We start from the raw sequence: 136,503 nt of genomic DNA, 5'->3' as shown, positions 1-136,503 counted from the left end.
TCTTGGGAGGGAGTGGGACCCAGGGTGGGGAGTCTCCTCTTGCTCAGGCCTGCCCGGATCCTGGGTGCCTGAGCCTGGAACCAGAGCCCCTGCCTGGCCCGGGGCCAGAGACAGAGGAAGGTTTGAATGCTGGGCCTCTACTTACACCAACTCTGTGACTCTCCCCAGCTCCTCTCCACAGGGGTCACTGCAAAATGATTTAGAATTGGTTCCCCAGATAGATGAGCAGAAGGGTCAGTGTGGAGGCACCACATCCCCAGCCCTGGAGTTCAGGCCAGGGCCTCAGACAAGCCTAGGGCGATATTTACTATGGGTTTTCTGTCCCCTGGGGAAGAGCAGGCTTGAGTCCAGTGACGTTCCCAGCCTGTCTCAGACTCACTCCCTCTGGGACGTGCTGAGATGTGTCAGAGAAGGGGTGGGGTCAGACTCAGGGCTAGCTACATAATTTGTGGGGCTCAGTACAAAATGAAAATATGTGGACCTGGTTCAAAAGACAGGAAAGAGTGTTATTAAATAAATATAGTATTGTGCACTTAAAAATCTGTTAACAACAACAACAATTTGTTGACAGGATTGATCTCATATTAAATATTCTTACTGTTGAAAACACACACATAAATGGACACCTAGGAAATGTTGGAGATGGATGCATTTATTACCTTGATTGTGGTGATAGTGTTATAGGTATATACATATGTCTAAATCCATCAAATTGTATACATTAAATATATGCAGTTTTCTTATATAAATTATACTTCAACAAAGCTATAAAAAATAAAAATTTTAAAAGTAAATGCACAAAAAAAAGGCACTAAAGTAGAAACTCTCTTTTCCTTTCTTCCCCCACCTCTCTCAATCCTTACGGTGTCTAATGTCATGTGCCCTTGGGCACAAGGATACTCGTGGGGCGAGCACAGCACAGACCCTCACAGGTATCTAGAGACCCTGCCCCCCAACTAAAACAACCTGGGTTCCCCTTCCACTAGCTGCCCGCTGCCAAGTCCCACTTGAGATGCCATCAGGCATGAGATGCCTGACCTTCCCGGGGGCACCCAGGCCCCTACCAGAGCTGGAGGATAGCAGAGGTCACTGGGCAGGGGCAGGCAGACAGAACATGTCCCGAGGAGATGGGAGATGGCAGGTGTGGGACCCTGTTTGAGCCGAGGCCCCAGTCTCCCTAGTTCATGCTCCATGAAACTTCAGACTCCACTTACAAAACACAAATTCAAATACAAAATTAAGAATTTTCAGCCAAGGAGCTTTTCTGAACTCAGAGACCTGTCAACTATACTAGTCACACGCTTATGATGCTGGTTCCAGAAAGAGAACCCAGTTTGTAGACGGGCTGGGGGAATGAAATGATCCAAAAATGATCTCTGACATCTGGAGGTAGAGGCCAAGGAACACCTGGGGTCCCCAAGGGCCTGGGGATGGGAGTGTTTGCATTCCCAGGCCTCAGGGGGCACATCTGGATCCTCAAGGAATCCTGAGACAGGACACCCAGGTCCTGAGATGTGAATCAGAGACCGAATGCTGTTCCAGAGAGGTTTAAGGGAGGAAAAGACCTGTTCCACACAGTGACAGCCCAGAGTCGTCAGGGCAGTAGGGGAGCCCAGGTGACTGTGGAAGCCTACCAGAGATCAGGGAGAGCTTCCTGAAGGAGGGGACAGACACCTCGGGTGAGACTTAAAAGATGAAAAGTTCTATGTCTGTCTTGTTCACCACCGCCCCATCCTCAGCATCTTTGTCATCAATTTATTCAACCATAAGACAGTCCCTCAACACCTAGTTTGCAGATAGGCCCTCTGCTGTGTGCGAAGGACTCAGTAATGATGGAAACAGCCCAACTCCCACCTCCTGGGGCTCCCACCCAGCACCGGAAACACAGTCATCAGGAAAGATGACCCAGAGTAGTCAAGACTGTGATGCGGAGAGCACAAGCAGAGTGATCAGGGCTAGGGTGGGAAGGCCTGACTCAGTCAGGAGAATCAGGGATGGCTTCCTGGAGAAGGAAACATCTGATCTATGACCTAAACGCTGAGGAGTAGGGCGGAGTGGGGAAAGGTGATTTAGCAAAGCGAACATTATGTACAAAGACCAGACTGAGAGGTGAAAAGATAGCATTTTTTTCACTTTCATAGAATATAATGTGCCCTATGGTCCTGGGGACACAGTCGTGACCAGGACAGCCCTGGCTATGCCCTCATAGATCTCCCTGTCCATCAGGACATGGGTCCATCACCAGTGATGATGCAGGATGTTCAGGGATGGGACAGCTTAGCTCAAAGCCAGGGCTTGACCCAGCTAGGGGAGTCAGGAAGGGCTTCTTGAAGGAGGCGACATCCCAGTTAAGGCCTGAAGAATAAGGAGCTGGCTGGTTAAGGGAAGGGCAGAGGGAATGACATGTGCTAAGGCCTGGAGGGCAGAAGCCTCTGAGTTCCCAGAAATTGCCAGTAGCCCAGTCAGGTCCAAAAGGGTGGAAACAGGCGGGCCCACAAACTGAAAAAACAAAATTGCCACAAGACTAAGGATGCATGCCTCCCCACTCTCCCTCTCCCAGCCATGACCTTGGGGTGGAAGGCCTCCATTCCTAAAGGGGAGAGCTCTCACAGATACCCATACCTCAAGGGTCCTGCCTAGGAGCCAAGGGGCCCTGGACCCCTGTGCTGGGAACCTCAGCAGTAACCACTGTTTTCCTTCCATGTTTAATTCGGTATCACAGGAGCACCAATAAATAGTTTCTTCCGGTCCCCGAAATCTTCCTCCTGCCCGGGACAGAGCCCCAGGGGCTGGCTTCCCGTCTGGGGAAGGCACCTGCAGCCCAGAACATCAAGGCTTAGACCAGCCCAGCCTCGAAAATTCCCAAGAGAGTTCCAAAGGGGAGGGGCAGGGCTTCCAGGTGGTGGGCGTGGCCTGGGAGGAGGGCGGGCAGGGCGGGGCCTCGCTAGGACGTCCCCCTGATAGGGTGTGGCCAATCAGGGGGCGTGGTTCTCGTCAGCGGCTGTCACGATGACGTCCATCCAAATACGCATGGCCTCAGGGCTCGGGGCCACCATGTAGAACAGGCGTTCATAAGTTTTGACACAGAACGTTAGGCGAGGGTTGGGGCTCTGGAATAAGTAGTGGAGTAGAGGTAGTTAAGAGAATGGATACGGGTTCACCTGCTTCGAATCCCACCCTTGCTAACTGACATGCTGTGTGGCACTGGGCAAGTTATTTAGACCCCCTGAATGTTTCCCCATCTGTCTTCCTAAATGATGCTACCTACTTCACTGGGTTATGACGATTAAATGAATCAACACAGGAAGGCGCTTAGAATTTTGGGAGCGAGAGGAATTTAAAAGAAGGACTCATGTCCTCTCCCTCTAGCTTACCTTCTCCTATATTAGAAATATGGATATTCTAATTTCCCCCCTCCCCCCGAATCTAGGTCCCCTTGGTTTGTAACTGGGGAAAGCTAGTGTCTACAATCCCTGTATTGAGTATTCACTTGCCAACCTTGAATAAAGTAAATCCCTTACATCTGTTATCTATTTTGAACCTCAACTCTAAGGAAATGGACTGACGGCTCATTTCGCAGGTGAGAAACTACGACTGGAGAAGGGAAGTCATTTTCCTGATGTCCCACAGCGGGGATTCCAACATAAACTCTAAAAAGCCACAGTCGGTCACTCTCCAGAGCTTTCTAAACATTGTATCAGTTGCCAACATGTAGATTTCTGGCACTGCATTTTTATAAAAGTTCCAATTCCTGAGTTCTCAAGGAAAAAAATAAATATGGATATGACACCATGGGGCCCATTCCCTTTTGGCAGTTCATGGGCAGATGCTGAGAAATGATCATGTCTTTTCGATGTTCCCTGGCTGCCTCAGTTCTCACCCTGCCCTTTTTCAGTCTTTTAGTCTCAGCTTGGCATCTGAGTTTGCCAAATTTTTGCTCTAAAACTTTTGTTCCAAGAAGAGTTACAGTGGCTGAGAGCCAGAGAATGAGCTCTTAATTTTTGGTCCCTGCAGTGAAATGACCATTGGTCTCCTCGGCTGGATGGAGGACCCTGACAGTAAGGGCTGTGGGTGGCCTTTCCTGGGAATAAACTCAGGCCTGAATGCTGAGGCTCCAACCAGGAGGACAGGGCAGAACCCAGCAGGGGCTTCACCTTGAAGGCACAGCGTAAATGGTCATAGTAGACTTCCTCGATGGCCTGGAAGTAGATGACGCCTTTTAGCTTGGCCTCTTCTTTGTCTGATGGAGGGAGGTGAGGGAGAAACAGAGCCAGTGAGAGGTGTGTGTGTGTGTGTGTGTGTGTATGTGTAGACGTCAGGGCAGGAGGGAAGTTATTGGACCCAAGTCCTGAGACTGGGGTTGGCATAAGGAACATGGTGACAGATTCTGAAGGTCCCTAAAGTAATGTGGCTGGGAGGTGAAGCGAGATGGAAGACTGAGTGTGGAGACTGGACAAGATTGGAGAATGGGATCCTGGGAGCTGGAATCCTAGGTCCCCGAGAGCCTTGGTCCAAGAAGGGAAGGGACTCAGGGAGAGGTTCAGGTCCTTCCTAGAGAGGAAGGAGGAGGGGCCTGGACCCCTGGGTTTAGGGTGCTGGTAATGTCCAGACTCCTCCTGTGTATCTTATCTTGGGGTTTGGGAAGCCTGAATTGTACAAAACTGTTACCCATGTTACTCAGGAGGGCTGGGTCACTAAATGGGGAAGGGGCTAGGGATCCAGACTCATGGGCCTAAGAGAGAAGAGGGCCAGGGGTGAGACTTCTAGGTCTCTGGAGTAAAAGTCTGGCATCACCTCTTCCAGGGTCCTGGGGGCCTGAGGCCCAAGGCGGCCAGGCTGCGCTTACCCGCATAGTAGGCCAGGCGGCGGGCCTGGCGGTCAAAGCAGAACCACCTCTTCCTCCAAGTTTTGATGCGGCCTCCCATCTTCACCAGGGATCCGCGGCAGCATGCCCCGGACACCTGTATATGTGGGCAGTTATCCGGGTTGTGGCCCCAGCGTTCTAGGTGCTGCCGCAGATCCAAGACTCGAGGGCCTGGAGGGCCAGATGGGGGAGTGGGAGGGGCCTGGGGAGGGAAGAGAAGGGGGCAGCTGACGTTGTAGGGTCAGGAGGGGGTCCTGTAGCTCCAGTGTAAGGCTAGGCATGGCCTTTAAACAGGAACATCAATAATGACGATCAAGGTGATATTTCCAACAGCTGCGCTAATTGACTGACATTGCCTGGGGCTTTACCAGCATCAATTCCTTGACTCCCCACGGCCACCCTTGGGACAGGGCTACTATGAGCCCCATTCTTCAGATGAACACACTGAGGTACAGAGAAGGAAAATAATCCAGCCAAGGTCACACAGTGGCAGAGCTGGGATGCAAACCCAGGTCTTCCTGACCCTAGCACTGACCCTGAAACACTAGAGGCATGTCACAGAAGTAAGGGACCCTGATGGGACCTACTGCCTCTGTAAAACAGGAGCCAAATAGTGAGTGATTAATAAATTAGAGCACTGTTTCCATTATTATTATTGCTGATGACATTATTTTTGTGATGAAATTAGTGATTATTACCTGTGCTAAGCACTTTATAGGTATAATCCCTTTGCCCCTTCAAACTCTCCTGGAGGGTAAGTACATCATTTTACAGATGTGGAAGCCAAGACTCAGAGAGGTTAAGTAACTAGGCCCAAGGCACACAGCCAGAGCTGACCGAGCCAGGACTCCCCAGGCAGAGTGGTCATCTCAGGTGGCCATAAGGGGAGAAGAATTAAGGCCATGAAAGTGTCTACTGCCCCGAGGCCCAGCCTGATTATACCTATTCTTCCCAAATCATCCCTGCAAAGAATGGTAAGATCCCCATGGCCACGCTGAGGCTCAGAGCAGTACATCTCAGGCTTCAGCATGCAAGTGGACCCTGCAGGGATCTTGCAAAAATGCAGACTCAGATTTAGTCTGCACAGGGACCCTGATGCTGCTTGTCCACGGACCACACTTTGAGTACTGGGGGCTGAAAAGACTGAAGCAAGGCCAAAGCAAGAAGGGATGAGAAACAGAGGTGAGACTCATTGGATGGAGACAGAGGAGAGTGAGGAGGGGAAGTGGGGAGGAGCCCGGAATGCACAGGAGGGGAAGGGGTGCTTAAAGGGCATCCCCGGGGTCATCTCACCAAATCTGCACAGTAACCCTAAGGTTCTCCATGTATGGAAGGTCCCACTAGGTGTCTGGCACCATGCCAAGTGATCACCTCGTTGCCTCTCCCAAACAACTGTCCTCATTTCACAGAGGAGGAAACTCCCATCAGGCTTTCTGACCTGGCCATTCTGATTCCAGCCATGAATCCCAAAGACACACTTGCTTACGCATACAAGAAGGCAGCCCGAGGTGTAAGGGGGCGGTGGTGGGGTGACAATGCAGACAACACAGGGCAGGCTGTTTAATAAGTGATGATGTTACACAGCAAGTGCTTCATTTTTAATGAGGTAGAGCTTAGGCCTGACAACCCAGAAGGCTCCACCGGCCTTCCTGCTTTATTTCTCTCCCTGGCTCTTAACGGCACCTGACCTGCTACTTGTTTTACTTATTGATGTTGCTTTTTGTCTATTTTCCCCGCTACACACAGCTTCCCCGAGGGCAGGGATTGTCACTTTGGTCACTGCTTTCACTCAGGGTCTACCACATGGTAGGCACTCCTTAAATATTGGGTTGAAATAAATAGGGAAAGGCCAAATGGCTGAGAAAACAAAAACCAGGTTGGGAATGATGTGCTCATTTACAAGGAAAATAAATTCACAAAATATGGTCTGACTGATGTCTGGAAAAGTAGAAAAAAAAGATCTGAAGGCTTCTCAACAATAGAAAACACCTGCACTTCAAGCAGGGCAAAGGGAGACCTTCACGTTCCCAAATTCTATAGTGTTTGTTATAACAAAAAAGTATCCGTGCTATTAGTGGAGGTAAAAATAACATTTTAATAAGAAGCTGTCAGCTAAATCCAGAATATGAGAAACTCTACAGGATAAGTGACTTTGTCCATGAACAAATGGCATTTTTTTAAGTGGGGGAGGGAGCAGATTTCAGAAATTTTTAAAAAAAAATTTCGAGGAGGGTAGGTAATTAGATTTATTTATTTACTTATCTATTTATTTTAATGACGGTACTAGGGATTGAACCCAGGACCTCCTCCATGGTAAGCAGGAGCTTTATCACTGAGCTGTACCTTCCCCCCATCTCAGAGATTTAAGAGACGTTTTAACTACATGCATCGGGTGTGCTTTGTTTGGATCCAGATTCAAATAACCAACTTTAGAAAGACATTTTGGAGATCATTAGGGAAATGTGAATATGGACTATATATTAGAATGTTCCAGTATTTTAATAATCTCATAAAGTATGACAGTGGAATTTTTCTTACGTTAAAAAAAAGCTTATCTGTTGGAGATACATAGTGAGGTATGGATGAAATGATACAATATCTGGAATTTGCTGTAAAATATTCCACTGCAGAGTAAAGTATGGGTGAAATGATACAATATCTGGAATTTGCTCTAAAATACAGGAGGAATCAGTACAACAAAGTTGGCAAGGAAAACAAGATTCAATATTGATAATCCCTTGAGCTGTGTGGTAGGTATATTGGGGCATTTATTAATCTATTCTATCTTTGAACATGCTTGGCTATTTCTGTAATAAAAGTTTTTTTAAAGCAATCAAACAAGTAAAACAGAATTTAAAGTAGTATTTAAAAGCCCCAGCATGTGGTTACCCTCATTCTACAGTAAGTGCTGACACTGTCACCCACTTACAGGAGAGGAAACTGAGGCACAGAAAACCGAGCATGTTACCCAAGGACGTGCCATGGAGACAGAAGACCCTGAGGGAAACAGAAACTAGGTCTTTTGAGCCCCCCTTTCCTTGCCAAGCTGGGGACACTTTTCTGTGCCACTGGAGGAGAGGATGGGGGAGATGAGAAAGGCCACAGGCCAGGGGACCAGACAGAGCAGGGGAGAGGAGGGGGAGGGGGAGGGGGGGGACTGACCATGATGGCAGGTACAGCGGGGCCCGAGGAACCTTCCGTGCTCCTCCTGGTCCCTTCCTGTGGATGTGAAAGAAAGCATCAAGGAGAATGCTCACATAAGAACTGGGGACAATGTCCTGGGTTCCTGGGTCCTGAAGGAGGAGGGGCGGGGGGTCTGGGCTCCTGGATCTGAGGGAGGAGGGGCTGAATCTCCTGACCCCAGGGAGGAGGGTCTGGGGTCTCACCCTGGCCTGGAGCAGCCGCTCCCTCTCCGCCACCGCCTGCTGCAGGAGCCGCTCCATGCGGGCGATGTCTGGGTGGAGGGCCCCACAGCTGGGAGGAGGGGACAGAGACCAGGACAGGTTACAGGGGCCCAGCCTCTTCCTCCCATCTCCCCACCTTCTCCCTGACATCTCACCTATTCCCGGGGCCACAGTTCAGCAGCTGATAGAGGGGGTGTCTCCCAGAGTCTCCTGCTGCTGGTGGGAGGGCCGAGGCCTCCAGGGCTCCTGGGGGGAGAAGAGCTGGGGCTAGGGGGCTGAGATTCTCCCATGTCTAAGCCCCTCCATCTCTCACCCAGTGGAGGCACCCAGGTTCCTGTGCTGCAGAGGGCTGGTGACGGGGGAAGAAGGAACAGGGGACGGCGGCTATACTCACCAGTACAATGGAGAGACAGAGGCCGCGGGGATCCCCTCTGGCTCCCTCTCTCTCCCCTCTTCCGTGTTAGGCTTCCCGTCCTCTGCAGGCCAATGGAGCCCTGAAAACACACAGGGCCCACGCACACCGGAAAAGATGCTCAATCTCAACCATTAAGTCAGAGAACCGCCAAGTAAAACCACTATCTCATTGGCACAGATCAAAAAGCGACTGTAAACATGATGCTGAGTGAAAGCAGCCAGTCACAAAGGACCACACAGTGTAATGTCCAGAAAGGGCAGATCTAGAGACAGGAAGTGGTTTAGTGGCTGCCAGGGGCTGGGAGGAGAGGGGAATTGAGGGGTGACGGCTAAAGGGGACAGGGTTTCTCTGAGGGCAATGAGTATACTCCAAAATTGATTGCGGTGATGGTCGCGCAACTCTGTGATTATACTAAAAACCACTGAATTGTACACTTCAAATGGGTGAATGGTGGGGGCAGGGAATAGCGCAGTGGTAGAGCTCATGCTTAGCATGCACGAGGTCCCTGGGTTCAATTCCCAGTATCTCCACTAAAAAAACTAAATAAATATACCTAATTACTTACCCCCCAAATAAATGGGTGAGCGGTAGACTAGGTGAATTATTATCTGGATAAAACTGTTGGAAAAAAAAAGCCCACTGTGCTGGTGAGGATGTGGGAAACCCAGACACTTTCCCATTATGCTGGGGCATGTTTTATTGGAACTACCTTTATGGAAGCCAATTTAGCTCTTCTTCAAAAATCAAAATGACAAATGCATAAACCTTTGAGCCCCAATTCTACTTCCAGGACTATATAGCCTGTGGATACACTCAGACATGTGCAAAATGACCTGAGTTCAAGGTTACTCCCTGCAGAAGCCTGGGGACCACCTAAGTGCCCATCACAGGGGCTGGGGTCTATAAATCAGGGATCATTTGTCCAGAGGAAAACTCAGAAGCATATGAAAGGAAGAGGATGCTCCTCATATCAAGTAGAAAATCATGTCCAAGACAAAAGCAAGTACAGAGCAGTGGAAAGAGGATACTACCCATGCATAAAAAGAGGGGGAAAGGATATACATGACTGACTGTATCAACACAGAGTATCTCTGGGAAGATGCAAGAACCTGGTAGACCTGGCCGCCGCGGGGAGGGGAACTGCGTGGCTGGAAATAATGGCGGGAGGCTTTTCTCTGAATATCCTCCTGTACCCTTTGAACTTAGAACGAGGGGACTGTTAGGTTTTTAAAAAATAAAAAATAAACATGACAACCAAATGGAGCCTGTGTTCCTGGACCAGAAAAAAATTTTTTTTGTTTGTTTTTTTGTTAGAAAAAAAACATTTGTGGACAACTGACAAAATATGAGTAACATCTGTGGACTTGAACAGTATTATTTCAATGTTAGCTTCCTGAATGTGGTCACTGCACTGTGGTTATGTACAAGAATGACCTTGACCTTAGGTAATAAATATAGAAGTATTTAGGGGTAAAGGGGAACTATGCTTCAGAAGAGAATACATTGTGTGTGCGTGTGCGTGTGTGCGTAGAGAGAAGAAAGCAAATGTCAAATGTGGGAACATGTTAATTACAGAATCTGGGTGACAGGTATACAGGAATTCTTTCTACTATTTCTGCAATTTTCCTGTAAGTCTTAAATTATTTCAAAATTTAAAAAATACCAAAAAATAAAAATAAACTTATTTGAAAGTAAGTAAGTAAAGAAATAAACCTGAAATAATTTCTTAAAGAAAAAAACAGCAACAGCTCTGCATGAAAATAAAAAACAATAAAAATAAATAAGTTGCATAATTTGAGCACCGATAGGGATATTCATTGCCATAGATGGTAACTCATCCAATATATGTAATCCATGAGTTAATAATAATACTAAAAGAAAAATCGAATTGATCACCTTGGAGGATGCAAGAGAACCAGTCCTTTATTCTAAAGACAGGTGAACAAAGTGAAACCATCAAGCATTTTTCCTCCATTTCCTACAAAAAACCATATCCCTGGGTAGCCAAATAATCAACGAAGGCAAGTCCTTCTTTATAGAAATACTTCAATCAATAACTAAAGGACTGACAGATGGAATTTTACCACTCATGACCTCTAGTGAGCCAATCAACAAAGGCACGGAGGCCACAAAAAGAGAATCAGATGTACAGCCCCAAGAATACTTGCCAAAGTGCTGACCCTGCATCTGCTCAGCGCCCCCATCAACTTTATAGGAAACAAAGAGGCAGAGCGAGGTGACATGGACCCCCGTGGATGCAATCAGCAAACCCTGCCTGGGACACTCTACAGAGCAACAACCTGCTTTCTCCACCAGATAAATTGCAAGGGGGACAATAAAAGAAATGGTTGGGTTTGGGGTGGGGTCTATGGGTTAAAGGAGACTTAAAAGAAAGACAGAGCCATGGAGGGGGAGAGGATAGGTCTACCATAGCTCAGTGGTAGAGCGCGTGCTTAGCGTGCACAAGGTCCTGGGTTCAATCTCCAGTACCTCCATTAAATAAACAAATAAACCTGATTACCTCCCCACTTCCAAAAAAAGACACCCACACAGAAAAGACAGCCACACACAAAAAAGTAAGACTCAACTATAGTTTTTAGGGGATAGACACATAACTGGTGGAACTTTAAAGAAATTTAAGAAAGATACTACGATAAACATCAGTCCAGGGCTACCGTCCAGGAGACTGATGCAGGGGCACGTGGGGGCTTCTGGACCAGCTGCCAGGTCTATCTCCTGACCCAGGTGGCTGGTACCAGACTGTTTCCATATAATAAATGTAATCATTAAGCTGTGTATGTGTTGGATGTGATTTTCTATATTTGTATTATTATTTTTAATAATGAAAAGTTTAAAAAAAAACATAGCCAATATTTATCAAGAGCTCAGTCTGTGCCTAACAAGGTACTGGGCACTCAGCAGGCCCATTTCAGCTTCTGACAGCCCTGGGAGTTGGGAAAGTTTGGCTCCACTTCATAAAGAGGAAACGAGTCCTGAGTTTCTGTACCCCTTCACACTTTCCTTCCTTCAACTGATCTTCCCCACACTTCCTGGCTGAGAGAACATAGCACTGAGGAAAAAGGCGAGTAGAGAGACCCAAGCCCTGTCTGTAAGGGACTTCCGTTGTAGGAACTGAATGACCCGTCATATAAGTGTATTGTCAGAAACTGCTGTGAGTGAAGAGTGTTATAAAAAAGGATCACCCTTACATCTATCAAAATTCATCAAATTGTACATTTGAAATATGTGTATTTACTGTACAGAAATTATTCCACAATAAATTAATTTTTTTAAAAAAAGGATCATCTTCCAACTGGAAGACCAGAAACAGCCTTCTAGACACTGACTCTAAGGCTCAAAAAATAAGAGTTGGCCAGGGGAGACTGAGGGAAAGGGTGTTCTAGGGGCAGATCAGCAAGTGCAAAGGCCCTGAGGCAGGAACAAATATGGCATTTTGGTGGGTCAGCACTCCTGCAGCTGAGCAGAGTGAATATAGGGAGGAATGGTGAGAGATGGGCAGGGGCCAGATCATGTGGAGACTGTGAGCCATGGTGAGGAGCCTGGAGGAATTACTGAAGGCTTTTGGTGGGAAAGTGAAGTAGGAGGGATGAAAGTCACTCTGGCTGTGGTTTGGAGAATAGATTACTGGGAGACAAAAAGTAAGATGGAGACACCATTGAAGAGGCTGGTATAGGGTCACAAAAACCAGAGATCAGGATGGGAGTGGATAGAATAAGGATGATAAAAGTTATAATAATATTAATCATTATAACTGTAATCAGAGCAATAGCAGCCCACATTTACTGAGCACCTACTGTATGCCTGGCAAACACTAAGCACTTAAATGCGTTAACCAATGAATGCTGTTATTAGTCCCATTTTGCAGCTAAGTAAACTGAGGCACACCCGTGTATCTAAGTTCAGCCGGCTAGGAAGTGGCAGAACAGGTATTGGAACTCAAGCAGAGTCGGTATACTTAGGCATCATGTGATCCTGGGAAGAAGGGGTGGAACTTGAGAAGGATTTAATAGGACTTGGAGGGAGAGAGAGAAAGGGGCAAGGAGGAGCAATTTGTTAATTCCTGCATCCATTTAGCCACTGTTTACTGTTTATCTGGCTGAGTAAATAAATATTCTCTGGGCTCTTTGTGTGCCCTGAGGACTCCCATTGCTCCCTCTGACCTAGTGCTAATCAGGTGCCCACTTGGATTCTGAAGGATGCCTAAGAAACCCTCGTCTCCCAAAAGGCACAGGCTGTGGAAACAGGCAGACCTGGTTCAAACCTAGCTCTGCCGCGAAACTGGGTGTGTGCCTTTGGCAAGTCACGTCTCTTCTCAGGCAGATTCCCCCTCTGTAATGTCCCGCCGCCATGCCGTGGCTGATGCATGGGTTCACCGGGTGACCTCATGTGAAGCACAGAGAAGAGTGCCCAGCACAGCCACCAGTGCCCAGGGGCCAGTGTCTGGCCCCCAGGCGACCCCAGGTGCAAGGTGGGTACCAGATCCATGCCGGTGGGTATAGGGTCCACCTGGCTTAGAAGCTCCATGTCCAGCAAGGGCCAATAAGTCAGGGAAGGGCTCCGTAGGAATGGACACGGCTTCCCACCAAGTATTTATACATACACAATTCACTTATAAGGGTCATGTTTACCCTAAGTCATGTTGCCTGGCAACAGAGCTGACAATCCACCTTTATCACCCTTCTAGGGGAACCAGCTAGAAAGATCTGCTAACCATTTACCCAGATAATAATAGAACCTACTTCTGCAGGCTCTTCTGAGCAAAAAATAAAATTTTATACATATATAATTTCATGAATATATAGTATATACTGTTGAATTATATGTCCATGAATTCTATAATATAACTTTTATATTAATATATATATAATTTTATACTATACATATATGTAAAATTAGGTTGAAGCATGTCAATTGTCAATATTTGACTGTTTCTAACCTCCAAATAATAGCAATTCCATATGGTTTAAAGAGATAAGATGGCTTTGAGTAGACCCTGGCCTAAATTAAGCTCTCAAAAATTATTATTAATAATATTAGTGTTGTTAATATTAATTAACAAATAAAGAATATGTAGCATATTATATCAGACAACATAATTAACAATTATATTTTACCCTAGACAATGTGATTAATCGATAATAATTAATAGTGTTATTATTATTGTGTGTACAAAGCCACACACAGAGATCTTTATGACAGCATTGCTTAAACTGCAGAAAACCTCAAATCACCATCCGCAGAGGGAGGGGTAGCTCAGCGCCCCCATGTAGGATTGTGTGCGACACAGAAGCTCAGAATAATTAGAGCATAGGCTCTGGAAATAGTGCCTGGGTTCAAATCGCTAGCTGGTTAAGCAGCACCTCTCTGCCTCAGTGTCTTCATCTAAAAATGGAAATAAGAACCTAGCTTGCAGAGTTGTTGCAAAGTCTTAATGAGTGAACCCATGGGGAACATTTAAAACAGTACCTGGCACCCCATAAAGTCTCAACGAATATTTGCTGTCATTATTACTGTTCCTGTAGACATTGTTATCATTAGAGTCATTAAAAAGGATGAGGCACATCTGAGTGTATCAACAGGAAACAATCCCTGTGACAGTCTTAAGTTAGAAAATAAAAGCCAACAAGTAGCTAAGACACCCTTTTCTTGGAAAAAAAAATTTTACATGATATAACAAAAGCTACCAATTTCTAAGCACTTACCCCATGTCCATGCAACTGAAACAAAACTTTTTCATTGCGTATTTACCCCTGCGTCACACACATTTACTCTATTTCATTAAAAATTTTTTTTTAACTTTTATTTTTAATGGAAGTACTGGGGATTGAACCCAGGACCTTGTGCACGCTAAGCATGCCCTCTACCAGTGAGCTATACTCTCCTCCTACTCTATTTCATTTAAAAAATTGATAGCAACCCACTCAACAAGTGTTTTAACCCATTAATACGTTGGGTCCCCCCAGTTTTAAGCAGCTCTGGAAGGAAGGATATCCAAGAGACAAGGAGCTGCACTGCTTCTGGGGAAGGGCTGTGGGCTTTCTTATCAATATGTCCTCTTTGGTCGCTTTTAAAATTTACACCTGGGTGGGCACGTTCCCATTTCTCCAAGGGAAGGGTGGGGTGTTAGGCAGAAGAAAGAAAAAGAATAATAAAGCTGGAGGCTGATAAAAATAAAAATACCCCCTGATCAACCTTCCCTCTCCCCCACGCCCCACGGCAGAGAAAGCCCCTGTGACCAGGGAGACCCGGGGTAACCGAGGCATTGAGGGGGCACCTGGAGGGAGCTGTGAACGGAGAAGAGGCAGGAAGAGGTGGCGGCGGCAGCATGGGCAGTGGGGTCCTGGAGAACCAGCAACTGGCGGTCTGTTTTCTGGGTGAACAGGAGCTGCAGGAGAGGGGGTGAAGGTGGGTGACTGCTGGAAGGATGCTCTGGCCCCTGCCTCCAGTGCCAGCCCATTTCTTGGATGGAAAAACAAAGGCTAAGGTCTCAAGAGAGCTGAAATGTGGTCTCAGTGAGGGAGGACTGTGGACAGAGGCTGCTGGTTCCCTGAGGAGGAGGGCCTGGAGGCCTGAACTCCTGGGTCCCAAGAGTGAAAGGGGTCAGGAGTTGAAAATCCTGGATTTCAAGGGGGTCGAGGGCCTGGCTTATTGGGTCTGAGGGAGGAGGAGGCAGACAGGTACATGAAATGCCCATACCTTAGTGAGGGCCTGTTTGGACTCAGGGAAGTCCCCGCCAGGGGATCCCTGAAGGTGATTGAGCTCCAGCAGGCGGCTCCGTTCCTAGGGGAGGAGCAAAGGCAAGACCTCAGCGACCACCACACCTTGGCGCCACACGGGACCATCTCAGCAGCTGTCCTGGCGCCAGGAGACATCTGCGGTGCAGGGGTGGGGTGCCCCCGGGGGAAGTGAGGACAGCGGACAGGTGTCTGGGGCACCCTTACCTGCGTCAGGGCCTGAAGGGCCTCCTCCTTCTTCCGGCTCAGCCCCCGGGTCTCAGCCGCCATCTGCTCCCCCAGCGACCTGAGCTGCTCCTCCAAGACCTGGATCCGGCGCTGTGGGCAGCCCAGGGCCCTGGTTACTCAGCTGCCCCAGGGGCCCCGGCCGGCTCCCACAGAACCACGTCCTCCTTGAGAGCCTGGGGTTTGCTCCACCCCATGACAGAGACCCTGGGACCTGGGTGCCTGGGAAGGGGTGGGGGACTCAGGGTTAACCTCCCTGGTGCCCTCTTCCCTTCTGGGGGTCCAAAGAGGCCTGAGTGGGTTGGCGGGACGGAGGATCCGATATACAGAGACTGAGGGAGACAGAGACCCAGAGAGAGTCACTGAGAAAGAAAGAGAGAGAAAGGGACAGATAGAAAGACAAAGCAGACTAGATACAGAAAAGAAGACCCACAATAGACCCCAAGAGACAGACATGCAGAGAAAAGAGACAGAACAGAAACAGGCAGAAGCTGTGTGAGACTGGAAGGGAAAAGAGAGAGTGGCGGGAGAAAGATCCAGAAATAGAGGTGGAGAGAGGAGAGGCAAGTCAGAACTTCCTAATCCAAAACTTCAGGAAATTTTGTATTAAATATAGTCAAATATGTCGCTTTTTCCAGCAGGACCTGTCAGATCCTTGACATAAAGCTCCGAGAAAAGACTGGTGGGAGCATCTTTTGGGATGAGGGCTTGAGAAGCATGGAGTATAGTGGTGTAGCTCCAGTGGGTTCACATCCCAGCTCTATCCTTTAAGTGACCTTGGAAAAGATTACTGGGGCACCTTAACCTTCAGGTTTTTCATTTACAAAATGGGAAAAAATAATGAATTTTCTCCAGGGATTGTTAAAAGGATTCAATGACTAAATGCTCAGGAACCATTTAGGACCATGCCTGCTACACAGTAAATGCTCAATAAACATCAGCGATTGTCGTTACTAATCTGAAGAACAGGATGCAGGGAGGACATGAGGACCGAGAAGGGACCAGACATGGCGTGGAGGAGGCAGAGGGCAATGGCGAGGGAGGCAGGGCCAGCCCAGCCTGACCCACCCTGTGCTGCGCCACGCTGGCCTGTAGTTCCTGGACCTTGGGGTCCCGCGCCCGGGCCCCGGGTTTGTCACGATCCTCGTCCTCCCGCCGGCTCTCCTGCTCCAGCTGCTGGAACTCCAGGTCCTCGTAAGCATGCTGGGCCACGTCCAGCTGTTCTCTCATCTGTTGGTGGGAACACAAAAGGGCTGGAGGCCTGGACCCCTGGGAACTGGGAGGGTCATGGGCTGGGGCCAGGATTCCTGGGCAGTGAGGGAGGGGAGCCTGAGGACTAGACTTCTGAGTCCTGGGGGTTAGGGGGCTGGGGCCTGAATTCCAAGATGGGTGGGAAAGGAGGGGGCTGTGGGCCTGGATGACTGGGTCCTGAGTGGCCTGGACACTGGGTCCCTGAGAGGGTCTCACCTCCTGCACTCTCTGTAGAAGCCGCTCGCGCTGGTCTTCCGGCTGCAAGTCAAGCTGTCCCTGGGCCTCCTGGAGTCTTTGGCGAAGACCCTCTACACGAGCCCGCTCTTGGCTCAGCCGCTTTTGATCCTGAATGAACAACCAGGCTCTTAGCCTCAGCCTGAGCACGGGGAGGGAAACAGAGGCCAACCAGGGCCAGGCCTGCCAGATTCAAGGCCCTCCCTGCCTGGGGTGTCCCCCTCCCTGCCTAGGGTTTCGGCTCCATGAGGGCAGGGACCCTGTCTGTCTGGTTCACCCTGCCTGTCTGGAAGGAGGGCACAACATGAAGCAAATGAATGGAAGCTGAAAAGTACAGGAAGTGTAGGGGGCAAACTCTGGTCAAGGAGGAAGGTGGGGTGGAGGGAAGTGGGAGGGAGCCAGTGGGAAATGGCAATGGAAAGGCAGGCAGGGAGCAGCTCATATCGGGTTTGGCCCACCAGGCTGTGGAGCCCAGATCCTGGGAGCCATGGAAGGACTGAAAGGATGGAGCAGGTCTAGGTGTGGAATCGTCCCTCAGGGAGATAGTTGAGGGGTTGAGACCAGCTCCTTCATGAGTCCTCCAGGCAATGAAAAGGAGACCACATCTGAGGTCTGGGCAGTGCAGAGGTAAAGGAGACAGTCTAGACAGAGAGGTTTAGGGAGCACAAAGAATAGGGCATGTGGACTGACAGGCTTGTCAGTTACCTGTCAGGACTGACAGGTGAGAGATAAGGAGGCGTGCAGAGCGAGGCACAGGACTCTGGCCTGGTGACCAAAGGGACAGTGAGACAGGGACAGTGTGGAAAAGGGAGTTGCTGAGGTCAGCTTTGGATATGGTTAATGAGAAGAGGCCAGACTCCTGGGTCTGAGGGAGGAGGTGCTGGGGGCCTGTGCTCCTGAGTCTGAGGGAAGAAGGGCTGGACTCCCAGGTTCTGGGGCAGGAGGGAGCATGCAAGAATCAGTATCCTAGGAAGCAGGACACATAGGTCTAGATTTTGGGAGAGAACTCAGGGCTGGGAGAAATACAGGCTCTTTGAGGGTAAATGAAGACCCCAGGGCCTAGCCCCAGGAAATTCCAGTATATAAGGATAAGGGTAAAGAGAGAGATTGATAGAATTACAAAGTTACCCTTTTCCAACCTATAGTGCTAACCAGTCTAAGCCATGACCACCAGTGGATGTTAAAGCCTTTAGGTAAATGATTATTATGCAGTGATCAGAGTGACCTCACAGAAGAGACGATGCTCCCCTGACACAGTGCACAGGAAGCACTACAGCACATCTGAATCTGATCCAGCCCCTGCATCTAACCAACCACCTGCCTGCAGGAAGAGACACGAGATAAAGGACACCCCAGGCACACAACCAGCCACGTGCATGGGACCTCCTCCAACAACTAGGATGAGGGGGAAACAGTCAGGAACCATTAGAGGTGAAACAAGACACACAAGGCATTTCAGCCGATTACAATATATTGGCCTTTCAGGGACCCGATTCAAACAGCCTGACTGTTAACTGTCGTTTTTGAGACAATCCGGGACCCACAAAAACTGGACTGGAAATGAGACAATATTAAGAACTTATTCATTCTTAAGGTGTAATAATGATATAGTGATAATGTTTTTTAAAAGGCAATATTTTCAGGCAGTATGATCTCTGAGATTGGTTTTCAAAACTAGGGACGGGGAAGCAAATCGGGGGATATGAAACCAGACTGAGAATTAATCACTCAGCTGGGCAGTACATCACCTGGCAGTCCTCTAACTTATATTTTTTTGGTTTGAGTTTTTTTCACAATGTGACATTTAAAGAGCAAAGAGGGATGAGGCAAAGGAAGATGCCCCATTCAGCCAGGTCCCAAAATCATGGACAGGGAGGACGGAGGAAAACAAGGAGAGGCATACGCCCACCTCCCCACCCCCAGCCCAAGTATCCCCATTTGGGGAATGGGGGTAACCCGGGGGCCCAGGTCCTAGGAGCACCACCAGGCATAGCCGTCCAACAAGGAAGAAAACTGACGATGAAGACCCAGCAGGACGAACAGACCTGTTCCTGTTGCTCTTGGCCGCCCTGCTCTGCGTCCACCTGCTGCCCCAGCAGCTCCCGGAGCTGCTCCTCCTCCCGCCGAGCGGCCACTCGCTCCCCAGCCAGCTCACCCCGCAGCAGGGCCACCTCCACCTCCATCTGAGGAGAGAATGCAAGGGCTGGGACCCAGAGGCCTGGGTCTGAGTAAGGAGAGGGCTGGAGGCTCGGACCCCTGGGTCTGAGTGAGAAACCTGGGAATCTGAACCCCTGGATTCGGAGGGCGGATGGAGCTGGAAACCTAGGAATCTGAACTCCTAGATTCGGAGGGCGGATGGAGCTGGAGGCCGAGTAGGCTCCCGCAGCAGTTGGAAAGGACTGGTAGCCTGGCCTTGAGGGTCCCCTAAGAGTAGGGGCCAGATTTTGAAAGAGCTCTGCAGCCTCACCTCGATCCTCAGCTCCTTCCGCTGACGCTGTAGCTCCTTCACTCGCTGCTCCATCAAGGCCACGCGAGTCAGTGCCTCCAGCTGCTGTGCTCGAAGCCGCCGCGCAGCCCCTCGCACCCCTTCCCCAGACTGAGTGGGTGCGGGGGGCGTGGCCGGAGTCTGAACGGGAGGCGGAGCCTCGGCCTGAGGTTGGAGAGTATGTGGTCAATTGAAGAGGACTCGCCCCCTGCAGTCACTAAGTAGGTCTGTTCCCCACCCCATACCCCACTCGGAGGGTCTGAGTTGGCCTAATTCCACCACGCTCTTTCATTCGAGGAGGGAAGGGTGCAGGTCCGCTAACTGCTCGGCCCCAGGAGGTGGCCCAGGGGCTAGTAATCTGAACAGGGGATAAAGAGCCAACTCAAGGATGGTGCTTCTTTTTCTCTCTCCAGGTCCCATTCTCTTGGGGTCACGTCCTTGTAGGCCCTGCATCTCTCTTTCTCTTTCCCCGGGTCTCTCTGAGTGTTTCCTCCTGTTTCTCTGGATTTGTCTTCCCGACTTACTGTCTGTCTTCTGTCTCTGAATAGCTATTTCTCTTTCTCCCTCGGAGTATCTCCCTCTCAAGGTTTCTCTGTCTCTATTTCTGTTTCTCTGAGCATCTTTGTTTCTGGGTTTCCTCTGTGTCTCTATCCCCGTCTCTTTGAGGCTCTGTCTCTGGTCTTTCAGTGTCTCTGTCTCTTGTGGATCTTTGTCTCTCTGTCTCCTTTGTCTCTGGGTCTCTGTCTATCTGCTCTCTCACTTGGTCTGGGTCTCTCTGGCTCTGGGTCTGGGTCTCTGACTATGGGTCTGGGTTTCTGGCTCTCAGGAGTCTCCATATCTCTGGGTCTCTATCAGGTCTCTCGATACCTATCTCACTGTCATCCACTTGGGTCTGTCCCTCTGGGTCCCCAGTGGCTCTCGCCCTCCCGGTCCCTCACCGCATCGCGGCTGCTCTCAGTGCTGCTGCCTTCTCCCACTTCTTCCTCTTCCTCCGCCTGCTGCTCCGCTCTTTGGGCGCTCAGAAGATCTGCAGGGGCCTCGGGCACCTCCTGCTCGCGGGGGTCCTCGGGGTGCTCCTGAGGCTGAGTGGTCTCTTGAGACAGGATGTCTGCGTCGCACTCTGGCGGCGGGGTCCCCTCGTCTGGGTTGCTGCGCGTCCCCATGGCCGCTGCGGGGTCCTGTTGGGTGGGCGGGGCCTGGAGTTCCGGGGGGCGTGGCCCGGTAGCGTGGGGGCGTGGCCCAGGGCCCTGAGCGGCGCCCCCCCCCCCCCCGTAAGCTCTGGCTCTGGGAGAGTGCTCCAGAGGTGGGGCCTAAGAGTTCAAAGGATGGGGCTGAGCATTCTGGAGGTGTGGCCTGGAGTTTCTAGGGGCGAGGTTCGACGGCTCCTAGGGCGTCACGCCCCTGGAGGCGGGACCGGAATTTGAGTCCGGGGTCCCAGGGCGCCCCCTGCTGGCCTCTCCCTGCTATCCAGGTGTCGAGCCTGCACTCTCACAGCAGCTCCCCACAATCCCTTGGACCACTTTAAGCGACCCTATCACCTTCTCCTTCGCGGACTCTGGAGTCCGGGCTCCCGCCCAGTAATCTTAGCTCCGACCCCACTGTGTAAGGGAGCGGCGCCCCTGCCGCCTCACCCAGGGATCCAGGAGTCGGGACTCCTGCTCTCCCTCTCTCTGGACAAACCAGGAGCTTGAGTCTTCCGCTCTTCCCGGAGCGAGATTCCCGCACTGCAGCCCCCTCCACGCCCGCAGACCCGGGCCCCTCACCCGTTCAGGCTCCGGCGCGCTCCGCTCTGCGCTCCAGCGCTGCCGTTTCTGCCCACTAGACAGGTGGCTGGGAAAGAGGGAGGAGAGAAAGGCTGCTCTGTTCCCCCTCCCCAGCAGCCCGGAAGTGGAGGGGGGGCCAACAGGTCTAACAGCTCTGGAGGGAGGAGAGAACGACCAGCTTGCCCCGCCCGCAGTCGCCACATCTGGCCTTCCCGGCCCCACCGGCCCCACCCTCAGAAAACCCAGCATGACGACCCCCTCACTCCGCCTCCAGCGCCCCCATTCCTGCCCCCTGGAGGGCCAGGCGCCTTGGTCACCTATGTATAAGCACCTCCCTAATGCCCAGACCCTGGGAATCCAGAAGGGAAGAAGGGAATGGAGACAGGGGCCTCTCCCCTCTAATGAGCCCTTTTGAAGGGCCCCGACCGGTTTGGGGAGCTGGACAAGGGGAGGGGGTGCCCTGGGCTGAGTAGGAGACCTGCCCAGAGACAGGGGAAGTGTGACCTCCCCCACTTTACTATGGGTGGAGGGCAGAGGTTAAAGGTGTCAGCCAGACCCTTTCCTCTCTGGGCAAAAACAGGAAAATAACTGGAATGTGAGAAAGGATTATTGGATGTCAGGTGCTATGTATATAAAGACTTCACACACATAAATTTATTTCATCCTCACAGCAGCCTATAGAGAAAGGGACTATTATCTCCATTTTAGGATTAGGAAATTTAGGCTGAGCAGGACAAGTGCACACAAAGTCTACACATGATATTAACACCATATTTGTCCTCTGGAAAGTCCATGTTCTTAACCATTAGGTGTACTGTCACTCAAGCTAGGAAGTGCCTGGGAGATCATTTCAGATGAGAGTAATGCTAATAGTTAACACTGATAGGTCTGCCATGCAGGCAGTGTGCCAGCCACTTCATACATATGGACTCAGGATCATCACAACACCCTGTTATTAGTACTATTATTTCCATTTTACCGATGAGGAAACTGAGGCTCAGAGAAGTGAAATGCCTTCTCCTGGGTCCCACACGGGGAAGTGGTTTAAACTTAAGACAGTGTTCTAATTCAAGGAGCTGAGAAACCCTGCCCCAAATATCTGTTTGCTTCTGATCTTGTGAGTTAGAAAACCTTCTCCTTCCAGGCTCCCAGTGTTTCTACCCTGCCCTGCTCCCTGGTCTCTCCAAGGACCAGAACTAACCACAGGCACCTCAGACTAGAAACCCAGTTGGTTCCCCCAGAAAACAGAAGTCAGACTCAGAGGAAAAAAAAAAGATTTTTATTTAAGAAGTTAGAGAGGCTGGTGAGGGAGGGGAAGAAGAGAGAGGCTCCAGTGATGGTACCTCTCCCTTCACCCCACCTAGTACATTCTTAACGGATATAAGAACCTGAGAGTCGAGGTCAGGAAGGGGGTGTCTGGACCCCACAGCGCATGTTAGCTGGAACTGCAAAGTCTGAAAGGAAGAAGCTAAGGGTGAAATCAAGGGGCCCAGGCAGACCCTCCCACTTCCCCCATGCCCCACTGGGGGCCTAGAAATCTTAATAGCCCTTCTTATTGGGGAAACTAGAGTTCTGGCCCTGGTGCTCCTCCTCCCTTCAGACCCAGGGCTCCAGACCCCCAGCACCTCCTCCCTCAAACCCAGGAGTCCAGAGCCCCAAATACTCACCTATCTGCTGAGGTTTGGGCAATTTCAGTTCATCCATGACCTTGACAAACTCCTCACAGCTGAGAGTGAGCCGAGGGTTCAGAGTCCGCTCCTCCTCCACTGTAGACACAGTGAGTCCTAATGGCCAAGGGAGGGGGAGGAATTTAGACCAGTCCAGTGCCTTGAATCACCAGGAACTACATTTCCTAGAAGGCCTTGGGGTAGTTCTCTGGCCAAGGACTAACAGATTGCTTTCCCTCCTCAATGGGCACAATGGGAAATGCAGCTTCCCACAGTTCCCTAAGTTCTATGAGGAAGTCTCAGGAGAGCCTAAGCCTTCTGGAATTCTAGGTGTCATAGTTTCTATGTCCACACTCCATACACCTAAGCACTTGATCTTTCTGCCAGAGGGATTTCTGGAAGTTGTAGTCTCCATGCTCTGTGAGGCTTACAGCAGTTTGGTATAGCTCCCTCTCAAATACTAAGTTATGTAAATCCCACACCTCCTCCAGGAAGCCCTCACCATGGTAATCATGAGCAGGGTAGATCAGACAGTCTCCTGGAAGTGTGAAGATCTTTTCATGAACTGAGTGGTACAAGGTCTTAGCACAGCCTGTGGAGGGAAAACTCAGAGGTCAGAGGAGCAACAGGAGGAGAGAAGCTCCCTAACCCCTTTCCTTCAGGAAAAGGGTGGGAGAGTAAAAATCACTGTAGCTAAACCCTCGCCCTCATTTTCTGCCAGCAGCCCTTAGTCTGGGTAGAGAAGGGGAGGGAAGGGCATTCTAGGCAGGTGGAAGAGCATATGCAAAGAATTGAGGAACGGTGAGAAAATCAGCATGGCTGTAAATAAGGTTGGGATGAGACCCTGAAGCACCAAGACTGTGTTGGGAATGGATAAATGGGAGGGTAGAAGCCTCAGAGAGAAAAAGACAGAGACTAAGATGGAGAGATAAGGAAAGAGGAAGCAAGAAGCAACCTGGGGATCTGATTACCCCCTGCCAGGTCACTGTGGCTCTGTCTCTCCTCTCTCACCCCTCCTCGCCCACCTGCTGCAAGGCAGCTACTCCCCACAATCCACTGTCCACCTTACATTCACACTCACACGCAATGGGGAGCTGAGGTTCGGAAACTAAACACCCTCCCCACAGAGAAAACCCTTAATCTAATCCCCACCCCCAGCTAAACGCCAAATGTACCACCACCTCCTAGCAGTTAAACTACTGAATCTAACAACCTCCTAGAAGCTAAACTGCTAAATCTAAACTCCTGAAACAAACTCCACACCCTTCCCCCAACCAGCTAAACCCCTCCTGGTGCGGGGGGTGGTGTGTGTGTTAAAAATACGTCCACAAACGCTTTGAAACTCTTCTCTTCAAAATATGACATTTAATTCCCCTTACCTTGACATACTAGTCTAGACTAAGTGACTTGCATCTAGGATACTGCAGAAATAAAAGAGTTTATCTTCTGAGACTAGGTCATTAAAAACAAAAATTAGGGCTTCTGTCTGTCTGTCTGTCTCTGATTGTTCCCACTGGGAGACTCCAGGTGCCATGTCATGAAGACATTCGAGCATGCCCTATGGAGAGGTCTACGTGGTGAGGAACTGAGGCCTCCTGCCAACAACCAGCACATGTCAAGCCTTCAGATGACTGCAGCCCAGGCCAGCAGCTTGGATGCAACCTCATGGGAGACCCTGAGCAAGAACCATCCAACTCAGCTACTCCCAGAGTCCTAACTCTCAGAACCTGTATAAGATAATGTTAATCACTTGTTTTAAGCCATGAGGTTCTGAGGTGATTTGTTTTATAGCAATAGATAACTAACATATACTCTGGAACCTGTCTCCCAACGGCTAAGCCCTGAACCCAGCTCTCCAGCTGCTAAACTCTAAATCTAATCCTGACCCCCCAAAAGTCTAACATTCATTATTCATTCTTGCAACTGATGCTTAGAACCCTGGCACCCACATAGCCATTCTAAGATCTTGGGCTGGGGAAAGAAGCCTGTGACCTTGCTGGAAGTCAGTCCGCCCACACCCTCGGATAAGCAGGGCGTCTCCCGTGAAGGCCATGCTGTGGTCATTCAAGACGAAGGTGACACAGCCTGGGGTGTGGCCAGGGCTGGCCCGGGTCTCCAAGGCCTGGCAGAGAGGGAGAGTACACAGAGTCACCAATAAGCCTGTGGATTTATCCTCATGGTGAAACCGGCCTCAGAAGTCCACATCCCATCCCAGGGTCACATCGAGATAACCTCTTTTTGATAAAAATGTTAAGTTAGATCTCAGGCTCAAACCTCACACCAGAGTAAACTCCCAATGAATTAAAAACTTAAAGTGAAAAAATAAAACCATAAAATTATGACAATAGAAATACAAATGAATATATGATCTCTGGTTAGGGAAGAACATTCAAATGTGATCCCCAAAGTCATAAATCATTAAGGGAAAGATCAGTGGTTTGAATTTAAATGAATCTGAAGTTTCTGAATGGCAACATCATAAACAAAATGTAAATAGAACCAACAAGCTGAAAAAATACATTTGTAACACATATATACTACACAGTGGGCAGGATACTTTACTTCCAAACAGACCCTGCAAATCAATAAGAAAAAGATAAGCATACTACAAAAAACATGGAATACTAAGCAGTTATTTAAAATTATGTCACTGATGTAAAATTTAACAATGCTATACACAAATATTTAATGGCATGGAAAGATGTTTACTATCTAGTAAGTGCAAAAAAAAGTTACAAAGCAACTTGCACAGTGTCATCTTTTTAAAAAACATATTCATTAACTCAAAATATTTTTTAGGCTTTTCCTATATTATCTTTTTTTCACAATAAATATGTCACTTTATAATTAAAAATAAAACACAAAATTCAGAATAAACTAAAGGTCTAAACATTAAAAAAACCATAAAAATTCTAGAAGGAGACATATTTATACATATAAATTATTGAGGTAGGAAAGGTTTTTCTAAGCACAATAGGAAATTCAGAGGCCATAAGGTAAAACAGGGACAGATGTGACCATATAGTTTAACTTCATTACAGAAAAAGACAAAATCAGAGTTACCAGACAAAAAAAAAAATCAGAGACAGTATTAGCAGCATGTATAAAAAAGTATTATAAAGTGTGAATAGCCATAATATATAAACAATTCCTTAAGCATCAATAAGAACCCCCAAAAGGGAAATGAGCAAAATAAAAAAATAGGCAATTCATGGAAAAGGGAACAAATAGTCAAAAAAAAAAAAAAAAAACTTTAAAGGTGTTTGATTTCCCTTAAAAGGAAGGAAGGGGAGGCGAGATCTCAATTTTAAAACTCTTATTTTTCACCTATCAGATTGGTAATTATCAGATTTGCTTAGGGTGTTTGAAGCAAGCCCTTTCATTCCCTAGGTTGTGGGTACAACTCAGTAAAACCATTTTAGAGGGCAGCTTAGTCACTTCTAGCGACATCTCAGATGCATACACTTTCTGATCCCGCAAAGCCACTTCCAAGGCTCTGCTGTTAAGAACCCCTGACACACAAGCACAGAAACACCACCCAGGGAGAGCTGACTATCTAAATCCCCATACTCAGTTCAGGGAAGCAACTGTCAGAAAAAATTATTACCCCAATGATCTAACAATCACTTATAAGATTAGTTCCCACTCACATATCATTCCTCGTCTCTTAACAGAGCCCGATTAGTTCCCACTCACACATCATTCCTCCTCTCTTAACAGAGCCCCCTCCCACCAATTAGCATCCTTGTCCAAGTCAGTCATCTGCTGACTATTGAAGGACACCATGTGCAGACCCTGTTTCTATACCCAATACCTATTCTAACCTTCCCTGCTCAGATCTCCAATTTGATTTGGAACATCAGAGTGCCCAGCCAAGCACATTCCCAGCCTCCCTATAAGGGTGAGTAGCCTCTGACAGTTCTCTGGCCAATGAGATCTCAATAGGTCTCCTGAGGATTTCTGGGAAAGCTTTTCCCTTCCTGATAAAAAACTGCCACCTCCCCTTTCCACTTCATCCAGCTCTGAACACAAGGTGTGATGGCCAGAGCTGCAGCAGCCACTTTGCAACCATAAAGAAAAGCCCAAGAGAATCCCACAAATGATAGGAATGCCAAATCAAAGAAAGTAACTATCTTCTTGCAATTCCTGCTATAGGAGAAAATTGAACTCCTATTTATTTAAGCCACTATATGGGTTTTTCAGTTCCTTTCTGCCAAACACCTTCTTAACTCATCTACAATAGGATATATGTGCAATGCAAAACAAGTGCAAAGCAAAATCACTAATCTTGCAAAATCTTGTGGGAAAAATCACATCCCCCAGCCAAAAATTAACATTATCTTTTCGTGGTAGAGGGATGATCTTTCCCTTTTTATTTCATATGTTTCCATACTCTCTGGATTTTTTTTTTTTAAAACAAAAAGCACAGGAGTCTTTTGAACTAAAAATGTGGATGGATATTCAGGAGTAATATTCAAAATATTTAACTACAGTTATAGCATGGGTACTGGCCAATCAGAAGGATGCCAGCTATAAACAACCAGTAGTTAGAAAGTGTATATACAGTTGACCCTTGAACAACTTGGATTTGAACTATGTGGGTCCACATATAGGCGGATTTTTTCAGTAGTAAATAGTACTACATGATCCGGTTTGTTGAATCCATGGATGCAGAAGAACCGCAGATAGTGGACTGTCTGTAAGAAAAGCCCTGATTTTTTAATGTAGGGAAGGTCAGTGCCCATAATTCCCTGGGTTGTTTAAGGATCAACTATATATGGTGTATGCAATTGTGTTATGTGTATAAATGGAACACAATTTTAATATCAATTGAATGAAATCCTGCTTGCCTCATGAGCCAAGATTCCCTAAGCCCCTAATGACTGAATCTATATCGCAAGTGGCTTTGCTGTTGACCAGCCTCCCTGTTTATCTTTCCCTTTTCTCAAATATCTGTCCCCACAATCCTGCTCATCTCAGGCCTCTTCTCCTTGGGCCAACCAGCAGCCTCCTCTCTGGCCTCCCAGCCTCCAACCCATCTCCTTCCTGACCCTGAGGAGGTTTTCTATCACCCAGATCCAATCTGGCCCCTCTCTGCTCCAAACCTTTCCCTGGCTCCCACGGCCCCCAGGGCAGAATTCTGGTTCCTCAGCCCCTGCTCTGGTGCCTGCCCACTTTCCCAGCCCAGTGTCTCATAGCATTCTCCTTTTCCCAACGCACCCAGCTACTCTGAAGCCCAGGGTAATTTCCAGGAGACATTAGAGTTTTCCCACACCTCTTTGCCCAGGCAATTCTCTCTGCCAGGTACACGCATCCCTCTTCTCCCATCAGTCAGAGAGAAGTCCCACCTACTTTTCAAGAGCCCTGGCACTGATCGACCCCTTCTCCTGTGCCTGGCTCCCTTCTAAGCACTCGGCATGACTAACTCATTCAGTCTACATACATCTTTATGGAGGAAGTACCCTTCCTGGCCCCATTCTACAGAAGAGGAAACTGAGGCACAGAATGAAAACAGATTATAACTACATGCAATGATATGGGTGAATTTCACAGATGCTATAAGCAAAAAAAAAAAAAAAAAAAAAAAAAAAGAGTGCACTAGGCATCAAGGATGGAGCTGGGAGGAATGGAATGAAGTGTGAAATCTCAGCCTGCCCAGGACACAGTAAGGGTAAGTGGTATTACATGAAGCTGAGATTTCAGTTCTGAATCCAGGTGAAAATATTAATCTCTTGGCGAGGACACACGAACTAGTGGTTAAGAGCAACCTCTGGAGCCAGATGACATGGGTTCTAAATTTGGCTCTGCTGTTACTAGCTGTGTGACCTTAGACAAGTTACTTCACCTTCTCTGCTCATTCGTAAAATGGGGCTAATAATTGTCCCTACTTCATAGGGTTATGAGGAACATTCAATTATTTCACATATGTAAAGCACTTTAAAAATGCCCAGCACATAATAAAGGCTATATAATAAAAAATAATAATCATATTTTAAAATTCCAAAAACACTGATCTCGTGGAACCACAAGGCCTGAAATCCTGGCTCAGCCACTTTCTCAGCATAACTTTTGAGCAAGTCACTTTCCCCTCTCTGTAAACTGGGGAAACTATTTCTGATCTCACAATGTAGTTATGAAGGTTTAATGAGACCTATTTGTCAGAAAAGGCAGAATGGAGGCTCAAAGGCCAAGTTCAGCCATAGCAGTGTTTTGTTCAGACCCCTCAGTAGTTATTAAAAGTCTGACTTTGTTTTTGACCTTTAAAAGTTTGGAAGATTTCTCAAAAATGTATATTTGCAGTTTCTAATAAAAAAACAAAAGGCTTGGTAGTAGACAGACTACATTCTGAAGCATGAATAATCAACTTTAATTATGTAGTGGGTGTCCTCCCAAAACGGGAAGCACACCCCAACATTTGTGCCCCACCACTTCCTGCTGCCAGGAAATGGTACTTGATTCTGAAAATCCTGTGAGATAAATGCCGAGAAAATGCACTTACAGAGCTCAGCACAATGCCTAGTGAGAAGTGAACACTCAATATTTGTGAACTATTATTAAGTTATTTTATTATTGTATTATTATAGTATTATTATTATTAACCAATACAAAAATATCTGTCCTCTACTTCAGCTGATAGCAGAGAGAAGTGTTAGAAAAGGAATTAAATGACCCCATGAGGAAATAACCAGACACACCCAGAAAGTGGAACATTCTACAAGGCAACAGGCAGGAAGCTTCAAAAGTCAAAGTCACGGGACAGAGAGGGTATGAAACTGCTCTAGATTAAAACAGACAAAAACACCTAATAGCCAGATGCCATATTTGAACCTCGATTGAGTCCTGGTTCCTATAAACTTAAAAATTATTCCTGGGCAACTGGATAAATTTGAACATGGGCTGGATTTCAGAAATACTTAAAAATTATTCTCTATCAATTAAAAAAATTATTGTGTATCATTAAATGTGACAAAGATTTTGTAAAAGGTTCTCAAAGTATAGTAGAGGGAACTCTGAAGGTCTGCATAATCAAAATTATTTTCACAATAGTGGGAAGAGGTCTTTTGCCCTTTTTCATTCTCATTCTGCCTTGAAGAATTCAGTGGAGTTTTCCAGAAGCTCCATGACTTGCGATGATGTCATCGCTCTGACAGTTGTTAAAATATGTGCTTCTGTATTCTTGGTTTTTTTTTTTAAGTCTCAGTTTTAACTTCTAACCTAGTAAAAAAAATTTTTTTGCATATCTGAATAGTTATATTTCTTTTTTAAAAACTTGATATATAACTGACATGTAACTAATACAGTGACTATTGATAGATAGAACCCAGGTAAACAAAAGCTTTTTCGGGCCCTCCATACTTTTTAAGAGGGTTAAAGAATCCTGAGATGAATGCATTTGAGTTGGTGAACCAGTGATGTCGGAGAAAGTGGTTATTCTTAGAAGTCTTTAGAAATGTCTGCAGTTTAGCTTTTGAATGCTAAGGGGGGCAGGGAAGTATACACACAGGAGGGAGAAATAAAGCAAAGGTGGTAAAAATGTCGGTAACTGGTGAACATCAGATGAATGGTATGAGGGTGTTAACTGTACCATTATTTCGACTTACTATAGTTTTGAAAATACTAAAAATAAAACCTTGTGGGTGGGGACACCTAACTTCTTGCCCTAAGCAGTCTCACCATTCCCAAAACTTGTTGAGTAATCCTCTTAGCTGTAGAATATTCTGCAGGGATCTTGTGGGGCCTGCCTAACCCCATATTCTTTCCAAAGATTTATTCTTCCCTTTCACGATGCAACAAGTGCGTGACACAGCTCCACAGCTGCTCTTTTGCCTACTTCCTGCCACAGAGCTATCTTCCCAAAGCTACCTCCCATTAATTAAACCCGACGCAAAAAAGGAGCAGGGCCGCTCCCTTGCCTGGCAGTTCCCGTGGGCCGCACTGCCCCCTGGTGGCAAGTCAGCTCTCGCCGCCTTTTCCATTTGGTCTCCAAGTTCATACCTCTGCTCCGTGTTATTCAAAAGCGCTTTATCTTGGGATAACCAACTACTGTTTTTAGGCTCTCTAAATTCGAAAACCCAAAATGTCATTTTCTTTTTCTTCTTTTAAAAAAAATTTAAAAGTTGAAGTACAGTCAGTTACAATGTGTCAATTTCTGGTGTACAGCAGTGTCCCAGTCGTGCGTATATATTTATATTCTCAAAATGTCATTTTCTGTTGTAGCTAAATTCTCTGAACCTTCATCAGCTAAACATTCCTTTCTTATGTGAAAGAAAACAAAATTAGAATTTGTTGTTCTGTTTAGGGGACCATGTACTGATAACTACAACGTAAAGATGCATCAAAAAATAGGATGGAGTGATGGATGGATAGAGGTGTATGTTGTAAATGTTTTCCCAACTTTTCTGTATGCCTCCATCTTTTCACAAAATGTTGGGGTTGGAAGGGGCGGGGAGGTGGCGGGTAGATTGGTTCCATAATTCAACTATTTAATTCCAAATAGGAGGAACCACTGAAAACCACAGGTGGGCCACATGATGATCATCTGTGAGCTTTTAAAATACACTGATTTCTTGCCTCAAACAATTAAATCAGAATCTCTAAAGTGGAACCTGACAAGGGAGAGTAATAGCTCAGTGGTAGAGCACATGCTTAACATGGATGAGGTTTTGGGTTCAATCCCTGGTACCTCCACCAAAAAAAAAAAAAAAAAAAAGATTAAAGTGGAATCTGAGGGATTAGTATCTTGAGAAGCACCCTCCCAAAATCAATATATTTAAGGCAAGACGACTCTTCTGAATCCGTCACCCATGGGAGCTAAAACTGTCAAGTCTCAATCGTTGCTTATTAAACCAGAAAAATCCATTCTACAATGAAACCATCCAAATTTGGCTCACCGTGAATGTAAAATGTACAACCAGTTCAAAAACTGGCAGTTTCTACTAAAGTTAAATATACCTCAGTTCTGAGACACAGCAAGTCCACTCCCTGGAATTGAGTGTAACGGCCACTAAGAGATTTGTATAAGAATCTTCACAGCAGTGCTATTCAGAATAGCCCAAAACTGAAATCAACCATCAAAAGGAGAATGGATATAAACTGTCATCAATTCATGTCACAATGACATGCTCTACAACAGTAGTTGGCAAACTATGGCCAGTGCACCGAATTTGGCCTGCCACCTGCTTTTGCAAGCCTGAGAACTAAGAATGGGCTTTATACTTTTTCATGATTGAAAAAAAAAAAAGTCAAAATAAGAATGACATTTCACAACACATGAACATTAGTGAAATTCAAGTTACTGTGGCCATCAGTAAAGTTTTGTTGGAGTAGAGCCAGGCTTATTCATTTATGCATTGCCTCTGAATGCTTCCACACTAACAGGAGAATTCAGTCATTACAACAGAGACCCATACAGCCTGCAAAACCAAAAATATTTACTGTCTGCTCCTTTACAGAAAAAGTTTGCCAACCTCTGCTATATCCCAAGAGAAAGAAAGAACTACAATCATATACAACAGTATGAAGAGTAAAAGAAGCAGACACAGGAGTACACACTATATGATTCCTGTTTATAAGGTCCAAGATGCAGAGAACTAGCCTATGAGTAAATAAGTTAGAAGAATGGTCCCTTGGCAGGCTGTGATGCCCAGGGAGTGGGACAAGGAAGCCTTCTGGGATGATGGTCATATTCTGGATCTGTATCTGAGCAGTGGATACACAAGGACAGATGTGTGTAAAAATTTACCAAGCCACACACGTACAATATGTGCACTTTTTACTATATAATATGCATGTTACAATTTGAATTTTTTTAAATGGGGGGGGGGAGAGGAAGAGAAAAAAGTGCCCAACTTTAAAGGTTTATAAGGAACTCGGTTGAAGACCAAACAAAACGCTGAATAATCATAGAGACAGAAAATAAAAAGGACCGTTGACAAGGATGTGGAGGAATTGGAACCCTCACACAACTGGTGGGGACATAAAATAATGCAGCCACTTTGGATAATAGTTTCTGATAACAGTTTGGCAGCTCCTCAAACTGGTAAACAGAATTACCACATGATCTAGCAATTCCATCCTAGGTATATACCCAAAAGGAATGAAAACATACGTCCAAAGACTTGTACATGAATATTCATAGCAGCACTATTCATAACAGCCAAAAAGTGGAAACAATTCAAATGCCCATCAATTGATGAATGAATAAATAAAGTGAAAAATATCTGTACAATGGAGTATTATTCAGCAATGAAAAGAAGTGAAACACTGACACATGCTACAACATGGATGAACCTTGAAAACGTATGATCAGTGACAGAAGCCAGTCACAGAGACCACACATTGTATTTTATCATTTCTATGAAATGTCCAGAAGAGGCAAATCTACAGAGACAGAAAGTGGATTAGTGGTTGCCTAAGTCTGTAGGAGTGAAAAGGGGGCACAGTGGGGTGACAGCTAAGGGGTGTGGGGTTTCTTTCTGGCTTGATGAAAATATTCTAAAATTAATCGTGGTAATGGATACACAACTCTGTGAATATACTATGTCATTGAATAGTACAATTTAAATGGGTGAACTGGATGGTTTGTGAATTATATCAATAAAGCTGTTTAGAAAAACACATGCTAAAGCTACACCTTCACAGCTAAACCCTTCCACACTGAATCACTGAAATCACTCATCCAATTGAACAAAGGGCTCATCTTGACACAAAACTCCAATCATTTCTAACACTTCTAAGGCTTCCCACCCCCAAGAAATGCTCGTTAGCACCTGCTTATCATATACAGTGTACATAAATGTACAATGCATTTTTTTAACCTGCTTCCAGAAAAAGGCTTGAAATAAAGAGGCTGTGACCAGTGGAGCTAAACCCTCTGATCCCACGCATAGTCCTCATTTCTGCAGAATACTGACTCAGATATACTGTTCCTGTTTAGCAAAACCCTCTAACCTGGAGGCTGAGACCTCACCCTGTCACCTAACATTCTGTCCCCAAAGTCAGGCAAACTTTCTAAATCTTTAGCAACTCTGATCAGAAAAAAAGTCCTGCCAGCTCTTTCCCCTCCCTCTGAGGGTCACTCCCCTTTGAACCCTCCTCACCCATCATATTTCCCTCGACTGAAATTCTTGCCAGAAACCTGCTGATTATGCTTGTGGCAGAGAGAGGAGGTAGGAACCTTCAGACTTTCTCCTGTGTGGTAATAGCAGGGCTGGGGTTAGGGTGAGGCAAGCAGCCGCCTAGGGCACAACATTTAAGGAGGCGCCAGCCTAGGGCACTACATTTAAGGAGGCGCCCACTTGAAGGTGCCAACCCTGCCTTTGCACGACCTGGAAAATGAGCGCCTCCTTAAATATGTTTGTCTTCACCCTAGTCCAAGCCCAGGGCAAAAGGACCCTCTTCCTCCAACAGTGGCTCTAGGATGTCAGGGCTGGGCCTCTCAGCCTTGACCTTGGAATTCCAGCTCCGAATCAAATTGTATGAGACACCAGGCCAAAGGAGCTGCCCCAAAGCTACAGGAACTTCCAAAAATGTTGACTTAAAGGGCTTGGCTAGAGATACACCTGCCCAGGGCCTCTTGCCCCAGTTTTCCACCTGGGTTTATGGTGCCCTCCACCCAGAGAGAGAAACTGGAGCCCAGGATCAGGAACCCAGGTCTGAGGCCCCTCCTACTCCAGGACTCAGGAGTCCAGCCCTCCAGCCCCCTCTTTCCTTTACTCCACGAAGTCCAGGCCACCACCCTCTCGGGGACCCAGCATCCAACTCACAAAGCGCCCGAAGGGGATGGAGTCTCCATCCTCAATGTGCAAGTCAGCCTGGGCCCCACTAAGGCGGGAGATCATAGACTGGCAGCCGGGGAGTAGGGTCCGGAGCAGCCCCGTGCCCGTAACGTGGTCGGCATGGCAGTGGGTATTCACTAGGAGAGAGAGGAGGGCCAGGTCTAGGAGCGCACAGAGAGGACGCAGGATTCCCAGCCCCAAGCCCCGTTCTCCCTCAGACCCAGGAATCTGGGCCCATAACTCCCCAGTCCACTCTACGGCCCCGCCCCTAAGACCCAGGAGTCCGACCCCCCAAACTGACCAGCATACAGCAGCCGCAGCCCCAGCTCCTTGATCAACTGGGCATCCCGATGCGCTGTCTCCAGGACTGGGTCGATCAGAACAGCTTCTCGGGACTCTCTGTCACCCAGGAGGTAAGTGTAGGTGCAGCTCTTGGGCTCAAACATCTGGGAAGGGGGTGGAGGACAGGTGAGAGTGCAGAACCAGACTCCTACTCATAGAGGACCCAGGAGTCCAGGCTTCAACTCAGTTCTCTTCCTAAGATCCAGAAGCAGAAACCCCAGCCCCCTTTTATCCCCGGAGTCAGGAGTCTGGGACCCCAGCACCTTACTCCGTTTGAACCAGCGAGTCCCAACTTTAATTTACCCCCAATTCTAGGTCTCCATCACCCTCTTCTGTAAAGGACGCAGGAGTCTGGCCCCAAGCCCAGGGGATCCCAGATCTCTCCCATTTAAAGGACGCCAAAGTCTAGCCCCTCGCCCTTTTCCTCAAAGATCCAGGCGTCGGGGCCCGGGTATCTGTTCGGATTTAAAGGACCCACGAGTTCCGCCCCCGCCACCTCACAGGGCCCAGTAATCTCGCTCCCGGGTCCAGCCACCTCGAACCTGCCGTAGGAGGATGGGGGCTCCAGACCCACTCTGTTGGCTGAGCTGCCGTCCGGCGACCCTCAGTGCGGACCCCGCCATCGCGCCAGCGGCCGGATAGGGACTGAGCCGAGGCGGAAAGCCTGCGGAAGCCTGTGCACCAGGGCTGACCCCCGGAGGGGCGGGGCAAGGGGCGGGGCAAGGGGCGGGGCCCGCCTTAAAGGGGCAGAGGGTGCCTGGGGCCAAGAGCGGGGCCGGCGGAGAAGGGCTGGGGGTGATGGTGAGACTTCAGAGACCTAGGAAACAGTGAGACCTGGAGAAAGAAAGAGCAGAAAGCCACTCAAAGGGCGACGGAGGCACACCGGGAGAAGCACAGACTTCTCTCCCTAGAGAGAGAGAAACTCAACAAGAGACCCTAATATACTCATCGCCCCGGGGCCATTTTATTGGAAAAGCAGGTGGTCGAACCCTCATTGTTAGAAAGAAAAAGATGTTTGGTTCAGTGTCTTTAGTGTCTTTGGGGACTGTTGGGTGGGTGTCTGGTCCCAGAACAACAGATTATTCTGTTAAAGTTTATTTTAAAATCGCTTAAGTATTTTACCAGGGATGTTTGTCTCTTCTCAGGAAGAAATCATTTTCAAAAAATAATTGTCCATGATACCTTGCCAAATCAGGTTGGGGATCATTTGGCGTCTGTTGGAATGTGAGCCTCTAAAAACAGCTTTTGTTCATTTACACCAAGGACCCAGAGATGAGAAATTGTCTAGTCATCAAGTGTCTGAAAGTTTGCTCTTTGGAATCATATCAGTAGTTAGAATATGGCATCCCACTCTTGTCTGGAGGGTCTAAGTCACTTCATCACAGATACAGAAGGCCGACTCTACCACACCATTTTATATAAGGGACTTGCACATTTGCCGATTTTGGTATCCAAGGGGGTCCTAGAACTAATCTCCCATGGATAACAAGGGAGAGGGACAACTGTAACTGTCTCTCCCCCTGTGTTTAGAGAGACAGCCAGTGCTTCTTCTGTGGTCCGCTCTCCTTAGCTACAGCAAGTCCATAAAACCCTACTTTGTCCCTGGTCGGCTTTATCAAGGGAGAGATTCAGCCAGCCACTCGGAGACAAGGAAGATGTTCAGAGACTCCGTGATACCAAAAAGAGATCTGGAGAGACTTTCAGAGATGCATGGAGAAATACAGAGTTGACATGGGATGTTCGTCAAAGAAATATGGTCACAAAGGTACATTTGGAGATTCTAGAAGACTGTGGAGATGGGGAGAGATGTGGGGAGCAGGGAGAAATGTGCAGGAAGAAGAAGAAAATCTTTCAGCACTGGGAAACACCCAGATCGAGGAGAAACAGGTATAAAGAACAGCTCAGACTCAAGGAGAGACCTTTGTTCATTTATTCCTCACATTGAGGTCTCCTGCATGTCTGGCCCAAGCTGGGCAAAGCTGGGGACTCAAGGTGAGTCCTCAGTTTGGTTGGTGGGGGAAAGGGGTACAGACATCAGTGTTAAAACAAGGAGAGGTACAGAGATTGCCAGGAACTCAGGGAAGGGAGAAATCAAGAAAACAGGGACCCCCAGGTACTCTTTACTGTGAGAGTCCCCAAATAAGACCTCCTCACACCTAGGGCCCATTCCTAAATAATTTTTGCAGGATTGCTAGACCATTACTTGTCCCTTGAAGGTGTACACACCCGGTGGGGGTTTTGTAGGGTCAGCTATGTGATGTTCTAAGAGTTAGAAACTGGCATCACCCTTCCCAGCTGTGTGACCTCGGGCTCAAAACTTAACCACTTCTGGGCTTCTGTTTTCTCATCTGTAACTTGCAGTTGAAAATAGCTCCTCTCTCACTGTGAAGATCCAAGAAAAGATACATGCACCCCAATGTTCATTGCAGCATTGTTTACAATTGCCAAGATAACATCCATCAACAGATGAAAGGATAAAGATATGGTACATATATACAATGGATGACTACTCAGGCATAAAAAAATGAAACATTGCCATTTGCAGCAACATGGATGGACTTGGAGGGCATTATGCTAAGTGAAATAAGTCAGACAGAGAAAGACAAATACCGTATGATATCACTTATATGTGGAATGTAAAAAATAAAATGGTGGGGAGGGAATAGCTCATTGGTAGAGTGTGTGCTTAGCATGCACAAGGTCCTGGTTTCAATATCCATTAAAAAATGAATACATAAATAAAAACCTAATTGCCCCCCCAAAAAACCAAAAAAATTAAAAATAAAACAAACTAGTGAATATAACAAAAAAGAAACAGACTCACAGTTACAGAGAACAAACTGGTGATTACCAGTGGGGAGACAGAAGATGGAAGCAATACAGGGGTAGGGGATTAAGAGATACAAACTATTAGGTATAAAATAAGCTATGAGGATATATTGTACAACATGGGGAATATAGCCAATATTTTATTACTTTTAATGGAGTATAACCTTTAAAAATAGTGAATCACTAGATTGTACACGTGTAATATATAACATTGTACAGTGACTATGTTTCAATTTTTAAAAATATCCAATGAGACCACACATGCAAAGAGTTTGGGAAGCACCCAGCACAGAACAAGTTCTTGGGTATTCTGCTCTCAGGGAGGTGGCTATCATTGTTTCATCACCATCCTTTATTCCTTCCTTCTCTTGCTACTTCCTCCCAATTCATCATTAAGCCCTGTTAAGTTAACCTCTCCAATCAGGCTGCTTTTCCATCATCACACCCTCTGCCCTAGTCAAAGAGGTAGCCAAGTATGAATGCAAATTACACAAATCCCAGGGTTAGTTTGCAGAGGTTCAAATCCTGGCCCTGCTACTTCCTGATTGTGTAACCTTGGATAAGTCTTTACACGCCTCATTTTTATCTTCTGTGCGACGAAGAGTAGCACCTCCACTTGAAAAACTGTTGTCAGGATTAAATGAATGAACATATACAAAGCACTCAGGACAGTTTCTGATATACAATAAGTGCTGCAGAAATGCTGGTAATTAATATTATAATTAACATGTAACAGCCACCTCACTGGCTTCTGTGTTCCACTCTGCCTCCCTACATTCCATTTTCCATGCAACAGCAAGTGAACCTTTTAAAATGTCAATGAAAAAGAGGCAGAAGAGTCACAGCAAACAAATTCAAGTGTGGATCTTGCTTAAATCCTGATTCAAACGAATTAAGTGTAACAAAAAGATTTTTACGGGATACAATGTATGGCATATGCATATAGCTTCAAAATCACCTGAGAGGAGTGGGTGGGGGAAATGAAACAACCTTGGTCATGAGTGGATAACAGTTGAGGTTGGCCAGTTCTATTACTGATGCAGAGAACAATTCTATTACTCTCTTGACTTTTTCTATAGGTTTGAAATAAAATAAAACATGGTACTTGGAAAGGAAAAGAAAGATTCAGATGGGACCATGGGGGAAATGTGGTAACATAAAGAAACAAGTCTAAATTTTGAAGGGTGTGATAAAGATACTGTGGTTATGTGTAAAAAAGAAAAAGTGAGTCCTTATTTTTTAGAGACACAGGCTGAAGTGTTTCTGGATGAAATGTCTGGAATTTACTTCAAAATAATTTAAGAGGCTCAAGGAAGGGTGTTGGGGGATGATGAAGGAAGACTAGCCATGTTGAACCTAGGTGATGGCTATATGGGGGTTATTTTCATCCCCTCCCTCTCCTTTTATGTATGTTTGAAAATTTCCATGACCTTAAAAAATGGTAAAAAAAAAAAAAAAAAAAAAAGACGATATGCAAACCTCAACAAGTTCATATCACTTCCCATGTTTAAAACTCTCTCTGGGTTTCACATCCAGTTTAGGCCTACTTCCAACTCCGTGACCTCAAGTTCACATTTTCCCCATCATTCTGTCTTCCCATCAGAGAGGGCTTGATTACTAATTCTTTCAAGTAATCACTTGACATAGATTTCTTGGACACCTACTATGTGCTCAGCCTTGTTGTGGATGCTGGGCACAGGGAGATGAACAAGAGAGAGAAGTTGTCCATCTTAACAGAGCATGCATTCTGTGAAGACAGGTATACAGGGTTAAGCACACACAAGGGGGATGAGACAACAGAAGGATGGAGGAAAGGAGGGACTCTATGAGCTGAGGGTGGGGCAGGGGAGGCCTTCTGTAGTGTTAATGTTTGGGCCAAGATCTGAGGCAGGGAGTTAGGCAGGCAAAGTGATGAAGAAGGAACTTGTGGGGACAGAAGGCACAGCTAGTGTAAAGGCCATGAGGTAGGCTTGACCATGGCATGTACAAGAAATGGAAGGAAGATCAGTGAGTTTGGAGCATGACGTGACAGATAGGAGAGATGCCTTGAACACAGCATAATCCTTCCCATCTTGGGGTCTGTGCACTTGTGTCCTGGGACAACCGTGACCCTGCCATAGCTTAGTTCAATGCACAATAAAAACAAAAAGTAATATTGATAACATTTACTGAGCACTGTAAGCACTGTTCTGAACACTTTTCATTGGTTACTGAATTTAATCTTAACAACCCTCCATTTTATAAATGAGGAAGCCCAGGCCTAGAAAGACTTGCCCAAGGTCACACAGCTGGAAAGTGGCAGAGCCAAGATTTCAAAGCAGTTACTCATGCAATCTGGCTCCAGAGCCCAAATAATCTTTCCGTACAACTCCCACGGCTCCCAGGGCTTGCCGGACTTTGTGAATTATCAGGCTGAAGACCCACCCACGAGGGGTGGTTTGCAGGCACTTCACGGTTATTCCTGTGCTGGGCGGGAAGGTGCACCGTCACTTCCCAGGGGAAGGGTGACACGCATGCCTCTCTCGGCCTGGTACCAGGAGCTCTAGCCAGGCACCAGGTCTTGGGCACCTGGGGACCGCCTCCCTCCCCGCCGCCGGGCCGTAGCATTGGGGTGGGGGTGGAGGGCTAAGAATCCTGAATCGCCCAATGGCGAAGAGTGCCGAGCGCTGTGCAAATAACGTGACTGTCTTTGGGCGTCAGCTCGTTCAGAGCCCAGAGTCCCGCTCCGCCCTCTCTCGAAGAAATGGCTAGACTTTTTTTTTAGCCAACGCCTTGAGTGGTATAATAGGCAGCGGGCTCTTGAAGCTGATTAGGGATACGGAATTCTCTAAAAGAAAGGGGACATAGAAAAAGGAAAACTGCATACGCTGCGCGCTGTCTCAGTGGTTTCTGAGTTAGGTTCCCCCATGTTAGCTTCTACACGTGGTTGACTCCCGTCAGCCACCGTAGGCCCCACAAGCCGCGGTACACTTTCCTCCGGTCCTTCGACCGTTAGCTCTGCGCTTGCTCACCAGCTTGCCTTGCCTTACGCACCTACCCCCTCCTTCCATTCCGTCTCCCTCGCACCAGCCTCCGCGGGCCGGGACTGCGCATGCGTACTGACACCCCCACCGACCTGGCGTGGGAGGAGGGGATGGAAATGAGGCTGGGCCCAGCGGCTCGCGCGCGCTCCCTCCCTTGCCCTCCCGTCGCAGGCCAGGCGGTGCAGCTCCGCGGCGTCCGAAGGCAGCGCCGCAGCGGCCGCGGCTGCCGCGGGAGGGGCCCAGAGCCCCGCCCCCGGGGAGGGGCCGTCCGCAGGTGAGGGGGAGGCAGGGATCTGGGCCCGGACACCTGGGTTTTCGAGAAATGGATTGCGGGCTGGACATCAGAACTCCCGGAAAGGGATCTATTGGGTCCTGATGCATAGGTCCCGGAGGGGCTGCATCGGGTGCCTGAGCTTTGGGAGGGTGCATTAGTACCCGAATGTCATGCTCCCAAGGGGTTCGTTGAGGCCCGGACGCTTAGGACCCCGAGGGGGAAATCCATTAGGGGTCTCTGGATCGCAGCACACTAGCCACGCTCATTCTGTGTCTTCTTCCAGGTCTCCCCTCTACCCTCCCCGGCTCCAGCTCCATACCGGGGATGAAACTTGGCGACAAGAAGGAGGGAGTTCACACGGCGTCAATGGACTGAGACTAAGCCAAGCGCCGGGTAAAGCTACCTAATCCCGCCCACTGAGCGCGTAGGCTCCTCCCCTGGGGCAGAGTTGCTGAGCAACCGACTTTGAGTCCTGTTTGTATAGCTCCACCAATCCCTGTCTTAGGTTCCGCGGCCGGTCCGCCAGTCTCTGGACATAGGCCCCGCCCACTCCGCGCTCTTGAAGGCCCCGAGTTAAAGTTGTAGAGGCCCCGCCTACTCCACTCGAAGGCCCAAACCCTGGGACTAAGTTCCAAATGTACTGCTTCTGGTCGGGTTTGCATAACCCCGCCCACTGTACTCTTAGGCCCCGCCTTCCCGCAGCGCCCATCCTCCCTTTATAGAATTCCAGACTTAAATAGACCCTGCTCCAAAGCAGACTGACCCCTGACTATAGGCCCTCTAGCCCTATCCCCAACAGCCTAATAACCACCGGCGTCACCTCCTCTCCCGCCCTAGGCCCTCCCTGTAGGTTCCTGGGTCAGCAAGATGCAGGAGCGCGATGTGGAGTCTGCGGCCGGGGTCACGGATCCTAGTCCCACTGGCAAGGAGCCTGTGACCAAGGGAGAAGGTGAGCGCGGCCCCATCTGTGGGTAGGGGTCATTTTTCAGGAATTGGGACTAAGAGGGAATCTCAGGGTGAAAGTTTAAGGGCTCAGGGTGATAACCATTTCGGATCCCAGAAACGCGACATTCTGGGGAGTCCTCCAGGTAGTCTTTGGGGATCTCAGCGATCACTTCTAGGGCTCAAGAAATTACAGGAGGGACAGGGGAGATGACATGAAGGATTTCCGGGTGATCACTTGGGAAGATACTAGAAACGGACATCTTAGCTTCGGGGAAGCCTCAGCTCTGGGGTCCAGCTAGGTAACCCTTTGGAGTCTCTTAGGATGATGCATGGCAGAGGGGTGAGGGGCAGGAATATGCCATTTGGGGAATCTCGCTGATTCTTGAGGTGCCCAGGTACACTGGAATATCAAGGTCGAAGGGGAGAGCGGTCTAGACTCAGGGCGTTGGCTGCTTCCTGGAGCCCACCAACCCTCCTGTCCCCTAGCTCCCGACCAGGGCCTGACGCAGAAGCCCAGCCAGTCGGTTCCAGGGCCCAACACATCCGCGGGGGCGCCTTCCCGACCCCGCCGGCGGCCCCCGCCCCAGCGCCCGCACCGCTGCCCCGACTGTGACAAGGCCTTCTCATACCCGTCCAAGCTGGCCACGCACCGGTTGGCGCACGGCGGCGCCCGCCCCCACCCGTGCCCCGACTGCCCCAAGGCCTTCTCCTACCCCTCCAAGCTGGCAGCCCATCGCCTCACGCACAGCGGCGCCCGCCCCCACCCGTGCCCGCACTGCCCAAAGGCCTTTGGCCACCGATCCAAGCTGGCAGCCCACCTCTGGACCCACGCGCCCGCCCGCCCCTACCCGTGCCCCGACTGCCCCAAGTCCTTCTGCTACCCCTCCAAGCTGGCAGCCCACCGCCACACGCACCATGCCACGGACGCCCGCCCCTATCCTTGCCCACACTGCCCCAAAGCTTTTTCATTCCCCTCCAAGCTGGCCGCCCATCGCCTATGTCACGATCCCCCCACCGCACCGGGCAGCCAGGCCACTGCCCGGCATCGCTGCTCCAGCTGCGGCCAGGCATTTGGCCAGAGACGCCTCCTACTCCTTCACCAACGAAGCCACCACCAGGCTGAGAGCCAGGGGGAGCGGGAGTGAGCCCACCCCTTGGCTCACTGGCTCCCTCTGCCGCCAGCCCCGATCAATAAAGAGGTGGCATCTCTAAGCCTGTATGGACTTGCCTCTTGCAGATAGCCGGAAGGGAGGTTGGCCCCACACTGGCTCTAACTTAGAAGGCGGAGGACCTCGTTGTTTCGGGGTGGGGTTGGGAAGGGAAAGCGCCATCCACAGAGTTAGTCCTGGGCCCCAAACCATGGACCTGGAGGTGTGGTTTGAAAGCCCTGGCTCTGGTTTTTCCCACTTAATCATATGGCAAGGTTAAAACACCTGTGGGCATCGTGTGCTGAAGAGTGTGGGGAAACAGGTTCTCTCCTTATTGTTGGGAGTTTAAATTAGTGCCTGCACTTTGGCCATTGACTGTATCTATAAGAAACAAAATGCACATATGCTCATGTCACCTATCGCACTTCTAGGAATTTATCCTTTAGATAAACTCAAACACGTGAAAAAAGGTATGAGAGTAAGGATGTTCACTGCAGTGTGGAGGCTGTGGCCAAAGACGGGAAACAGCCTGAATGCCCATCAGTAGGGGACCAGCTAAGGAATTCCAGTTCGGCCAGAGAATGGAAGATGTAGCTGTAGGGGAAAAAACTGCAGCTCTACATGTACTGACATGGAAGGATTCCCAAGATAATACTAAGCGATAAAAGCAAGAACAAAGAGGTATACTACCGATAGCATAAAAATCTTTTTAAAGCCTGAGCTTTGGCGCCAGCCCTGACCCACTACTTAAGAGCCTCAGGGTCGCAGACAAGCTCTGTCACATCTCCAGACTTAGATGCCTTATCTATAAAACGAGAGTGTTATAGGGCCTCCACAAGCATCATCTCAGGCAGACAGTTCCCCTCTTGGAGCCTGTTTCTCCAGCTGTAAAACAAGGATGACTGAGCTGATTTTGGACTGTTCTTCATTCTACAGATGTGTATTAAGCAGGTACTGTGTGCAGGGCCGCACACAGGGTGTTAGGAACACAGCAGTGGGCCAGACAGATCTGGTCTAGTGAGGGAAGTGGACACCAGTCAAGTCGTGGCAAAAACAAGGTAAAGGAGCCGAGTCCACTTTGAAAATCAAGTAGGGAGCCTTGTCTCCCCTCTCACCAAGAATGATTACAAAGCTGTGGTAATGAGGCTGGTGGTGCAGGCTAGTGGGAGGGCACTGAGCGCTCAGATACAGACCTGTGCTTATGAGGCATTCTCATAAAACCTTATTTACAAAAATAGTAGATGGGCTGGATTTTGCCTGTGGACTGTGGTTTGCCAGCCCCTCCTGTAGATGAGTTGGGAAAGGATAGGCTGATCTGTGAATGAGCTGATAGGGAAGAAAATTAAATGGGATCCTGTGGTAGGCAGAATGATGGTTCCCTCAAAGCTGCTCCTAATCCCCAGAACCAGTATGTTGGCACACACGTGGCAGAAGGGACTTTGCAGATGTGCTGGAGGGTCTTATGTTGAGATGGGAGATGATCCTGATTATTCCAGTAGGCCCAATGGAATCACAAGGGTCCTTACAGGGGAAAGAGTGGAAGAATCAGAGTGGGAGATGTGACAATGGAAGCAGAGACTGGAGTGATGCGGGGCCAAGAGTCAAGGACTGCATGCGGCTTTTAGATGCTAGAAGAGGCAATGGATCCTCATTTAGGGATTACAGAAGGAACATAGCCCAGCCGGCACCATGATTTTAGCCCACTCAGACTGACTTTGGACTACCAATCTCCAGAACTGTAAGAAAATAAATATGTGTTGTTTAAAGCCACTATGCTTGAGGTAGTTTGTTACAGGCAGCGTAGAAACTGACAAAGATCTCTACCCCAAGAGCACACACAAAAATAAGTTTCCAGTGACCTAAGATCTGAGTTTGAAAGACAAAACTCTAAAGCATTTAGATGGAAATAAAGGAGAATATCATAGTAACCTCAGAGGTAGACAAAGTTATCGTTTAAGACACAAAAAGTACAAATTGTAAAGACTGGTATATGTGACCATAAGCAAACCAAGTTACAAACTATGAGATACACACAGTATTACAAGGGTGTATACCTGGCATTTCCTGTTAGACAGAGGGTTAGGAAAGACCTTGAGGAACTACTGTTTGAGCTCATATCAGAAATGGAGGACAGGATGAGATGGTTTGTGGAATCCCCAGCAGAAGGATGGAACCAATTAGGCTGAGGGACCGGGGGCTACTCAGCAAGGCCTTGGGGGAGGAGAAGGATCCCTCCTGCAAACCCGGCAGTATGGCTTGTGTCCTGGAAGATTTCCTCCAAAGCAACCACTACCATCAGCGTTTCGAGGACACAAATTCATTTGAGAGGTGCCGATCTGGTCCAACCTTACCTGGTCCAGATGCGAAAGCTGAGGGTTAAGAGAGATGGGATTTGGCCACAACCAAACCAGGGGGCAGCGTGGAGTCAGGGTGGATGCTGGGCCTCCTGACAAAGCCCTGCTGCTCTTTGCACGTGTTCTGCCTTGAGGACCTTTGCACTTGCTTTTCCTCTGCCTGGAATGGCTCCCCCACCCCCTCCCTTACTTCTCCCAAGTGCCTGCAGAGGGGTGAGTCCTGAGTCGCCTTCCCTGATGACCCTATCACTCTACTCTCTGTATGACACTGCCCTGCTTTTTCTGCTCATGTAGCATTTATCACTGCCCAACGCTGCAGGGCACCCACCATCTCTCTCCTCCAGCAAAACCTCAGCCCCTTAAAAGCAGGGACTCATAGAGTGGAGGGTATAGCTCAGTGGTAGAGCACATGCTTAGCATGCACGAGGTCCTGGGTTCAGTCCCCAGTACCTCCATTAAATAAATAAATAAACAAATAAATAAATAAACAAACAAACCTAATTAACTTCTCTCCCCTACAAAAAATAATTTAAAAATCTAAAATATTAAAAAATAAATAAAATCAGGGACTCATGTCTGTTTTTTCACACATCTGAGCTCCATGTGTTTCACACGTGGTAAGCGTGGTTGGCAGAATAATGGCCTCCCACAGATGCTCACGTCCTAATCCCTGGAACCTACGAATATGTTACATGGCAAAGGTGAATTAAGGCAGCAAAGGAATTAAGGTTGTTAATCAGCTGACTTTAAAACAAGGAGATTATCCCAGGTTATCCGGGCAGGTGCAGTGTAATCAGCAGGATCTTCAAGCGTGGAAAATGAGACAGAAATCAGTGTCAGTGATACAGCCTGAGACTCAACTGGCTGCTGCTGGCTTTGAAGATGGAAGATGAATGGAACGTAGGCAGCTGCTAGAAACTAGAAGATACCAGAACAAAGACTGTCTCCCGAAGCCTCTGGAAGGAGAGCAGCCCTGCCAACACACTGATGTTTAGCCTAGTGTGCCAGACCTAGAGTTACACATTTCTTTTGTTAAGATACTAAGTTTGTGGAAATTTGCTACCTGGCTCTGACCCTGCCCTTTGCGCTACGACCTCTTCCTGACCTTCCCACTCCCAGGATGAAGTCCAAGCTTCTCGGCCTGCTGTCCACAGCCCTTTGGGACAGCCCTGTCTTCTTGCTTTCTACAGTGACGGCAATGTTCTCCATTTGTGCTGTCCAGCCCAGCAGCCAGTGAGCTGTGACCAGTGTGACTGGGGAAGTGAATTCTTCCTTTCATTTCATTGTTGTTAAGTTTAAATAGCCACCTGTGGCCACTGGCTACTGCACTAGATGACACAGCTACACGGACTGGGCCCACCTTTCCAGCTACATCTATCCCTAAAGCCTTGTCACCAAAGGGGCAACACTCCTTCAACTGCCCCCAGGCACCAGGGTGGTTCCCACTTCCTGGCCTTCACCCACACTGTGGCCCCTGCCAGAACGCCTTCTCATCTTCTACACTGATTTTTTTTTAATGGAGGTACAGGGGACTGAACCTCGAGCATGCTAAGCACACACTCTACCACTGAGCTATACCATGCCCCCCTACTCTGATTCTCTAACACCCAGCTCAGTTCCCACCTTGAATATGGTGCAGCCTTGAAGGGGTTCAGGATTTGGGTGGGTTGATTAAAGTGCCCATTCCCGCATTTCTACCTCCCAAAAGAGATGATGTAAAACTAGGCTGATAATGGTTACCCAGCTACTTCTGAGAGCCCTGGAGAAAGGGAGATGTCCCTGGCCCAGGGGAGCTGAGACTTCAAGAGAGAGGCTCACCCCCTGAGCATCCTGGACTGCAGCCCAGGACCCACAGAGGGACAACCAAGACACAGGAATGCGCTCAGAGCATCAGAACCAGCAGAGGGGTGGTGCCGAGCATCAGATTCCCAATTCCCTGCCACCTGCCACCATAGGGATGAGGGGCCAGGGAGAAGTGACAAAGAACTCCTCCCCTACCAGACCCGGATAGAGAGCCCTTTGTTCTTCCGGGACCCCAGCGCAGGAGTCACCAGGCAGTCGGAAGACCTGGCTCTCAGAGGGGAAGAAAAACCAAACAAAAGACTGAAAGCTGGGAGCCTATTGGGGGTTCTGGGAGACTCAAGTGAGAGGGACAGCTGCTCCAAACCAAGTCACCTTTATTAACCTCGTGTGTGTGTACACGTGCGCACAAGCATATGCTTCAGGCCTGGGGCACCACCCCGTAGAGCTGGTAGGGAAGTAACTTCTGCTTCTCGTTGCAGCTGTAAATCCATCGGGGACGGACGAACACCAAGGAGGGATTGTCCATCAAGGCCTGCGTTGTTGGGTGGGGCACACACGGGAACTGGTGAGCCAGGAGGGGATGGAGGGGATGCGAAGGCAGGTTGGGTCTCCCTCTGGGACTCACCTCCTCAAAGCTGGGGTCCCACTCCTGTGCCGTGATCACAAACTGGACCCGGTCGCTCATATAGTCCTCAAGCTCCCTGGCAGGAGGCAGAAAGAGGCAGAGAATCGGTGTCCCCCTTCCCCCTCTTGAAACCCTACTCCCCAACCATCCTCAAAGGCCAATCCTCTCTCTGTCCCCACCTATGTCCCCTATGGACCACCTGTGGGTCCCCCACTCTCCCACGTGCCACTTTTGCCACAGCCACAAAACTGGCAGCTCCCACTGTCACCAGTCCTTCCAGAAGGGTGGTGGGGAGCCGTACTTTGGAGAAGAGGAAAGCAGAGGAAGCTGTGCATCCAGGGCCACTGGGCAGAGCGAGCAGGCTGGCATCAGGCTCCATGGCCTGTGCCCATCCTGCAGGACATGCCCCTTCGCCATCCTCCGAGTGGCCTTCCTCAACCTAACACACCCCCTCCCCCAGAGACTGACCCATTGAAGGCTGTGACATATCGGCTCAGCGTCCGCCGCTCGTCCCCAGGGAACTCCCCGTACAGGAAGAAGTGTTTGCCCTGGAAGAAGTCTGCAAGGGCGACAGGGGAAGAGCCGAGCATGAGGCCCCTGGAGCTCCAAGGTACCAGCCAGCAGCCAGCCAACACACGGAGGCAAGACAGGAAGGCCGGAGAGGGGATGGGGGTGTCCATGCACACCCTGGTGCGGGAAGAATCCATGATGAGCAGTGCTTCTAGCCAGGCCCATCTGAGCCTCTGGGGAGTTGTTTGTTTTTGTTTTTTGTTTTTTTTTGTTTTTTTGCCTTAATGGTAAAAGACACAATTACTACTTTTGCAACACGTCTCTTACACGAGGTAAATCACTTCATTAGCTTGGCCCGTGTTGGAAATTTTACAGCCTGCTACTTCCTCACCATGGCTGTCGCACTCCTTTTCACCTGTGCCTTCTCTGGCTCTGACCTTCAGGCTGGCTCTTTCTTCATTCTGGTTTCACGTGACTCTCCATCAGCTTCCCAATGCCACGTCTGAGGCTTTGGAGGATCAAAGTACCTTCCTGCCCATCACCCACAAGGAACGGGGTGGAAACGGCTTCTCTCAGGGGCCACTGAACCTCACCTCTGCTCGGACCCTCTGACTGCCCACTCTCCCTCCATTCTTGACTGGCAGAGGCTCTGACTCCTGCCCCACACCCCCCATGTTTATATCTGGGGTGACAGATAACCATACCAGCACCATGTAGGTTCCAACAGAGATTAGTGCCCACATTGTCTGTGTGCCCAGGCCCCCTGCCACACTGACAAAACTGAATCTGGGGTTTGGGGCCTGGGCACCTGCAGATCTTAGAAGCCCCCAGGTAGTCCTGAAGCCTAGGGAGGGGGACGCTGTGGCATGAGGGAGTGGAAAGCCAAAGGAGGTCACGCCTGGGGCTGGGCTGTGATGGAGGTGGTCACAGAAGTCAGGAGGGGACAAGGGAAGCAGAAGAGGATGCTGGAGGGAGGGGGATGGCTCCAGAGGACAAAGAGAGGGCAAAGGCTCGGGAGTGGGAGTGAGGAGACTGGGAGACAAGTCACGGAGGGCAGTAGCCATCCCAGGCCTGGCTGGGGCAAGTCATGGCAGAGAAGTGACAGGGCCAAATCCCACATCAGGAGGAAGGAGTTACTACCTGGTAGCTCGGGAATTGGCAGGTCAGGAGACTCTGGGGGACCTTCATTGTCTGTGTTCTCATCCGTGGATCCGGCATACGGGTCCTCACCATTCTCCCCCTGGCCAGGAGGCTGCCTGTGTTCCTTCTGCTCAGCCACCCTGGGGGAGACAACAGGGGTGGGGGTAGAGCACGCCAACCATATCTGCCTCTGCCCAAGGCTGGAGCCACCCTGACCCCCAGCCATAATCCTACCTTCTCAGCTCATCCTCAGTGTCCCCAGAATCTTCACCCCCATGGTCCTGTCCTGTGGGTGGAAGCTTAGTCAACACAAGGCCACTGCCTTGTCCTATGGGACCCTCCCTCCCAGCCTCATGCCTGAGCACAGATGTAGGCATCCTAACCGTCAAGCTCAGTTGCCTTCCAGATCCAGTTATCAGGGCCCCTCAGCCCCACTTCCCCAGATCCACTGTCTGGGATCCAGCCCCACCTCCCTGAGACCCAAGAGCTCAGGCTTTGAGCTCCTTCTCCTTTTAGATAAGGGAGTCTGAGTCTCTGGTCCCTCCTCCTCAGACCAGGAGTCCAGGCCCCCGGCCCCTCCTCCATTAGGCTCTGACCTGACTGCTCCCCCTCAGTGCCAGCATCTTCCTGGGTCCCTGGTGAGGCTGGTTTGGTCTCTCCTGGGGTTGGGGGTCTCTGGGGTGAGCTGGGTCCTGCTGCCTGAGGGGGCTTGGCTTTGGTCTGGGGGCGCTGAGGAGGGAGGCTGGGTCAGTGAGGGAAGGGGCATCGCGGGTGTGTGCCCACAGAAGGCAGGAGTGGGGAGTCTGGGGTACCACAACATACCCGAGTCCTCCTCCCGCCCCGCCCTCCCCCACCCACACAGAGGGCACCGGACCTTCCGGGGAGGCTTGGGGGCTTCATCCCCGCTGCCACCGCTGTGAGAGCCCCCCTCATCCTCGCTGCTCGAGTCTGGCCCTGCCATGAGGTACCTGGGGGAGGAGGAATCGGGCCTCAGCCCAACAGCAGACACGTCCTCCAGAGGAGGTGGCGAGGTACTCGGAGCCACGGCCAGTGGCACTGACTAAGTACACGGGGTGGCCATCGTGGCCAGTCTCCTGGCTTGCCCCACCTTCCTCCCAGCTCTGGAAGGGCTCCATGGACCACCAGTCACCCAGCCACCCATACTGGAAACCAGAGCACTGCCTGGCTTCCCTTCCCTCTCAAGGAAGGAAAGCCTCATTTCAGAAAGGGAATAAAATAAATCAGAAATCATTTTCCCCTTTGAGAATCAAAGCCAGTTTCTCACTAGGTGAATGCCGACCAATTAAGGGGAAATTCTCAAAAGCAAATCCATTGTTAAAGACTTTGACACTATATTTATGGTTCCTCAAGCCACTGACACTTCAGGAAAAGACTCCTCCTCGTTCTGATCACAGTAACAACGGTCTGGGAGATCCTAGGTGCCGGGGACTGTGCTGAATACCTGGTAGATATGGAGTCACTGAATCCTGAGGTTGGTGCTGTTTTCACAGATGAGAACACTAAAGCCTGGAGGGAGGAATCACGTTGCCCCCAAATCCCACAGCAGAGCCCGGACGTGGCAGAAGCGAAAGAAAATGTGGGCTGTGCTTTCCTGGTTCTCCCGTTAACACCCTTCTGCATGTGATTTGTTTCAAAGCTGGTGACACACTGTTCGGGTCAGTCACCCTCACCGTAAAACCATGGCTCACGGGAAATTCAGAAGATTTAAAGTGTAGCAGTCAACTGAAAAATGGATGGTGGATTTACTAAGGTTTTTCTTTAAAGTGTTTTGAATTAAAAGATTTAAAAACCCTCAATTTGTGATTACTGTGGAGAGAGCCACCCTTCAGAAGTCTTCCTTCTATTGCTGGATTTTAAAAATATAAAGTGCTTTATCAATTTTTTTTTTTTGTGGGGAGGAGGGTCAAAACCCTGTTGCAAATCCGATACTAAATCTACACGCTTTCCCAGGCAGTGATCCAAATCCAGTTACTTTGTCCCGAAATATATCTCCAGTCCATCCCTCCTCCCACCCAAGTCCCCGCCTCCTGCAGGGTCCCCACCTGCAGCCTCCTCTTGACCCTCCGCCCCTCACGACAGAGGTGGCCCTGCCCCTCTCACACCTTCCATGGCTCCCCACTGCTCCCAGAGGAGACCCTGGGCACCAAATGGGTTTCAGACTTCTGAATTTTTCAGATTTTAGGGAAGCGAATGGCAGGTGTGCAGTTTGGTATATAACACCCCCCAGTGGGGTATATGAAGGAGTGCCCTGTAAAGCAAACCCATTCATATTTCTGTATTAAACACGACGGCACGCTTAGTGGGATAAATGAAGTCCATAAGAGCTTCACACAACTCAGGAGAATCACGCAGCAAGTGAGTTTGTGCTAAATGTAGACAATCTGTTGGTTTTTGGCTTCTAAGCGTGTTTGGATTCCAGAACTACAGATGAGGGGTCTGTGGAGCTGGGTGGACCCCAGGTGCTAGAAGCACTTTCTGAGCCGATCTACCACCTTCTCGTGTCCACCTCCACCTGCAGCCTCCATGACAGACTGTCTCAAACAGGCCGGGCGCAGCCCCAACACTGAACACACGCAGGCCTTGTCTTCTTTCCAAGGAGGTGACTCAAGTCTCCCCTCCAGTCCCCGGGCCGCAGATCTGAGCCGGCCCTTTCCCAGCTCAAAAGCACTTTATGGCTCCTGCTGCCCCGGCCTGGTTTTCCTGCCACGTCCTGCCTCCCACTGCAAGCCAAGCACCCCCTGAAGCTCCTCCAGGTAGACACAACCTTGGCTCCTCCTCCCAGCATGCTCTCCGCCTCTGCTCAGCCTGGCAAATCTCTCCTCCTCCTTGAAGACCCCTAGCTCACTGTGGTCCTCCCCTTGGGCCTTCCTTTTTTTTTTTGATTTTCTTTTTTTTTATATAGTGAAAGGTTTTTTAAATTTTTAATTAAAAAAAAATTTTTTTAATGGAGGTACTGGCGATTGAACCCAGGACCTCGTGCATGCTAGGTATGCCCTACACCCACCCTTGCTCCAAACTTTTGTAACAAGTCTGGCCCCTCATCAAAGTCAGATGCCTTTGAGGGCAGGACCTCACGTTTGATGCCCAGCCTGGTACCGAGCAGGGCCTTTGGGGTCTTGCTCTGAATGGATGTAAATGGACCCCAAATCTCTATTCTCTACCCTCAGCCTCTGCAAACGCTGCTTGTCCAGCGTGCAATGTCCCTTTTTCCTTCTCTGTTCCCAGAGCCCTCCACGGACTCCCAGGCAAGCCTCTCCTCTCTCCTCCGGGTCTCCCAGCCTCTGCCCCTGCTCCTTGGAAGTCTGCTGACTCTGGGCTCCCCACCTTCTCCAACGGCAGGCCCCAGCCTGATTTCTCTCCAGATCCCTGGCACTGCCTGGCCCAGGGATGAGGGGCAGGGTCAGTATGTGCGTCTGCGTGTGTAGAGCACACATGTGCAGTGGGGCCTCACCTCCGTGAGGGCAGCCGCCGCCGCATGCGGTGACAGTCCAGCACCCACTCTTTCCGCACTATTCGGCCACCAAGGCCAAGGACCTGGCTGTACTTGGGGGTGTTGGCGAAGGCACAGCTGTGGGGTGGGGGGCAGAATGGAGGGTGTCAGTCAGGTGTGATCTGAGAGGCAAAGGGCAAAGAGAGACAAGGGAGGCGGGGAGGGAGAGACAGAGGGAGGGAGAGACGAAGGCACAGGTGGGGGAGGAGCCAAGAAGACATAGGGAGATTGAGGGGAAGACGTAAGAATCAGAAGAGAAAGAGAGGCAGAGGATACGGAGAGAAAGCAGGATGGAGGAGACAGAGGCGGAGGAGAGGCAGCGGGGAGCATGGGGCTGGGGGCACAGGCCTACATGAGGTGGGTGCTGTCTGGAGTCCAGTCTGGCCGATACTTGGCCCCCAGCTCCAGGGCCTTGTCCCGGAGCTCTGAGCGGAAGGGGTTCTGGAAGCCACTCAGCACCACCACCACACCCTGAAGGATCTTCCCCAGCTCCTGCGGGCCAGCTCGGGGTGCCCGGGGCTCAGCGCCTTCTCCTCGGGGCTTCCCTGGCGCTGCCCCCCGTGCTGGGGCAGGGACGGGGGCAGCGGCTGGGGTACGGGTGGGAGCTGGCACTGGGGAAGCCGAAGAGTAGACTCCGTTAGTACTCCTGGGACGCCAGCCCAGCCGTCCTCCCTCGGACCCAGGAGCACCAGCCCGTGTGGGAACAAGGAATCCAGTTTGCTCACATTTGGGTCTCTTGAGGGAGGGCGGTGAGGGCTGGGCTGGCGGTTTGCTGGAGGTCTTCTTCTCTTCTTGGTTTAAATCCAACTTCCTCTTGCCTTTGGGGGACTCCTGAGGCTGCGGGGGTGGGATGGGTTGAGGCCTCTGGCTCCTCTCCTCCTTTTCTGCCCCACTAGGGTCTGATGACCTCACCTTGGAGGTGCTGCCCACAGCCTTGGAGGCCGGGGAGGCCGAGGAGGCGGCACTGGAGGCCTGCAGTGTAGCAGCTGCATAGCTGGGTCCTGCAGGCTCACTGGCTGTGACTACAGAGAAAGTGGATCCAGGTTGAGAGGGCTGGGCCCTCAGACCCTCTACTCCTATCCACGGGACACAGAGTGCTGTTCCCAAAAGCCAGCAGTGATCCAGGAGTCTGGGTCCCCAGCCCCTCCTCCCTCAGACCCAGGAGTCCGGGCCCCTGGCCTCTACTCACTGAGGACCCAATTTTCCACACTCACCCGGGAGTGTCTTGTTGATCCGGCTGAAGAAGAGAGCCCCGGGTCTCAGGGAGCTGGGACTCTCATCCTCCTCCTTCACACGGAACTGGCCGAGCTTGGTCACCTTCTAAGGTCCCACAAGGTCAGTGCAGTGGGTGGGCTGTGGGCAGGTGGGGGTGAAGAGGTGGGGAGAAGGCTCTGGGCAGTGGTGGGAAGAGCTTACCTGGGATGATGAGGCCTCTGCCTCGTCTTTGTCTGGGGGGCTGTGAAACCGTATAAAACTCAGGCCATAGGGGGCGTCCTGGGAAAGGAGGGGTGGGACTCAGGGAGTCTGCCAAGGACAGAGGGCTGGCCCCAAAGCCCCTTTCATTCAGGGAAACCCCTTTCTGGCTCTTTCCCACTAAGGATGCATGTGCCCGAGGAGGTGCCCGGATGATAATGACAAAGACAATACCAGCGAGCTGTTACTGAGCCCTAACTGGGGGTCAGGGTCAGTGCAAAGCCCTTCACGAAGCCCTGGCAAAGGCTGCTGGGTGTCTGAGTGAATACACTGTGCACCCCAAGTCCTGCCTGCGGAATGGGAGGAGGCTGCATGCCACTTTTGAAACTCGAAAAAGCTTCGGGCTCTTTCCTCCTCCACAGAGTGGATGCAGACCATAAGACGGAAGGAGCCTGGGTCCCAGATGACCGGCTGAACAGCTCCCGGGACAGATCCACAGGTAAGAAGTACACCTTTGTGTGCTGTATCACACACTCGGGTCCTGTCACCGCAGCCTAGCATCCCTAACTGACAGCAACCCTATAAGGACCAACAAACTGAGGCTAGAGAGGTGAGGTCCCTTGCCTGAGGTCATACAGCTGAGAAGTGGAGTAGCCAGGTCTTAAACCAGCCTTCTGACGCTAGCTCTCATGATGTTAATTACAAGGCCTAAATCTATGAGGCCATGCCTCCACTGAGTCAGCGGCTCCCCCTTCCAATTCCCCCGTAGTCTTGCAGGTCAGCCTTCCTAATTTTCCTCCAGTAAATGAAGATTCCTATGTGGGGAGGATCTCAAACATTTCCAGGAATGCAGGAATCCAGCCTCCTCATAATCCCATGGGGAGACCAGCTGTCCGGTCTCCCCAGCCCTCTGGGACTCCAACTCGGCCCCTCCTCTCTTGTGGCTCAGGCCCGAGGACCCCGCACCCAGCTCCCACCCAAGGTACCTTGCTGTAGGGCTGGCTGCAGACAATTTTGACACGGTCCCAGCGCTTCTCTGCTGCTGCCCGGACCAGTTTGTCAGGCCCAAAAATGCGAACACGGTTGGGGTTTGAGCCACTGCGACTCTCAGAAGGGGACATGAAGGAAGAGGTGACCAGAAGGACCTGGAAAAAGGCACAGTGAATGGGAGCTGGGCCTGGCCGGTTTCGGTGACACCTCCTAGGGGCTGGAGGAGGGCAGGGGCCCCAGCAGGGACGAGGGAGTCACCAGGTCCAGCTTGTATGTCAACGTGCCTCAAGGTCTCTAGACTCGTCTCTTGTTTCTGGGCCTCCAGTCAGTCCTTAACTAACACAGGCCCCAGAGGGACACTTCCACTTCCAGATCTGGACGATCCTTATCTAAATCCTTCCACAGAGTCTTCCATATCTGGCCAGCTGCAGGCTACCCAGCCTAAGGAACCCTTTGAGATGAGGATCTTCACCACAAGCCCAACGTGCAAACACCTTCTGGAAACACATGGAGGAGTCAGCAGAAAGGCAAGGGGAAGGAGGCCAGAAGTGACAGCACAGAAGTCTATTAAGTGACTGTCTCTCAGTCCGCACGCACCCTTGGTGGCTCAGTTCCGTGATGCTGAGCAGGGTCCATGGGCTCCTTGTCAGGCTCCACCAACAGGGGGCGCGAGAGAGAGGGGATCAAGGATGGAGGAAAGAGGAGGGCTCTGCTGTCTCTGGCAGGTGAGCAGCAACCCAGGTGTGGTTCCTTCTGCAGCTGTTTGCCAGGGGTTGGGGAGGGGGACAGCAGGTGAATCCAGTTTGCAGCTTCTCAACACTTGCAGAACTGGCCTCAGGGCATCCGCTCAGGGACACAACAGAACCAGCAGGGAAGCACCCCTTCCTCACGGTCTGAGTTTTAACTCCAAGGGCCCTATCTCCAAGCTTCTAAATATCATTGTTTCAATAATTCCAACCTCTTCCTTTGTTCCTCCAACCCTAAGATTGGTGGCCACTCCCTGCCATTGCTTCTTTGTCCAACCTTAGTCTTCCCACCTCTTCAGGTTAATACCTCATCACCAATTCTCTCTGTTAAATGTAATTGGGGCAGTTTCAGTCTCCTGGTGAAACCTTGACCAGTACAGCCGGTGGCACTGACATTGGCGTTTGCCCTATTGCTGATTCCAGGGGCCACAGAGCTTAATCTGTAAGAGCTCTGGGTGGTGGTAACAGCGGAGAAGGGGAGACAAAGCCTCGGCTCCAAGCCAAGAAGAAAGGCATCTCAGAGACTGTGGCCACAGTGCATGGAGCTGGGCCCTCCAAAGGGCAACACCCTTTGTGTGTAATTTAGGGGGACATGTGTCTCATGGGAGAATCAGTGGGAGAATTTAGCTCTCAGGGGACAGCAGAGGAAAGATGAAAAATTCTCTCTGGAAACTCCTAACTGCGGGTCTGTACTCAAGGAGTTGGAGGAAAAATCCACATGCTACCTGTGTGGAAAAACCCAAGTTGAAAACTATAAGTGGTCCCGTGTATGCAGTAGCACCTGATGCCAGGGCAAACCCCTTTAGGAGGAACGTATTCAAACCAGGCCCTCAAAGAATCCCCACAGATATATTCCCCAAGAACAGAAGTTATCTCACACACACACACACGCACAAGGCATGAGGAAACAGGCCGCCATGACTTAGGGTCAACAGAAACCACAAACTGTGGACTCAGACCCACAAAGACTGCGTGTATTAGCACTATTTACAATAGCCAAGACATGGAAACAACCTAAATGTCCATCAACAGATGACTAGATAAAGAAGTTGTGGTATATTTATACAATGGAACACTACTCAGCCATAAAAAAGAATAAAATAATGCCATTTTCACCAACATGGATGGACCTGGAGATTGTCATTCTAAGTGAAGTAAGCCAGAAAGACAAAGAAAAATAAACAATAAGTTCATACTGTATAGCACAGGGAACTATATTCAATATCCTGTAGTAACTTATGGTGAAAAAGAATATGAAAATGATTATATTTATTTTCATGTATGACTGAAGCATTATGCTGTACACTAGAAATTGATACAACATTGTAAACTGACTATACGTCAATAAAAATACATATACAAAAAAAGAATTCATGTATTACATTATCAAACACACAATAAAAGTAAGTGTGTTTAATAGTTTAAAGAAATAAATGGAGCTACAGACAGTACAGACAGCATGATGGAGCAAAAACTGACCAGTTTTGAAAAAAGAGTGGGAGAGCTGCATGTCTAACACTAAGGGATGAACCATGATTAGTCCAAGCATTAGAATTCCCTCTGCCAGTGTTGGTCCAAGGACAGGCACATGACCCAGGACTGGCCAATATGACGTCAAGAGGAAGCCTGCTGGAGGCTTCTGGGAAAGATTTTCTTCCCTCATTAAAAAGAAACAGAGGATGGAAGAAAACCACTGCATTTCTGCCATTCCACCCCTCCACTTTCTGCTTTTTTTTTTTTTTCCCCACTTTCTGCTTTGGATGCTACTAGGTGATGGATGGAGCAATGGCAATCATCTTGTAACCATGCAGCCAAGACCAAAAGAATCAAGAGGTGCCCAACTTAGCACCCTGACTTTGTTCAGCTGCCAGATCAACTCTGGGTCTGCCTAATGCTGGACTTCTCTCCTAAGGAAACTATAAATATTATTTGGCAGTAAGCCAGTTTTAGTTGGGCAAAATCTATTACTCAGTCTCTTTTCTGACACACTGTAAAATCCATGAAATTAGGAAACAAAAGCTTTTTGCTGAGAAAAACACATACTGTAACTAGCTGTCTCTTTGTGCTCAGCCCTGATTATGAAAAGGAAACAACAAAGATGAAGAAAATTATACAGAAGGGAAGCCATCTTCCTGGCCCTGACTATACTTGTTTATAAAAGGCCTGTTTTTGAGCTGATGGGGGAGCTGAAGTATCATCTAGTGACTAAATGAAGGGGCAACGCAAACTGTGGTTGGCAGCTGCCACCCATACAAAGGGGGAGCTTTCCTCTGAATGTATTCTTCTCCCATTCATTGTAAAGAGAAAACAACTCCAGCTGTTTTTATCATCCAATACTGTCTTTAAGGTTCCAGGATTAAACCTTTATTCTCTAGACTGGGTTAACCTCAAAACCTTAGGTATCTCCTTTGTAAAATTAGGAGGGCTAAAAAAAAAGAACATGTTGTTGATTTTGTAGAAAACGGCATTAGTTATTATAATACGTGCCTTTGGCTTGGGTTGTGTAAGTGACATCAACACGGACCAGCCCTGCTCGACCCTTTTTCCTTTTCTTTCTTGGCTCTTCCAGCTGCATCTTGTCTCTGGGCAGAAGCCAGACATTGTAAGCCCCAGAGTGTCGATTTCTATTACAGTTAAAACATATACCTACCCTAAGACCCTGCAATTCAACTCTTAGGTATTCACCCCAAAGAGATCTTATACAGAGGCTTATACAAGAATGCTCACAGCAGTCTTTTTCATAAGAGTCAAAAACTGGCAACAGCCCAGATGCCTGCCAACAAGGGAATGGATGAACAAATTATGATCTACGCTTCTGGTAATACTGCTCAGCAATAAGGGGGAACAGACCGCTGACATATACACATATGGAAGAACCTCAAAAAAACAGTTCATTGAGTAAAAGAAGCCAGCCACAAAAAAAAAACACATGTTGTAAAATTCCATTTATACAAAATTCTAGGACAGGCAAAACTAGTCTGTAGTGACAGAAGAGAGATCAGTGGTGGCCTGAGCTGAGGGTGGGAGGGCTGACTGCAATGGGACATGAGGGAGTTTTCAGGGATGCTGGCAATTCTCTACGTCCTGATTTGGGGGATGGTTACGCAGGTGTATACATCTTGCAAAACTCTGACCTGTACATTTTCTTGTGTGTAAAATATACCTCAATTCAAAACAATTTCTCACTGCAAGGAAAAAAATCTTGTAGGAACATGATTTATTCACTTAAAATTGTAAAATCTCTTTTTCACAGTCTGCTTCCTTTTATCCAAAAACATTCTGTTGATTAACCAGTTGACTAATGATCTCATCAATCCAGCTGGAATTAATGCAACCAGTTAAAAAAAAAAAGACTGGGCCAGCTTTCAAATATTCCTTGTAGAGCAAAAGGCATCCCTGCCTGTAAATGTTTGTCACAAATGAAGCACCTGACAGAGGCTTCCCAAGCAATTCAGGATCTCAGTTTGCCGGCACATCTCTGAGAAGCTCTGGGACCCGAGGAAAGCAGTTTTGCTCATCACAAAACAAACGGGTGCCTCTGGTTCTTTACGCAACTGCGATGCAGTCTTGGCCTTGGCCCTGCTGTGTATGGCTTACTGCCTGGGTCTGCTCTTTGCCTCTTTGTACGCTGGGGTCTTCCAGAGGGCTGAGGTCAGTGCAACTTGTCTCCACCCCAGCCTGGGGCCCAGGAGACCCTGGGGCGGCAAGGGGGCCCCACTCAAGCCCCTGCTTACCTCATAGTCTTGCTCCGCGGCCCCTCCAGCCGAGCTGCCCACCAGCACCTCCACGAAGGCCGAGCCATCATTCCCGATGTCCACGCTGTGTATCTGCTCCTCCTTCTCCAGCTGCAGGGGAGGGAACGCATGCTGTCAGTGCTGCTCTGCACACCCCCTGGGCTTGCTGTGGGACCTTGAAGACAGATGGCCCCCATCTGGGCAGCCACTTCTCCTTGTGATGCCAACTCAGTGACAGTGGGGGTCGAGGCTGGATGTTCCCCTGGGTTCCCTGCACGCAGTACAAGGTGTGGCCTGGAGTCAGAGCTCGAAAATATTCACTGACTGAATGAACAAGCCCACACACCCCCTTCCCTGACTCCTCCAGACTTGGCTAGACCGGCTTATGACCCGCTACCACAGAGCATTCCTTGCAGACAAAGGCACAGGTGTCACCTCCACCCCCAACCACACAGGACCCTGTGGAAGCTCCCTGAGGGCAGGGGCCTGGTTTTGCTCACCACTGATGCCTGGATTGGAATCCCAGCTCCACCACACCCTAGCTGTATGGCCTTGTCAGCTAACCTCTTGGAGCCTCAGTTTCCTCATCTGTAACATGGGGGTGATCACCATATCGAGGATTATGCACATAAACACTGTGGCCACAGGGTGAGGCATGGAGCAGGCACTCTGCCGCTGTCAGTCAGGAGGCATTATTAGTTGATGCTTGATAATTATTTGTCAAGAGAAGAAAAGAGTGAACTGTAGGAAGGCTTCCCTCAAAGTTTCTGCCACTCCCGCATGACAGTCAAAGGCACAGAAAGCTACGTGAGGGTGGAAGGCAGTTAGGAACAGCTGAAGCAAGTCTCCTGCTTTCCAGTCTGGGGCTTTTTTATTTGGCTCCTAGGATGACAAGTTATTTTGACCCTCAAAGGCATCTTGCCCACCACCCTACACGGTCCCCTCTGCCCTGTCACCTCCTAGTCAGGAAGTCGCCCAGACACTGCCTGCACACTGCTACGAGCAGGGACATCACTATAAGGGAGGAAGGAACCTGGACCTGGGGGCAGGCAAGCCTGGGTTCAAATCCAGCCCTGCCATTTCCAAGCTGTCCAGCCCTGGGTGATGGACAACCTCTCTGAGCAACAGTTTCCTCACATGTGAAAGGGGAGGGGCATCGTAATAACCCTCCTTCTGAAGGGAGTTGAGATGACACAGAATAATAATCACCATGACCCCCAGCAATTGCAGCAGACACCTAAGTGCTCATGATGTGGCAGACACATAACACCTGTGTCTTCGCTCTGTGAGACAGGAGAGAGAAAATTTTCTCTATTTTACACAGGAGCAAGTGGAGGCAGGAAGCGGTTATGTAACTTCCCCAAGGGCACGCAGCTCGAGCCCAGGCAGGCTGGCTGTAGTCCCCGCGTGCTCCTCCACCCATCACAGGTCCGTTGGAGAGCGCCTCTTGGGGATGCCTGCTGCCCCCCCCCCGCCGCTTCCTGCTCTGAACCCTGGGATGGCATGCGCAGTACCGCCCAGGTTTGCGAGAAGTCCCAGGCTGACTACTCAGCTTCTGGCTACACTCCTCCAGCCACACGGGCTTCCCTCTGTCCTGGCTGGCTCCTTCCCACCACAGGGCCTTTGCACCTGCTGTTCCCCTTGCCTGGCCCACTCGTCCCCCAGACCTTCCCACAGCTGGCTCCTTCCACCATTCTGGTGTCTGCTCAGATATCACTTCTTCAGACAAACCAAAGTAGCCTCCCTCACCTCCTATCAGGTGCTCTTCTCTATCCCCTCACCCTACTTTTTCTTCATTATCACCACTTGATACTATATAGGTACACTTTTTATTTGTATTTGTCTAGCAGCTATCTCCCTCACCAGACTTTTAGCTCCATGAGGGCAGGGACCATATCTAAGTCACTCCCTAATGTGTCCCCAGTGCCGGACACCATGTCTGGTCCTTCTCAGCTCTGCTTACTTACTGTTGTGTGATTCTGGAGCAACTGGTTCCCTGTCACCCCTTGTGCCTGTTTCTTAACCTGTAAAATGGAAACAGAAACTGCTTCTACCTCATAGGTTTGTTGTGAAGATTCAAACGAGGAATATATGCAAATCCTCTTAGAATAGTGCCTACCATCGAGCAAACACTCTGTCAATGTCAGCTGATACTACTGTCACAGAAGGCCTTCGATACATTCCTGATGGATGGACAGATGGACGGGGAGCCCCAGTAACCATCTGTCGAAGGAACAGTGCCCCTGAGTTGTATCCTTGGCTCTGTCCTCCCTCCATCTGTCACAAAGGGACATCACGGCTAACATTTAAAAATTCTTAAAATAATGCCATTTGCAGCAACACCGATGGACCTAGAGATGATCATACTAAGTGAAGGAAGTCAGACAGAGAAAGACAAATATTCTGTGATATCACTAATAGGTGGAATGTAAAAAAATAGTACAAATGAACTTATTTACAAAACAGAAACAGACTTATAGACATAGAAAACAAACTTATAGTTACTAAAGGGGAAGGGGCGGGGAGGGATAAACTGGGAGTATGAAATTAACAGTTGCACACTACCATATATAAAACAGATAAACAACAAGGACTTACTGTTTACTGTTTACAATATCTTAAAATAACCTATAATGGAAAAGAACCCAAATAAAGACATGTATATATACACACACACACATACATATATATAACCTAATCACTTTGTTGTACACCTGAAACTAACACAATACTTTAAATCAACTATATTTCAATTAAAAAAAAAAATCCTCACTGTGTGCCAGGTGCTAGGCATATTAGTCTCCAACTGCTGCTTTAACAAATTACCACAAACTTACTGGCTAAAAGCAACATATCTTCCAGATCTGGAGGTCAGAAGTCTGAAATGTGGCCTCACTGGGCTGAAGTCAAGATGTCACAGGGCTCCTTCATTCCTTTTAGAGGTTCTAGGGGAGAATCGTTTCCTCGTCTTGTTTCTAACTTCTAGAGGCTGCCTTTGTTCCTCGGCTGTGACCCCTTCCTCCATCTTCAAAGCCAGCAATGACATCACTCCAACCTCTGCCTCTGTTATCACATCTCATCTGACTCTGGTTCTCCTGCCTGCCCTCCTTCCCTCATAAGGACCTTTGTGATGACACTGCCCCCCACCCCCAATCACACAGGCCAATCTCACCATCTCAAGATCCTCAGTTCACCACATCTGCAAAGTCCCTTTTGCCATGTAAAGGACATATTCACAGGTTCTGAGGATTAGGATGTAGACACCTTTTAGGGGGACCATTATCCTGTATACCACACTTGGCTAAGCTCTCCCTGGGCCAGGCATCACTGAATCCTCACAACTACATTGGGAGGAAGGCTCTGTAACTCTCCCAGCTTTACAGATGGGAAACTGAGGCTCAGACAGGTAAATAAATAGCTCACACATCACACTCAGCTAATGACTGGTAGAGAAATTCAGACCCTAACTCCTTTCCAAATCCCCTATTTCAATCCTTGAGGTAAAAACTCAACATCTCTACCTCTCCCACATTATAAACCATGGGACCCTCCATCTACTAGGATGTATATATTTGTATTTTAAATGAATAATTCTTTTTTCATATACAACAACTTCTACTTTAAACACACATATACTCTCTTGTCTTTCTTCTTTTTGATAAATAAAAAATTTCTGATAAAACATGGAAACAACCCAAATGTCCATTAGCTTATCAATGGATACACATTGTTTGGTATTTACCTACAATGGAACAGTATTCAGCTGTGGAAAGGAATAAGGCACTGATCTAAATTACAACATGGAGGAACCTCAAAAATATGAACCTAAGTGAAAGAATTCAGACACAAAAGGCCATATATCGTATGATCTTATTTAAATGAAATGTCCAGGATAGACAAATCCATAGAGACAGAAAGTAGATCAGTAGCTGCCAAGGGCAACCTGGGGAAAGGGGAATAGGGAGGGACAGCTTAATGGTTACTGGTTTCTTTTTGGGGTGATGAAAGTGTTCCAGACTAGAATAGTGGTGATGTTCACAGAACACTATCAGTATATTAAAAATCCCCAAATTATATACTTTAGAAGGTTAAAATAATAAATTTTATGTAATGTGATTTTTATTTCAAGAAAAAAAAGAGGTGAGTGTTCAGTATCAGCTGTTAGGAGAAGGGCTTACGCACAAGATGACTCATTTGTGGCCCAGGTTTGTGTGCGCGCCTTTCCCAGGAAGACAAAATGCATGACTGCAAAACAAATGGAACATGGAAGGTTTGCAAAGTCCCTGAGACGTCTTGTTAAAAAAAAAACTGTTCCACATCCATGAAAGGCAACGTTATGCACCATTTAAAAGAATAAGGTAGAAATTGGTGCAATGACAATGGATTCCAAGATACAGTGACTTGGAAAAAAAACAAGGGAGGGAACCATGTACATACTATGTACTTTTAAAAAGGGGTGGATATGTACACTTGCATGTGGAAAGAGTGATCCGGGGGGGCCACACAAGAAACTGCTCACAGTGGTTACCACAGGAGGGAAGACCTGGGTAGCAGAAGGTCCGGAAAAAGGGCAGGAGGGAATGGAAGCAGGTGGGGAGGGGGCTTTCCTTTTCAGTGTCTACCCTCCGTTTTGTGCCTTCTAGGTTATGCACCACATACATATAACACTCATTTGAAAAGTAAGGTTAATAAAACCACAGTGGTTATCTCCAACAATGGAATACTATCCAGAAATGAGAATGAAACTTCTCTAGCCGCACCCAGGAAGGAGGATGAAACTAGCAAACAATGCTGGGCGGGAGCAGAGCAGACAGACATAAAAATATTCTATACTGTGTGTTTCTGTTTATGTCCAGTTCAAAACCAGGCAAAGCTAATCGATGCTGTCAAAATTCAGGGTCGTGGTTACCCTCTTCAGGGAGTGGTGACAGGAAGGAGCACAAGGGGATGAGGTGAAGGCGGAGGGGGCGTGTTCAGTTCCTTGATCTGGGCGTGGAGTACATGGGCTGCAGTTTGTGATGATTCGCTGGGCTGTGTGCTTGGCTGTACACTGGCGTCATGTCAGAAGAAGGTAAAACATTTAAAAACACCACGATGGGTGATGAGTAAACCACTGACAGACACTGAACATTTCTTCTAAAGAATACACCTCCAGCAGGGCACTGGAGTTACACCTGGGCTGCACCCCAGCCACCCTCTCTGGCCCAGGGGTGGTTAGCAAAGAGGTTGGAACTGTCCCTCTCGGGAGCAGGCGATGGGTTGGCGAGCCTCTTTCAGCCACTGCAAACAAAAAAAGTGTGTGGCGCTGTCACAAGCAGGGGGCTGAACCCCAGGGGGTAATATACAGATATTGTGAACTATTATTTGGAGGAAAAAATACAGGATAGGAGGAGAACCCACAGATTAGCCTACGTGTCTTATGTCCAAAAATTTCTGCTTATCATTTGCTTGAAGAGAACCAAAATTAGCATCCGGTGAATTTAGAGTCACCCTGCATACTGGCAACTGCCGTCAGATTTTCCAAAGGGTCTCCAACATGAATTAAATTAACAACCACTACAGTGCTGCCTACACTGCGCTTGTCCCCTGCAGTTTGTTCTCAACCTGGAAATCAGAAGAGTCTGCAAGAACCTAAAGCAGATTCTGTTCCTCCTGTGCTCAGAGGCCTTCCATGGTTCCCATCTCGTCCAGAGTAAAAGCTTAAATCCTTACAATGGCTTTCAGGCCTTACGCATGTTGGGGGCCCTCTACCCTCTACCCCATCAGTTCCTACCTCGCTCTGCCGGCTAACTCTGCTCCACTCACACCACCTTTTTGCTGTCCCTCAAGCCCCTCAGGCACCAATCTACCAGCCAGGCACCAGCCTGCAAAACATCAGCCTGCCTCGCAGCCTGTGTTTATTCCACAGATATTCACAGAGTTCACTGCTCAATGTCAGCTTCTCAGGGAGGCCTTCCCCAAGTCCCTATTTGGACAAAAACCTCTCACCACTGCCTCTTCTCCCACTGGAGGCATTCCTCATCCCCTTAAACATGTAATTTCCTCCACAGCACTCATCCTCTGACACACATTTTACTTCCTGATTTGTCAATGTGCCCCTGCTAACATGAAAGCTCCACAGGACATATTTTCGCCTGGTGCTGCCCACTGGACTGTGCCCCAGTGATGGGCCTATAGAAGGCGCATTTATAAACAAATAAACCAATGACTCCACCCACTTCTGGGTCTACAGGTCCTGTCCCTGCACTGACAACTCCTACAGCTGTCTCCAGCTCCATGCTCAATTCCCAACTGCCTCCTGTATGTCACCCCTTGGATGTCCCAAAGTCACATCAAACCTGGACGTCCCAACCAACGGGTCACCTTCTCCAGCTGTCCCTTCCCTAGGATTCCCATGTTGGTGACAGCTGCAACAGCTCCCTCAGTCCCCCAGGCCAGAGACTCCCGTGCCTGGCCTGGCCCCTCTGGCTCCCTCACTCATATCCTGTCTCCTCTCTGCTCCCACTGCAACTGGGGTGGAGAACCAAATGTGATTTTCCTGATTTTATAAGAGAGCCCAGCAGAATCATCGCCCAGTAATAAAAACCATGAATCCCTCCCTTTACACAAACACCTGCATGTTGACAGATCACTTTTGCAAACATTATGTCACCTAACCCTGGGCTTCGGTTGCATTATTCTCAACGGACATATGAGAAAACAGTTTCAGAGAAATGAACCCATGTGCCCGAGGTCACAGAGTGAGTAAGAGGGAGAGATGGGAACTTGAATCCAGGTCCTAAGACTAAACTGTCAGCAACCTGTTTTTCAGTTTGAAATATTGGCTCTAAGTAAGTTGTATAACCTCTCTGGGCCTAGTTTCCTCATCATAAAATGGGATAACAATAGACTCTCGGTCATGGGGTTTTTATGTGGATTCAATGAATTAAACCATGTGAACCGTTGAGAATGGTGACTGGTGGTTACACTGTCAAATAAATCTTAGCTCTTATTATTATTACTATGTGAGAGGCCTGAGAGGTATTTAAACTCCTAAAATTATTCAGAAAGTCTTATAGGTCTGTGGATTTTTCATGGGAAGAGAATCCTCAGCTTCTCTCTAATTCTCAAAAGGATCTGTGAACCCAAAGTTTTTCAAAACCACTGGGCGAGAAAGAGACAAAAATATGTCCAACACAATCATGTAAGTCTTGCTCCCAACATCCCTCCTCAAACACCCCTACATTCAGGAGGAAGAAATGTGGCCAAAATCAAGAAAGCCAACTCAGTGTATGAACACAAGGCAGTATGACAAAGTGGTTAAGAGCACCAACAGTGGGTTCCAGTCTTAGCACCGCCATTTATTAGTGGTGAAAACAGCCCTTACGTCCTCCCGCTCCGTGAAGAACCAGATCACGCAGGTAAAACACCCAGGCCGCACCTGGCAAAGAACAGATGCTTAAAACATACTTAGCTCTCTTCTCTCACCAGTTTCTTATGCCTGACAGGAACAGCCTGTTTGGAATTTGGTAACCATCTCTGGTCAAATTACCCTTCCCACTTTGCCTTCCTCCAACTTCACGGTCTGTGGTGCGGATTCCATAAGAGCATGTACCAAAGCCCTCAGCATCCCAGAACTGATAGCTTAGACCAGCCACTTCACTTCTCCCCTCCCTATGCTTCAGTTTCCCCATCTTTAGAAAGAGCTATTGATCAGCTTAGATGATCTTCTGAGACAACTTCCAGCCCTGAGCCCACTGACTTTAGAAAGCAGGATACATGGCAATGATTCACTCTGTTCCAGGTGAGGAAGTGGAAGCCCAGAAAGTAGCGGCAACCCACCTGGGCCACATGCTGACTCCTATAGTCATCCCTGGCCTAGTCCGTTGATCACTGTTCTCTTCTGCTAAGGGCCACAAGAATCACACTGCTCATTTTCCACATAAGGCCCCAAGGGAAAGTGCCTCAGCCTCAATCTACTGCTGGTTAACCCAAGAGCAGAGTCTGGACCCTGGGTCTCCAGACTCCTATTAAGAAGGAGAGAGGGGAAGGGCAGGATCACCTGGAGCACCACAGAGATGGTCTTCTCACCCGCCTTGGCGGCCCGCCATTTCCGGTAAGTGTCTGCCTTGAGAAGGTTTTCTGCACAGTGGGCCTGGAGAGAAGAGTGGGAAAGGGAAAGTTAGGTACAGAGATGAGAGCTAGGTTCCCAGCTCCCAGATTTCTCCTTTGAGTCCTCTGAGATCCCCGAGATTTAAGTTTCCCTATTAATTCCCCCGCACTCGGCCTTGAGTCCCCTACAGCATTTTCTCCTGGAAGTTCACCTATGAGCCCTCTAAGGAAGCTCCTCTATCTCTCCTATTCTCTCTAGAAGTTCCTCTATTCCACATCTCTCCCAGAATTCCCTTATGGCCTCTGAGAAATTCCCCCACGATCCTCCTCAGAATTTCACGAAGTCCCATTTATAAAAGGAAAATCAAAATGAAGTCGGTATGGCTAAGAGCCCTCTAAAATGGAGCCTCTGAGGAATTGTGACTCTGCAGGTCTCAGCCTGGATGGAATGTGACCTTTTGACCACTTACTGCATTAACACAGGCATCTAGAACACCTGCCAGAAACTCAAGATACTTATCAAATACTTACCATAAGGTAACTCCAGACAGCCTATCTATTTATGGGACCCTTTACCCTAAAGTAACTCATGACAGCCTATTCTTTAAAGACAAATATTTCTTTACATGTATGAGTCAACCACAATTCTCTCCAGAAACTTTGACAACGCTGTGGCCTTTGTCCTCAGAAGCCCGACTCTTTCTCGTTCCCAATACTCTCCGTTTTCCAGGAATCTGTGTCTCCCGAATTGCAATTCCTAAGCCCCCCAAATAAAGTTCTTTGTTCTTTGCAGCCCCACACTGATTATTGTTCAACACCTTTTAGACTCCCAAAGTTCTCCCAGAGCCCCCTCGTGAATTCCCTTACTTCTTCCAACCTCCCCCACGCCGGTCCCTCACCGAGTCCTGGCTACTGCAGGACACTACATGGCGGAGGCGGATCTCCGGCATGTCAACGTCGCGGGCTTCGCCTGGCCAGAAAGATGCAGGAGAGTCTGAGTTTAGGGGGCGGACATGGAGTGGTCCCTGCGCGGGCTTAACTGCGCAAGCGCGCGAGCCTCGGGCCTTTCAAACAGCGGCGCGCCGGAGGTCGCGTCAACACTGCGCAAGCCCAGTGCGGCTCTCCGGAGGAGGGGGAGAGGCGCTGAGTTCCCTAGCAACGAGCTCTTCCTTCCTCCCTCGGGCCAAACCTCTCTCTAGCCCCTCCTCCCGGTGACAGTCACACCATGCTTTCAGCGCGCCGAGCAACCGGAGCGGCCTCCGGGATTGGTCCCCAGGAGAAATTAGCCATTCTCACCATTCTCACCACCTAAACCGAAGACCAGAAAGCAAGAGGATTGCAAACCTGAGTGAATTTTTGCAGGGAGCCTGGAGCCTACCACCACAGGATCCCCTCCACTGGTTGCTGGCTAATCCCCCACCGCCCACCACCACACACAGAAAAAAACCTTTCAAGATTACGCCTGAGGCCAAAGGAGAGTGGGTAAAGGAGCTAAATAAAACACAAAGCATGTGCCCAAACCAGACACACACACCCAGCCTTGAGTGCTTCCAACTGTGCCTCAGTTTTCCAATGTGACCTGTGGGCATCTGTCTTCTACCACGCCTGCCCCTGCCAGTTGACAGGCACCTCTCTGTTCAGTACCCGAGAGACCCAGAAGTGCATCTCGGGGTGAGGTCGGAGCCGAAGACAGCCCAAACACAGAAAAGGGAGTCTGAGCCAACTGTGTGAGAAAGGGAAGGGAGACAGGTGCCCGTGCCCCCGCAGAACGAGCCTGGACATGCTGGGTGCTCCCAGGTAGGGCCCCACCCACGCTGGGCACCTCTTTGGGAAGAGAGAAGGAAAAAGGGATCTCAGTCTTTGCAAAGACTCTACCTTACAGGGAATCAAATGATTCAATTCTGAACTTGGCCTTCAGGCCAGAAAAAAAAAAAAAAAAAAAGAGGGGTAGGTGGGAAGGGGGATGGGAATGTGAGAAAATAGGGAAATGACCTTCTGGGTCCCAATGGAAGAGCAGGCTGGAAGCCCAGACTGGGCCCCCGTGGAGGAGGGGGCTGGGCACAAGATGCCCACGTCCCTTTTGGATTCTGGTTCCACCTCCCCAACCCAGAGCTGCCTGCTCCCAGATCTTACGTCAGCTCTTTCTCACCCTAGGGGTAAGGTGGGTCCAGACCCACCCCCTCCTCAGCTTCCTATAAGAGATGGGAGCTGAGGATCTGGGATTGCAGGTTCACTCGTCCATCATGAGGCTCTTCACGAAACCTGAGACCTTCCTGATGGCCTCTGCACTGCTCTGTGCTCTCCTAGGTCTGGGTAAGTGACCAGGGGTCTGGACTCCTAGGACCCTAGGAAAGAAAACTATGAGACAACATTCAGCAAAGTCCTCCTGGGGGAAGAGGAGCTGTCCTGGAATTTCAGATTCAAGGCAAAGGTAGAGGCTTAAGAAGAAAACCTGGGGCCAGAAGTGGGAATAGCTTAAAAACTCCTGTGATTGAATCCCTGAGAAAGGAGGGGGCTTGATGGGCTCTGAATTCTCTGTCCCCCAGCAAGATCTCAAAATAAGGCATCTGAATTCTAGAAAATCAGAGGATAGCATGATTAGAAAGGGAAACCTTTAAAAAAAAATTGGGAGAGGAGGAGAGATTTCCTTTCTCCCAGGACGTTAGGGAGTTCAGGTCTCTGGTCCTCTCCTCCCTTAGATGCAGGAGTTCAGGCAAGCCCCACTTTCCCCAGGACCCACATGTCCGGATCCCCAGTTGCCTCCTCTGTCAGGACAAAGGAGTCCATGCATGCCCCTGCCCTCTTGGCCCTCACTCTCCCTTCCTGACTTGGGGTGCAGATCCCAGCCTCAGGCACCCCTGCCTGAGCTCCTACCGTCCACAAGACCTACTCAGGGTACCTGCGAAGAAGAGGGCCCCATGTTCAGTTGGACCTGAAGCTGTCTGAAAGTCCATGGAAAGCTTCACCAGGACCCCTCCCTGTCCCCAAGCTTTCTCAGAGGTCCCTCATATCCAAAGTCCCCAGCCTTGTAATTAGGTAAATAGGCTCCATGGTGGAGTTGCTTCCCGCCCCTGAAAGCAGCTTTGCTAGCAGCACCACTGCCTTCCTGCCAGAGCTTCAGACATTTCCCTGGACTGCAGTCAATGTCCTGCCCGTGAACCATCAGGGAGACACCTGACCTTCCTCCCTCAGACCCCTTGCTCCCATCCCCCTCTGGACTCTGAAGTGGAAATCTTGGCCCACAGACCACACCACCCTTGACTAGAGCCCCTCTCTCTACCCCGCAGGGTACCCACTAAGCTGTGAGGTGTGTACGGGCCCCGGACCCACCTGCAGTGGAAGTGTGAAGACTTGCGACTCCCATCAGGACTCCTGCGTGGTCATCGTGGCTGAGACAAGCAAAAGTAAGAAAGAGGGCAGGGCGTGGCTTCAGATCCTGGGGAGCGGGGCGCGCCTTCAGGGTCGCAGTTACCACCACGCGCACTGGGAGGACCCCTCGCGAGGGGAGCGGGCAGGAAAGAGGGAAAGACAATCTCGAAGTGGATGAAGAGAATTTGATTGGATGATAGAAATCACTGTTGTCGGGGATTTTGGAGAATAAGACTCCAAAAGAAACGTGGGGGGTGGGGCAGATATGGAGACTTTCTTAGGCAGGAGGGGATTAGGAAAGGAAAGATATGGGGAATAGAGAAGTCGAGAGAGGGGGAAAGTCTGAAATGCAAGAGGTGGAGGGGGTTATAGAGGAGAAGAAAGAGAATGGAATGGGTTGGAAGGAATTGTGATCACATTGACCATTTGGGGCAGTGGGTAGGAAACGATCAAACGATGGTGGAGGAGACTACCCCAGGCATGGTGGGTAGTGCGAGTTGGAAGTGACCATTCCTGACAGGAGGAGGAGAGATGATATTGGGGTAGAAGGAGAGATATAAAAGGGAAGATAATCCTGAAGTATGGCGCAAATCATCGCAGAGAATTGGAGATGGGGCAGTGGGGAGGCGCATGGGTAAAATGGGAGTGAAGCGGCAAGACATAATGGAAGGGCCTATCCCAGACCTGAGAATGGACGGGGGAGAAGGGAGCAAAGGAAGAAACCACTGGCAGGGCCGGGGGAGGGTTTATTCAAAGCTGAAAGAGATCCGGAGACCCTTAGTCAAAGGAAGAGAGAAGATGGGGCAGGCACAGGGTGGGATGGGAGAATGGAGTCTGTGACCTGAGGTTAAGGGCAAAGTAGAGTGTAGGAAGGAACCATCCCGACTGGATGGGGTGTGTAAAGAAGAGATGGAAGACTGGGGAGAGCGAAGGTTTTGAAGGCTGGAAGAGACCATTTCACACAGGCATGGGGGTAGCCAGAGGCTCCTGGAAAAAGACCACTACAGGCGGGATTCTTAGAGGATGGCAGTGAGGTGGGTGCAGGGGAAGAGACCCTGTCAGGCCAGTACCAGGGCTTGCCAGTGGGAACTGCAAGAGATCCACCGAAGTCTGAAAGGGGTGGAGTAGTTTGGAGGCAGATAAGGGGGTATGACTTTGGGGGGCTGGAGGAGACCACCCTAGACAGCCGCAGGCTGGGGCAGGTGTGATGCTGGGAGACACCTGGAGGTCTGGGATCAAGGCCAGGGTCCCCGAACCCTCCCTCCTCCCCACCCTGCAGAGAGCTACCGGTCAGTGAACACCCACAAGGGATGCATCAAGTCTAGCGCCTGCAGCACTGGTTTCCTCTCCATCACTGTGGGCCCTGAGAACTACATGGTGTCCAACACACACTGCTGCCAGAGCGACGGCTGCAACCATGATGCGGTGCCTGGTAAGCGCCAGCTCGGCGTCCCTGCCTGTCCGCCCAGTGTGCTGGCCCACCACTGGCCCATGCTAGAACGTTGGGCAAGCATCTTCCTTGCTCTGAGCCTCTGTTTTCTCACCTGTAAATTGCAGTGTCCACTAGCAACCTGTGTCCCCTGGGGTTGTTATGAATTTGGGAAAGGGTTTAATGTCACTGTGCACCTTACATTCCACCCTCCTCTCCAGCTCCCCAGAACAATCGTACTGAGAACGGCCTCCAGTGCCCTACCTGCATCGCACCCTTCAAGGAAACATGCTCCTCGACTAAGGAAGTCCTCTGCGTTGGCCAGGAAACCCACTGCGTCGCCTTTGTTGGCAAAGTGCAGGCTGGTGAGGGGCACCTGGCTTTCTGGAGGAGGGGATGGGGGCCCCAGAACTGAAGGTCCATACTTCCAGATTCAAGGGGAGTTAGTGGCTCCAGAGAACTGGGTGAGGAGGTGGTAGGGGCATGACCCCCAGGTCATGAGGATGGAGGGATTGGATGAAGACCCTGACTCCAGTCTGAAATCCCCTCCCAGGTATCAAGTTTGCTACTCAGGGCTGTGCTACAAAGAATACCTGCCACACCAAGCCTGGGACCCTGGTGCCCTCAGCCTCCCACACCTATGTCATCAGCCAAGTCAATTGCCTCCCAGGCCCCCAGCCTTCTGGCAAGGCTAAGTGAAGAACTGGGGCATCTATGGCATTTGATCTCCATTCGTCCTCATCTACAGCTTCCCATGTGCCTATAAATTAAACAGTTTAACCAAGCACGTCTGAGTCCTTGTGATGTGATGCATCTCAGGGAGGTGAGATGCCAAAAGCAGGGGTCTCAACCCTTGGGAACCCTCTTTCTGGAAGGAAGATCCTACCTTTTATTAAGGGATTACTCCCTGCCAGTCCCCTGTCCTAAGTGTTTTTCATGCTGTACTTCATTTCATAATCCCAACAAACGCTGTAGTTGAAAATATTATTCCCATTTTACAGATGAACAAACTGAGATGCAGATTGCAGTGTCACTTGCCTTGCGTCAAACAGCTAGGGAGGGTCAGACTCCAGAGTCCATGATCACCTCTCTTGATTAACCTCTCCCTCTTTTTGCCTCAGTTTTCATGTCTGCAAAATGTGGATATTAATAGTTACAATCTCATAGTGGCTGTCTTGAGTCAAATGAAAGAAAACTACAAAGCACTCAGTGCAGTGCCTAGCACCTTTAAGACAATGTTGGTTCTAGAGACAACGTGTCTGAGCAAATAGTAATCATCGTAATAGCTGCCACTTAGTGCGTGGCCATTCATTGGCAGGTGCTCCACCTTGGCATCAATCAGGGCAGACTGGATTATGCTACAGTAACAAACAAGTCCCTAATCTCAGTGCTTTAAAACCACAAAGTTGTATTAGTCAATTTGTCCTGCAGTACTGCTGTGTAACAAACTGTCCCTAAACTGAGACTTGTAACAACAAGCATCCTTTTTTCTAATGGTTTGTAGGGGCTCTGCTTCTGACTGTACATTGGTGGCAGTCTGGGAGGGGGATTCAAGTCCTTCTTCATGGGGTTCCACGGTCTTCTGGGATCAGTGGCTCCCTGGCTAATGTTCTTCTCATGGTCAATCACAGGGGAACAAAAACCAAGTGCACCAAAGGCCCCCACCAAGGTTGAGCATATGGTCAAAGCCAACATCAGTGGAGCAGGGAAGTGTACTCATCCTCCAGTGGGAGGGAGAAGAGTGGTATTTGCTGAAGAAGCACCCATTCCCAAAAAGTTGATTCACCCTTCACCATCCACATCTAGCACCATCCACAGGGCATTCTGCTCATCATAATCATAGAACAGCCACCAGCTTGAACAATGCCCCATTTCTGTGCACAGGAGAGAGCCCAGGAAAGTTTCACATCGGTGATTAGATGCTGTGACTTGGAAGTGACTTGACACAATTCACTGGATGGAGCTAGTCACAGGGCCCTGCCAAACCCCACGGGGAAGGGGGAAGGAAGTGCAGTGTGGCTCCTAATCACCACCCCCACTGCCAGACACATTTCACAAATGAATGGCAACCATGACCTCTTAGAGGCCGTTTCTCATTTTATCTTCACAACTGCTCCATATGATAGGTGCTATTACTCTCCTTGTTTTCAGGAGAGGAATCTAAAGCTCAGCGAAGGAACATCACATTGGAGGTCACACAGCTAAAAAGCGGCAGATTTTAAGATGTTAATCATTGGGTCACGTCGAGGGAGAGACCACATCAGTGAGAGAGGGAACAAGCCTGTATCAGTTATCTCTTGCTACATAACAAACCACTCCAAATTTCAGTTGCTTAGAGTAATTGCCTTTTATTTAGCTCATTTGGTGGGTTGGCAATTTGGTCTGGATCAGCTGGGTGGTTCTTCTACTGATCTCTGCTGGGCTCAGCTGCCAGTCAGCTGGGCAGCTCTGTTTCACACGGTTGACACTGGCTGGAGTGTCAAGGCTGACTGAGCCACATGTCTCTTATCACCCAGCAGGTTAGCCTGGACTTCTTGATGTGGTAGTAGTGGTGGCAAGGGTCCCCAGGACAGCAAGAGAGGAAGGAACTTTTCAAGCCTCTGCTTGTATCATGTTTGCTATTGTTTCAGGGGCCACGCAGATCACGTGGCCAGGTCTAGTGTCAAGACGAGAAGGGAGTATCCAAGGGTGTGGCTACAAAGAAGCTGAACACATTGGGGGTATGAATGGGCCACGCTGGTTCCTGGCAAAGATGCCTTACCATCACAGCCCCCAAGGTCTAAATAATTACTAGTCCACCCCACCTCCTTCAGGATGGCAAAACTCAGATAAAGTCTCTTGATTCTGGCCCAAGGGATTCTATCCTGCACATACCACCCCACTTTTGTATCTCCTCTCCAGGGACCCAACCTTGGACCCCTCCTTCCTCAGACCCAGGAGTCTAGGCTCCTAGCTCATCAAAATCCCAAGCATCTTTTTCCCCCTTCCAACTCCCAAAGGACAGACACACATGGGTTTCAACTTATTTTTATTCACTCCTTCAAAAAGCACCACAGGCCAACCCACCCTTGATACGCCCACCCTTCAAGGCTCCCCATCCCCATGGACACTGTGGACACAAGCCTCTCCATCATCATCCAGACAAGTATGAACCACAGCTCAAGTGACGAGTCTTTTGTGCCTATCCTGCTTCTGGCGATGGCAACACCAAGATTCATTGTACCTTACCTTGAATTTCTGCATTCAAGGGTCTTCCAGCCTGGAAGTGCCATGTAGACACACCTGGATGGCAGCCAGTGATCCACCCACAAGGGAGTCTCAGTCTTTTTTGCTTGGATGCTCCTAAAGACAGATGCCTCACTAGCAACTTGCTGCCTTTGCAGAGCCTAAAATTCAATCCCTTCAAAAGTATAATTGAAAAGGCAATCACTCCAAGAGATAGCCATGACACCCAGGAGTGCCCATATACAACTACCTAAACACAATCAGCACGCTCCACCATGGACAGCGACACAACAACAAACCTGGGTCTTGATCTCAGGCATGATTCGCATTGGCCAGGGGGCAAAGGGAATTTGTAAAAGGGGAGCGTTGGGCAGAGATGTCAGACAGGACCAAGTCAGAGATGGTGCCAAAGTGGCAGAAAAAGAGGAGGGCACTCTGAGCAAAGGCATGAGAGTGAGACAGATGCTCAGACTAGGGTCGTCTTCATGCTGCCTGGGCTGAGGGTGTGTGTGCAAGGACAGCAAGACTAACGTTTGAGCTCCCAGTGTGCCAGGCTTCTCAGCAGCGGCTTCAAGTACATTGATATGCATGAGAGAGAAGGTATGTATGTACGTACATACACTGAATTCTCACAATAGCCCTGTGAGGTAGATGCCATGTGCTGAGTGACTTGCCCAAGGTCACCCCTAGAGTCAGTAGAAGAAGGGCTGTCTGACCCTAGATCAATCCGAATAGAATTTCCTGTAATAATGGAAGTGCTGTAGGGCTGCGCTGTCCAATACTGGAGCCACTCACCACGTATGGCTGGTGCAACTGGGAAACCGAAGCTTACATTTTACTTACTTCTAATTAATTTAAAAATGGCTACTCAGCTCAGTTATTGGAAAACCATTCAAAATGATTGTGATGACTTGGGTATACAAATCAACTTCTTCACATAGGAGTTTTATGAAACCTAAATACGGATCAAGAATTTCTGATGAGAATTCATTGTCTGAATTGAGATGTGCTGCGAGAAATACACACCAGATTTCAGAGACTTGGCATGAGAAGAATGTAAAATATCTCATCAGTACTTTTCTATACAGATTCCATGTTGAAATGGTAATATTTTGGATATCCTGGGTAAAGGGAAACATATTAGAATTAGTTTCATCTGTTTCCTTTTCCCTTTTTAATGTGGCTCACATTTTATTTCTACTAGACAGCACAGCTCCACACCTCTCCGCTCCTGCACGTGGCGGGTGGGCTTGATGGGAGAGGCTTGAATGTGGACCAAGGAGAGGCGTAGACAGCGTTGTAGTGGGTATTACAGATACAGATGAGTAACGTTCTCCTAAGGCTGAAGAGAGCTTTGAGGACAATGCCTGGAGCCCTTCAGTATTGAGCTAAATGCTTTTTCCCATCTTGGCTGTCTCAACTTTAATGGGACAGATTGTGCCAGTGGCGGGAGTTCAAGGTGGACATGGGGGGAATCATCCCTCAAGCACCCGTCCCTCAGGTTGGTTACCCTTGTCTTCAGCTGTCAAAGGAAATAGGATCCCAGGAGTATTTCTGGTCGTCGTCCAGCCCTTTCATGTCACAGATGGGAAGATAAGGCACTGGCCCAGGTCACCCAGATAGACAGTGGCAAAGCTGTGCTTGCTTCCCAGGCCCCTTCACCTGACAGGGGCTTTCTCTCGCATGATACGCCTTTTCTCCCCTATCTCACTCCTTTCCTGTATTGTGACCAGAGGCCCAACAACCTAAATTCCAGCCCTAGTTCTGCCACTGATTAATGAAATAAAATAAATATTTATTAAGCACCGTCTGTGTGTCAAAGCACTATCCTAGGTACTGGGGATACAGCATAGAACAAGACAGGCATGGGGATAATAGCCAATAAACAGGTAAATAAATAAGGAACTTTTCTATGGGAATAATTGCTACAAGGAAAATTAACCAGCTGAGATGAATAACTGAATACTGGGGGTGGGGGTGTGAGCTACTTTAGTTAACAGTGGTCAGGGAAGGCCTCTCTGAGGGGACATCTGAGCTGAGACCCGATTGACAAGAAGGAGCTAGTCATGAGAAGATCTGGGGGCAGAGCATTCTGGGCAGAAATAACAGAAAGTGCCGAAGTCCTGAGGCAGGACCCCGGTGGCCCGCTCAAGCATCAGACAGAAGATCTATCAGGTTGGTTGGGGATGGGATGGGGCAGGGAATGAGAACAGGCAGGGGCCTTGCTGTGGGCTGTTGAGCCTCGAGCTTGCCCACTCTGGGCTTTGCCTTCCCATCTAACATAACAGATTCTACTGGATGGCCTGTCAGGTCCCCCTTTTCTATTTTTGACATTGAAGAATTCTGTGGCTTCTCCTCTACATGTAGCTGGCAGCCTAGAACATTCCAGGCACTGTGCTTTCTGCCTTTGCCTCACTGTAGCACTTTCCCATGGTCTGGAACACCTGCCCAGTGGTTCTGTGGGTCCCCTGCTCCCTGCAGTGTTCTCTGTGTACACCAGAAGGCAGCATTCTCTGTGTCCCTCTCGGGGATCTCTGAGGTAGCCAACACAGAAATGTTTGGACTAGTGCAGCAGTACAGCTGCTTTTCCAAAAAGGCAGGTGTACAAAATACCAAGGCCAGAAAGGGTTAAGGTTTAATGACAGAAGAAACCAAGACCCCTAAAGAAGAGAGGGATAGGGGAACAGACTCCCCAGAAAGCTCCATAATCGCTCAGCACCTGTAAAATAGGGGCAGTCATATCCCTTCCCAGGCAAACTCAGAGAAAGGCAGTTGCCAGAACCCAGATCCATTAGGGATTTGTGGACAACATCTCTGAGGCACGAGTTTCTGCCTTTCCACACCCAGAAGGCCTCATTCCTAATCTCTGCTACCCTCAGAGCCACCATGTCCGGACCCCTTGCTTCCTCCTATTTTTGTGGTACCATCCTCCCCAGAGGAAGGGAAAGAATTTTGAGTCCCCAGGTCCCCTGAGGAACAAACAGTAGACACCCCTCTATTCCCCAAGAGGGACCAAAGGGTCCCCAGCTCTCTCACACAGCCCACCCGTTCCCTCCTCCCACCACCCAGGAATTAGGAACCAAGGTCCCAGCCTTCTTGGGAGCCATAAGTCTGAGACCCCAGAGACCCTTCTTCCCCCCAGTAAAGTTTCAAAGCTCACTGCCTCTTGAGGAACTGGGAGGCTGCATGCAGGCCTAGCCACACCCAGGAAACCTAGACCTTATATCCCTTTGTGGTTCAGAAGTCCAAGATACCAGCTCCCCGGGGAACCCAGACCCCCCCCCCCCCATGCTGCAATCACCCTTCATCAAGAATCAGGGTTTCTACCCCCTCTCCCCCTGGAGGACTAGACATCTAATAGATCCAGTGTTCACTCCCTCGGAGACCAAGATATGCCCCCTTCTAGGAGTCCACATCCTGTGGCTCCCAGAGAAATCAGGAGTCCTGTCCCCCAAACTCTATTCCCCTTCAGGACCTAGGAATCCTGGTGACTAGATGTCACACATCTCAACCGGTAGTCAGAGCCCTCATCCCCTTCAAGCACCCAGGATTCCGAGAGGCGGCCCCCTGCTCTGTTATCTCACAGGCCCAGACATCCCATGCTAGAGTCTGGACCACCCCCATGCCCTCTCCCTCCAACCGGGACTTGGAGTCCGCAGCCGCTGACAGAGTCGGGCAGCCGGGACCCGGGGCACCCCGGTCCTCAGCCCACCTCTCACTGCGCGGGCACCTGCGGTGCCAGCACTGCCTCGGCGTCGGCCCGCATCTCGTCGAGCGCCTGCAGCAGGACGCCGTGCGACGCGCGGTAGCCCAGGCCGCCGGTGGCCGCCGCGCCGCCCGCGGGCCACAGGAAGGAGAGCGCGCCCAGGGCCGCGCCCCCGGCGGTGCCCTCGCCCGCCCACGAGCCCAGCCTCGCCTCGACTTCGGCGCGCGTCACCGGACCCGGGAAGCGCGTCCGCTCGGCCAGCACCCCTGGCGCCAGACCTAGCGCGAGCTCGCGTCGTGCCAGCGCCGCGGGTTCCAGCCCCAGCGCCCGCCGCCACTCCGCCAGCTGACCGCGCAGGAGCGCCACGTCGCACGCCCAGCCCAGCCCTGGTACTGGAGCTGCCGCCGCCGCCAGGCTCGCCAGCAGGGCCGGCCGCCACGCCCCGGCCCGCAGCGCCGCAGCCTTGGTTCGGGCTGCGCGGGGAGACGCGGGTGGCAGCGCCAGCAGCAGCGCTCCTGCCTGGGCCGGGGGCAGCGCGCGCCGCAGCCACTCGCACAGCCCCGGGAGTCCGCCCGGCCGCAGCGGGAACACCGGCGGCGGCGCCTCCTCCAGCACCTCCCACGTCTCGTCCTCCGGGCTCAAGGCGGCCGCGCGCTCTGAGTCCCCGCTGCCTGATCTCTTCACGCCCATGCCAACCGGCTGCAAACTCTCGCTGCCTGCTTCCTCTGAACCTACCCCGCCGCCTGCTTTCTGCGATCTGGGGCCACGTTTCTCCATTTCCTCACTGCGTGCGTTCTCAACACCCCCTCCGCCGGCGTTTTCTAAGCTCTCGCCGCTGGGCTTCTCCGCTGTTTCCTCTTCTTCCAGAGCCTCCGGATCCTCGCCCTCGCCGTCTGTTCGCACGCAGACCAGCGGCGCATCTGGTAGCACCAAGGGCCGGACCCGGGCCCAGTCCTTCTCAGTGGGGGCCCCAGGGGTGACAAGGATGAGAGCGTCATAGTGGGTTGGGTGGGGGGTGGCAGCAGTGCCCTCGGAGCCCAGAGGCACGGTCCAGAGCACCACGTTGGGGCGCTCTGGGGCCGGGTAGGGCGTGGGCCCCTCGGGCGCCGACGCAGGCACCGCACTTGGGTCTTCAGGATCTAACCCGAGTAGCAAGTCCAGCACAAGGTCCATGTCAGCCCTACCCGCCACGGCCAGGTCCAGGCGCGCGCTGCCCAGTCGCTCCAGGCCGGCGCGAACCCACGACAGCGCCGCCTCCAGGCCACCGGTCTCGAAGGCCTCGCGCACAGCCTCCAACTCTGCAGCGCCCAGGACCTCAAAGCCATCCTGAGCGGGTGGCAGGAGCCTGCGGGGACAGGGAGGGATGGGATCAAGAGCAGAAGAGGGACTAAGTGGTGGGAAGCTGGGCTAGGGGGACAGGATTGGGTTATGAAAAGGGCGGATCTTTCCGAATAAGCAGGAAAGGGAGGGGCCAGACTAATGCCACAGAAAATAGAAACCAGGGACATGAAGAAAAGGGCTTAAAGCAGGGACAGGATGGCTAGATTGAAATCAGGTTTCCAACAGAACCTAAAATGGAGACCCGACAAAGTCTTTCCCGGGCTCACACTCTTTGGGAGCTGGGCTTTCCGAGGGACCTGCTGGATTAAGAAAAGGCTGTACTGGGCGGGGCGAAACTCAGAGTGGGGCTTGGAGCAAAGGCAGAATTGCGACTGTATTGTGGACTAAACGAAAACTGGGCCCTATTCAACAAGGTCAAGGTCACCAAGGGCACTCTTTTCTGAGTAAGGAGTGGGGTAAAGACCAGTGAAGGGAAAAGCCTCATCTGCTAGTTCTCACCAAGAGGGAGGAGAGGCTGCCCTTCCCTGAGCTTCGTTTTGATGTCTATAAAACGAGGCCGCTCGGCGTTGGGGGAGAAAATTCAGCAAGTGGGCACAGAGATGAGAGGGGATTAGAGAAAGGAAGTGGGGGAGGGCACCCAGAAACAACAAAGCCTCGCTGAGGATGTGGCTTTCTGGAGACTGGGGTCGCTTGAGAGCCAAGCTGATGGCGGGGAGGAGGGTGAAGACGGGACAGAGTGAGAGCTCCTTCACAGTTTTGCCTGGGGGAAGTATTTGGGCGCGAGGTCCCGGCCTCTCTCAGAATTCTCGCGAGGAAGCGCGGCTTGCGACCTCAGAGCACTCGCAGGAGGCAGAACCTGGATGACAGGTCGGGACTTCTAGCTGATCCTTGGCTGGGGCCTAGATGACAAAAAAGAGTCAAGCACCGAGCACTAGCTTGGGGTGGAGCCTCGCGGACCTCAAAACCTGAGCTGAGGGGTGGGGCCTGGATGAGGGAGCAGGGCTTCTAGCAGATATCCCGTTAGGGCAGGCCCCAAACTCGCTGGGGGCGGGGTCTCACGGACCTCAAAGAGCACCCTCAGGGATGGGAGGTACAGACTAAATAAAGCTCCAGGCCTCTTAAGACCACCCTGAAACGCCGCGCTCACCTCTGCAGCGCCTCCGCCTGGCTCCGCAGCGCCGCCCGCAGGCGCTCCAGCTCCTCGCAGCCGTCGCTGCTGCGGCAGTCTGTCGGTACCACGAAGAGAGCCGCGGCTCCCAACCCGGCGCTGTCCAGCAGGGCCGCTGTCTGATTCCGGGCCTGAGCTTCATTCTGTGAATCCCCAGGACGGAGGTTCCGCACAGCCAGCAGCGGGGTCCCTCGGGCTAGGGCGGCCCGTGCTGCCTCCCCCAGCTCTGGAGCCAAGGGCTCCCCATTCCCCTCCGGTCCGGGCAGCACCAGTACCAGCACGTTGGCCTCCGCTGCCCAGGGCCCCGGCGCTGCGGGTGGACAGCTCAGCTCGCCCAGGAAGAGGCCAGGGCCCGCAGCTCTCAAGCTGGGGAGCCCGGAATCCGGCCGTCCGTCGGGGATCTCTACCGTCTCCACATCCTTGTCGCACAGCGCTGCGATCAGCGCAGACTTTCCTGAGCCCGGAGGCCCGAGGAACAAGACCGTCACGTCACCCCGCGGCGTAGGCATAGCTGTAAAGCAAGGAGAGAGAAGATCCCAGTCAGGGAACACCAGCCTTCTTCTTTTCTAGCAGCCCGACTCTGGTCTCAGACTTCAGCCTTTCACCTTGTCCCTTCTTTCGTTCTCGGGTATCACTCCCAAGCACCTAGAAATCTGCCGCCCAGGCCCTATTCCCCAGGAACCCTGGAATCGTGTTTGCCCTCTTTCAGGGCATTTCCCTTTCCGCTTCAAAAACTGAGAAATCGGCCTCCAGCCCCTTCCTCCCTCAGGGACACAGATGTTTTTAATCCTTCACTCCTCCCTTCCAAATCACCAACCGAGCAGACAGCCGGCACACGGGAGAGCGCAGTCAGCAGCCGATCAGCCGATGAGAAGCCCCGCCCCTGGGGTCTGAGGACGGAGGCCGAAGAGGTTAGAAAGCCGTGATTTGGGGACGCCCAGACGCTTTCCGGGGGCTCTAACCTTACGTCATTCTTTTTAGGAGGGGGGTGTGACTTGGAAGCGTGACCTCGGGGACATGGCCCTTTACGGCGCCTGCGCAGAACGGCCGAAGGGCGCTCGCTGTACGGGGCCTTAAACAATGAAGGAGCCACAGCGCGTGCGCGCCAGGAGCACCTACCACACTTGCGCAAAACGCTTAGGTCTGTACGGCACGGGTGGCTTGCAACGTCATCATTACGCACCCCAGTGCAGAGAAGGACCCCTCCCGTTATTTTTGAGGGCCGGGCTGGCGCTACTTCATCACCGCCGGATGGCATTACGGGATCTCCGCTTCAAAAGTCTCATCAGGCGGAAGGCCTTGGAAACCACCTGAGACTCGGTGGGCCCTACCTCGCTTCCCTTCGGGTGACGGCGCTGAGACGAGCGACTGACAGGCGCAACGAAAGGCAGTCCCCTGCTGTCCAGAGAAAAGCGGAGGCCTGAGCCACCCGCCTTGGCAGGGAGCCGAGGGCAATGCCTGGGGCAGCGGGATACACCGGCTGAAAGCGCGCGTGGGAAGCGGGAGCTTTGGGTGGAACAGGAGTTTCGGGATGTCAAAGGAAGATGTCTCCTGGGAAGAGGCAGGCTAAAGCGTGGGTACCACTACCTGCCTCAAGACACGTGGGAGAAAAGGGGATGAGGCTGTGTCAAAGATGAAGAGTCCCGCGCTCGGAGTTCAGGGAGTTTAATGAAGGAAGCATAGGTCAGAGGTCTCACGCAAGTAAGAAGACTCTAAGGGGAGCCACAAACCCGGGGAGTCTAATCTTTCGGGAGGATTGAATCTCCTCTAGTGAGCACTCTTATCAGGTTAAAATCCAAGGAGATGGTATCATGGGGGTCAAAGGCTGGCAAGGAGAGCCAGTCAAAGGTCATAAGATTAGTGGGCCCTCTAAAGCCGGCTGCGATGAGCAACTTCAGTTGATTTACTATTATGTCCTGCGTGCTCTTCTCTTGACCAGAGGTGTCCCAGTCACCACGGAGGACCCGCACCCCAAAGAGACCATGGAGCAGCAGGAATTCGTCCAAGGAAAGAAGTCTCCAAAGTCCAGAAGGCGACATCTGTGAGTACTGCCGACCAGAGGAGGGTGGGGTGCAGAAGCTGAAGCTAAAAGGATTACTAGAGCATTTCAGTGTCCAAGGCGTTGACAGGACTTGCCTGTTGGGAAGGAGCTGTAATGGCCCCCGAGCTGCCCTCCTAGAAGCTGTTCCTCCCCCACCCTTACCCTTAACTACCCTCAGACATACTCCCTCTGCTCTGTCCACATAAGCATGAAGGGGATGCAATTCAGAGGCACTGAGCAGCATCCAGAGAGACTTAGAGTGCGAGAGGTGGCTGGGAAAAGGCAGAGAGCCCCAATCCCAACTCTGCCCCAGACTTTCCGTGTGACTTGGGCTTCTGTTTCTCTGTCTGTTAAAAGGGGTTGGCACTATTCACCTCATAGGGCTGGTGTGAGGACTAACGGCAGAAAAATGGAAAGCTTGATGTTTATGAAAGTAGCCAGTTAGACACAGGAAAAAAGCAACAGCTTTTACCGAATGCTTATTATGGGCTAGGCGCGTTCTAAGAGTTTAACATTTGTTATCCAGTCCTTGCAGACCCTCTGCAGTTGATAATTAGCACTTTCAGATGATGGGACTGAGGCAAAGAGAGGTTAAATATTTGTAACAATGAGAGCCACAGTGTCAGTGCTCTCCAGCCAAAGATCACAGGGACATACCTGGAGTTGGAACAAGCTGGGTTTACTGCTCACTGCGTTGAGGAAGCACACACACCATGGGGCATCTCTGTAATAAGGATTTATTATAGGATATGGGTTTGTGGTAAGCGATTTGGGGAAAGGTTCAAGAAAGGGGTTTTACTCTGGATGGATGCTGCCAGGAAGTGGGGGCAATTATGTGGCTGGCTGTCTCAATAAATCTTACCTAGAAGGAGGGAGGAACAAAGCACAGCTCAAGCTGATTGGTAAAGCAGCAACCGGCACGGCACGCATATTAGCCAGGACAGGTGGGTGTTTGGCCATTTTTGTGGTTTGGACAGTGTTCACGTTTGTCTGTGTACAGATGGCATTATGGTGTGGTCTTGTCTTGACTCACCTCAGTCACAGTACGGCCTTGTCTGATGATGTTCTGTTAAACTGTTTATGTTCAGCAGGAGAACGCCAAGGCCCAGCTCTGAGTGCCAGGCCAGCTCTGGCTGTGGGGCTGCTTTTCTCTCTCTCAGCAATAATTATTGCAAACCACTGTGTAGCACTGTTCTAAGCACTTTGTATAAGTTAATTCATTTGTTCCTTCCAACAGCCCTATGAAGTAGATAAAACAGTGTTTTCCAGGTGAAAACACTGTTTTTACTTGCCCAGGAAGCCACAGAACTGGCATTCAGTTCCAGGCAGTCTGGCTCCAGAGGCTGTGCCCTAATCACATGGCCCTGTGGGAAGGGCAGACTCCTGGGTTCCAGACCTGACTCCACTATTTCATTTCCCAGCTTTGTGACTGTCCACCAGGGCCTAACCTTTTTGAGCCTCAGTCTGCTCATCTGTAAAACAGGTCCAATAATAGTTTGCCTGTACTGCTGTCCAGTGCTGACATAGCGTCTGGCATATAGTAAGCACCGCATGTTCATTGCTGGCATGATTCTGGAGCTGGCAGAGGTCCTGGAGACTTCAACCTCTTCCCACGTCCCTTAGGCCACCTGGGGGCCCTGCAGTGCACCCGCTGCCTCATCACCTTCGCCGATTCCAAGTTCCAGGAGCGTCACATGAAGCGGGAGCACCCAGCGGACTTCGTGGCCCAGAAGCTGCAGGGGGTCCTCTTCATCTGCTTCACCTGCGCCCGCTCTTTCCCCTCCTCCAAGGCCCTGATCGCCCACCAGCGCAGCCACGGTCCAGCAGCCAGACCCTCCCAGTCAGCTGCACCCACCACCACCCAGCCCACCTTCCCCTGTCCTGACTGTGGCAAGACCTTTGGGCAGGCTGCTTCTCTGAGGCGGCACCGCCAGGTGCACGAGGCCCGTGCCTCCCCGGGCCCCTTCGCCTGCACTGAGTGTGGTCAGGACTTTACCCAGGAAGCAGGGCTGCATCAACACTACATCCGGCATGCCCGGGGGGAGCTCTGAGTGTGGCTGAAGCCCTACTCAGGGCCATAGGGACTCTGGCTGGTGGGACCCACCTCTGATACGGGATAGGAGCCTCAGAGGGATTTGCTCCCCCCCCCCCTCCCCGGAAAGGCAAAGGGCTCCTGATAAATAGGACTCAGAAGATGCTCATTTAGAGCTTTAGTCTTTGGAGGACACAAAAGCCTTCAGGGAAACAGTAAAATCAAACAATAGTAAGACCTTTTGTTTAAAAAAAAATTAACAAGAAAGAGGGAAAACTGTTATTCATATCTCCCTCATTCCCAATTAAATAGTTTGAAATTGCGACTAGCTGCAGATTGTGTAATCACCATTAATTTTTCCCAGATGGATGCAATGGGACTTTAAGAGCAAACTGCCCTGGATTTGTGCCTGAAAGGGGGCAGGGAGAGTGAGGTATCACTGGCCTGTAATGCCATGACTGGGTCCCAGACGCAGAGCAGCCTGGGCCTTTGGAGATGGGGCAGCAAAATCGGAAGCTGTACTCTGAATTTGCGGGGGTTGCAATTCGATGATCTCTTCCTGCCTTCTGCCAGGCTTTCCCACACAAGGAGGGGCCATGGCATTGGATGGCTTTGCCCTCCTCCCCAGATAATTTATTCATTTAAATAATCTTATGTACCATTCTGGTCATGGAATATTTTTTATATGTGTAGGTGAGATGGCATGAATAAACAGAAATAGTATCTAAAAACATAAAAGGTCCATATTAAAATGTCTAAACAAGGAACTCTGGCTTTTGAGCAGGAATTTCCAGAGAACATAAGGGCACAGGGAGTGGGGAGCTCAGGGCAGAGCTGGCCTGGCCCTGTGGGGAAACTGGTTTGGAGTCAAACAGAGATACCTTCTGCTTCCTGTTGTATTTGGCCAACACTGGCAGATATCCCATTAAGATCCTATTTTCAGCTCTTAAAAGGCCCAACCCTGGGCTGAGTTCCACTGGGCCAGTTTTACTCCCTCACATTACCTGCCCTGCCCCTAGAGACAGCAGTCGATGCCTTGCATACAGCAATCATAGGCTCTGTTTGAACGGAGTATTTTGAAAGCCCACAGGTGAGATGGATGTGGCAGAGACTGAGCTATCTCCCAATGTTTAGCCAGGCACATGGTGGCTACAAAGACTACATTTCCCAGATTCCCTTGCAGCTACATGTGGCCATGTGACTGAGTTCTGACTAAATTCCTAGGTAGAGTCTTCAAGCTTCAGAAAGGAACTTGCCTTTCCTCCACCTTCCTGCCTGGAAAGTGAACATGGTATCCAGCCATCGTGAACTATGAGAGCAACCACAGGATGGCAGAGCAACAAGGTAGCAGGAGGCTGGGTCAGCTATCACTGCTGCCCCCTCACCAGTCTCTACAACGGACCACTCCCTGTGTGTATGTAAATCAGCTTACATCAGTCATTTAAAACCCTCCAATGGCATCCCATAGATAACATCCAAAGAACTTACCTGGGCCCACAAAACCCAATAGTGACTGGGTCCCAGCTCACTATGAAATCTCAGCTCCCTTTCTGTCATCTTCACTACACTCCAGCCGCACGTGCCGGGTGGGCTTTTGCCTTTCCTGCTTACACAGAATTTTGCAAGGCTACCTCCTCATTATTCAGGTCTCAACACCTGCTACCTCAGGGAGGTCTTCCTTGGCTAAAACAGCACTACCAACCCTCACTCTGATGTACTTTCTTCCTAGAATTCTCCAACACCTGGAATTATCACTCTTGTTTATGTCATTATCTGTGTCCTTCCTTTGAAATCCAAACCCCTGAGAACAAGTGTGGTGTCTTCCTCACTGCTTCCTCCCCAGAACCTGGGACAGCGCTTACTGTGGCGGCTCAAAAAATAACTCCTTGACTGTGCCCAGCTGTTTACCTAGCTCAGCCTCAGCCCACCATTCCACACTGCTCCGGGATGCTGGGCCTTCTACAACTATGCTTCCCAGACTCCCCGGACAGCTGGCTTCCTTAAGTTCTTCCCACAAAAGGTATGGGCAGAAGGAAGGCTGGAAGAGGGAAGGGCCTTACCTTGCCTTGGGCTGTTGCTGGAACCCCTCCAGCAGCAGTTCGGGCTCCTTTCTATACTTGGCACAAGGTTCTTGCAGCAGCTTTGTGGCACCTTGTCCCTGGTCCCTGCACCAGCCGCACGTGGCCCATCCTCCAAGCTCCCACTGGGTTCTGGTCATTGCACTTCTTTTTCTGTACCCCAGTCCTATAAGTGGGAGCTTCTTGCAGACACTAATTTCTCAGTTACTTGACTTTTCCACATTTGTGCTTTTAGCCTTCTAATACCCGTGTAACCAATTTCCGGTACTGAATCCTCTTTGGAATTCCTAGCCTGGTTTCCATATACTGACTGGGCCCTGAAGAACTGAATGACCCCACTGGCAGCAGACCAAGGTGTCTTGATCCCTAGTCTCTTGTGATCCTTACGAACTTTTATGACGAATGGGTAATTCCCTACATCTGTGCTTAGAAAACCCTAAGGCAGAAGAGGGCTTAGGCATGCTGCCCCAGGAAATAAAATCCATCAGTGTGGTTTTAATGAGCTGTGAATTTCTGCTTTGACAATTCTGAGATTCAGCGATGCTCAGCTATAGCGCTTAGGAAAGTCTCAAAGGGGATAAATGTCACGTTCTGAGATTCTGAGCTTCTAGGATGAAAAGCATGGGTTGTAAAAGATGCTGTGGTCTAAGGTCCTGTAACAGGCGTCAAAATGCAAATACTCTTTGGGGCAAGCAGGGTGTGAGGGGTCCAGATGGCAGACAGTGGGGACTGGGCATGTGGGAGGGAATGGCCCATTAATAATAGTTCATGACCCCCGACTCAGCTCCTGCAAACTACTGCCCCGTGGGATTGAGGGTTCAGCAACTGATTGCACAGAGAAGCCAGAAACTGCCATTTTTATGTCAAATCTGCCCATTTTTTGTTGGTAACTAATGTGATTCTAAAAACCTCAGTAATTCTTGTGACCACATATACTCCTGCACATCAGATGGTGGCTGTGGACAGCCACTTATGGTGTGTGGCTTAGTGGCTAAGATTGTGTGCCCTGTATCCAGCTGTCTGGGTTCAAACCTGTGCTCTGCTGCTTCCTAGCTGTGTGACCTCTAGCAGATTATTCAAGCTCTCTGTGCCCTGGTTACAGCAGGTGTAAAATGGTCATGATAATAGCCCCTACGCCTCTAAGGATTATGACAATGACTCAGACTCAGAGAGAAAGCCGAAGTCGGAATAATGGCCTATACAACCTGGCCCTCTTCCCCTCTGCCCTTCCCCTCCCACCAGTCTTCCCCCTGCCTTCCTCAGCAACAGCCTTGTGGCCCTGAGTACGCTCCCACAAACATTCTAAGCAGCCTCCCACCTCAGGGCCTTTGCACTCGCTGTGCCCACAGACAGCCATGTGGCCTACTCCCCTTCCTTTAGGTCTCTGCTCTGATGTCACCTTCTTAGTGAAGTCTCTCCTGACTACGCCACTTGAAACTGCTTCACACACACACACACGAGCCTCCCCACTCCCCTCCCCTTTGCCTCCACAGTACTTACAACCTTCTAACATTCCATTCATTATATATATTTTACTTAAATATTCAAGTACCTGTTTTCCTCTTTATAATACAACCTCCACAAAGGCAGGGATTATTGTTCACTGTTTTCACCACTCTATCCCCAGCTCCCCAAATATTGCCTGCATCTCCCAGGTGCTCAATAGACCACCATTGAATGAATGAGTAAATAAGTAACAGTCCCTACCTCACAAGGATCCGATGTGATTGTCCATATACAGCTCTTAGCCCAGGGCCTGGTCCGCTGTGAGCGCTGACTTAATGATGGCCATTACGGTAATTCAGGTTCTATTCTTGAAGGTTCTTAGTTGCCAAGCTTCTATGAGTTAACACACGTAAAGCGCCTTAGAGCCTGGCACACAGTAAATGCTTAGTAAATGGTAGCTATTATAATAATTAGGCTTCTATTTTCAAAGAAGCTTTGGTGCCAAGCTTCTGCGGATTAGTACCTCCCATCTCAGAGTGGGAGCCAATGTTTCAAGAAGGCTGTAATGAGCTGGCTCTCTGCTCCCCTCTGGCCTCACTGCTCTGGCTCTGCCACCTTTGCCTCTCCGGCCCCTCTGGCCTTGACCGGTGGAGCAGGCTCCTGCCTCCCCACACCTGCTGTGCATGGCTGGCTCCCTCCCTCCCCCTTTCAGGTCTCTGCTTAGGTCTCTGCCACCTCCTTAGGGAGGACAACACTATTTAAAATTGTACCCTCTTCCAGAACTGTTCCCCTTTCTCTGCTTGATTTATCTCCACAGTATTTACCACCATCCAGCATAGGCAACATCTTAACTCATTTACCATCTGTCCCCACCAGTGGCCCCTTCCCTCCTCCATGGAAGCTTCATGAAGACAAGGAATTTTTTCCTTCACTGGTGAATTCCCAGTGCTTAGCACACAGCAAGGACTCAAAAATACTTGTTAAATGAACTAATGGATCACAGTCCCTACTTTGCAGAGTTATTCTAAGGACCCGATGATCTCATGCAAATCAAATGCAGCACTCTGGAAGTGCTGGGAAATGGCAGCTGTAATTATAATTAAGGTTCTATTTTTGTAAGTTCCTAGATGCACAACTTCTATGAGTCAATATATATAAAGCTCTTGGACTGGCACTTGGCACCCAGGAAGCACTCAGAAAGCACAGCTATGATTATAATTAAAGTCCTCTTTGTGATGGTTCTTAGACGAAGTGGCAGAGAGCACTAGCTGTCTTCCACAAACTCTCTTCTGCTTTCTGGGCACTTGGCTAGGCTGCCTCTCCCAGGCTCCCTTGCAGGGAGCTGTGGCCATGTGACTAGTCTCTCAGCAAAGGAAGGGAAATGGAAGCAGTGTGCGCCACGTCTGGGCTGGGCTTCTAGAGAATGTGCGTACCTCTCTGGGCTCTCTATTCCTCTTCTACCGGCAGAACCCAGCCATAACCATGTGAATGACAAAAGGCTCACAGGATGGCCTGGGTCCTCAAATCACCGTATGGAACCTGTCCACCTGGAACACCCACCCTGAACTATTGTGTGAACGAGAAACAAAATTCTGTTGTGTCTGACCCAGTACATCATGGAGTCTGTGATTAAGTACAAGGAAACCACGTTGAACACATGCACTTAGGTAATGTTAATTACCTTGGCAACAATGATCCTAAGGTTTCCCAAGAAGGGGCCTGGGGAGGGTGAGATAAATGCCCAGGCACATGCCTCACATGTACATACACACACATATACGCACACACACCAAACACACCCTGGACTGACACACACAGAATTTGGCTTTTATTCTGTCCTTCACACATCTACTGCTAAGACGACACAGATTGGCAGGACCCCATCCCTATGACCACTGCGACCACCCCAATGTCCTCAGCCCCCTTCTCCCACCCCACCCACCCCACCCCTTCTGCCAAGCTCCCTGGGTAGAGGCCCTGCCTACACCTCACCCCGGGCATGCAGCATGAAGTGCCCATGCAGCTCCCCGAGGTTGTCGAAGGAATCCTCGCACTCCGTACAGTGGTAAGTGCCCTCCTCCTCCTCTTCCTCCTCCTCCTCCTCCCTCCCGGCTGGTTGGCCCTCCCCAGCCCGAGGTGGCTCCTCCTCTTCCTCCCCAAGGGCCCTGCTTTCAGGGGCTGGCACATCCTGGGGGGCTGTAGCAGGGCAGCAGAGCCGGCAAGGTGGGGTGCCTGGGGGGGCTTCCCCAAGGGGTGAGCGGCCACAGAGCTGGCAGGGCTGGGCTGGGGGGCCCGGGAGCTGCGCGGCACGGGGGGCCCGGCGGGACGGGCCCCCCCGGCCCCCGCCCAGGCGCTGCTTCACCTTGTAGCCGGGGTCATATTCAGGATCGTCAGTGGTCTCCTCCTCCTCCTCCTCCTCATCTTCTTCCTCTTCGGAGTCCGGCTCTGAGAGAGTGTATTCGGAGTCAGAGGAATGCTCTGGGCCTATAGGGGATGGATGAGGAAAGATGGTGGCCTCAGAGGACACAGGGCTGTGCCTGGCTGTTGCCTCCCGGAGTCCAGTTCAGACTCTCCATGGTATGGAGAGGGTAGCCGGGCCACAACCCTCTTCTTCCCACAGATGACTCCCCATCTCACAGAACAGAGCCCGGCACACAGCACAGGCTCAGTATCGAGGTGTCAAGCAACTAAATATCTTCAAGAACTGCATCCTGGGGGTTTAAAAAGAACAAAGTAGGAGAAGTAGGAACAATAAAAATGACAACAGTGTCCACTGCTATTTTAAGAACCCTATTTTTTATATATTAACTCAACTAATCTTCACAACAACCCTGAAGGAGGTATTATTATTATCCCTAAGTGACAAATGGGGAAACTGAGACACAGAGAGGTTAGGCGACTCACTCACCTCCAGTCACACAACTCTAATAGGGAAAGCTAAATACGGTGATGGCCTACACGGGATCTTATTTTTTAAACTAAAGGTGTACAGCTAAGCAATTCACTTACACATACATAAGTATAAAAATACGTATTCTTTTTCAGATTCTTTTCCATTATAGTTTATTATAAGATGTTGAATATAGTTCCCTGTGCTATACAGTAGGGCCTTGTTGTTTATATATTTTATATACAGTAGTGTTATACATAGTATAGTTATACTATTTTATACCTATATTAGCAGATATATAGTATATCTGCTAGTCCCAAACTCCTAATTTATCCCTTCCCACCTTTCACTTTTGGTAACCTTAAGTTTGTTTTCTATCTTAAAGTGGATCAATTTAGACAAACATTGGAACAGATATTTAAGCAAATTAAAACACATACATATATATACACATTTTGATAAATGTGGCTTTATAAATATAAATGTATAATTAAGTGAGTTAAAATATTTCCTTGTAAGTATAGATATATTACTGTGATTTCATGGGTATGAAGAACATGCCTCATAAAAGTTTAGGTTAAAAAAAGGAAAAAAATATACAGTCAATGTACAGGAAAGGGTGACACGAGCAGCTGTTAAAGGGGGTGCGGACATGAGCAGCAGGGTGGGAAGATACCACTTCTTCAGGCTTGGAGGCAGGAGCCTGCCAAAAGCATGTCCTAGGACTGCAAAAGCCTCGCCCTCCATCTATCTGGCCCCGCTCCCTCAGTTTCCATGGGCAGCCCACAGGGACCCTGTTACAACTGAGCCAGCCACACGGGCTCTGCATGTCCCTTGACACCCCAGGCAGGCACCTGCCTCAGGGCCTTGGCCATCCTGTCTGCAGATGGACTAAAGCTTGATCCCTCCTCTCTGCTGTGTCTTTGCTTATGTGTCACCTCAGTGAAACCCTGGCCAATCTGTCTAACCAGCAAACCCTATGCCCCTAAATCTGCTTTATTATTCTCCTCGGTTTATTGTATACAACACCTGCTTGTGTGTTTATTGCCTGTCCCCAGAAGCAGGGACTTCATCTTGTTCATTACTGTGCCCCTAGCATCTAGAACACTTTGCACCTGGCATTCAATTTGAGAAATCTTTTCTGAGGTTTTCACACATGCCATCCCCTCTGCTAGGAATGTCTCCTGTTATCCTTTAGGACCCAAAAGGAGGCCTTCCTCCCTGGTGAGGGCATCCCAGATCTCCTAATCCCAAGTCACTTTCTTTTGCCCTTCAACTATCCTAGCCCCAAGTCCTCAGGGCTGTGCCCTTCCAAAGTCCTTTCCTCACTAGACCAGCAGGCTGGCCTGCTCTGACTCATTGTTGGGTCCCCAGCATCACCTAGCTTAGAAGAATAGGTTATAGTTGCTGAACGTCCTTCCCTGCAGCTTCCTCTGTCTCTTACTTGTTCCTGTCCTGCTGTCTCTGCCATTGAACAAATATTTCCTGAGGCCTTAGCGTGGGCTAGTCCCTCTGACTGGAATGCTGTTCCCTACTCTGCCTGGTAACCTCCTACTCATCATTCAGGATCCAGCACAGGGCCTGTCCTCTATGAAATTACCCCTGATGTCCCTAGACGTCTCTCCCCTGTTCCCTTTACTCTGGATCCATTTCCTTGTCACTGTCCTAATGGCTGTAGCCATCTGGGCCCCAGAATGTCTCCCCCATCAGGCTGGGAACCCCTCAAGAGAAGGTCTGACTCATCTCACTGTCCCCAACAGGACACATGGGTTGAATGAACACCGGTGGCCCCGAGGCCTTGCTTTCCCTCCTCCAGGTCTTTGCCTCTGTTCTTCTCCCACCGGGAGCGACCTCTTCCTTCTCCACTAGCAAACTCCTGCTCCTCTTTAAGGCCCTAGCTCCATGTCACCTTCTCTGTGAGGTCCTCCCTGACTGCCCAGGTGGTCAGTGTTTCTCTCATCTAGGCTTTCCCTGCCCCCTAATACGTTCTGACTGCCTGGGCAGTGATGGTCAGGGTCTAGACTGGAGACTCCTGGCAGGCAGGACCTGGGTCTGACCCATCTCTGTGTCTCCAGCAATGCTGAGCCGTAAGGCAGCCTCAGGAGGCATTTGCTGAATGGCTGCAAAATAGGAAATACTTCCAGCTCTGGGCTGGGGACTGGGGCCCCACCCCTCTTTCTCCTCCCACCTCTGACTTCACACCACATCCCCTCCAGGGTCTTCACTGCTTACTGTGACTTCATGAAGTTGGCCTGGGAAAGACAATCAAGTCGTCACCCATGGCTACCAGGCCTTTCATGTCCACTGTGACTTCCAGAACCACAAGCCCTTTTGTGGCCACCATGCCTTCTCCACCTACAAGAACCTCGAAGCCTGGCATGTCTCAGGCATCCACTGGACCCTCAACGCCCACAGCGTCTCCCAAGCCTCCTGGGTCCTTGAAGACCACCAGATCGGCGATGCCCAGCAGCTCCTCAGTGTCCACCAAGCCATCGACAGCCCCCAACTCTGTCACGAGCCCAAGCAGTTCCAAATCTACCAAATGGGCAAATACAAAGGCAGCCCCTTCTAACCAGCCTAGCAGCAAGTCCCAAGTTCACAGCAGGGCACGAACACCTAGCAAAGCCAGCACCGACACCAGGGCCAGCACTGACACCAGGAGTAGCAAAGCCAGCAAGGCCAGCGGGGTAAAGGGGCCCCGGCACAGAGGCACGCGCAGCCGGGGCAGAACTCCCGGCCGGAGGGGAAGCCGCAGCTCCAAGAGGTCAGCCAACAGGACCAGCACTCCCAGCAGGATAAGAACTCATGGTGCCAGATCAGGTATGCCCAGCAGGGTGAGAACTCCTACTTCCCAGCAAAACCAGAGGGCAGGGAAGAGTTACAGCAGACCAAGAAGCAACAACCGGGAAAGGAGTGAGAGCCAGCCTAGAAATACGAGCAGAAAGAAGAGCGAAAGCCCACCAGGAGCCTCAGGTATGGGGAAGAGTTCCAGCCTGGCTGTAACCCCTAGCAGGGCAAAGAGTTATAGCCCCACTAGAACTCCCTTCAGGGAGGAAGGTTACAGCCAATCTCCATCATCATCGAGGAGGGTGAAGAGCCATAGTCAGATGATCACCCCCAGCAGGAAGTGGAGTTACAGTCCAACTGAAGTGTCCAGCAGGGTTGAGAGTTACAACCAGGATACTGCACCCAGCAGGCCCCAGAGTCACAGCCAGTCTAGCACCCCTAGCAGGCACCGAAGTCGCAGTCGGAAGAGCACCCACAGCAGGGTGAGAAGCCACAGTTGTAAGAGGAATCATAGTAGGGCAAGAAGTCGTACCCGAAAGGGAACTCCCAGTCAGATGGGAAGACACAGCCAGTCCAGGATCTGCAGCAAAGGGAAAAGTTATAACCAATCTAGAACCCCTAGCAAGGAGAGAGGTTGCAGACGGTCTAGAACTCCCAGCAAGGAGAGAAACCACAGCCGATCTAGAACATCCAGCAAAGAGAGAAGTCACAGATGGTCTAGAACTCCCAGCAAGGAGAGAAACCACAGCCTATCTAGAACACCCAGCAAAGAGAGAAGTCACAGATGGTCTAGAACCCCCAGTAAGGAGAGAGATCACAGCCGATCTAGAACCTCCAGGAGAGACCAGAGCCGATCTAGAACTCACAGCAAGCAGAGAAGTTGTAGATGGTCTAGAACTCCAAGCAAGGAGAGAGACCAGAGCCGATCTAGAACTCACAGCAAGGAGAGAAGTCACAGGTGGTCTAGAACTCCCAGCAAGGAGAGAGAACACAGCCGATCTAGAACCTCCAGCAAGAAGAGAGACCAGAGCCGATCTAGAACCCCCAGCAAGGAGAGAAGTTGCAGATGGTCTAGAACTTCCAGCAAGGAGAGAGATCACAGCCGATCTAGAACCTCCAGCAAGGAGAGAGTTCACAGCCGATCCAGAACCTCCAGCAAGGAAAGCTATTACACCCAATCGAGAACCCCCAGAAAAGAGAGAGATTATAGACGACCTCGAACCTCCAGCAAAGAAAGAGATCACAGTCAAACTAGAACCTCCAGCAAGGAAAGCTATTACAGCCGCTCTAGAACCCCCAGAAAAGAAAGAGACCACAGCCAACCTAGAACCCCCAGTGAGGAAAGATATTACAGCCGATCTAGAACCCCCAGAAAACAGAGAGATCACAGACGAACTTGGACCTCCAGCAAAGAAAGGGATCACAGCCAAACTAGAACTTCCAGCAACGAGAGAGATTACAGCCAATCTAGAACTCCCAGAAAGAAGAGAGACCACAGCCGATCTAGAACTTCCAGCAAAGAAAGAGATCACAGCAAGGAGAGAAATCCCAGCCAATCTACAACCCCCAGAAGTCTCAGCAGGAAAGGATCTCACAGCAGGTCACCAAGTCCCAATCACAATAGAACACCTAGTGAGACAAGGAGCCACTCCCCCTCAAGATTTCTCAGTGGAGCTCCAATCCCAAACCAGGATGATATTCAAGCCAACACCACCACCTCTAAGGCCATCTCACCTGGAGAGAGGTCCTCATCATCTTCTTCCAAGCTGGCATAGCCTCCAGTCTCAGCTGGCTCACGGGTCTCTGTCATGGCCAGGGGAGGGGACAGGAGACAGAAGCAGAGCAGCAGCTGGGCAGTGTCCCTCCCTGGCCAGCTTTCCACAGCCACACCTCGGCCACAAGTCCTCTGATGCAGGATGTCGACAGGTAGAGAGGAATGCTGGACAGGGGAAGGAAAGGCCTGTGGTGACACAATAAATTTTTACATAGCATCTGCCTCCCCAGGACTCAGGGTGCTCAGTGCTGTGAGCAAGGCAAAGATGACCCCAGCTCCACCCCTCACTGCCTACAGGGCCTTGACTGTAGGCTCTGCCCCTCTGGGCAACAAAGCTGTCTGAGGTTTTCATTCAGTGGGGTGGGGAAAGGTAATATTCCAAATATTTAACAGTGGGTACTAACATGGGCACCAATCAGAACTGAGAGTGGAACATGCTCCTAGGCCAGGCATTAACCCTTTACTTGCTGGATTGTGGGAAAGTCCGGGGCTGGAGGAAGAGTCCAAAGTGGCATTTGGGGGTAGGATTACTTGGTGTAGCAGTGATATACCAACCAGCCTAGAAGTAGTTCAGCATTTAGTTCAACAACTAGTATGGTTGAACTCATTTGTAAATGTTAGCCCAAATTCTGTATCAAGATGGTGTTTAGGTCGGAATCCTAAATCTGCCACATTCTACCTGTGTAGCTTCAGGCAAAATAACCTACCTTCTCTAGCCTGTTTCCTTCTTGGTACAAAAATGGCTTCCAGGGCTTAATTTATGTACTTGTAACCATGTTGAGACAGATTATTATATCCTTTGTACAGATGAGGAAGCTGAGGTACAAACAGGATTTACAGATAGCCCAATGTCATAACAACTGGTAGATGGGTGAACTAGGATTTGAAGCCTTGTCATCCTACCTCTCTTAAAATGAGCCATCAGCTGAAAAGATTTTTTTGAAGATTCAGTAGGCTCATTCATACAGATTGCTGGTATGTGGCAGGTCCTCCATTAACAGTGGCTATTACTACTCCCACTCCCAACCCTTTATAAACTCTAGCCATTCCAGACTTTTCACCTCTCTCTGTGCACACCAGGACTTTTCACATCTGTGGGTCTTTGCAAATCCTGCTATTGCTGTCAAGAATGTGCTTCTCCCCTCTTGTCTGACTGAAGAAACCTTACCCTCCAAAGCTGGCCTCAAACAGAAGAACCTCTGTACTTCTCCCCTCCCAAACACCATCTCTACCTCTTCCAAGAAGCCTTCTCTGACTCCTCTCCTGTCTCTCCCTCTTCATCAGTACCTCCCTACACACACACACACACACACACACATACACACACTGCACATACAGCTGCACCGCTTATATGCAAGGCCTGTGCTGGGCAGTGGATAATATGGTGGAAAACACATGATCCCTTCAAAGCATAGATAGAGGTCAAGTTTAATGCTGTGGACTAAAAAGAAAAAGATTAGGATTCAAGCCGGAGGAGGCTTGGGCCTGAGAAAGCTGGCATCATGCTGGCAGGTGAGCTTTCTAAAGACCCCTGGATTGAGCTTTAAGGGCAGAGAGGATTCATACCTTGCAGAAGAAGAGTTCTCGTAATACCCTATTGCCTAAGGGACCTCATTTAATTTGGGAATTCTATTTTATGCCAAGATAAGGTTGCCAGATTTAGTAAATAAAAATATACAATGCCCGGTTAAATTAGAATTTCAGATAAACAAATAGTTTATTAGAAATGTACATTCCTAATATCGCATGGAACATAGGTATATTAAAAATTATTTGTTGTTTATTTGAAATTCAAATTTAACTGGGTGTTCTTTGTTTTAACTGGCAATCATATACCAGGGACAATCAGAACTTCCAATGAGATTACCAGGAGACATTGCTCACTAGTCCAGCCTACACTTCCCCAAACCCGCATCACACAAAGCTCCTTCCAGAGCATTCCATGCCGGCTGGAGGCATTCCTTGGTGCCTAAGCCCCATTCATACAATGAACATGGCGGCCAGACTGGCTCCCACGATCTTAGAGGGGCATAAATGAGGGTCCCTCACTACCATAAAGTATACACAGTGCCCAAGATCCCACAATGTCCTAAGCCTATAGCAACCAACTCACAAGATGCCATATGCGAACCTAACAGGCACTCGTTCCCACAATGCTAGGGCAAGGAGGCAAGAGCAAAACCTTATACAGGACTATAAGGACCAGTCTCCACAATGCCCTGCTGCAATTTCCCCCAGGATGCCTCGGGACTGTAATGACCACCTTCCAAGGCGCTCTTCGTCGAAGCACTCCAGGCTTCCAGGATGCTCAGCGGAGAGTGTGTGACAAAAGGGACAGTTCCCCACAAGAAGCCGGGATAATCCCAGAATGCACCAGGCCCATAACGACTAGCAGACAGACTCCCACAATGCTTTAGGGTAGGGCATCCCGTTTTCCCAGGATGCCCCAGGGCGGCACGGAGCTGCGTGCGGGTAAAAAGGGGAGCCTAGGTTTCACCCTCCGGCCATCACGGCCCAAGACCGCTGCCGGTTCCTCGGTGACCGGAGCCGTCACTCCCATCATGCAGCGGTGCCTTGGAGCCCGCGTCCCAGCATGCCCCGCGCACCTCCATCCCGAACACTCACCGGCGCTGGTGGCCCCCGCTCCGGCTCGGCAGCAGCGGCTGCACGCCCGGACTCTGCGCCTGCGCTGCAAGTGGGCTAGGAGGGAGTGCAAGGGGCGTGAAGAGCCTAGGGCGCTTGCGCGGCGAGATAGACCATTCCTCTAGCACAGTGGGAAGAGGGGCTCTCCAAGTCGGGCCATGGACGAGGCCCGCACAGGGGGTTCCTGGCTTTGCCCCTCGCTGTCCGGGTTTACTTGGTACAGTCCGCAGCTCGACGGAACTAGAAACTGCAAGGCTCGTGCGTGCGTGAGCGAGCTTGAACGCGCCTTACTGCAAATGGGATGCGCTGGGGGTGGGGGTGCTAGCTCGGTCTGGATTCTGGATTTGAAGTCTGCTTATTTGCATAATCTTAGCGCGGGACAATGGGAGGCCTCCGGCGCTGGAAGGGCTGATTTGCATATTCCCCGGAGGGGCCATACTCCTGAGCGCAGTGATTAGCATATGAGGGGCGTGGGCCCCCCGCCAAAGCCTGACCTTGGCGCATGCGCACAGGGACTGCGGACTAGCGCGAATCGAGTATTCTCAGTTTGGTTGGGATCAGCTTACATCTGGAGAAGGGGTACAAGGGCCAACACTCGTACCAGTCCTCACAACCTTCCCCCAACAACCAGGATAAACATTTATTGCTCTCTTGTGTGTTAGGCCCAGTGCTAGAGGGCATTGTGTTTTCCGCAGTTAACATACCCGACCTCTATTCTCCTGCTCTCATCCCCCCCCCCCCCATCAAAGGAAGGAGATGCACACACAATCAGAACCACAATTCAGAGTGGTCAGAGCTTGGGATGGGTAGTGCAGAGGAAGCTGTGGGAACCTGAGGAGGCACCTGCCCCAGCCTGGAAAGTCTTCCAGGAGGTGATGATTGTCTTTAAGCTAAGGATGAATAGAAGCCAACTGGAATGGGAGTTTTTCTGGCAGAGGGAACAGCAAGGGCAAAGGCCTAGAGGCAGAAAAAATATTGCCTGGTTTGAGGAAGTGAAAGCAGTTTAGTTTATCTAGACTTCAAAGAGAGGAGAAAGTCTCCTATCCTTAAAGTTAAGAGCACAGACTTTATGCTGAAAGTATAGGAAAGCTATTACAGCATTCCAGGCTTCCTGGAAGTGATTCATTCCAGTTTAAAACTCTCCAATGAGATCCCATTACACTTAGAAAAAAAAAATCCAAACCTTTTGTCATGGCCCAGGGGCTACATACACATGGTCTAACCCTGCTCGTCTCTGACGTCACTCCCCCTCACCCCACACACACACTCCTCTTTATCCACTTCTGTCTAGCTCCACTTACCCTCAAACACCCCAATCTCTTTACCATCTCAGGATTTTGCCCTTGCTGTCCTTTTGCCTGAAAATGCTTTTCCCTCTGATCTTCGAATAGATGTTATGCTCATCATTCAAACCTTGGCACAGATACCAGTCTGACAGGCTTTCCCCGATCTTTCTAAGATAGCTCCTCCAGATTGGCTTTAGAGAAGTGAGTGGGTAGTGGATAAAACGGGACTGGCCATGAGTTGATGGTTGTTGAAGCTGGGGTGACAAGTGCATGGGACTTCATTGTCCTGTCTACTTCTGTACATTTGAAATTTTCCATAATAACAAGTTAAAAGAAAATAGTCCCCCACACCCCATTACTCTGTATTTTCTTAATAGTATTTATGGCAATCTGAAATTAAGGTTGGTTGGTTGGTTGGTTTTTTGCTTCCTTGCTGTAATCTGCTTTCCTCATGAAAGCTTTGTGGAGGTAAGAATGGAGTCACCCTTTCTTTTTCACTTTGGGTCCTCAGTGCCTAGAACAGGATCAAGTTTGAGATTAATGCTAAACTGTCTGGAACACCTAACTTTGGCCTCCTTTATTCATCGTGGCATCTCCCGTCCTTTGAACAGCACCTGCTACAAAGTAAGGTCAATATATTTTTGACTCTAAAATTACAATCATTCATCTAAAATTTAGATAAATGTTTGACGGGCCTGGAATGTCAGGCTAAAGTGCTTTGACTTGAACTAGAGGTGATGAGGAGCTAAGGAAAGATTTTTGAGCAGGGCAGGGACAGGTTTTTAGTGGGCGAGATGTGAGTAATTGAAAGCTCCTCCGGAGACTGAGTCAGGGGTCGAGTAGGCCAGGAGAAGGGTCCAGGCCATTGTGTGGGGGTGGGGTAGCTCAGTAGCTACTTGAGAGGAGACTTGGTGACTTCTGGCTGAAAAAGTGACCAGAAAAAAACCCAGATTTCTTGGAAGGACGGAGGTGCCCTTGGAGAAGTGAGGACCCTTTACTGGTCTATACTGCCCATCAGCAGTCATCACACTCCCCTCGGCCCTTAGTTTAGTAACCCTCCCTGTTGACATGGTGCAGCTCTGGGCAGAGGGACAGACACAAAGCCACCCCAAACACTTGTTCTCTCCTCAGTTTAATGGTGGTTAGTGGGATTGCCAAACCCCCTCCCCATCCCCCTCCCCGCCCCGTACAAAATGTGTTTTTTTTTTTTTTTAACAAGAAAAAGGGGGCAAAAGCCAGGATTGGGGGCAGGGGTCGCAATCTGATATTTTCATACAGATTTTTGATTTTTTTTAATATATTATATATAAAACCATAGAGACCAACACACCCTCCCCCCAAACTCCTTTCCCCCTCCCCGGGGGGCCTGGAGGAGAGATGGGGAAGGCCCCCCCAGGAGTGGGTGGACAGAGACAAATGGGTGGGACAGATTGGGGGGAGGAGGAAAGGGAGCCGAGGAACCTGGGGAAGGGGATTGGAGAAAAGAGTTGGGGCTGTCTCCCTCACCGCCCCCATCAAAGTTATGACACAAAGACACAGAATCCCTGTTTCCACGCCCTCCCCCCCACCCTTAACCCCACCGTGCAAACATGGCTTTGCAAAGAGGTGCCCAGAGCTCTGTGGAACTCCTACAATGGCTGGCATGGGGTCTGGGGCCCCCAAAGAAATCTGTGTTCCCTTTCCCTGCCCACCCCACCCTTCCCAGAATCTGATCCCTCCCCAGGAGACCTGGTTCTGCAGCCTAGGGGCCTTAGCCTTCCCCCAGTTATCTTCCCCCAACCCAATCCCTACCGCCCTGCCCTCCCTGGACTTGGGGGATCTGGACCTTTGGCCCTTGCCCTCTGGGGGACCCAGACCTCTGGGCCCTTGCTTCTGGCCCTTGCTGAGACCCAGGCATCTGACACCCCCATCCCTGCCCAAACGTCTGAGGTGTTAGTGGTGGGGGGAGAAGCCCACCATCCCAGACTCTGGTAAATGTCTTTGCAGCTGGCAGTGGGGTGGACCCCAGCCCAGGCACAGGCCTGGGGTGGAGGTGGGGTCAGATGAAGAATTCTTCTTTCCTCTTGTGTCCATCGCTGCCATTGAGAAAGGCTTCTCTTGCTTCTCCCTGCTCATCCAGGCCACTGGCCTCATGGGTCAGATAGGAGCCTGAGGGATGAGAGGCCCCCAGGGCAAAGGCGACATATATGTGTGGACCCAGGAGTTGGACAAGGGAGACAGACAAGACATATCAGACGAAGGAAGAGAGAGAGACGGAACATACAAGGAGAGGGAATCAAGTCCGGGGAATAGCAAAACAGGGACAGAGAGAGGTATAAGCAGAATTAGGAAGACTCCAAAAGTTCACGGAAAGCTCAACGCTTATCCGTTCTCCTGGTAGAATTCTCCTGCTCTGCTCCCTACTCATTCAGCAATTAGGAATTCAAACGCATGGACTTAATTCAGCTTCAACCCTTCACCCCCTCTAGGGTCTTGGCCCGAAAGACCCGCCCCTTTTGGAATTTGGGCCTCAAGTTCCGCTGGGTTTCAAATCCTGGATCTAGGCTCCGCCCCCTCATCCCAGCTCTACGCCCGCCCTCTTTAGACTCGGGTACTAGGCCCCACCCCTTTCCGAATCCCACAACCAACCACACCCGTCGCTGAATTCGAGACCCCGCCCCTACTTACCCTTCTGCCGTACTGAGCACCAGACCATGCCCACCAGCACACATATGATCAGAAACACCAGCAGCGCCAGGATGCCTCCTACAATGGCGTAGGGCACCGACGTCTGAGCCTCTACCACAGCACCGGGATCTGCCAGAAGGACAGGGCGCAGGACGAGGTCATCAGAGGACGGTCTCATCCAACTGCGCCCCATTAAGTGCCACGTCCCACAAATTACTGCCACCTGGTGGCTCCTTCTCATGGCTTCACTCCTTCTTATGCTCCACTTCCTCAAGGAATGCGTGTAGGTTTGTACACAGCCGGACCCGGCCCCCGAGTTATTTTAATACCTACCTGCCTCCTCCCCTCGCCACACCCCGCAGAGAACAGAAACAGGACATCCCCTTTCTTTTGACCTCAGGTCCAAGCCCCTTCCCATCTTGTCTAAAACGCTCCAGGTATTTAAAATGCTGAGCTAGGGCCCAGCCATTCCAAAATTCCTGCCCCACTGTCAAAAGAGCTAAATACTTAACACTTATTTTGTGCTAGGCGCCTCCAACCGCTTTATATATTTAGCTCATATCTTCACAACAACCCTATGAGGTAGGTGCTGTTGTTTATTTCCACTTTACCGATGAGGAAACTAAAGCGCAAAGATACCCGCAATAGGATGCTGCAAAACTGAATCTGAACCCAGACCGTCAGTCTGGCCCCAGAACTGTAAGAACTCTGTCGGCTGTTGCTTCTGCTCGTCGCCGGTTTGCAAAGCCTGGGTCTCAAACACTATCCAATCCAGCCTGTCATTCCCAAGGCCCCGCCCCACCCAGGATATCTCGGGGACCACGGGAAGCCCCGCCCCTGCCCTGAGCCCTTCCCACAGGCCGACAGCAGCCTGTCCTCACCGTAGACCACGAGCACATAGAGCGCCCTCGCGTGGCCGTGCTTGTTTGACGCCTCGCATGTATAGGTGCCATTATCTGCGGATACCAGGCCGGGCAGCGTAAGCGTCTCCCCGACTGCCTCGGCCCGCTCCGGCAAAGACTCATTACCGCGGTTCCAGCGGATCTGGTTTGGCCTGGGTAGGGGTATAGTGAGAGTTAGAGGCGCAGGTGCCAGCACCCAATTCTGAAGTCTCAGGGATCTAGATATGCAGCATTTCCAAATAAGGTCCCTACTAGCCCTTTCCTTCCTAGAAAATCAACAGTCCCGGGCCCAGCTTCCACCCATTACCAGGGTCTCAGGAATCCTGGCCTCTCCCCAGCCCCTTCTACCCTCAGAATCCAGGAGTCTGGGCGCCCCGACCCTTCCTCTCTCAGGACTCAGAAGTGCGGGCCCCAGCCCCCTCTGTTCATCCAGTCCTCTCTTTCCTGAGACACAGGTGTCCAGGTCCCCCAGTCCTAGTCTCCTCAAGACCCAGTAGTCTCAGGTCCCAGATCTCACCTGGGGTTCCCCGTAACAGCGCACGTCAGCACTAGCGTGTCTCCCTCCCTCACCACAGCTTGGGAGGCATGAATCCGGGCGGTGGGGGAGTCTGTGGGCAGAAGTGAGATGGGAGAGTGGTTGTCCGGGTCATCATGAGAGACTCGGAAGTTTCCCGAGGGCGGACAGCTGGTGTTGGGACCCTCGCTCTCCCAGGTCCCAGCTCGCCGGGCACTTACACTGCACGTCCAGCACATACTGCGTCTGCTTGCTGTGTCCGGCAGGCAGCGCCTGGTTCTGCGCCTCGCAGATAACGATACCGCCGTCGTCCTTGCGGTCCACACGAAACCGCACTGTGCTCGCCACGCTCCAGACCTTGCCACTTTCCTGGCCGCTAGTCACCCCTGCCAAGCCCCGCCCAGACACTGTCAGGCCGGGATTCTGCCTCCACGGGGAAGGAACAAAGTGCCCCTCAGCCAATCCCAAAGCAGGCTATTTGCCAGGCTCCGCCCCTTATCCACAGCCTTAGCCTCTAGTCCTCCAAACCACGTCCCTCCCCGAATGAAGCCCACAACCCCACGTGCCCCTTCCCAAAGCTCCTCTCTTTCACTCCACGCCCTCTCATCAATTTATTCAATAGCTATATATTGAGGGGCTAGTATCTGCCAAACCTATGCACTCGCCTCCAAGCCCCGCCCACAAATAAACGAGCCTTCCCTCCAGCCACACCTCCTTGAACCCCGCCTCCTCTCAAGTCCCGCCCTTCTCTGGCACCTCCCCACTCCGCCCCACACCCGGTAGTACCTTTCAGTTCCTTGCGGTCCCGGTACCAGCGCAGGACCGCGGCCGGGCGGGACCGTGGAACGAGGCAGCTGAGCTCCACCTCGCCGCCCTCCACCGCCTGTTCCCGGACCTCCACTACCGGATTCTCGGGGGCCACTGGCGCAGGGGGAAGAGGGCAAAGGCGGGGAGGGGGGGGGCGGGGGTCAGAGGAAGCACTGAGATGAGCTCAAAGTAACCAGGCTGCGGGATCCCAGGCACCAAAGGGAACAAGGGTCCCAGGTGGCAGGGGTCAAACACAGAGGCCAGAGGTCAGGAAGGCCGGCCATATTCACAGGGACTAGATGTCCAGGAGGTTAAAAACAGGGTCAGGTCTCAAGATAAGGGATAAGCAGAGGAGAAAGGAAGAAGGGAATGAGTCCGAGGAGGGGGAGGCCGTTACCCAGTACAGTGAGCGTGGCAATCTGGTGGTGGGTATCCTCCGTGTAGAGCTGGCAGAAGTAGCCCCCTTCATCCTCCAGGCGCGCATCTGAGAGCCGGATCCGTACCCGGCGCGGGGAGAACTCCTCAAGCTGGAAACGCTCGTCCTTCAGGGCTAGAGAGTGAACAAGCAAGAGTGAACTTGGGGAATTCTGACCTCAGAAGTCCCACCCTCCCTCCAGGAGCTTAGAGTTCAGCCCTCTGCCTCTTTTCTCCAACCATACCTATGCATCTAAAGTTACTCCCTTTGAGTAACCTAGTTATTCCCTTGGAGACCCAGAAGGTTTCAAGCCCTCCCATCCACAGGACCAGGAGTCCAGGTCCCCAGCCCGCTCCTCCCTCAGGCCCAGGAGCCCAGAGTCTCGGCTCTGTCCTCTGTCAGGCCCCAGCCCTCTCCTTCAAGACTCAGGATTCCAGACTCCAGCACTCACCACGGGTACCATTGAAGAAGAGGGTCTGTCGGGCTGGGTTCTGAATGACAACTATGGATCCATCATACTGGTGCAGACGGCAGGTTATCTCGGCCACCCCACCCTCAGCCACTGTCACATTCTCTGTCTGTACTTCCTGTCCTGCCCCTGGACCAGTAGACAGAGAAACAGGAGACTCACTGAGGGCTGCAATTCATTCTTGTCTCTCTCCCTTTGGTCCTCTCCCATCCAAACCTCAAATCCCTGTCCTTCCCCTCTCCTTCAGTTCATCACACCCAACATATCCCACAGGCTGGAGTCCAGGAGATGGAGAAAACCTGCTCTAGAATGGTATGTGCCCTAATGGGGGCAGCACAGGGCACACTGGGAGCCCAGAGGAAGCAGAGACTAAGACTGCCTAGGGAGACGGGTGGTCAGAGGAGGTTCTGGAAGAAAATACTGGAGCCACATTTTAAAGAGTGAGCTGGAGTTCACCAGGTATGGGAAACAGCTCTGTATTCACCACTTCCCATCTTTCACACCTGAGCACATGATGTAGCTTGTCTGCAGAGATGGCCACACTCTTCTCCTGGTCCCTGTACGTGACCTTTGTAAGTTAACTTTGCTGCTCTTCTCATTAAGGAGGCACTCTGACCCTGCAAATCCGGGGAGGCCGTGCAATTTGCTTCGACCAACAGAATTTGCTAGAAGTAACATCATATGAGTCCTGGAGCCTAGGTCTCAAGAGACCTTGCAGCTTCCACTCATGCCCTCTTGCTGCCCTGACACTGTCAGGTGAAGATGCCCAGACTAAGCATATCGGAGAGAGATAACCACGTGACTGGGGCCATCCTGGACCAACCAGCCCCAGTGGCACCACTAGGTGACTGCAGCCACATGACTGACCCCAGCTGAGACCAAGAGAAGTACCTGACTGATCCATTCCAAATTGCTGATCTCTAGACTCATGAACAAATAACACAATTGTTGTTTAAAGCTACTGTGTTTTGGAGGGTCTCTTAAGATGGCTAAAGTTAACTGGTATAACACACGATTAGGCTACGTTTCCTAGGATCCTTTGTTCTTAGGTGGGGCCATGTGACTGATTTCTGGCCATGGGAGTAGGCGAAGAGAGAAACACCTCTTCCAGCCTGACTCATCTCACTCACAGTCATTCATGCTGGCTGAATGTAGGGGACTCCAAGGAGCCCAGAGGAGCACAGGATCACAAGCTGGAAGGAGCCTGGGGCCCTGACTGCCTGCCCCCCGCGACCTGCCTGCACAGGATTGTAGCATGAGAGATAGACTTTTTCGTTAAGCCATTGAGCTTTCAGGGCTGTTGTTATAGCAGTTAACTTACCCTGATTAATCCACCAGAGGAACAAGGTAGGGATTAGTAGGGGGTGTTTCCAGCAGAAGAAACAGCCTAGAGTAAAGCTCAAAGCTGAGATTAATCATCATCAACATCACCATCATCACTGTCACTGTCATCTTCCAAACAACAATAACCGTAATAGCTACTGTCTATTAGGCATTTCCCGTTCCAGGCTTTGTGCTAAGGGCATTACCTATATAATTTCCATTTAATCATCACAGTACCTAAACAAGGGAGGCACTATGATCAATCCCCAGGTTTTTCCCAGTTCCCATTTTATAGATGAGGAAACTGATCCAGAGAGAGAAAATGACTTGGCCAAGGTCACAGCCTGAAAGTGGCAGAGCCGGGATCTGCATCTACATATTTCTGATTCCATGTCCTGCATCCACATCCATGCCTGGTTGTCCAGGTGAAAAGTGTCCAGCATTGATAAGGGGTCGTAGGATGTACTTGGGAAAAGCCTCAAATGCCAAAAGCTAGGAGATTTGCTTTTATCCTGAAGGCCAGTGGTGGAATTAAAGCAAGAAAGAGCCTTGGTCAGATCTGGTTACTCCCTTTTAAATGCTGGATAACTATTGTTCTATGTTTCTCATATTCTGTCTCATTCATTCATTGGAGTATTTCCTGAGCAGTGAGGAGCTTTTCAGGAGCTGGGTGCCCAAAGATGAGTCAGATGAGGTCCCTGTCCTGGAAGGCCTTCAAGATTTATGGGGAGGTAGACACAAATCACTGTAACAGCCCATCAGAAGTGTTATGTTCCCTGTAAGAGGAATAGGTAACCTGATTTGGGGAATGAGGGGCAGAAATGATTAATTCTGGGGGGAGGAGGAGGCAGAGACAGCTAGCTTCCTACCCAGGATGCATCCCTCCCTTTCTCTAGTAAGAAAATCCTGGTTGTGTTTTATGGTTGACTTATATTCAGCAGAAAGCAAAAATTCCCAGACTCCCTTGCAGCTAAGTGAGGCCACGTGATAAAGTTTTGTCCAATTGGATATATGGGAAAGTGTCATGTGGTAACCTGGGGAGGACTTCCTAAAGGAAGGGACAAGTCCTTTTTTCACCAGGTCACCTTGGTGCTGCCTGGAACTAGCATGTGATGGAGTTGCTGGAACCAAGAGCTGAAAGGTACCTGGGTCTCTGGTGATAATGTGGAGAGACCAGAAAATCCCCGGATGCCTACTTCCAGATTCTTTTATCTTTGAATATAATGTTTTGTGAATTTAAGCCACCATTACGGGTTTATCTAGCACTTCCCAGAATATCAAGCTTAACATGTCCAATCCTTGCCCCAGATATTTTCCTCCCCATGTTTTCTCCATCTCAGTAAATGTCACAACCATCTACCTGGTTGCTCGGGCCAAAAACCCTAGAAATCATTCAAGTTCTCACCCTTCCCCTCACCTCTAACATCCATTCCATTAGCAAGATCTATCCATTCTATTTCCAAAACATATTCCAAACCTATTCACCTTTGTCTACCTCATTTATCATCACCGAGTCCATCGACACCATCTCTTACCTGGAACTTCAAGAGCTACACATGAGTCTCCCTGCTTCCATATCTGCCTCTCCCCAGACCATTCTCAACACAGCAGCTGGATGGGTTTTTCAAGAAGGTAAATCAGATGAAGTCACCTCTCTGCTTACAACACCCTGAGGGCTACTGGTTACACTTAGAATAAAATCGAGATTCCTTCCTTGGGCCTTCAAGGTGTTTTGTGGCCTGGCCCCTCTCCCACCACAGTTCCGACCACCTTCTCAATATTTGCTTTACTACAGGGTCACTGGCCTTAATGTTCTTCAAACATGCTGAGCATGTTTCGACCTCAAGGCCTTTGCACTTGCTCTTCCCTCTGCCTAGAATGTTCTCCCCCCTTGATTGCCCCAGGACTGCCTCCTGTTCTCATTAGGAGATAGGCCTTCTCTCACTCCCTGCACCTTTACCTCCAGAATACTTTCTATTTCATCACCACTGTTTTATCTCCTTGGAAATTTCATTGAAATTATTTTATTAATTTGCGTATGTGTTTATTGTCTGTTTGTTCCCCATAACTCGAATATACACCCCATGAAGGCAGGGATGTAATCCATGGAGTTTACTGTGGCACCCTGGCACCTAGCAGTATGCCTGGCAGTTGATAAAAGTCTGGGGAGGTTGACACATGAATCGCCAGTGTCAGGCAGGATCTTATTTCAGCCTCACAATGGCTTTGTGACATCATCTTAAACACCTGGGTTGATCCCAGCAGGACCACTTGCCATCTGTGTGACCTGGGGCAAGTGGCCTAAGCTTCCTGAGCCTCTGATGCCCTGTCTGTAAACTGGGGATGATGCCAGTGCCCGACTCACAAGGATGAGTCCAGGACTTGAAGTTCGGGAAGCCCTCTGTGCAAAGCTGCTGTTATTACAACCCCCAGAAATGTGCCCATCCACATGCAAACCGGCCTGCCTGAACATTCTGGTGCCTTTAAAAAACATTTTGAAGCCTATCCATGGACACTGGACCCCAGGGCTAACCCAATGCTAGCCCCTCCATTTTACAGATGTGGAGAATGAGGCTCAAGGGTCCCAGGCAAGTCAGTAGCAGAAACTCAACATATCTTGGGAGTCGTCAGGACCTCTGGATCGCCCCCCTCCCCAATGAATCCCCTGCTCTCTACTTGAGGGTGCACATGGGGTGAGGGTGGGGGGCTTTTGTCTTATTCCCTCCCCCTCCTGAGGAGTCAGTAACCAACAGTGCCTGTGCCTGGAATATTAATGTCCCATGAGCTTTTGTTTCAGGGTTGGGGGGTGGTGAGGCAGGACTTTCTGGTCAGAGAGGGGCTGAGATTTTGGGGCTGGGGCACTGGCCCTTTAAACTGTGAAGACAGCCTGGAGTCGTCATGGGGATGGTGCCTGGAAAAAGGGACTGGGGAGGGTTTGGGAAAGAGTGGCTGAGCAGGTGAAATGTAGAGACCCAGAATCCAGCGTTCTTCTCCCTTAGACCCAGGAGTCTGGCCCCCAACTGCCTCCTCTCCCAGGATCTAGGAGTCCAGGCTCCTTGCGCCCTCCTCCATCAGGACCAGGAGTCGGAGTTCTCAGCATCTTCCTGCCTCAAATCCAGACGTCCCAAGCGCGCCCCCCCTCCTCAAATCCACGATTCTGGGCCTCCAACCCCCTCCTCCTTCAGGACCCAGGAGCCAGGGGTCCAGAGTACACAGCTGGTGGATGTTTCCACGGAGACCAAGTGGAGTGGGGGGAGCACTTCCTGGGTCCTGAGTCAGCGAATACCCAAGGGAGTCTCAAGGTCACAGATCCGGGAAGGTCACAGCCACCCCCTCCGTATCCTCTCCCTAGGGGGCTCTTGGTATCATGCCTCCTTCCCCCACTTCCTCCCCTAGGGAGGTGGTACATCCCTGCGTCCTGACGGAACCCCCCCTCAGCCCCCCATCAATGGCGGAGTCCGAACATCCTCGCACAAAGCATCAATTCTTCCCCAGCTCAGCCTTGTGAAGGCGCCTGTATTTGCAGGACCTAGGCATCAGGGTCCCAGCCCCTCCTCCCTCAGAAACCTGGAGTGAGACCCCCAGCCCCTTCCTCTCTCAGGACTCAGGAGTTTGTACCCCCCACTCCACCCTCCTTCAAGTCCTAGGAGTCTGGGGCCCCAGCCCCCTTCTCCCTCTGGACCTAGGAGTTCAAGCCCCTGGCTCCCTCCTCCCTCAGACCCAGAGTCCAAGGCTCAGCTACCTCCTCCCTCAGACCTAGGAGTCTGGGACCCCAGCCCCCTCCTCCCTCTGACACACATGTCCAGGACCCCTAGCGGTCTCCTACTTCAGAACCAGGAGTCTAAAACCCCAGCCCCTTCTGCCCTCAGAATCCAGGAGTCCAGGCCCCCTTTCCACTCCTCTCCTGGGAACTTTTGACTCCGGATCCACAGTCCTCAACCTCCAGAACCACAGTCCTGTCTCCCCAGCCCTCTCATCCCCCTCTTATCTGTGAAGCAAGCATCAGGTGGAGGCGTAGGGGTGAGTCAGCAGCCTCACACACAGACATCCCCTGTGGCCCCCACGTTCCTGGGATATTCAGAACTCCCTGGATTCTGGGCCTCAAGCCCAGCCAGGGGGTGGGGGAGTCCTCTGGAGGTTCCCCCTGGGCGTGGGGTCAGGGGAACAATTCCTGCTCCGGGAAGTCTGCACTGAGCGCTCACTGTCCTAGCCTCCACCCCCTGTGCCCTCTATTCACCCCCCTCCAGAAGAGCCCGGGCTCTGCTGCCGCCCCCCTGCCCCACTGGGGACCAGCTAAGGAGCCATGGGGCCTGGTTCCCAGAGGACCTTTGGGCTTGGGGTCTGCACAGGCGGGAACTAGTGGGTGCTTGGGTCCTGGTGCCACAGGCCATTGGGTGCTGGCAAGTCTGACTGTCTCCCAGCACCCACCGCCCCCAGAGAGAAAGCTGCCTTTGTGTTCCCCAAGATGGGGACAGGCCAGGCTCGCACGACATTAACCCACCCCAGGCCCCAGCCCTGCTGTGTCTAAGATCTTGGAATCCACTGCGGAACCTGACCTCCGCTCTGGGGACTCAGGCATCCGGCTCATGGGTGGGTGGGGATCAGTGACAGAACCCTCTTCTTAGAGTGGCCAGTCAGAACTTTAGGAGGGAGGGGAAAATGAGTCACTTGGGAGGAAAACATTATTCGGGATCAACAAACTGTCCCTCCACGAAGCCCCCCAACTCTTAATAGCCTCTTTATCTTTGGATCTGGGTATCTGTTTCCTCTGTTCCTTTCTGATCTATCCAGTTCCTGGCCTGAAGGGTCTCTGTTTCTGCCTGTGCATCTCTGGGCAGGCAACCCATCTCTCTCCCACTTCCTCTCGCCCACCCACCCTGGACCCTTCTTTCTTTTGGCATAAGTCTCATCACCCTCTTCTGCTATTCCTGGCAGAAGACTGAGCCAGGAAAGAGAGACTACATTTTTGAAAGGGCATAAACGAAGCCCATCTCCCATCCCCACCCCAGCCAGCTGGGCAAGGTGAGAGAGGAAGGCGAGTGACTAAAAGGGAAATGTGGGTACCATGGACACCTCCTAAAATCTGATGGCCAAGGCCATTCAGAAATATCTGATGACAATAAAAGCAGGCAGGGTCCTCTGAGATCAGGTACTCCAGCTGCCTACTCCATGCTTAACACAAGGGGAAGCGAGGCTCAGAGAGGGACAGGGCAGGGGCTGGCCCAGAAGTACACCAGAGGGGCCTGGTTTCAGAATGCTTCCCGTGATACCCAGCTCTCTCCCAACTTGTAAAGCCCATGCCATCTAATTTAAAGAAAGTTTACAGAAGGGTTTAGGGTACCAGGAAGCAGTGAGTTTAAAACTAAGCAAGGGACAAGCCTGTAGGACTACCTCCTTCCAGAAGTGCTAGAAAAAGATTCTTAAACTGGGTAGGTGGTTATCTTAGGCTATATTCTGATTCTGTGAATCCAAAGCACCATGATTCTAACTGTCAAGATTCTAGATGTTAGACATGTCAAGATTCAGGATCTTCAAGACATCAAGGCTTCAGAGTTCTAAAGATGCCAGGAGGCTAGAATCTAATGCCAGCAAGGTTCCAGAATTTTAAAGGTGCCAAGATTCTAAAGACTTTAGGATTCTGGAATCCGAAAGATGTCAACATCTAAAATACCCTCAGGTTCTTTGTTTACTAGATTCATTGGTCCTAGGAGTCTATGAGCCTGGTTTTAAGGGCCTAACAAAGAAAGAAAAACAGAACTGTATGGAGATACAGCTGAAGTATCAAAGAGCTCATCTGGTAAATTGTGGTGTGTCTGCACAAAGAAAGGGGGTAATGGTGAAAGTTCTGACGTGATGGCAGAAGACTATAGAATGAAGCAAGGCAGAGGGTGAGAGGTCAGCTCTGCCCCTCTCCTTGTCCCTGAAAGAGGAGTGGGAGGCTCTGCCTCAAACTGTAGAGTGGCAAAGGTGTACCTGCACCCAACTTGCCAGAAACCCCTTCGGGGGTCCAAACTGGAGTACCTTTCTTTTCAGGTCACCAAGTGCAACGTCCTCATTTTACAGAAAGGGAAACTGAGGCCCAGAAAGAGGAGGACGCTTGCCATTGGCTGCTCCGGCAAATGGCAGGAGCCAGGATTTACACCCAGGGAGGCCCCCAGCCCTGTGCCATCTGGTTACATTCCTTTCTCAAATCTCTACAGGACATCTAGCCCTCCCACATCTGCCCATCCACCTCCCAAGCATCCATTCCCCCCAGAGTGGCTCTCCCCACCGGGAGGGGGTGATCCGTGGCAGGTATGAGGCACACACAGCGCGAGAGTGTGAGTATGGGGGTGACATTTCCTGACCTTGTCCCTGGTCTCAGGGTCACCCTATCTGGGAGGTCTCCAGCTTTCTCCAGTGTGTGATAAGGGTATGCGGAGAGCTTTCTGGATGTCCTGGAGGGGGCTTCTCTGTAGGTCATGGCCTGGGTGTGTGAATGGGTGGGGAGGGGCAGCGTTTGGGAGGCATTTGCTGACTCCACGTGTGTGCCCACATGTCAAGGGTCCCCGTGCACTTCCCCCCCCACACACACATTTCCCACCAGGGCCCTTCAGATGCCCTGCCTGACTCAATTCCTCTCCAGGGGAAGAGAGGGACAGAGACACGGAGAAATGAAGGATGGCAATGGGGATCTCAGGATGGAAGATGTAAGGGGAGAGAGGGGAGGTGGAGAGCCAGGGGACAGGGAGGCAGTGGGACAGAGAGAGGGCATTAGGGAGAGTGGGGAGTGCGGGGGACAGGTGACAGAAGGCGCTAGCAAAACAGGAATGGCAGGAAGAGAGGGACAGAGAGACAAGGGAATGGGACAGATGGGGACAGAGAAACAGAGGTGACAGCGAGACAGGGACAGAGAGGGAGAATGGGGACAGAGAGGGAGGGCAGAAATACAGGGGGACAGAGAAGGGAATAGAGAGGATGATGAGGAGCGGGCAGAGTGACCCTGTAAAAAGGGACAGAAACCAAGGGACAGAAGTGGGGGACAAAGACAGGGTAGAGAGGTGGGGGACAGAGAGGCAAGGAGAAAGGGAGACAGAGAGAGGGACAGACTTCGAGACTGAGGGACGAGGACAAGGGTAGGGGGACAAGAAGAGAGACTGAGGGACTCAGAGACGGGCGGACAGAGGGACACAGACCGAACAGAAGGACAGCGAGGCCAGCTTCGAGAAGGCTGGCTTGGGGTTGGGGGGGGGTCTCGGGGCCTTTGTCCCCGCCGGGATCGGGGCCTGCCCGGGGTTGGGGGGGTGCTGCGGCAAGGCGGCCCGGGCCCGCGCCCCCTCCCCCGCTCGCGGCTCCCGGCTCCCGGCCCGCGCTGCGCTTTGTCCCGGGGAGGGGGCCGGCCCGGCCCCGCGCGCATTGTTCGGCCTCTGCGGCCCCACGGCCGCCCGCTTGTCACCGCGGCGCGCCCCCCGCTCCGGCTCGGCCGGCCGGCAGGCCCCGGCCCGCGACCCTACCTGGCCCCGCCGCGGCCGCCCACAGCAGCAGCAGCGGCCACTGGAAGCGCCGGGCCCGGCCCATGGTGCCGCCGCCGCCGCCGCCGCCGCCGCCGCCGCTCGCTCCCGGCCCGGCACCTGCACCGCCCGCGCCTCCAGCCCCGCCCCCCGAGCCCCGCCCCCTGCCCGCCCGGGGGGCGGGGCGCCGGGGCCGGGGCGGGGCCGGCGCGGGGAAGGGGGCGGGGAGACGCGGGGAGGCCCCCGACAATAGGGGAGAGGGCACCGAGAGAGTGTGCGGGGGAGAAGGAGAGGGGGGCGGCGCCTGAGAGCTTGGGGGGCCATGGGCGGGGGCGTGCAGGGGGCGTGTACGAGCGTGACCCGCGGCGGGAGAGTGCGGGTGCTGGGTGAGGGCAGAGGTGGTGGGTGACGGGTGAAGAGGGGAGCGTATGCAGGTGATGTGTGAGGGGGAGTGTGTCGTGGGAAAGGTGAGGGTGCCGTTGGAAGGGTACGCGAGGGTGCGGGTGTGTGTGGAGGGGAGAGTGTTAAACGATTATGTGCGTGAGTCTGTGAGAGTCGAGGGTGGGGGAGTTTGAGGGGAAAGGTGAGTGTGAGCGGTGTTTGGCGGACAGGTGGGTGGAGGTGAAGGTGTGGGTGTGGGGTGCACATGTTCCATAGTGTGAGCCTGGAGGGGACAGGAGTGGGCTACGGGAAAGGTAAGTGTGAGAGGTATTCTGTGGACAGGTGAGTACTAGGGTCAGTGTCATGTGACAGGCTGTGTGCTGAGCCACCTTGAGAAGGAAGGCCCCAGCCTGGTATCTGGACAGGGCTAGGCTGGGCTGGGGTCAAGTTTCACCCTCCCTCCTGTCCTCACCCAGAAACTCCTTGTTTCTGCATCATTCAGTGGAGGGAGAGGCTCCGTGTTTCTGCATCATTCAGCAGGAAGGAGAGGCTCTGGTGGACACCTCCCAGGTCCCAGCGACTAAGCTTCCCCACCCTGCTTCCCTGCTCTGTGTCCCTGTCTCTCTATGTGCGCTTCTCATTTCTCTTCCATCGTTGGTACTGACTCACTTCTCCAGACTTCGGTCCCTTCTTCCTGGGAGGTGAGTCTCCCTTAGCCCACTTCTGTTGGGACCTTGTAGGCCTAGTGCAGGATTGTCACTCTAAGAACCCAGGAAGAGTGAGAAACCATGGAAGCAAGGAGACCTCAATCTCTCCCACCATCATTTGACAATCAGGGAAACTGGTATATGTCAACTATGAAAATCATTGCTCTTTATTTCCATCATTCCATCACCAAAAAATGCTACATCCAGATCCACCAATGGACTTTAGCTCCCAGCATTGGGTCCTCAGTACCCAGTTCCCAGCATCCTGTCTGTCCTCAGGACCCAAGCTCCATCAACCTTTGTATCCCCAGGATCATGGCTCCCAGCATCCTCTCTGTCCTTGGGACCCAATCTTCCATCAAACTCTATGGCCCCAGGACTACAGCTCCAAGTGATTCCTTTCCCTTTCAATTCTGTTTACCTTTCTCTAAACTGGGGAAGGAGGTGTTCAGGCTGGATAATCTCGTATCCTCCTAGGGCTCATGTTCTGTGTATTAGGATAGGTGAGAGAGAAATTTCCAACTTGGATTTGGGATACTGGATTAAAGGGTAGCTAAGAATTGTCTTTCCTCCCAAGAACGTATAGGTCTCATACTCATGACTCTAACAGATTGGTATCTCCTGCTCCAGCTTCAGGGTACCCTGGGGGATGTTGGCTTGGTTCTCATCTATCTTCTTGGGGTCCCGCCTTTTCTTCCACCTGAGGACATCATAAGAGTGGTGGTCCTGTCCCTATGCTTCTCCAGGGTACTTTATCCATTAGGGTTTCCATACAGGTCACAGAAAATCCAACCCAACTGGCTTAAGAAAAATGATTGTTTCACATATAAAAGTCTTGGATATGGCTGACTTCAGCATGGTCTGTTTTAAGGGTAAATGGTCCTCTCATGTTGCAAGATGGCTGCCTCTGGGGTCACACTTTTCCTTCACATTTGGAGAGGAGTAGAGAGGGGGAAAAAGACAGAAAGACAGACTGAGAAAGCCAGATCGTGGGAGACTGAGCAGAAGAAAGAGAAAGGGAAAGAAGAAAGAGACTTGAAGAAGCCTCCTCAGCAAAGTGGGGAAGTATTTTTCCTTAGAAGCCCCCCCCCAAAACCTTTCATTGTGTCTCATTGGTCCAGACAATGCCACCTGCCTATCACTGAACTAATATCAATGGCCAGGGGATGAGATTGTGTTTATTAAATTAGACATGAGCCACAGGTTCCCCCTATCCCCAGGTCAGAGGTGAAATTAGCTTTCTCAAACAGAAGCGTATATTGGGGAGATAACTCCTGTGCCTGCTATTTTGGGGGCTGGGATGGGCTACACACTGTGAGCAGACCATTCTCGAGTTTCTGAAGTCTTGGGATGGTTCAGAGTTTGTCAGTTGTTTTCTCAGTATCATCTGTGAGATAACAGAAATATATGTTGGTCTCTGCCCCCTGATTCCTGACACAGAGCGCTTGAAACCCTTGTTAATTTCCTAAATGATAAGAGCATCAGGAGCATCTTTTGTTCTAACATTTGGTCTCTGACCACAGTTCCTGACACAGGACTCCTGAAACCTGTGTAATTTCCTGGGTGATAAGAATGTCTTTTGTCCTAATAGGTGACTCTTGGTGGGTCCTGATGAGGGCTGCTCAATGGAAAGACCAAACCTGATGACAAGCTTGAAATTTTCAGCCCTACTTCCCATTCTCTAGAAAACAGAGAAGGACTAAAAATGGGCTTAATGATCCATCATGCTTAGAGAAATCCCAGTGGTGTGGGGTTTAGGTTCTGGGTTGGTGAACATATGCAGGTGCTGGGAGAGTGACTTTCACAGAGAGGGCATGGAAGCTTGGTGCCCCTTCCCACACATTTTGCTCTATGCATCTCTTCCATCTGGATGTTGATATATATCCTTTATAATAAACCAGTACACATAAGTAATCATTTTCCTGAGTTCCGCGAGATGTTCCAGCAGATTAATCAAACCTGAAGGGGAGGTCTGATTTATAGCCAGTCAGAAGCACAGGTAACATTCTGGACTTTCGATTGTCATCTGAAGTGGGGAGTGTGGGACTGAGGCTTTAACCTGTGGGATCAGATGCTATTTCCAGGTAGATCGTGTTAGAATTAAGCTAAGCTGTAGAACACCCAGCCAGTGTCACCAAGAATTGCTGGGTGAGGGGAAAAAAACCCACACATTTGGTGACCAGGGTGTTGTGAGTGTAGCAGTGGTGTGAGAGCAAAGGAGACACACAGGAGAAAGACACAGCAGGGAAGAACTGGGTTTTTCCCCACCGTGTACAGGAAGAAGACTCATTCCCCCCCCCCCAATACATATTCCTCGCCCCTTTGTTCCTTCCTTAGAGAATCCTGATTTTGTTTAGGCATAAACCTTTCTTTAGTAGCCAGATGATGTGGGGAAGCCCCAGGAGTGAGGTCAGAACATACTTTGCCAAATATTGTGGTTCCATGCCCCCTTTCAGTGAATACTCTAGGCATGAGGGTATGAAACAAGTCAGGCAAATAAAACGTGAGGAGGGCAAGTCAGCCTGGAAGTTTGGGGATAAGCTTTCTTTGTTTTAAAAAAGAGACCCAAGAAGAGATGGCCCTTTGTTATTGCCTCTGACTGTGGGTGTGATGCCTGGAACTGCAGCAGCCATCTTGAGGCCATGAGTTGGATAAGCTTGAATGGATCCTTTGGGATATAATGGAAACACTGAATTAGTCAACACAGGAACTGTCCTAACCTATGATCTCTTGTTCTGTGAGATAATCAATTTCCTCTCTGTTTCAACCATTTTGAGTTGGGTCTCCTCTTAAATACAGCCCTGGCCACCATATTGCCTGTAATTCATGCGGAATATGTAGAAGCAGCCCTGCCTGCAGATTAAAACATTCTAAGTGGTAGTCTTCTTTTTCACTTGCTCCCCCATCTTTGTGGTAGGATCTCTCTCACAGAGGTTGTTTCCCCAGCTCTGGCTGAGTGGGCTGTGTACCATGAGAACTGCAGGAGCAGTGGATGCCTGTTTACAACCTGAAAAACTGTATTTGGTGGCTTTGATATAAACTTCCCCAGCCGTAGCAAAGCGGGTTGTAGGCAGAGCCCTGACCCAAACTGGGCCACATCAGAGGAGAGTCTATCTTTTAAAATTTTAGAACCAGACACAAGTAGTTCTTAATACTTGACATTTCAAGGTCATATTTGGCTACTATGTTTGACACAGACGAAGGTAGTCTGTGAAGAGACAGAAAAATAAAGTGAAGGGGGTAGGGTATAGCTCAGTGATAGAATGCGTGCTTAGCAACACGAGGTCCTGGATCCAATCTCTAGTACCAACTTTAAAAGTAAATATAAACCTAATTACCTAACCCCCTCAAAAAAGAAAAAATCACTATAAAAAAAAAAAAGAAAGAAAAATAAAATGAAAGCCCAGCCCACAAGGGAAACCACACATTCAGAGGAGAGGAAGAGTGACAAAGAGAGACAGAGAGACAGATTTTGCAAAAGGGAAACAACATTGATTTCACACAGCTTTTCAATTCTGTTTCTTGTCCCTGGTGCAGCCCAGAGACCGAGCTCTTGCTTGGATTCTAAACTTCCAATAACGTGGTCTTTTTTGCTTGAGTCAGCTTATACCGGTTTTATTTCTTACAACCGAGATCCCTGAACAAAAACTTGGGAGCCATTAACGATGATGTCCTGATCACTAGCTCTGGTGTAGGACATTATGAGAAATATATCTCTAGCCTCAGTCTCTGCATCATGGAACATGTATTTCTATCCTTTGATCCCCACTGTAGGGCATCATGGGAGATGCAGTCCTGGCCTCAATTTCTGCTGTAAGGCATCATGGGAAATGTATTCCTAGCCTCCAGTCTCTGCTGTGGGATATCAACTGGAGCTAGGCTCCAGATGTCACCCAGGAGAGCAACCCAAAGGTCCCTAAACTGTTTCTATAAAACAGGTAAGCCTGTCTTAGACAAGGAGGCAAGGAAGTGCCCCCCACACCCGCCCCGCGATTTCTAATAAAAACCTCCCTCTGGGCAAACTTGCAGAACACCAAAACTGATTCTGTCTTCTAGCTGTGTTTACAGGACAAGACAAGAGGGCCTAACCACAAGAAACTGGTATAAGCTGTGAACTTCCAAACTGGGACAAAGCTCACTCTACAGCTCATTACCATTTCATTGTAACAGTAAGATCTCCACCCACCCCCGCCATATTGGTTCCACCCAATTCTGACCCACACTCCGAAGGGCCATCCAGACCAGGGTGGAAAAGAGGCCTGAACTACATTCTGGGAAATCGCCACCCATTTCCACAAATCAGAATGACAAAACTGTCCCCAATAACCTTTACCCTTTTCTATAAAAAGCTTGTCCCTGTGTGTAATCAGGGAAAAGGTGCCTTTAGAGCATGAGCTCCCCTTCTCCATTCTCTGACCATTGAACAAAAGACTGTCTTGCTTGCTCCAAACTCCATTTCGTTATTGGCAGGGAGAACCTGAGCAGGAAAGAAATCCCTGACCAACCAGGGCATTTTGGTTCCACTAGGGTCTCTTGTCTAATTTGGTAACACAATCTCTGCTGTAGGGCGTTACGGGAGAGAAAACTAGCCTCAGTTTTCATTATGAAGCATCTCAGAAAATGTCATTTTAGCCTCATCTCTGCCTTAGAGCATCAAGGGAGATATAGCCCTAGCCCAGGTTTTGTCATAAGATACCATAGGAGATGTGGTCTTTCCTTCCTTCCCTCCTTCCTTTCTGCATCACCTGCTGTATCCTGGGCACTACTGGGAATACAGTAGTGAGCAAATGAAAGGCCCTGCCCTGTATGGAGTGGGGAAAATTAGCCAACAAACCCCCCCAAGCAAGTGACTGTTCCAGCCAACCACTGCAGCATAAGAAAATACCCCCAAACTCCACCTTGTAAAACTATAACCTCTTTATTTTGTGATTCTGTGGGTTGGGAATTTGAGCGAGGCACAGTGGGATCAGTGCCTATCTGCTCCACAGTGGACTGGGGCCAAAATGGGCTGCCTTCCACAGCTGGAGATGGACAGGCTAATTCATCTGGGGCCACAGATCTGAAACCTTGGTTCTGGCTGTTGCCTGATGTTGCAGGTTGAATTGTGTCTCCCCAAAATATATGTTAAAACCCTAACACCCAGGTTCTATGAATGTGACCTTATGTGGAACTAGGTAGGGTCTTTGCAGATGTGATTAAGATGAGGTCATACTGAGGCGGGTAGTATAGCTCAGTGGTAGACTGCGTGCTTAGCATGAATGAGGTCCTGGTTCAACCCTCAGTACCTCCATTAAAAAAAAACAGTTGAGGTCCTACTGGATTAGGGTGGGCCCCTAAATCCAATGCTGGTATCCTGATAAGGGGAGAGAGATTTGGAGACACACAGCCATATTCACAGAAAAGAAGGCCATGTGATGACACAGGTGGAGACTGGAGTCACAAGACAAGGACCACCAAGGACCATCGGCAAAACCCCCGGAAGCAAGGAAGAGGCCAGGAAGGATTCTTCCCCAGAGATTTTAGAAGGAGCATGGCTCTGCCAACACCTTGATTTCGGACTTCTAGCATCTGGAAGTCTGAGAGAATAAATTTCTGTTGTTTGAAGCCACCTCATCTGTAAGTTGGTAGTAACTTATCATGGCGGCCGCAGGAAATGAGAACAGTTGGGTTTCCCAGGTCTCCTGCACGTTACATCTGCCGAGGTTGCCGTGTTCAGGGTTGCTCCTGCGCCCACTTGGCTGGTGCCTGGGCTGAGATGGCTGGAACATCTCGGGCTCTCTCTCCAGTGGGCGTCCGTGCACAAGTAGCTTGGGTGTCCTCAGAGCAGGGCAGAAGGACGCTGATGTGGCAGCTGGCTTCCCCAGAGCTGGACAGTTTCTTAAAGCCTGGGCGCAGAGTGTGGCGTCGCATAACTTCCACCACATTCCATTGGCCAAAGCTGTCACAGAACCACTCATGTTCAAGAGGCGGAGATATCGACCCCACCTCTTTAAGCTACCACAATGACAGCTGGGGGCACTTGTTTGGAGGAGATCCTAAAAAGAAACGTTGTCCCTCATCTGCCCCCAGATACCATGGAAAATGTCTTTTTTCTTCATATGCCATTGGGCTCATGGGAACATAATTTTTTTTGTCTCTGTGGGTTTGCCTCAGCAAATCATGGGAAACACCCATTCTTCAATGTTGCGCTCAAAGAGTACCATTGAAATGCTAGTTCTGTCCTTTTCTCAGTCAGTCTGAGGGCATCCTAGGAAATACAGCCCAGCCTTTATCTCTTGCCCCCAGAGCAGCAGGGAAATGTAGTTCTGTCCTTACTCCCCGTTGCAGGGCATCCAGGGGTTATGTCCTATTTGATCTCCTGTCTCAGAGCCCCCCAGGAAATGCAGTCACATCTCCTTAGAACAAAGTAGTCTTGACCTTTCGAGTTTGGGAGAAGAGACTAGAAGGTTAGTGCTTGGGTGAGTGAGTTGGAAGGTTGCATCTGGAGCCCAGAAATAGAGGTGGGAACAGCTTAGGGCAGAAACTTACATGGGATAGCTTCCAAAGCTGGGGCCTTGAATGCCTGGGTCCTACAATGTGACCCCTAATTCTAGGAGCCTGAGGAAAGGTGCCACTCATTCATTGTCTATGGAGAAGGGCAGATCTGGCCTTGTTCACTGGTACAAAAAATCTTTATTTAAGTATAAAACATTAAATAAAACAAATATTAATTAATAATAACGATAGAGGCAACAATATTAATCATCATAAGAGCTCTCACCTGCTGGCCCACAGCCTTCTCTAGCTTTTCTCCTCTGGTTCTCACAGCTCTATGAGATAGGGGTTTTGACAGCTGGGAAAACTAAGGCCCAGAGAGGGCAGCATACTGGCCTGAGGTCACACAGCAAGTCTGCTTGGCTGGGAGCTGAGGGAAGAGCAAAGGGGACCCCTGGATCCAGCCAGGGCAGGAGGAATGTGGGGTTCAGGTTCAGGTCCAGAGGAGAACGCCTCCCCAGAGTCGGGCTGTCACAAGCAGGATGACAATGAGGTTGAGGTGAGCAGGGCCAGACTGGTGGGCGCCCCCAATGCGGGGCTGGATGTCCAGGGCTGGATTGTTACAGCCATTTCCGGTACAGCATGAGACGTTGACATGGGTGAGGCCGAAGGCTTCAGCCACCTGGAGGTCTTGGCACCAGGAGGGGGCTGCACAACCTCTTATGGTGTAGCTTGGGTTCCCCAGCCCTGAGGAGAGAGAAGATCGTGTGAGGCTCCCAGCTCTCGGGCCTGGCCTGGAATCCCTGGGCGACGTGCCACCTTGTGAATGCTGCCCAGAGAAAGCAACAGTTCTAAGTATGGTCCCGGGACCCCCTGGGGTTCCCTCTGACCCTTCCAGGGGATCTGCGAAGTCAAAAGTATTCTCATAATAATGCTAAAACGTCATATGACTTTTTTTGCTCTCACAAGTATACAATAGGGTTTCCCAGAAACCTCAAGACATGCGATCTTGCAACAGACAAGACATGAGAAGCAGACAGAAGAATCCAGCTGTCTTCTATTAAGCCAGATGTTAAAGAGATTGCAACATGGCAGAACAATGCCAGTCTTCTCGTTCAGTTTTTTTTATTTTGGAAAATGTCTTCCCCCAACCCCCATAAAAATATGTTACGCTCTCACGCAATGAGTTTTCAATTGTTCTTTAAAATGAATAAATACATCTTTCAAAATCTCTCAGTTTTAATTTTGAATACAGTAAATATGTATCGGTATAACTGACACAAACAATAATTTTTAAGAGCACGAAGGCGTTTTGAGACCCAAAAGCTTGAGAACCCCTGGAATATTAGAACCCGCCCAGTATTTCGTGGGATGGAATCCCACCAAGTCCGCAGGAAGGCCCGCCCACCTACGGGAAGCCCCACCCCCAAGAAGTCCACATCTCTGTGGCCGAAATGACCATTTTCCAATGAACAAGTCCTAATTCCTTACTACTCTTTGCACCCTCCTGAAAGAAGTCCTACCTTTTCCAACAGGAAGGTCCACGTCAATTAAGTCCAGCTTAACGGGAAGTTAACCTCTTGCAGAACCCCCGCCCCTCCACGAAGCATCCTCTCCCAGCCTCTTAAAGGGCCTCACCATTAGTGCCTGTGGCTTCCAGACATTGATTCATGGGACCTCGGCATTCAGTGAGGGAAGTCTCTTCGGAGGAACATCCATGGGTGCTATTCCCCTCACAGCTGTAACACTGGAAACCATTCAGTGGCAGGTTTTGAAGCTCCAGGACTTGGGAGAAGACAAGTGACCCAGAAACCACGGAAATTAGCACAGAGCGTTCACAGCGTTACCTCCCCAGCACGCGCGCGATGTCGTGCAGCCCCCTTGTGGTCAGGCATTTGAACAGCACCCTCTTTGGAGGGTTCTCTAGGGCCTGTGAGAGAAATCCCAACTCCCAGCTCCCCACTCACCCGTATCTATCCAGGTACTGGGTAAGACAAAACAGTCCCTGCCCTCAGAGGACTTACAATTTAGAGCTACACTGTCCAATATGATAGCCACCAGCCCCAAGTGGTTGTTTACATTTAAATTGAAATCAGTAGTCATAGGTGGCCAGGGCTGCCATATTGGACAGTACAGATATAGAACCTTTCCATCACCGTGGAAAGTTCTGTTGGACAGTACTAGTTTATAGAGACAGAGTAACACAAATGATATAGATGATACTGGAGGGCAGAGATAGGGAAGTTTTCCCTGAGGATGACGCTTTATAGCTGAGACTCAACAAATGAGAAGGAGCCAGTCAGGTGAACTCCTGGGGAAGATTGTGTGTCAGGGTACTGCATGTGCAAAGGCCATGAGGCAGGATGGAATTTGGCAGTTGTAGAAATGAAATGAAGACCATGAGGCAGACATAGGATCTAGGAGAGCCTTTGGGTTTCATTCTAAAAGCAAGGGGAAGTCATTGAAGTGTTTGCGGAAGGAGAGTGACATGATCTGATTTACATTAAAAAAAAAAAAAAAAACCACTCTTGCAGCTGTGTTGAACATTGCAGGAGAGGCAGCAGGAAGACCAGCAAGGAGGTCATTGCAGCAATCTAGGTGGGAGGTCATTGCAGCAATCTAGGTGGGAGGCCATGGTGGCTTGGACCAGGTGGTGAGCCGTGGAAGGACTGAAGAGGATGTAGGGGCATAAAGCATGGGTATTCATGAAGATTTGCTAGTTTCATTGAATTTCTCACAGAATCCTTCTTTGAGGGAGGGCTTGATAGGTCCATTTTTCAGAGAAGGAAACAGAGAGGAGGGTTTGCCTGCCAGCGAGCAGCAGTCAGCCTGAGCATACCTCCTTGCCCCGATCCCGGGGATCCCCTGACTCTTACCTGGGCCCCCATTGCATTTTGTGGTGTTGCAGCACCGCAGGAAGTGGAAGGTATGGTTATTGTGGAAGCCGGTTGGGCCTGGGCATCCTGGAAGGTTGCCACAGCCTCGGGTGTGGCGCTCATCCCTTGGACTCTCTGTAGGGGGCAGAGGAGGAGGTCAGATTGCTAATGTGGGCTGAGACTGGATTTGCCCACTGCAGCAGTTGACTGTCTGTCCTCTGCTTCATCCTTCATTGTAAGACCCTCATTTTCTTTGGGGCAGCCATATATTCCAGCCAAAAGATGCAATTTCCAGCCTCCATGTGGCTAAATTCTGGTCAGTGTGATCTACAGTAGAAAAGTTTTATGGGACTTCCAGAAAGGAGAATTGTTACAAAAGGAGGTATGCCCCTTTTTTGCCCCTTCTTTTCCCCTTCCTCTTTCCTGGAACTTGATCTTGAGACCTCGAGTTCCAGCAGCCATGTTGGACTATGAGGCAATCTTGAGAATGGAAGCAATATGTAAGAAATGAGAAGGCACCTGGATTCCTGGTGACTGTGGAACGGTCCTAGTGGCCCTGGACTTCCTATCACTGGATCTTTTGTGTGAGTACTAACTTTGTGCCTTGCTTAAATCCCTGTTATTTTGGGGTTGTTTAGTGCAGCCTTGGGGAGGAGCAAAGCAGGGAGGCGTGGATTGGCAAGTTGGGACCCACCTTCTAGGCTCCGGTGAGTTACCACCTCCAGGCACTGTTCTCCAGGGTTGTGGCACTGCAGGCTCTGGTCCCAGCCCCTCTCACAGCTCAGGTCTGATGAGGCACAGGAAGAACATTCGAGGTAACGCCTTCGAGGAAAGAGAGGAGGCCGACCTGTTTGGGGAGGAGCAGGAGGGTAAGACTCTGGGAAGAGCCCTAGAGACCCAGCTCCCTCAGCATCAGTTCCTCCTTATCCCACCCTTCAGCCAGTCATCAAGTTCCGCCCACTCCAACTCCTGAAACTTTCTAGAATCCATCCCCTCCTTTCCAGCTTCATGATCAGGTCAGACCTCCTTCAAAACCAGCTTCCTCTCTGGCCTCCTGGTTTCCATTCTTGCCCTTCTCACCCCAGAGCATCCCACATGGCCCAAGAAGGATGCTTCTAATACTCAAATCCAACCCTGCTTCTCCTCTGCTCAAAACCCCTCCATGGGTCCCCAGTGCTCTCAGAATTAAATCCAAGAAACTCAGTGTAGCATTCAAGGCCCATCAAAGGCTGGGTCCTGGCCACCTTTCCTGCCTCATCTACCTCCACTACCCCCTCAGACTCTGCTCCACACTGACTTCCCTCAGTCCCCGAGTGTATCTGCTGCGTGTCATCCAGCCTTTGCATCTGCTGTTGCCTTTGCCTAGAACACTTTCCCTATCTCCTACTCATTCTTCAGGGGTCATCTTCTCCAATTTCACCTCCTCCAAGAAGCCCTCCTCGACCTCCCAGGCTGGATCAGGTGCCCTACTGGGCTCCCCATTTCCAGCCCTGCCCATTCTGGGTCATCCCTGTCTGGTGCCAAGTCTGTTTCCCTTATTGGAGTCCATCCCAGGAGGGTAGGGCCAGGGCTGTCTTGGTCACTACTATGTCCCAACATGACCCAGCACAGGGGCCAGGGCCATGATCTTCAATAAATATTTGTTAAATGAATGAATGAATGAATGAATGAACAATTCCTTAAAACCCTTATGTTGTTCCCTGGGATAGCCAACCTCCAAGATGACCCCCAATGATCCCTGCTTCCTTATACCTGTGCCCTTGTGTAGTCCCTTCCAATAAAGAATAGAGCTCAGGGGAGGGTATAGCTCAGTGGTAGAGTGCGTGCTTAGCATGCGCAAGGTCCTGGGTTCAATCCCCAGTACCTCCATTAAAAAATAAATTAATTAAAAAAAAACTAATTATTCCCCCCAAAACCCCCAAAATAAAATAAAACAGCTGCTTAATAAATTAAAAACAAGAAAAGAATAGAGCTGACCAGACCTGTGGAACTAATAGGATATTGTGGATATGACATGTGTGACTTCTGCACTAGATCATGTAAGACATCACCACATCTGCATGGCTCTCTCTTCAATCACTTGCTCTTCAATCACTTGCTCTGGGGGAGAACAGCTGCTGCCATGTTGTAAGGACACTTAAGCAGCCCCACCGTGAGGTCTATGTGGTGAAGAACAGAGGCCTTGGCCAAAGCCATGGGTGCAGATCATCCACGTGAGAGACACTACCTTGGGCACCTTCAGATGACTGCAGCCCACTGTCAAACCCTGACTACAACCTCATGAAAGATCCAGAACTGCCTAGCTAAACCACTCCCAGATTCTTGACCTTCAAAAACTTTGTGAAATAATAATGCTTATTTTTTTAAGTTTTGTGGCAATAGATAATTAAAACACTACCCAATTGTGTCAGAGGTCAAAGCTTCATGTGATGGAGCTGTGATAACTTGGCCTCTCACACAGACCTCCCAATCCAGGCCAAGTGGATTAAGAGTTAATTTTCCCTGGAAACACCAGTCATTCCTCTGCCCAGGTCTTGGCTCACACTGCTCTAAAGCCTGGCATGCCCTCCCCTTCCTGACCCCAGATGTCCAAGTTGAGTTTGGGCCAAGTCTTAGAGAAATTAGAGGGCTGTCTCCGCCAAGGCTCTCAACTGGCAGGCCAGCAGCTGTAATCCGGTGAATCATTTATAGCCAAAGCCAAATCTTTCTCACCAACCATCCCCAAAAGAATAAAACTGAAAGGCCAACAACCCATGTCCTCTCACGTGAACTCCCATGAAAATGGAAGCATGAATTACCATTATTGCCAAAATGGCGGCCTTCACATCCCCACACCTGTACCCCCAAGTGCCTCCTGGAGGTCTCCTGGCCGTCCGTCAAACACCTGAATCTCTATATGCCCCAAACGGGACTCTCCATCTTCTCCAAATCGCTCCTTCTCCTGAATTCCACACCTCTGAGATGGTCTCATCCAGTCCCCCAGGGTAGAAACCTGGCAGACTCCTTGATCCTCCATATCTAGGCATCAGTCTGGATACTCCCACTTCCCTGTCTTCAAGTTCTGTAATCCTTTTGCTTGGCTGTTTCTGATCTTCACGAAGCCCATCTATTGAGTTCTTAATTTTAGCCACTGTTCTCTGTTTCCTGTTTGACTCATCTTAAAAATGGATTCCAGATATCCACTAAAAATTATCCTTTCCTCTGTTTTCTTGATTATGTTGATCATCGCTATTTTAAAGTTCCCTGTTTAGTAACTCCAATATCTGATTCATGATATGTCTGTTTTTACTGTGGGATTTTTCTCTTGGTTTCTGGTCAGCTGGTTCTTTCTATTTTCTTCAGGATATCTTGTATGTTTTGATTAGATGCCAGACATAGATGACAATTTGTCACGGCTCTAAATGATGTTATCTTCTTCCAAAGAGGATTCAGTTTTATTCCTGTCAAAGATTAGATGTAGGCATTTTGGGGTCTGGTCTATTTCAGTTTTGCCCTAACTCCTAGCACGTGGTCTCAGAGGAAAGCCCGAGACCTCTCTTTCCAACTTGGCAACTTCGTTCCCCCAGCATCATATGCCTGCTGGAGTCTCTGCTCAGTTCTGTAGCTTCCCAGAGACTATTTTCTGTAGAGTTTCTTGGAGTCTCACCCTATGCATGTACAGCTTGCCAATGCACTGAAGGAAATTTGCAGATTTGGGGACTCCCTTTCCTGTGGTGCCATGCATTCTAGGATTTTACTTCTCATTTTTCCAGACACTCTGGCAGCCCCAGACTCCAACCTCTGCCTTCTCAGTCTAGCAACGATCGTTTTCTATTTGTGTTCTATTTCCCTTCCACAGCAGCGAGTTGGAAAGTGCACTCAAGGAAAAAGCCAGCTTGTCTGTGGAATGCAACTTCTGTGCTTCCCTTATTTCAAAGATTGGAGCACCGCCACTTCCTTTCTTCATTTGCTGCTCTTGAGTTACTTCAATAATTGTTTATGGGGAGGCAGGGGAGGGTATAGCTCAGTGGTAGAGTGTGTGCTTAGCAGGCATGAGTTCCTGGGTTCAATCCCCAGTACCTCCGTTAAAAAAAAACAAACTAATTACTTCCCCAACCAAAAAAAAAAATTGCTTATAGTTTGTCCAGGGTTTATAGCTGTTATTGGCAAGGGGGTTGATCCGATACAAGTGACTCCACATGACCAGAACTGCAAACCACTCCTTACGTCTAATCCATCGCAAAGTCCTGCTTATCTACCTGCTAAATAGCCCTTAAATCCGTGCACTTCTCTCCATGGGCACAGCGGACACTTCTTTCTTTATCTGGACAATCTCACCTACCTCCAAGTTGGTCCTCTCTCATTTACCCGCTTTCCATCATTGCTTCCCTGCAATCTATCTTCCAGTCAGAGGTCAGAATAATTTGCTCAAAAATACAAACCGGATCTTGGCACACTCTATTTAAACCCTTTCATGACCTCCTACTGTTCCCCAGATGAAATCTCTATTTCCCACCACAGCCTAGAAGGTCCTATGTAATGTGACCTCACCAATTTCATCAGTTCCTCTTGTCCCATCCTTCCCTTCCTCCAGCCATGCTACTTTCACCCACCTCTGGGCCTCTGTATCTGTTGCTCCCTCCGTCTGAAAAATCCTTTCCCTTGTCTTTTGATCAGTCTGCCTCCTACTCATCCCTCAAGATCTAGGTTAGCTGATGCTTCCTGTAGGAAACCTTCCCTGACCTGAATCAAGTATCTCCCCTAGGGTCCACAGCCCTTACTCTTCACTCATCTCAGCCCTGATCACTCGGGCCTCTGTTTCCCTTATCTCAGCCCTGAACTGTGCTTCCCTGTTACATCTCTGACCTCTCTGGTCTGTTTCCCTGATCATGGTCCTGACCCCTTTGCCTGTGCTCCCCTATCCCAGCTCTGAATCATCTGGGCAGTCACTGTCTGGTGATGAGTCTGTTACCACCACCCTCCCCCCACACACATACCCAAAAACACAGTGGACCATGGGGCCCAAGGCTGCCTTGGTCTTGCTGTGTCCCCAGTATCACATAAGGGCAGGATGCGGTTTAACCAACCTTCTAGTCACCACAAGCAGGGTACGATGGCATTAGAAATGGGGCTGATCTAGGTTTATCAGTTGTTAAATTACTGAATTAACAGCTGCTGCCCAAGCTCCTTGGTGGATCCTTGACCACACCCAACTCTCTTTAAAACCCACATGTCCCTGAGACCCACACCAGACCCAGCAGGAGGCTCCAGGGGAGCCTGTTATGCTTGGTCAACGCCTTCTGCAATGCCCAGGACTGTTAAATATTTGGACTATGATCTCTGGTTACAAGTATTACTTAGACTCAATGTTAGTGCTTTCCTTCAGCACATCTAACAGGGAGAGGAAGCTGGCATCCTCTGTCTTGTCACTTCCTTGAAAACAAACGTCTGAATCAGTCCCCACCAACAGATGAAAGTTTGAGGTTAGGATGAATGAAAATCAAACAGAGTCAGGAGGGATGAGGAACAAACAAAAACCCAGCATAGATGAAGTCACTCTGCTTACTGATGTCATTGTGACGAGACTGGCTTTCTCACCTATTTCCTTCCTCACTAGGGCCAGAAAGAGGAATCTCAGCCTGACCAGGCAACAAGGGTCCATTCTTTCCCCACCCTTCCTCTCTTGTGAGAATTTGGGGAAATTTGAGCCTTTTGTAGTCTTTTTCTTAAACTGACCAGAGCCTAAATCCATGAAACAATCAAAGGTTTTGTGAACTTTCTTGACATCATTTTTCACCACCCAACACAAGGATCGTGTATTCCCGGGGACTTCCCAAGCCCACAGCACCCTGTCTGATTCCCTCCTTTTTTTACTTCCCTTAAGGACTTTCAGTCTCTGGTATCTCTCTGGTCTTTGTATCTTGGTCCCTTCTTAAGGGATCAAGAAACTAAGCACCTACTGCCTGAACCATCTCCTGTCCCATGAAAAAAATTAGATGGCAAAACATCAGTGAGATACCTCACTTACCTTTTGAGTGTGTGTATGTGTGTGTGTGTAGCTTCTTAAAGGCAGGTGTTGCCTCTTATGCATAACAACCACACACACACGTAAAACACATATGGGATGGGATAGGATTAGGGATGGAGGTGAGTCTGCAGTTGGTAGAGGGATTGGGGACAGTCTGAGATGAGGTGGGGTTGATTAGGGGATGGGGTTAGAGATGTGTTTGGAAGGAGAACAGGTATGAGTTGGAGAATGTTGACAGTAAAATGAAGTTGGGGATGGGGTTGAAAGTGAGGTTGAGTTGGGGCCGAGGATGGGGATGGAGCCAGGCTGGAGATGTGTTTGGGATAAGGAAAGGTTTGAGTTGGAGTTGGCAGTGGGGTAAGGCATGGAGTTGGGGTTGGGGTAGCCTAGGATTGGGGACAGGACCAGGATGATGGTGAGGCTGGGTTGGAGATGGTTTGGGGTTGGGGAGGGCCAGGGCTGCCATACTCACTCGGTTTGGGCCGGTTACACAAGTTTGACCCACAGATGAACTCTGTAAGGGTGATGATCTGCATGTCTATCCGATAGCTCATGGTCCTGTTGGTTTTCTCTGGGTGGGCACAGCCTCTCTCCACCACCTCCAGCTCCTCATCTCCTGTGAGGGAAGTCTCTTTGTCACTCCAGAGGCTCCTCTGGGCCCAACCAGCCTCTGACACTCTTGGTTATAAGGTCACCCACTCCCAGGGCTGACCCCTACCAATCCTCTCCTCTAGCTTGAGTCCAACTCTGTCTTTTCTAGAGTTATCCACCCTCTCCCCCACCCCTCTACACTGGGAGCCTACTTTCTCTTAGTGACAACCCTATCCCTGGGACCTTCTCGATCCATCAACCCCTCCCTTCCAACTTGGTCAACTTGACAGGGAGATGCCTCAAATAGGAATCTTTAAAGGAAAATGCTTCAAGCTTACCAAAAAGTATTAAAGAATGATATTATAAATATTGTGCATTCATCATCAAACTTTATAAAATATTATCATTTTGCTTATATTTATTTCAGATTTTTTTAAAACAAGATACCAAATTTAAAAGATACTTAAAGCCTCCTGCTTACCTCCCCAAATCCCATTCCCTTTATGCCCTGTCCGGAGGTGTAGGTAATTCTCATACCATGTATACTTAACAGTGTATACTATTGTTTATTTGTATATTGTTTACTTTTTTTGTTGCTCTATACTATTTATATTAAAAGGTATCAGATTCTGCAACATGCTTTTTTCTCTCTCAACTTTATGTTTTTGGGAAGTATCTATGTTTAACCTGCAGCCCTAATTCCTTCATTTAAGCTGCTGTGGGTATAAAATGTGTGATTATACCGTCATGTTTCTCCTCTGCTAACGCCTGACTTCAGGGTGTCTCCAGTTTTCCATATTACAAACATTATTGCTAAAAAACATTCTTATAGATGTGTCTCTGGTCACGGGTGGCCAAGGTGCTTGAGGTCTCTATATTCCTAGGAGTCCAGCGGCTGGCTGTAGGGTATGCTAATCTTTATCTGTACCAGACATTGCCACATCGCTCTGTTTGGTGGATGCACCAATTTACCCTCCTAATAGCAGGGTTGGCAGCACCACATCCTCATTGACCTCAGTATTGTCAGATTTTTAAGCGCTTGTCGATTTGGTGTGCGTGAAACGGGTCTCCTTGTCATTTTCATGCGCATTTCCCTTATTTCTTGTGAGGTAAGATTTCTTGGTCACTCGGCATTCTCTGCCACGCTGGAGTCGGGGAGCTCACCTTCCCGTATGCGCAGGATTGTGGTCCTGCAGAGGTCCTGGCCGGGGGAACACTCTTCCACCCTGCAATTCCCGTTGCTTTTACACAGCATGCACTGCAGTCCCCAGGAGGCTGAGGCAGAGAGAGGAGAGGAGAGGACAGGTGTTATTGCTCCGCACCAGGATCCGCCTCTCGCCCCCTGGAGCCCCGATACCAGCATCAGGTCTCCAGGCCCTGTGCACTCAGGTTCACGCTCCACTTCGGCCCGCCCTTCGGTTCCTAGGCTGGGTTCCCGCGGGCTGTAATTACAGGCTATCTTTAGACCAACGTTCTATCTCCGCCTTCTACCCTACCGTTCCTTCGCGGCCCACAGGTCCTTCCTACTTCCTGCCCCTGCACGTTTTCCCCGTGATCCTGTCTGCGCGCAGGACCTATCCCGAAAGGCCGATCCCCACCATCTCTGCAGGTCTGGACGTTTTAGCCCTGCTCCCATTTAGGTCCTTTCCCCAACCCCACCTGCCCTCTCTCGGTCTATTCCGCCTCGTGAGCTCTCCTCGGGGTGTCCTATCCTCACCTACTCCAGTCGATCTTTACCTTCTACCCCCGTTCCCGGTGCCCCCCGCTAATGCCCACAGGTTCTACTCCCCTTGGTGGCCTCCCCTCAGCGTTCTGTCGCCACCCAGTAGTTCGCGCCAAACTTCTAACTCCGCCCATGAGCCCTGCGGAGATTCTAACCCCAACTAAAGTGGCCTCCTCTGCAGTGTTCGCCCCGCCGACTAGCTGTTCCCGAGCTATTAGCCCTGCCCACTGGCTCCGCCCCAATATTCTGACCCCGCCCACTATCCCCGCCCCAGTGCTATAGCCCCGCCCACTAGCCCTGCCCCAAGGCCTTTTCCTGCGCACCAGAGCTCCTCCGTGGTCCCTTCCCCACTCCAAATTCAGAGTCCTCCCGAGTCATTACTCGTTCTTGGCCTCCCGCGGCCCGGAAAGTTTTCCGAGTTATTCATTACCCAACCACCTCCCAGCCCCTTCCCCCACCTCCCGCCCCGCCCTGACAGTTCCTTCTCTATTTCCTTTCGTTTTTCAAACCTTTTTACATTTTCCAGAGAAAGGGAGTGAGAGGGCCGTGTCGGCTAGAGGACAGTGAAAAGGAAGGCTCCTCGAAGGACAAGGCTTGGGTCCCCGGCGCCTGGCCCTGCCACGTTCAGCCTGACTCTCGTTAGCCCTTTTGTATAAGGAGCTCTGTCTTCCAAGTGTGTCTGCGTGTCAGTGTGTGTGTTGGTGAGGGGTGGTGGGGCGGAATCAGACATAGTGAGGAGCGATGTGGGAGCCTCTGCGGAGTCAGAATCCCACTTACTCAGTGACCTCGGGTCACTTAGTTCACCTCTCTGTGCCTCCTTTTCCTTCTCTGTGAGCTAAATTGTTCCGCCTGCCAAGTTCGAAATTGCAAGGAAGGCGCTTAGGAGAGTGCCTAGAATAAAGAGCGCACTCATTAAATCGTGGTTGTTAAGTGCCTTCACTCATCTATTACTTCCTGAATGTCTGCTATGTGCCAGGTGCTGTATCGTGTGGGGCTGCAGACAGCAGGAGAATTACTTGAGTTGGAGGGAAGGGGGCCTGGAGACTGCGCCCTTCTCCAACTCATCAGACTCTGAGCTCTCTTCCCCTCCCCTCCCCACTCCCTTCCGGGCCATCGGACCCTGTCCCCTGGGATTCGGGCCCCACCCCCTACCTGGAATGCTGGCCTGAATTGACAGCAGCAGCAGCGGCAGCGGCAGCAGCAGCGGCGGGCGGCCCATGTCCGGCGGCTGCTCCTCTCCGTGGTCTCCCTGCACCTCTCAGTCTGGCCCCACGAAGGAGACAGTTTTGTGGCCCTGAGGGCTCCTCCCAGAAATTTTGCGAAAGAACGAGTCAGCCCCAGATGCGTGGTTTATCATGCACCCTCCCTCCTTCCTCAAAAACTTCCTTCTCAGGGTGCGGCCAGCCTGGAGTCGGGGGGGGGGGGGGGGCGGCTCCTCTCTGACTCATGTTGGCCGTGGTCACCTCTGTCATAGACTGCCTGGGTGCAAATTTTCTGTTCTCTCTTCCTGCTATGGGCAAGGGACCTCAGCCCTCGGATTAAAACTCTTCCCCACTGGAAATTTGTGACTGATTATTAGATCATATAGGGCTTTCGTTAGTTTCGTTAGGAGGGATAATGGTAT

The 136,503-nt window shown here is 50.3% G+C and overlaps 11 protein-coding genes across 17 annotated transcripts; 4 read left to right on the top strand and 7 right to left on the bottom strand.

The window, feature by feature from the left end:
* Positions 1 to 796: 796 nt before the first annotated feature.
* On the bottom strand, positions 797 to 21,480 carry PHLDB3 (pleckstrin homology like domain family B member 3). Of its 3 annotated transcripts, none has more exons than XM_032485899.1 (16): positions 21,397 to 21,480; positions 20,572 to 20,811; positions 19,616 to 19,798; positions 19,194 to 19,331; positions 17,131 to 17,259; positions 16,732 to 16,893; positions 15,646 to 15,756; positions 15,401 to 15,484; positions 14,979 to 15,089; positions 8,663 to 8,762; positions 8,424 to 8,514; positions 8,251 to 8,338; positions 8,027 to 8,083; positions 4,847 to 5,066; positions 4,155 to 4,240; positions 797 to 3,110 (listed from the first exon to the last, which is right to left on the bottom strand). In XM_032485899.1, the coding sequence occupies exons 2-16, from the start codon at positions 20,794 to 20,796 to the stop codon at positions 2,976 to 2,978; spliced, it is 1,920 nt and encodes a 639-aa protein (XP_032341790.1). In that variant the 5' UTR covers positions 20,797 to 20,811; positions 21,397 to 21,480; the 3' UTR covers positions 797 to 2,975. The 3 variants fall into 3 exon arrangements, with proteins under 3 accessions (XP_032341790.1, XP_032341788.1, XP_032341789.1); XM_032485897.1 differs by having other exon boundaries at positions 21,265 to 21,470; XM_032485898.1 differs by having other exon boundaries at positions 20,572 to 20,829; positions 21,397 to 21,463.
* A 1,173-nt stretch (positions 21,481 to 22,653) lies between these two features.
* On the bottom strand, positions 22,654 to 35,881 carry ETHE1 (ETHE1 persulfide dioxygenase). Its single transcript, XM_006175041.3, has 7 exons — positions 35,725 to 35,881; positions 35,142 to 35,286; positions 34,829 to 34,977; positions 25,056 to 25,185; positions 23,566 to 23,655; positions 23,064 to 23,180; positions 22,654 to 22,850 (listed from the first exon to the last, which is right to left on the bottom strand). Exons 1-7 carry the CDS (start codon positions 35,803 to 35,805, stop codon positions 22,798 to 22,800), a joined length of 765 nt encoding a protein of 254 aa, XP_006175103.1. The 5' UTR covers positions 35,806 to 35,881; the 3' UTR covers positions 22,654 to 22,797.
* Positions 35,882 to 40,737: 4,856 nt separating this feature from the next.
* Positions 40,738 to 43,465, top strand: ZNF575 (zinc finger protein 575). Of its 2 annotated transcripts, none has more exons than XM_032485895.1 (4): positions 40,738 to 41,308; positions 41,592 to 41,701; positions 42,146 to 42,257; positions 42,740 to 43,465. In XM_032485895.1, exons 3-4 carry the CDS (start codon positions 42,176 to 42,178, stop codon positions 43,396 to 43,398), a joined length of 741 nt encoding a protein of 246 aa, XP_032341786.1. In that variant the 5' UTR covers positions 40,738 to 41,308; positions 41,592 to 41,701; positions 42,146 to 42,175; the 3' UTR covers positions 43,399 to 43,465. The 2 variants fall into 2 exon arrangements, with proteins under 2 accessions (XP_032341786.1, XP_032341787.1); XM_032485896.1 differs by lacking the exon at positions 40,738 to 41,308 and adding an exon at positions 41,397 to 41,417.
* A 4,450-nt stretch (positions 43,466 to 47,915) lies between these two features.
* Positions 47,916 to 69,399, bottom strand: XRCC1 (X-ray repair cross complementing 1). 2 transcript variants are annotated; one of them, XM_014550915.2, is made up of 17 exons: positions 69,218 to 69,396; positions 68,269 to 68,361; positions 60,228 to 60,338; positions 55,744 to 55,902; positions 54,761 to 54,838; positions 54,559 to 54,664; positions 54,257 to 54,366; positions 54,070 to 54,181; positions 53,697 to 53,955; positions 53,306 to 53,422; positions 50,708 to 50,801; positions 50,430 to 50,562; positions 50,068 to 50,119; positions 49,834 to 49,973; positions 48,652 to 48,742; positions 48,184 to 48,259; positions 47,916 to 48,090 (listed from the first exon to the last, which is right to left on the bottom strand). In XM_014550915.2, exons 1-17 carry the CDS (start codon positions 69,266 to 69,268, stop codon positions 47,977 to 47,979), a joined length of 1,896 nt encoding a protein of 631 aa, XP_014406401.1. In that variant the 5' UTR covers positions 69,269 to 69,396; the 3' UTR covers positions 47,916 to 47,976. The 2 variants fall into 2 exon arrangements, with proteins under 2 accessions (XP_014406401.1, XP_014406400.1); XM_014550914.2 differs by having other exon boundaries at positions 54,070 to 54,366; positions 69,218 to 69,399.
* A 1,130-nt stretch (positions 69,400 to 70,529) lies between these two features.
* Positions 70,530 to 73,900, top strand: PINLYP (phospholipase A2 inhibitor and LY6/PLAUR domain containing). The gene is made up of 5 exons (XM_006175076.3): positions 70,530 to 70,631; positions 71,606 to 71,722; positions 72,967 to 73,119; positions 73,338 to 73,481; positions 73,670 to 73,900. The coding sequence occupies exons 1-5, from the start codon at positions 70,562 to 70,564 to the stop codon at positions 73,813 to 73,815; spliced, it is 630 nt and encodes a 209-aa protein (XP_006175138.3). The 5' UTR covers positions 70,530 to 70,561; the 3' UTR covers positions 73,816 to 73,900.
* Positions 73,901 to 76,127: 2,227 nt separating this feature from the next.
* Positions 76,128 to 83,583, bottom strand: IRGQ (immunity related GTPase Q). Of its 3 annotated transcripts, XM_032485892.1 has the most exons (4): positions 83,374 to 83,583; positions 82,832 to 83,067; positions 82,536 to 82,699; positions 76,128 to 81,392 (listed from the first exon to the last, which is right to left on the bottom strand). In XM_032485892.1, the coding sequence occupies exons 2-4, from the start codon at positions 83,063 to 83,065 to the stop codon at positions 80,057 to 80,059; spliced, it is 1,734 nt and encodes a 577-aa protein (XP_032341783.1). In that variant the 5' UTR covers positions 83,066 to 83,067; positions 83,374 to 83,583; the 3' UTR covers positions 76,128 to 80,056. The 3 variants fall into 3 exon arrangements, with proteins under 3 accessions (XP_032341783.1, XP_032341781.1, XP_032341782.1); XM_032485890.1 differs by having other exon boundaries at positions 82,536 to 83,067; XM_032485891.1 differs by lacking the exon at positions 83,374 to 83,583 and adding an exon at positions 83,162 to 83,360 and having other exon boundaries at positions 82,536 to 83,067.
* On the top strand, positions 83,574 to 89,206 carry ZNF576 (zinc finger protein 576). The gene is made up of 4 exons (XM_006175074.3): positions 83,574 to 83,619; positions 83,917 to 84,129; positions 84,496 to 84,597; positions 86,221 to 89,206. Exons 1-4 carry the CDS (start codon positions 83,574 to 83,576, stop codon positions 86,646 to 86,648), a joined length of 789 nt encoding a protein of 262 aa, XP_006175136.3. The 3' UTR covers positions 86,649 to 89,206.
* A 2,900-nt stretch (positions 89,207 to 92,106) lies between these two features.
* ZNF428 (zinc finger protein 428) lies at positions 92,107 to 100,551 on the bottom strand. Its single transcript, XM_032485893.1, has 3 exons — positions 100,230 to 100,551; positions 97,565 to 97,790; positions 92,107 to 92,637 (listed from the first exon to the last, which is right to left on the bottom strand). Exons 2-3 carry the CDS (start codon positions 97,638 to 97,640, stop codon positions 92,135 to 92,137), a joined length of 579 nt encoding a protein of 192 aa, XP_032341784.1. The 5' UTR covers positions 97,641 to 97,790; positions 100,230 to 100,551; the 3' UTR covers positions 92,107 to 92,134.
* On the top strand, positions 94,879 to 96,429 carry SRRM5 (serine/arginine repetitive matrix 5). The gene is made up of 2 exons (XM_032485889.1): positions 94,879 to 95,920; positions 96,291 to 96,429. Exons 1-2 carry the CDS (start codon positions 95,323 to 95,325, stop codon positions 96,314 to 96,316), a joined length of 624 nt encoding a protein of 207 aa, XP_032341780.1. The 5' UTR covers positions 94,879 to 95,322; the 3' UTR covers positions 96,317 to 96,429.
* A 2,180-nt stretch (positions 100,552 to 102,731) lies between the features above and the next one.
* On the bottom strand, positions 102,732 to 116,279 carry CADM4 (cell adhesion molecule 4). Its single transcript, XM_032485888.1, has 9 exons — positions 116,124 to 116,279; positions 107,290 to 107,436; positions 106,821 to 106,973; positions 106,403 to 106,537; positions 105,838 to 106,002; positions 105,620 to 105,710; positions 105,082 to 105,254; positions 104,201 to 104,329; positions 102,732 to 103,681 (listed from the first exon to the last, which is right to left on the bottom strand). The coding sequence occupies exons 1-9, from the start codon at positions 116,185 to 116,187 to the stop codon at positions 103,572 to 103,574; spliced, it is 1,167 nt and encodes a 388-aa protein (XP_032341779.1). The 5' UTR covers positions 116,188 to 116,279; the 3' UTR covers positions 102,732 to 103,571.
* Positions 116,280 to 123,860: 7,581 nt separating this feature from the next.
* On the bottom strand, positions 123,861 to 136,260 carry PLAUR (plasminogen activator, urokinase receptor). Its single transcript, XM_014550886.2, has 7 exons — positions 136,032 to 136,260; positions 134,321 to 134,431; positions 133,038 to 133,181; positions 127,253 to 127,405; positions 126,559 to 126,693; positions 125,321 to 125,467; positions 123,861 to 124,429 (listed from the first exon to the last, which is right to left on the bottom strand). Exons 1-7 carry the CDS (start codon positions 136,096 to 136,098, stop codon positions 124,176 to 124,178), a joined length of 1,011 nt encoding a protein of 336 aa, XP_014406372.2. The 5' UTR covers positions 136,099 to 136,260; the 3' UTR covers positions 123,861 to 124,175.
* Positions 136,261 to 136,503: the final 243 nt, after the last annotated feature.

The sequence above is a fragment of the Camelus ferus genome, chromosome 9, assembly GCF_009834535.1.
Source record: "Camelus ferus isolate YT-003-E chromosome 9, BCGSAC_Cfer_1.0, whole genome shotgun sequence".
Classification (NCBI taxonomy): domain Eukaryota; kingdom Metazoa; phylum Chordata; class Mammalia; order Artiodactyla; family Camelidae; genus Camelus; species Camelus ferus.
The sequence above is the reverse complement of the archived record's forward strand: the minus strand, read 5'-3'. Positions and strand labels throughout refer to the sequence as shown.

Bases quoted from the DNA above. Each gene is read 5' to 3' on its own strand.
- ETHE1 (XM_006175041.3), bottom strand. From the start codon at position 35,805: ATGGCGGGGTCCGCACTGAGGGTCGCCGGACGGCAGCTCAGCCAACAG. The intron at 34,978-35,141 runs GTCAGTTTGGGG...TCTCTCTCCTAG, and splicing joins GCTGCGGCTGCTGTATGCTG to TGAATACCCACTGCCATGCC. The intron at 25,186-34,828 runs GTGAGTTGGATG...CCTCTCTGCCAG, and splicing joins CCATCCCCTTCGGGCGCTTT to GCCTTGGAGACCCGGGCCAG.
- PHLDB3 (XM_032485899.1), bottom strand. From the start codon at position 20,796: ATGGGGACGCGCAGCAACCCAGACGAGGGGACCCCGCCGCCAGAGTGC. The intron at 15,485-15,645 runs GTAAGGGTGCCC...CTCCTCCCCTAG, and splicing joins CCCTTCAGGCCCTGACGCAG to GAACGGAGCCGCCTGCTGGA. The intron at 15,090-15,400 runs GTATGGGCATTT...CCTCTCCTGCAG, and splicing joins CCAAACAGGCCCTCACTAAG to CTCCTGTTCACCCAGAAAAC.
- PLAUR (XM_014550886.2), bottom strand. From the start codon at position 136,098: ATGGGCCGCCCGCCGCTGCTGCTGCCGCTGCCGCTGCTGCTGCTGTCA. The intron at 133,182-134,320 runs GTGAGCTCCCCG...CTTCCCTCACAG, and splicing joins AATCCTGCGCATACGGGAAG to GAGATGAGGAGCTGGAGGTG. The intron at 127,406-133,037 runs GTGAGTATGGCA...CTCCCCAAACAG, and splicing joins GTGTAACCGGCCCAAACCGA to GTCGGCCTCCTCTCTTTCCT.
- PINLYP (XM_006175076.3), top strand. From the start codon at position 70,562: ATGAGGCTCTTCACGAAACCTGAGACCTTCCTGATGGCCTCTGCACTG. The intron at 73,120-73,337 runs GTAAGCGCCAGC...CCTCCTCTCCAG, and splicing joins CAACCATGATGCGGTGCCTG to CTCCCCAGAACAATCGTACT. The intron at 73,482-73,669 runs GTGAGGGGCACC...ATCCCCTCCCAG, and splicing joins TGTTGGCAAAGTGCAGGCTG to GTATCAAGTTTGCTACTCAG.
- ZNF576 (XM_006175074.3), top strand. From the start codon at position 83,574: ATGGCCCTTTACGGCGCCTGCGCAGAACGGCCGAAGGGCGCTCGCT. The intron at 84,130-84,495 runs GTGGGTACCACT...TCTCTTGACCAG, and splicing joins GGGAAGAGGCAGGCTAAAGC to AGGTGTCCCAGTCACCACGG. The intron at 84,598-86,220 runs GTGAGTACTGCC...CACGTCCCTTAG, and splicing joins AAGTCCAGAAGGCGACATCT to GCCACCTGGGGGCCCTGCAG.
- IRGQ (XM_032485890.1), bottom strand. From the start codon at position 83,065: ATGCCTACGCCGCGGGGTGACGTGACGGTCTTGTTCCTCGGGCCTCCG. The intron at 81,393-82,535 runs GTGAGCGCGGCG...CTGTCCCCGCAG, and splicing joins CAGGCGGAGGCGCTGCAGAG to GCTCCTGCCACCCGCTCAGG.
- SRRM5 (XM_032485889.1), top strand. From the start codon at position 95,323: ATGGCTACCAGGCCTTTCATGTCCACTGTGACTTCCAGAACCACAAGC. The intron at 95,921-96,290 runs GTTACAGCAGAC...CCGAAGTCGCAG, and splicing joins AAACCAGAGGGCAGGGAAGA to TCGGAAGAGCACCCACAGCA.
- ZNF575 (XM_032485895.1), top strand. From the start codon at position 42,176: ATGCAGGAGCGCGATGTGGAGTCTGCGGCCGGGGTCACGGATCCTAGT. The intron at 42,258-42,739 runs GTGAGCGCGGCC...CCTGTCCCCTAG, and splicing joins GCCTGTGACCAAGGGAGAAG to CTCCCGACCAGGGCCTGACG.
- XRCC1 (XM_014550914.2), bottom strand. From the start codon at position 69,268: ATGCCGGAGATCCGCCTCCGCCATGTAGTGTCCTGCAGTAGCCAGGAC. The intron at 50,563-50,707 runs GTCCGGTGCCCT...CTCCCTCCTCAG, and splicing joins CCCCCAAGCCTCCCCGGAAG to CGCCCCCAGACCAAAGCCAA. The intron at 48,743-49,833 runs GTAGTAACTCCT...TCGCCCTTGCAG, and splicing joins GCCAATTCCCGAGCTACCAG to ACTTCTTCCAGGGCAAACAC.
- ZNF428 (XM_032485893.1), bottom strand. From the start codon at position 97,640: ATGACAGAGACCCGTGAGCCAGCTGAGACTGGAGGCTATGCCAGCTTG. The intron at 92,638-97,564 runs GTGAGATGGCCT...CATCCCCTATAG, and splicing joins TGATGAGGACCTCTCTCCAG to GCCCAGAGCATTCCTCTGAC.
- CADM4 (XM_032485888.1), bottom strand. From the start codon at position 116,187: ATGGGCCGGGCCCGGCGCTTCCAGTGGCCGCTGCTGCTGCTGTGGGCG. The intron at 104,330-105,081 runs GTGAGGACAGGC...TCCTTCTGGCAG, and splicing joins CTATGTGCTCGTGGTCTACG to ATCCCGGTGCTGTGGTAGAG. The intron at 103,682-104,200 runs GTAAGTAGGGGC...CTCATCCCTCAG, and splicing joins GTGCTCAGTACGGCAGAAGG to GCTCCTATCTGACCCATGAG.